This window comes from Camelus bactrianus, chromosome 27, assembly GCF_048773025.1.
Source record: "Camelus bactrianus isolate YW-2024 breed Bactrian camel chromosome 27, ASM4877302v1, whole genome shotgun sequence".
Taxonomy (NCBI): Eukaryota; Metazoa; Chordata; class Mammalia; order Artiodactyla; family Camelidae; genus Camelus; species Camelus bactrianus.
Genome location: NC_133565.1, coordinates 8797143 through 8941321, shown reverse-complemented (window position 1 = coordinate 8941321; position 144179 = coordinate 8797143). Strand labels below are relative to the sequence as shown.

General features: G+C 42.1%; 1 protein-coding gene and 1 pseudogene across 1 annotated transcript; both read left to right on the top strand.

The window, feature by feature from the left end:
- LOC141575218 (trafficking protein particle complex subunit 9 pseudogene) overlaps window positions 1–4471 on the top strand; it is a 6571-nt pseudogene extending 2100 nt beyond the window's left edge.
- A 22340-nt stretch (window positions 4472–26811) lies between these two features.
- LOC141575217 (uncharacterized) lies at window positions 26812–120601 on the top strand. Its single transcript, XM_074353968.1, has 12 exons — window positions 26812–27050; window positions 27330–27450; window positions 34219–34342; window positions 58258–59032; window positions 63103–63673; window positions 65056–65225; window positions 85452–85636; window positions 88115–88339; window positions 93536–93724; window positions 94482–94681; window positions 94984–95107; window positions 118673–120601. Exons 3-5 carry the CDS (start codon window positions 34226–34228, stop codon window positions 63114–63116), a joined length of 906 nt encoding a protein of 301 aa, XP_074210069.1. The 5' UTR covers window positions 26812–27050; window positions 27330–27450; window positions 34219–34225; the 3' UTR covers window positions 63117–63673; window positions 65056–65225; window positions 85452–85636; window positions 88115–88339; window positions 93536–93724; window positions 94482–94681; window positions 94984–95107; window positions 118673–120601.
- The last annotated feature ends 23578 nt before the right edge of the window (window positions 120602–144179 follow it).

Genomic DNA, 144179 nt, shown 5'->3' with positions numbered 1-144179 from the left:
GGTGGCACAGAAAAGACTCTTTAGACATTTATTGCAGGGAGAGGGCAGGAAAGGGGCAGTATATCCCACTTTCTAGTGTGAGCACTGGAACAGGGGCTTGGGTTTAAATACAGTGTCCGACGTGGCCTCTCTAATCTTTTATTTTTTTTGCCTCTCTCTAATCTTGCACAATGTGATAAACCTCTCTCCCTCAGTTTCTTAATGCGTCAAGTTGGGGTTATAATAATTTAAGTCTTTTGTGAAACATTATACACATAAGACATTTGTTTCTCGGTAGAAACAAAACCTGCGAGAGAATCAGGTATTTCTTTAAAAAAAAAAAAAATCTTGTCCACAGCACTCTGTCTGTGTCTATTTTGAAGTTCCTTGAGGGTGAGGGTTGGGTCTAAAGTCCATCGTGGGACAGGTGGCCCATGGGTCTCTGTGCCCCAGATTGCCCCCTCCTCCCCAGTCCTCTTCCTCTCATTCCAAGATGACGTTCCCTAGTAGATTTACACAGAGGTCTTGTGGAAATGGCTTTTCATTTTATTGTTTCACAAAGAAGGGCTGCCATCATGATCTCTGTGGTCAGATTTTGGTGACCTGAAGGCTATGCAATTTTGTTTATCTATTTAATAAAAAGAAAAAAAATTACAAGTACAAAATTAGACCTACGGTGGTGGCAGGGGCTCTTGAAAGTGGGGACCATTAGCTTTGTTAGCTTCAGGTGCAGGGGCCTCTGGCCATGAGGACACATCATTGTGCTCTGAAGTTGGAGGGACCAGTGGGCTCAGTGGGAATGTTTACTGAGTGTATCTCATGGGCTAGGCATTGTCCTATTTGTACTGTGTGTTCCTTATTTAAGACAGTGAGCTCATTTAACCTCAATAGCCTCTTTAATAAATTAGACTTTTTATTATGAGATATAATGTAGATTCCCATGTAGTTGTAAGAGATAATATGGAGAGGGCCTACGGACTTTTTGCCCAAATTCCTTTAAAGGTTCCATCTTGCAAAGTTGGGATACAATTCAGTAATGACTCACTAACCCTTTGAGGTTTGTGTTATTGCCCTCATTTCTATTCATGATTAAACTGGGGTTAAGAGGAGCACACAGGCCTGCCCAGGTCAACCATGGTTAGTGTAGAGTCGGGTGAAACGTGGGCTTCGGATTTCCAGGCAGTACCATCATGATGCTCTGTGGCAGGGAGCAGCATTCACTTTGCTTGTTTATTCATTCATTCAACAAGCATTTATTGAGTAAACTCTGTGGATCAGATGATATCATAGGTTTATCTGATTCTTCAGCAGTATGGAGAATCCAGTAATGTTTCCTTCTTTTTTTTAATCTGAGAAAATTAGCTCTGAGAGGTTATAAACCCCCCAAAGGAAATATAGCTCATAAATGAGGGATAGTAAATTTGTACAGTTCCTTCTTCTTATGCAGGTGGTACCCTAAGCATTTTACATTTGTAAACTTCCATAATCCAGATATATTCTTGTAAGGCAAGGATTTTTTTTTTAATTGAAGTATACTCATGTTTACAATGTTGTGTCAATTGCAAGGTGTTTTTTTTTCTTGAATTTTGAATTCAAAAAATATTTTTTGAGTTGGGTAAATAGGTTTATTTATTTGTTTCATTTTTTTAAAATGAGGTACTGAGGATTCAACCCAGGACCTCATACATGCTAAGCATGTGCTCTACCACTGAACTGTACCCTCCTCCCCAAAGCAAGTTTTCTTATCAAGTATTCTGCAGCTTAGGAGTTCAAATAAATTGGAGTTGAAATCCAGGTCTTTTGATCCTACTGTGTTTCTTTGCATTATATCCTGCTGAGGGGTGTGGAAGCAGTTCCTTTATTCATTCCTTTATTCAGCAGTTTTGAGCACTGACTTTGCATCAGGGCCTGGCTAGGTGCTTGGAAACAGAAAACAAGAAATGGCCCTTTTCTGCAGAGGTCGGAAGCCTAGACCAAAAGCTGCGTAAAGTGATCTGAGCTGCGGTAGCCATGTGCAGACGCTGAGGACAAACTGTACCCCCGGCTTTGCTTGGGCTTCCCCTGCCTTCTGACTGGTACACACCAGGTCACCGCAACCAAGTGAGGCCCGCAGCCCGCAGCACAGTATGTACCTCAGTCTCCTCTTCCCTCTCGTCAGGGTCTGCAACATGAACATCCCTGACTACGTGCAGTGTGCTGAGGACCACCAGACTCTCCCCGTGGTGGTCCAACCCGTGGGGATCATCTCAGAGCAGAATTTCTTGTGCATCTATAAGCGAATCTCCTTGGTGAGGCAGATCAGCCCGTGCGGCTCGCAGTGGGCACTCTGTATCCACTACAGTCACCACTATGTGCCCGAGAATGGGTGGAGTGACTTCCAGGCCCACTGCAAGGTCGTGGGCCTTGTCACCATTACCAACTGCCTCTTGGCCAAGACCTTCGAGAAGCTCCACGTGCAGAGGAGCTGTATGGCACCACGCTCTATGACTCTCGGCTCTTTGTGCTGCATGGGGAGGAGGCCGAGCAGCCGCGCACCGACGTGGCCTTCAAACTACGAGGACTGCAGGGTGGTGGAGAAGAGGATCGAGGACTTCACTGAGTCTCTCTTCATCATGCTCAAGTCCAAGTGGCTGGACGGTGCATCCGACAAGTCTGGGGACAAGATCCTCCTGCTCTACATCCTGTTTGAGAAGGAGGACTTCATGGGACTGGACACAGAGAGCAGGAAAGTCTACCTGGATGCCCGGCCACCCTGGCTGTGTGAAGCGTTGCTTCCCTACATCCAGAAAGGGATCAGCAAGGAGGAGGCCTGTCTTGTAGCCAACGCGTGAGGGAAGTGCAACCCGCCGGTTTTCAGATGTTTAAAAGTGAATCCGCCTTTGTTTCAGAGAGATTCTTTTAGGGTTATTATGGACACTTACTCCCGCTTTTCAGCCAATTCCCCTGGTGTGACCCCTGGAGTTGCTGTCCAATAGAGTAGCCAAAGCCACTGATGCTAGCAGAGCTGGGGAGGAGGCTGCTCTGAGCTGAGATGTGCTCTAGGTCAAATGCACATCAGACGCTGAGACTTGTCTAGTAAAAAGAATGTAAACTATCTTGTTACTTTCTTTATTGATTACATGTCAAAATGATAGTATTTTACATACAGTAGAATAAGTAAGATATGTTCTTAAAATCAGTTTCTAGGGTTTTTTTTGGGGGTTTACCTTTTTAAATGTGGCAACTGGGAAACTTTCTTTACATGGCTCTCATTTCATTCCTGTTGGACAGCCTGTCCTGGGACAGTCTCATTCCTTTGCTTATAGATGTCATACTGAATCCTGAGACGCAGAATGAGGCGCTGGTTGAGCTGGGGGTGGAGCCAGTGTCTCCTGCCTCCCAGGTCCAGCACCTGCACGGCTCAGGCCCTCTCTCCCTGCCTGACAACCACCATGCCAATTTAGGACAACAGAAACACTGCCAGGGGCTTCCAAATGAGCTCCTTATGCAGGGAAAGGCGTGTCACGGAGCATGGGGCACAGCAGGGAAAGATTCGTCCTCACTTTGTCCCTGTGATTAGGTCAACGGACCCACTTTGCCTTGGAAGTGCAGACGAGCACTTCTGGGCTGCCTACGCCCCCACCTTCTGCTCTGTTTCCCTGTGTATCTATCGAGATGTCCCTCGGGCAGGAGAGGGTGAGATGCCTTTGCCGAGAGGTTGTCCCCCTTTGCTGGGGAGAGTGTGGGAATCTGTGTCCCCCTGGCCATACCACCTCGGGCCTTGAGTCTGGAGAGGGCTCATGGCAGTCCCACAGGTGACGGTCGGAGGACCTCGCATGTGCTGCAGGGCCCGATGTGGAGGAGGTGTTCTGCGATTCTCTGTGAGTCTAAAATCAGGTTCTACTTTCTGGTTGTTGGTAAGTTGGAGGAGAAGATGCCAGAGAATTGATAAAAAGAAAGTCCAGACCAGTCCTGTGAGTGACAGGCACAGGGGACCCGAGTCCCACCTGCTTGTGGTGCCTGGCGGGCTCTGGATGAATTTTCACTTCCTCCCCGGACATACCTCTATGGCTTAAGGGGCGAGGCATGTCGTGGCCATGACCTGTACTCGTCCTCACAGGGCCCTGTGATCTACACGGCTTTCTCCCCTTCTGCTTCTTGTAGATGAGCTGGCAGATGTAGTGGCCTGGGCAAAGCTGAGGGCACAGATGCCAGCACCGTGCCACTCCCAGGCTGGCTCCATTCCCGTCACCTGTCACCTCCTGCTCAGTCCCCAGGCGTCAGTCAATGTAGGTGCATCGGTGCAACGTAAGCAGGGACCACCTTCTCCCCCTGGACAAAATGGTGGGTGAGCAGTGGAAGCCTGGAGCCCTGCCCCAGCCCCCTGGCCAGTGCCTCCTCTTTTGTCACAGGAGGCACTGGTGACATGTTTGCTCAGCAACTGCTTGGCTCTGAGTCTGCAGACCCACCAGAGAATGCCAGTTTGTTTTTGCCTTTTGAAGTCTGTCCTTGGGATTTGGTGGAGTAGCTGGATATGTGCTTAGCCCATAGTGGTTGACACTGTCACCATTGTTTACCCAGAACCTTGTGTACCAGGCATGGCTCTCGGCATCAAAATACAGCAGCGCATTAAACCTCCCTCCTGGTGGGTCTGTCTGTTTTGGTACCGTAAGGGCTCAGCCAGCATCTGAACATCAGTGAGATAATGCGGCCAGTGAGCTCGGGTCAAGTACGTTCTCCTCCAGTCACTTTTACTCCATTGTTGCTTTTATTATTCCACAGTCATTAATTTTTTAAACAATGCTTTGGTGTAGGGACAGAGCCTAATTCTCTCCTATTACTCTTGGTGGGAGTGAGTAAAATTGTCCAGCTTAAAATGCGACCACATTTTGTAGCTCAAAAGCTGTCTACACGCATCTAGGTGAAGTTTAGGTTTGGGGCACTGACCACGTTGGGTTCCCCCATCAGCTCCGCTCGCCTCAGACCCCTGCCTTCCCTGGAACAATAGGTGAGGGTGGGTCTCACCGTCCCCTCATCCCTGTCCTCACCAAACTCACGTAAATTCTTGTAATTGCTGTCAGTTATTTTTGTTCTCATGTGTTTCTAATTTTCACTGTTCCTCTTTTCCTTTTTCTATTTCCCTTTCTATCTTGTACTGCCCTGTGAGCATGTTGTTGCGTCTGAAAAGTGGGCTGTGCACACCCTGCATTGGAAATAGCCAGATTGTCCTCTGTGCTGTCCCCATCGCTTTAAAAAGCAAAAACTTAACAGTTGCCTTGATCCATATATTATCCTAGTCATCTTTTTATTTTCTAGTTTTTTGGAATATTTGCTTTGTTAGCACATCACCCACTGGTGTTTGATACCTGTTAAAATCATTGCTTTGAGGAACCAGTTTGGTCCGCCTTATGTTTGGTGACAAATGCGCCCATATTAAATTTGTTTGATTGTTTTGAAGAAGTGAGATGCGAATTGATTTAGGCGGCTGCTGAGGGATTTTTTTCATGGAGTATTTAAACTTGGAAAGTCAAAATCTGCAGCATCTTCCTTGATTCTGGCTTTTACACAAATGTGCTTGGCACGAGGTTCAGGGCTGTCACTGTGTGACGTGCGTGACGGAGCTTCCTGGCCGGCGGTCACTGGTGAGAAAGTGGCAGGCTCGGGGGTGGACAGCTGCAGGGGATGCTGTTGGAGGAAGCAGTCACCAGTGTTTTGTTTTTTGTTTTTGCATTCACCTTCCCCGTGCCATTTACTTTACTTTGCCTTCATAGAGAGGGAGGAGCGGGTCTAAAATCCATGCCACTCTTATTTTCCCTTTACGAGGATGGTTTTTCTGAGTATCAGAAAAACATGGCCTTCTCCTAAGTAGCTGGCTCACTTTGATCTGGTGGACACAGGGACCGCTAAAGGGGACCGTAGCTTCCTCTCTGCTCCAGCCAGTGGGCATTCAGAGCCGGGTCTGTGGTTTGCCTCAGCAGCCGTGCAGGCCTCCCTGCACCAGCCTTTACTATTAACCCATGTTGGCAGTAAATAGCTGACTCCGTGTCTGTTGCAGTTCACGTCAACCACTGACGGCCGTGCCGTTGGTTTGCGGTAGTGAGTCTCCAACACCCCAGTCAGCTGTGAAGTGACCTTGCATTCTCACCCACACCCTGGTTCTTCTCACCCGGGGGAAGAGTTTGGCCACCACCGTCATGCTGGCCATGAGACCTTGTTTCTCCTTTCATGCCCTGGTCTAATTGTGGACACTTCATCCTTCACTGACTTGGTCTCGCTTGAGACAGGCCAGACGTTCTGAAAGAGTCCATCACATTCTGGGGGGGAACAGAACAGAAGAATCGCAAGTAGGAGTCTAGGCTATCTGGGTTGGCAAATGCAGGCTGGGATCTGTGAAGACTGGGCTGCGCCCTGAACACAGGCCTTTCCCGTGGCTCCCGAGAGCCCAGGGGTCAGAGTGAGAACAGCCTTGCCTGGGTTCCCCCATCCTCATCTGCTCACTTGCAGGTGTGTCTGCTAACTAGGAACTCCCCCAAACCTCGGGCCGTTCAAAGTTCAGACCACAGGAGAACCTTGAGTCCCTTCTCCAGGGCCTCCTTTGTGAGAATCCAGTGCCTTCTGAAGTGACCAGCGGCAGGAGATGCCTCCCCCTCCAGGGAGCCCTCTTCGGAGGACTGTGACGCACTGCACCTTGCTGTGAGCTTGTGGGGTTCCATCCGTGGTCCTTGCAGAACCAGACTTGAGACTGGCTTAGCAATAGAAATGACAAGACTGATTCCAGGGCAGGGCCTGGTGGAGGAACAGGGGAAATTGAATGTGACCTCAAACACCTAGGTGGGTTCTGGGTCTGTAATTAAATCGGGAGCCTGGGAGGTACCTGCCAGGAATCGAACTCTAGAGTAAATGGTGGACATGAGGCATTTTTAAGATTCCATTTGTCATCCAAGTTAGGACTTCAAAGAGGCACTCGGGTCTATGGCCCCAGGGCTCAAGTGAAGGTGCCGGACTAGAGATACACGTTGGGAGTCGTCATTCTTAGCTGGTGTTCACAGCCATGCAGGTGGATGAGATCATCTCGAGAGGTGCAGACTGAGGCTGAGGCGGGGCAGGGCTGTGCCTGGGTTGGAGGAAAGCCCAGACCATGCAGCTTTGGTGTGTCAGTCAGTGGCGTTTGGGATTTTCAGAGCAATGGCATTTATCCTTAAGGGTCTTGGGGGTGGGCAGGGCCACCCAGGAAGAAATCTGAATGGAGGGTTGTGGCCACGCATGCACGTCTTGGGATGATGCAGAGGCTGCATGTTCCAGGAGGGGAACCTCCTCGGAAGATGGAGTCGGAGTGGGGAGTGGGGAGAAGGTAGTCACACTCACCTGTGAGGGAGGGATAGAGGCCTAGGGAGTCTCCACCCTAGCGGACTCTCTTTCTCACGAACAAAAGGCCAGCAGACAGAAGATTTGAGGTGAGAAGGGACGGGCGCTGGGAGAGGAGCCAAAGTGGAGAATGGTGGTTGGACAGTTCTGGAATAGTCTCCCTGCAAAATAGAGTTAAAAAAACCCAGATTCTTAAGAACATTGATAGTGACGTTGGAGAAGATAGTTCTTTTTCTGGCCTCCTAAGGGTAAGGCATGTATCCGGGGATACACAGAAGAATCGGGCAGTCTGGTCCGGGGGCTTGACCCTTACCAGGGGGAACAATGCAAGTTTAAAGGGGGAGAAGGGCAGCGGAGGGAAACTAGCCAGGCCTAGTGTTAGGTACCAGTCGGCCGCACTACTTGCGTGTTGCATTCACATCAGTGCCTCCCAGGTGGGCGGTGGCAGCCCCCTTTTGCAGATTGGGAAGTCTTCTCAGAGGGGTTAAGGAATTGGTCCGTTTAGCGGCTAGTAAATACCGTAGCAGGATTCAAGCAGGTCCTTGTCAGACTTCAAGGGCATGTTCTCTCTATTAATTCCGGTACCTCCCTGTTGTACCTGGATTGGTGAATTGGGTCAGTTTTGGAACCTTTCACAGAAAGTACGATTTAAGTGCCTCAGGGCTGTGTCACAAAGCTCAGTGTTCTTTAATGGTTCAGAAGCACCGCAGTGCTTTTCGCCCCACAGAGGTAAGGTCTTACTCCTTTGATGATGACGTGGTTGCAAATGACGTACAGGTGCAAAACCAGACTTAGCAGCTTCTGAAGGGAAACTCTCCAGTTCTCCCTTGATAGGCTTTCTTCCACGGGATGTAACCTCCTGCAGCATAGGTCTGAGCTTTCCGTATGGAGTGAGGGTTTGTTATCCAAAGTTAGCAAATAAGTGTCAGATGGAGAAAATCGATGTTAACAATTTATTTTGGGGTTTCATTAGACAAGATGCACTATCACTTAATGGCCCAAATAACGTAGGTAATTGAGTACAGAACATTGCATTCCTTACTTTCTAATGAGAGCTGTCTTGCAACGTAAGGTTGTCTGCTTTGGAACTTCAGCTCAGCCACTAGGGCGCCTGTCAGTGTGTTGGTGTGATTGTATTTACACAGTGCATGTAATCTGGGCTTCCTCAGCCCCAAAAACTCCACTGCAGAATCATAGGCTGTAGCCATCACTTAGTTATACAAATACTTCAACTATATGATACAAAAAAAAAAAAAAGAGAGAGAGAGAGAGAGAGAGAGAGAGAGAGAGATTGCCTTTATCAAAGTTCCTTTGATTTTAACTGCAAACTGGTGTTGAGCAGCTCTGGTTTCCTTTGGATATGAATATGTACATTTCTTTGCATGTAACTTGGATTTTAGACTAGAACACCAACCTCTTGCTTTCCATGAGCCACAAAAATCATAGCCAAATGACATACGTATTAAACATTTTATTCTTTTCTTCTGAGACAGAATCCTTGAATTTGGGGACTTGGGCTGTGATTTTGCTTTTTGCTCTTCCCACCCCTTTTATCGTCTCACTCCTTTTTCCCACGTGGCCTCCAAGAGTTCATGGTCTCAGAGGAGCAGGTGGACAAACACCAGTTGGTCGCCAAGCAGTCCTGCTGTAGAGGGAGCCCAGCCAAGATCTAAAGGACATCATCAGAGAGGGCTTCCTTGAAGAAATGAGCTCTACATTCAGTTATGAGGACAGAGTAAGAGTCAGCCAGGAGAAGGAATCAAGAGGGTGACTCAGGTTGCAGGAGCAGCCAGGGTAGAGGCCTGGAGGTTTGTGGTGTGGGGACTCGGGGAGAGTGCACTGTGTGGTCCAGGGTGGAGGGTGCCCCTGCTTGGGAGGACCCTGGAGTGGGCCTAGGGATGGAGGGCTTTGGAGGAGCTTGGTTTTTTACTAGAACTGACACAGAAGAGGCAGTGAAGGGTGTCAGCAGAAAGTGACCCTCAGGAGAGGTACTCCTGGTTTTGCTTCTGAGGTTCTACAGAAAGAAGGGGTCAGGGTGGGCGACAGCAGCTCTGCCCGTCCCTTTGATACCCACCCCTTCATTCATTTATTCATAACACATGCAATTCTGAGTGTCCAGGGGAGAGAGGGTGGACTCACAGTAGTAAGCAAAATGTATTGCTTCTTGAGAGCTTAGCAGTGTCAGAAGTTGTCTTAGCATAGAATGTTCTAGGAACACAGCAGGGGCACCTAACCCAAAGTGCAGAGGTTCGAGGGAAGGAAGGCTCCCTTGACAAACAGTCAAAATGAGCCTGGAGGCAAGTGGGAAGTAGCAGCAGGTCAGGGGGCACCTGAGGTCATTGGGGACCTGGGTACTGAGGTGAGGCTGGGCGAGCAGGGTCGGGGGTGGGGCTAGAACTCTACCAGGGAGCCTCTGAAGCGTTTGAATTGGGGGTGATGTAATCAAATTTGTGCTTTGGGAAGGCTGTCCTGGCTCCGTGTGTGTGTGTGTGTGTGTGTGTGTGTGTGTGTGTGTGTGTGTGAAGCGGGGAAGAGGGGGAGAGTGCCACCAATTGGGAGGGTCATTAGAAGACCATTCACAGGCTGGGGGGCCACCAGTGGGAGAGGGGCGTCGAGGCTGCTTGGGGACGGCAGGGGCAGTGTGGATGCCGGATTTCCTCATGGGGAGGGCTTATTAACGGGGACCCCCTAGCGGCACCTTGTGGCTGGAAGAAAACGTATGCAGCCAGGTGGACTTTTCTCTTCACTGCATTGTGTGATGATCTTAGCTCAGCCAACATTTGGAACAGAAGAGCTAAGTTTCAGGGTAGCCCAGGACATTGTTGAGCTCGTTCCAGTGAGATCTGATAGGATTTAGGCTTGTGTTGAGATCTGCATGTTCACTTAGCTAGAAATATCCCGTCTTTTGGATTTCCATAGGGGTATTTATTCTTGATAAAGATTGCTTTCTTGGTGAGAGGAAATTTAATACAGCTGCTGTCTTTCTCAAAAAAAATCTTATCTTTTAAGAAATTTAATATTCAAAAGAATAGCAAAATTTAAAAATGATAAAGTAAGGCTTTGGTGTAGTTTCTTTGGTTTCTGAGCTAATGTAGGGTTAGAGCCTTTGCATTACTTAAATAGCACATCCTTGTCAGTATTTAAAGAGCTGTTAGTGAGCGCCCCAGGCCCCACTTCTCAAAGCATCATTAAATCTTGCTCTGAAATACTGAAGTCATAAAGGTCTTGTTGGCAGAAGCCAAACAGTTGGTTTATAATTTGCAGCATAGCACCCTTTATAAAATAATAATAGGTTCAAAATTAAGAAAGTGGAAGATAATTGATTTTTTTAAAGCTGAAACATAAACTTTCTTGTGTTAATGATGCAACTGGAAATTTCGAAAAGAAAAATCCTACTGTAATATCATCTACGTGGAATACATATATGTCTATCACGTTTGCAATGTAACTGCGCAGTGGTTTTTGAAGTCAGGACCATTCCAGCTGAGATACTGGCAGTGATGGTTGCTGGTTTTCAATGGAAGACCCTAAATTTGCCTTCTTAGATTTATTCTTTTCTTTTCTGTTCTCTCTCTCTTTTTTTTTTTTTTTTTTTTTTGTAGTGAGAGGGCTCAGTAGTGCTTTGCCAGCATGATTTTGGGGCCATTTGGGGGCAGATATCGTGCACAAGCAGTGAGATATTTCCATGCATTTTAATTTCCGGACATCACCATGGAACTTGTTGGGGTTTGTGCCTGCAGGCCGGGATGCTGCAGGACTCCCTGGTCCATCACCGTTATGTCTTGGAGCTGCTCCAGTCAGTGAATGACTTTCTGTGGCTTGGAGGTAAGGTGATCTGATGCAGATGATCAGATGTGTAAATAAGTACTGTTACTTGAAATAGAAAACCTATCAAAAATGGCTCTAAAATACAGGATGAGGGAGGAGAATTGGCTGAGCTGCTTGCAGTGGGGAATATTCTCAGGTGACTCCCTCATTGTGTCTCCTGTCACTCCCCCCCCAGCCCTGCACGGCAGTCATGCTGAAGCAAGCATGCACTTTCTCAGAAACACGCTGAATTTCCTTGTGCCTCTGTTTGTTGGCTTTTTGTTTTTTTGAAAGCACATCTTGCCCTTTGCTTAAATGCCATCCCTGCCTAGTCACCTCTTACACTCATTCTTCTGGACGTCGTCCATACATAGCTGCTGAATGGATGAACAGAATATAGTATCTCCATGTAGTGGAACATTATTCAGACCTAAGAGTGAATAAAAAAGAAAAAATAAATAAAGGGGAATATGAAAAAGGCCACCTGCTCTGGGAAGTCCTCCCTGACTGCTCAACCCGCCCTTTTCCCTTTGAAACCCAATCACTTATTCTCCTCTCTACTCTTTTTGATAGTACTTACCACCTTCTAATAAACTTTAACACTAAAAAAAAAAAGAGAGATGCTGATACCACTTCAACATGGACGAGCCTTGATAACAGCACGTTAAGTGAAAGGAACCAGACACAAACGGCCACATATTGTTGACTTCAGTGATCTGAAATGCCCAGAATAGCCACATGCAGAGGCAGAGAGCAGGTGATGGTTGCAAGGGGCTGGGTGGAGGGGGTTTGGGGAGTGATTGCTAGTGACAAGGGTGTTCTTCTGGGGTGATGAAGTGTTCTGGAAATAGATGGTGGTGAGGGCTGCACAACCATGAGTGTGCAGAAGACTGCTGAGCGCTGTCTCTGGGAGTGCCTGTGGTTGGGGGTGGCTTTATTTTGTTCTCACCCGTGAAGAGTCATCTTGTGCTGAGGCCATTCTACTCCTGTGAGTGGTGAGGCTCAGAGACTTTGCAAAGTCATGTGTTATTTTCCCCCTTGCTGAGTGTAAGCAAAAAGGTTTAAGCCTGAGAAAGTGCTCCATCTGCAGAAATGTCTTTCAGTTTTGCATCGTGTAAAAATCTTGAGAGATTTTTAATCGTTTAGGACAGTCTGTGGGGGGAAACAGCCCGTGAAGCCTGGGTGAGACTGGGAAGAGCCGCGCTTCCATCCCTGACAGGGGTGGGGATTTCACCCCCGTTCAGGCAGTGAAGGGCCCAGACCCGTGAGCGGAGTTGACAATCGTGAATATTTACGTGTATCCGCTGCTTCATCTTGGATATTAATTTCAAGCTGAGTCAGTTTGTGGCAGCAGACTCATCCTACATCAGGAATCTATAGTATCTGCTCTTTGAGGTGAAGACCTGACAGACTTGATTATTTAACAGTCTCCCTTGAATTGATATCTCAGATTCCTTTGTCAATAGTAAAACAGCAGAAATATAGACGTCCTTTAATGCCGATGTGACCTGGAGCAGGTTTAGTCTCTGTGCCTCAGTGGCCTTAACTGCGGGTGGGGAAGATGATAACAGTGCTTCCCTCAGAGGGGCTGGTGAGGGGAGAGTGAGGAGCACAAAGGGAGGACTTACATGAGATGCTCATGAATGACAAAATTTAGTGCTCTCAGCCTGGTGAGGCCTCAGGGGCAGAGATGGCCGAACAGAGCAGTCCTAGCCGGAGCTCGATCCCTGTTGGCAGCTGTTATGATCAGTATCACCACTGTGGGTTATCAGGCAGTTTTAAGACTTGGTAATATGAATTCATGAATAATGTTAAAAGATTAGACAACTCAGATCCGGTTTACATAGTTCTCAAGATTTCCTATGAGAAATGGATATTTTTTCCCCATCTTAAATCTGAGTTGAGTCTCTAAAAAAATTCTGTATTCCTCCATCTGTTTGATTTAATTCTCCATTTCTTGAAAAAAAAAGTCTTTAAATGGAGTTACTGGTGTCTGAACTGAGGGTCTCATGCATGCTGAGCACATACTCTCTCAAGTGATGTATAATCTCCCCCGTGATTTTTTTTAAACTTTTCTTTCTTAGTATTCAGAGGTTAGAGGCCTCTAATTCTTTTTCTGGAGACATGTCCATGAACCTGTAAATCTATAATTAGTGGACAAAATTTGGCTTATTAAAAAATTCTATAAAACTTTCTGCTATCCATTCAAAAGGAAATGCTCATTGACATAAAATGTTTCTCCTTTATGGTGATTTCTAATTTTTTGTCTGCCTTAACTTATTAAAAGTAATCCTCATCATCATAATGACCAAGCTTGCTCTGAGTGGACACCTCCCTAAGGCTAAAATGCTTTCCTCATGTTTTACCTCATAGCAGGTGTTTAAGGGTAGGTATCAGTGTCTCCTTTTTTGCAGCTGAGGGATTGAGAGATGGGGCAGCTTGTCCAAAATCTCACGCAGCTGGCGCTGGCAGACTCAGGGCTGGAACCCAGGCTGCACAGGATGCTTTCTCAATGGCTCCTCTGATCAGCCCCATGTTGAGTGGTTTCCGGAACACCTGTGAGTCCATAAATGAATGATTTTAGCGATCTCAGCTTGATGAAGCCTTCAAAGGAGAGACACCAGTGAGAATGTGAGACAGAGTGGCATAAATTGAAATTGTACATTTTCACAAATGTTGCATTCTCAGGCAATGACTTAAAAAGTTTATATTTTTTTATTTTAGTGCTCTGTAAACACTAAAAACAAAACATTAAAAATGATTATAGTGCAAAATAGGAGTGGGCTTTGAAAGTCCAACCATTGCTAATGATGTTGCTTGTTTTTCTCTAGTGGTGCTTATTGACAGAAAAATTTACAAAGACTGAATTGGTTCTATGTAGTCTTAGTATGGAGGAAAGTTTTGTCAGTGAATATTGTAAGTAAAATCTTTACTCTTTTCTTTCCTGATGATGAATATGTAAGTTGTTTTCATGGCTTAAGTACATTTCTTCATTTGTGAAATTTGAGTGATGACGCTTACCTTGTTTGACTGTGAGATGTAGATGCCTTGTTTATGAAGCACCCAAGAGCTGCTTAGTAAAATATGCTGTCACAAGGACAGATAGTTTAGAAGGATCAACTCTGAATACTAAAGAGGGTGGCTTATTTCTGATGCATATTCAATATGCATATATATGAATATATGAATATGGCTTAAAGTAACAAGGATTCAGGGTTTTGTGTGTGTGTGTGTGTGTGCAGTATGAAGGTTTAATGAAATCTGTATCATTCTAGTGAGACAGGGAGTAGTTAAATCACCTTAAGCAGACGGCCTTGAAGATTATTTACACAGAATGTGTGTTGTTACAACTCAGAATTCATGTTGCCGTGTAACCATCCACTCAGACATTTAAATTCGTAGAAATCTGACCAGAACTATTAAGTTTAGAAAAATCCACATTGATCACTTTAAGGGAATAAGCTTCTTTCTTTTGTGATTAAAGAAATTTTGATTTATTTTTCTGCATGCTTAATAGGTTTTAAAATATCAAAACATTGATTTGACATGTCACTTTTTTTAATAGAATAAAGCTCATGCTGTTTTAATGTGCAAATAAGTGTTTTTGTATTTCAATACACTTGTATGATTTCCTGGCTCTTTGAGAAGTATTTTGCAAGATACTTAGATTGTCTACTGTTGGAAAAATACAGACGTGACTTTTATGAATAGAGGCCTAGTACAGATCTGTTGGTTTATGCTACAGTGCATGACATGAGGCCTAGGAGAGACAGCTTTGCTGCTGATTGCCGGAAGGACAGATCCCAGATCTCAGTCTCCTCTCCTGTAAAATGAAGTGGCTGGACTGGATTCTTTCCTCTTCTAAGATGAGTTTCCATGAGCCTGTGTCTTTTGTTTATATTCAAGAGTATTAGCAATGTCAGATTAAATACTGAATACCCCTCCCTTCCCCGAAGCAAACTGCAGTATGTGCTACATAAGCTTTTAGTTATCTGATTCTTGTTTCTGATTCAACAGGCAATTTTTGTGTTGCATCTTTCCCGGCAACCTGGAAGGTCTTTATAGCCATAGGAGGCGCTGTTGCACCTTCATACAGTCTTAATTTTCCTGTTTGTAAAAGAAGGCTTAACAAATATTTTTTTGCTTTGATTCCTTTGCTTAGTGCTTCAGAATAGCACAATGTCCATTATGTCTGTCTACCTGGAAAAATTATTCTGCTTATATCTTTGTTTTATTCTGTCATCTCACTGTGAACATTTCAGACTTGCTGTGCAAACAATGGCAAAATGGGTCTTTTATTCCAGTATTAGCAACCAGTGAGCAGGGCTTTTATAAAGGAGCTAGAAGCAGCCCCTTGAGCACCTTAAAGCTGAAAAGTGTACTGAGTTCCCTGAGTATTGACCTAGCCGCTGTGTGTCATTTGGTGGGAGGTGATTTTGTACATATAAGAAGGGGTGTAGTGATTTGACTTGGGTTTGCGTGCACGCGCTGACACTGAGCCACGTGAGCCTGAGTCAGTTTGTTCTGAGTTTCTCCCTCGTCTGTGAGATGGGGATGCTCGTATATGCTTTGCAGAATTGTGAGAATTAGAAATTATGTAAATTGTTTAGCACAGTGGGAATGTCAAAGGGCTCATAAAGTTTAGCTCCTGTTTTGTATGAAGCCATCATTTTACAGTCTTTGGCAATTACTAAGAAACAGGAAAATAAGAAAAGCTGGTTTTATGATGAAAGATATTTGAGGAGGTTCCATAGTTCCTATACCCATAATTTAGCATCAGCAGAGTCAGGACCGTTACACAGTCACCCTGAACCAATGTTAAGCCACAGAATTTTTTGTTACTTCATATATATTGGGGCTTAAGGGGACCCAATACTTATACACATGTTTTCTCCAGCAGCCAACTGAGAGATGACACAGAATAACAGACAGGCGATAAATGTCTCCTTTATTACTGATGAAGCCACGTTCTCCATGAAATTCAGGGTTGTGGGAAAATGCGTGTCATGATACTGTGTCCCAGAATTAGAGACTCATGCAGTCCCAGTTAGCTCTGGGCCACAGCGAGCCTTCCCTTAAGATGATCTGCCCCATCCTGCACAGGGCTGCCCTGCCATGGAGCTGAGCATCCCGGGTGCTTCCCAAGGGTGGCCAACACTGGAGGGAAAGGAAAGGTTTCATATGCCCTGCTTGTCTCTCCGGACTCACACCTCAATCTGTTATTGTGAGGAGTTTTAGCCGTTGGCCAGGGGTCAGGGGTGTGAAGGGAGAAGCACTCTCCATGGACCAGAGGAGTGTGGAGGAGGCATCCCTTCCCTCAGTTTAAACAGGTGGTGGGATGCAAGAGAAGGGTGCTCCCCAAGAGTTTATAAGAGGGGAAATAAGGATTTACTTTGGGACTCAGACTAGCCATGAAACACAGAAGATGATTAGTAGGGAGACTTGTAAATCACTTTCTTATTAAATTCACATTTGTTGAGCACCAAAAATGTGCTACATTCTTTTCTGAGCGTTTTACAGAAATGAATCCTTCAATCTTCACAACAAGTGAGTAAGGGAGATTTGATTGTTATCCCAGATTTACAATGTGGAAATTGAGGCACAGAGAGAGTAAGTAAGTTGGCCAAGGTCACAGAACTAGTAAGTGGCAGAGCTGGTATTTAAACCCTGGCTGTCTGGTTTCCAGGCTCCCAGGGATGGGCTTTGGGTGTTTAGAGGTATCTGCATCCCTGGATCTCTGTACTTCTGTGCATCACTTAGCCCAGAAAGGACAGGGAAAGGAGAGTTACACAGGTGCTCACAGTCGTGTCTCAGCCACTGTCCACGGACAGTGCACCGTGATTGGCGTTAAATGTCTTCTGGGCAGCAGATCTGTTCGTATAACAGAAATTTAGTCCATTGAGTTAATCTAGAAACCCTTCCTGCTCTGCTTCTGTCCATGGTTGCCATGTGACTGCCTACCCGTGATTGGGCCGTTGAGAAGAATCTGTACTCATAGTTGAACTCTTATATTTCAGTCTGGTTCATAGTTTCACATCTCCTGTTACATTAATAAATTCAATTTCTGGTTTTCTTGCATCAGTCTCTCATGAGTTTGGTTAATGTGACATCAGTTCATGGGAGCCCAGGGTTGCTGACGGTATATTTTCTGAGCATGTTGTGGCACTTCTACCCGTGCGGACCTGGGTGGAAGATTTCCGCCTTCTGTACTGATTTCCCCGAACAGCAGGGTCCTCTCCCACCCCCGGATGTGAGGCTGGGAGCTCTCAGAGTAGGCCATTCAGTGGCCAAGTCCACCAATCAGAAAATGATGAAGTACTTGGAAGTGGGTTTAATAGAAAAAAGGGCTTCCAGGTAGTCCGATGGGCTGTTCGAGTCCATTTGGTGAAAAGCTATCCACTGTTTCTGGTTGAGCTGCTTCTTTGCTGTTGAAAAGTCTGGATTACATGGAGGGATTTTAAAAAGTAGAAAGGTGTGATTTCATGTGGTACATCCACACCGGTGAGAAGTGATGGATGACCGCCTGTGTGAGGCATAGACAGAGTCTTACAAACTTCATAAAACAGTTTTAAAAGCTCTGCCATCTGAGTGCACTTCATATACGGTCCAATTCATGACTGGGCATGCTGAGAGGGCAAATAATTGATAATGGCTGAAAGGACATGGAAGCATCAAAAAGGTCTCAGTCATGTTCCCTGTTTAAAGGATGTGGCACAATGTAATATATTTGAGCTGGTTCTTCACTGAACAGTTTTGAGTGTTTTCTGGGACTCCCCAGTGCACCAAGGTTCCGTGCAGCTGGGTGTCCCCTCAGTTCAGCTCTGTCAGCGCTCATCCTGGGCTGACGTGGTGTCACGGGGAGCAGGACGGTCAGCGTCCTCGGCTCCTCCGAGCTCCGTTTCTTCATCTGCAATGCTGGGTTTCTCTTCGGTGTCTACTTAGTAGGGTTGCTGAGAATCACAAGGGATGGTTGTCAGGGGTGATTTGTGGTTGTCTCTGTGACTGCCATATAGTGAATATTTGATAGAAACTCTTGTTTTTTATTAAAATTATGGCTCCTAGGTTGCAGTGGTTTTTAGTCTGCATTTACTCTTTTTATAAATTTATTCTTATTTTTAAATAAGCACTTATTTTTATTAATTTTTATGAAGGTACTGGGGACTGAAGCCAGCACATTGTGCATGCTAAGCAGGTGTTCTATAACTGAGTAATACAGACCCTCCTTGTCTGAACTTAAAAATAAATATTTCAATACACAAAATAGCTCTTAAACACCATCATGGGACCTATTTTCTGTATAGACAATTGAATACGTATGCTATTTCAATAAGAATAAATGTTGTTGGGACATACTTTCTGAATCTGTTTACGTGTTTAAAAATGATCATAGGTAGTGTTAAACACGAGTCTTGGATCCACAACTTAGGGTCTGTTTTGCCATCATGGGAAATTATATTCTACAGAGAAGGCTAATTGTGTCTCGTTGATATTTGGATGATTTAGCAGATGATGAAGGCTTTCAAAAGCTGACCGTTTTGTATTTTAAACTAACTACAAAGTCATCTTCTATAAATTGGAAGTCCTCAGCTTGTGAATTGCCCAGTAATTCAGTGTGTACATGTCTGTGTCTCTGTGAACGTGTGTGTGTGTGTGATTTCAGGAAGGTAAAAATAAGTTCCATATAGCCTTCTGATACCTTTCTCTTCCAGTTCAAGGTGTAGGCATATATTTATACAAATAAATTGATACTCTTTTGTCATTTAGCATATTGTTGGGAATAAAAGGTTCTCATACTTCTTTCAGAAGGGTTGGGGAGCATGAGCTTAGAAAATAGGAGGAGATAGAGGCAGGAAGGTTCTTTACTCTTTGTGCAGGATGAGAAACAGTAGCTTTTCTTTTTTCTACTAAAGCAAACTGGCACTGAATTGTAACATACTATTACTCAGAATTGCTTTTCTGATCAGATACGAGTGCCTCAGATTTTTCAAGGCAACATGAATGATGAAATGAGTTTTAGCAGTTATCTTTAAATGTAGTTTTATTTTTTAAGTAAAAGGCTATAGCCTGTTCTTTCTTCCAGCGTTACAAGAAGTTCCCATTGATCCAGGTACATGATAATTGTGCTTAGTTTCTTCGGATTTTGTTTTTTTTTTTTTTAAGTGCTTGTTTCATTGTGGTGTGAATGAATGTTTAACATTTCTGGATTTTGATGTTTAGAACATGCTGATTTATCAGAACTGTTAAAAACCTGATTGTTGTTTCGTCCTCGTTTGGTGGGGCAACCTATTGATTTGGTGGGGCAACCTATTGATTTCTGTTGTCTGTTAAAGAGGGAAATTCTTCCTCTAGCCTGTAGATCATTAAGTGAATGGTTTGCAGTGTGCCTTTAAAATTCTTTGAATGCATTGAGCATGTTTGTCCAGTGAATTTTGAATTGACTCATAGTAATGACTTTGCTTTGATTCTGTGGCTTTTGCTCCTCTCCACAAGAATTTGAATTCTCTGTTGCATTTTGTATACGTGTTCTTAACAGGGGAAGAAATTTTGCATTTTTTACATAGGTGGGTTTTCCTATCCCCTCTGAATGCCTTCTGTAATTTATACAGCGAAAATCTGTTATTGCAGTGCATAATTATTTCATAAACTATTTTTTGGCTTAATCAGAAACAATGACAAAGAATGATAATAAAAAACATGAAAACCTTCCTTCCTTTGAAGAATAGAAATGAGGTGGTCAGGCTCATGCGTGCTTTGTACCTGACACCCTTACTTTCATGTCATTGTGTATCATGATTCGGAGATGGAGTTGCTTCAAGTTTGTAGATTTTTGTTTTAACATTTGTGTTGAATTCATTCTCTAGGCTGATGTTTCCTGTTGCGTTTGTGGAAAGTGTAGATCAAGGGAAACAGATGCTATGTTTTGTATTCAGGAGGCCTGAGTTGCTGAAGAGAAAAGACTAGAGGGTGGGCTAAGGAACAGAGTGACACTCCCTCACCTCCAGGCTGAAATTGATGAACAATGAAATCAATTAGGTGTATCGGTATTTATTGACCAATAGAAGTCAGAGGGCCCAGACTGTCTAGTTATGCGCAATGGAAAGTACTGAATTCACCTGCAGAATTAGATGATTTACCAATTAGAAGCAGCTTAGAGCAATCAGAAAATCAGTCCTATGATGAGATATAAAAAGAATATAATATCTATTATTTCTGAAACTTTTCTATGTTAAGTTGTGTAGAGCTAAAATTAAGTTCCAAGCACCAGGAGTTAAGAGTCTGGGTGGTTCTGTGGGATCGTTATTCAGGGATGTGTCTAGACCCTGCTGGAATGACCGAAGTTGGCAGGAAAAGACCCAGAGCCAGGATTTGTCATCCTAGGGTGTCCTCCATAATGGTTCCATGTGGTAGCCCATGATAGGGTTAACAAATTTAACAGACACCAGACGCGTGTCAACTTTAAGAAGAAAAAGTGTGCTTAGTAACTGCTTTCAAGCAAGCACCTGTGCATCCTCACTCCTGTCTCCTTGCCATAAAAAGCAGAGACAATGCCTTGCTTGCATATTTGAGGTTTTAGATAGCACTCTGTTCATTGCACAGCAATGACCCAGGCCCTCAGCTATAAATGCTGGGCGTGCGTGCTGTTAGATAGTCTATTATCCCCAAAACACGGACCTGGCTGGACTGGTGGTCTGCTTTGTAATGAATATCTAAAAAATTTATCTTGTTCCCCTCTCCCCATGACACCCTAAAGGTAAACTAAGCCTTTTTTTTTCTCATTGTGGATTCTACAATCTCTATCTCATCCTGTCTTTCCCCAAGTTCCTGTTTACTATCACACAACTGTTAAAGACTATTTTCTTTGATTATACACAATAAATATGGGAGCATTTGAGAGACTTTTGGAGTTGGCTCCCTACTCCCTCTCGCTTTCTTTCCTTTTTCCACAGTCTTGAGTCATTCATTCCATGTCGGTAAGACTTCTGCCAGCCAGAACCCACAGTTCCAGGTAAGAAGGATGCAGACTTTATCTCTCCTACCCGAGGGAGAGAGAGAAGAGAATTGAGATCTGCTCCCCCGTGGTCCCTTCCTGCCCCAGGGCCACTCCAGTTCACCTACAGCCTTCTGGCCTCTGCTCTCAGGGCCTCTGTCCCAAGACTGACATCAGCCTTTTTTTCCCTTGTCAATATTTCCTGTGCCTTTCAGAAGTTGGTCGCTTCTCTGCAATTCCACCCTGGCAGATGTGATGGTGGCCAGCGTGCTGGTGGGCAGTCATTTGGGGACTTCCAGGAGTCATTCTGATACTCCTGAGTCTCTCATTCGGGGTTACAAAACTGTTGAGAACCGGAGGAAGCCTATTCACGTGAGGTCAACACAGCATTACATCACTTTCATTTTATTTTTGAATTTTCAGTGGAGAAATTATTTGTAGCAAACTTTTCCAGATTTTTGGCCGCCTGCTTTCCTCACCACTCTTTCCTTGTTGGCTGTGGTGCTTGTTTAAAGAACCAGGTTTCTTCTCTGGTCGTTTCTAGCAGCTGGGCTTGCCTAATACTTGATCTGCATTTGAAGCAGAATGCTTCTTCGTGATGTCAAACTGATTTTCCTTGTCATGTCTTAATATTTTGTGTACACTCAGCAACTGTTTCAAGTGAAATGCTCTTGTCCAATTTCGGTTAACTCACATTTGCTGATCTCCTGCTTTCATGCTGAGGGCAGTTTCTTCTTCCTGTAATAAAATTTAGCAATTTGCATTTACTATGGGAAGGTACTGGCCTGAGGTGCTTTTGTTCTTAACAGTTTTAATAACAATTCACCCATTAAAATGTACAGTGGCTTTTACTCTATGCCCAGAATTGTGCATCCCATTCAATCTTAGAACATTTTCATCCCCCCAACAGGAAGCCCCTTACGCATAAACAGACATTCCCATCTTCCCCATCCTCCCACAGCCACAGGGAGCCACTTTTCTCTCTCTGTGGGTTTGCCTCTGCTGGAAATTTCATGTAAATCGAGTTACTTCATGTAAGTGGAACCATCTATTGTGACTGACTTCTTTCACACTGAGTAACGTTTTCAATGTTTGTCCATGTTATGGTCTGGGTCAGTACTCTATGCTTTGCTATTGCTGAATAATATTCCACTGTATGGCTGGGCCCCTCTGTTTACCCATTCATCACGTGATAGACATTTGTGTTGTTTCTGCTTTTTGGCTGTGATGAGTAATGGCACCGTGAATATTCCTGTAGGAGTTTTTATGTGAACATTTGTTTTCAGTTCTCTTACGTGTGTGCCCAGGAAGCAAAATTGCCTGGTTATTCAGAAACCAAATGTTCAACTCTCTAAGGACCTGCCAGGCGTTTTTCCAAAGTGGCTACGCTGTGTTACATCCTCAGCAGCAACGGCTGCGACCTCCGTTTCTTCTGTGTCCTCATTAGTGCTTGTTACACTTTTTTTGATTATAACCTATTGTAGTGAGTGTGAAGCGGTTTTTCCTAGTGGTTTTGACTTCATTTCCCTTACAGCTAATGATATTGAACATCGTTTCGTTGTGCTTATTGGCCATTTGTATATTTTCCTTGAAAAATGTTTTTCAGATCCTCTATTCATTTTTTAATTGAGTTGCCTTTTTATTGTTGAGTTGTAGGAGGTTATTTATGGTTTTTTTTTTTTGGTAGATACAAATTCCTTATCAGATAAATGATTTGAAAAAATTTTCTGCTGTGTGTTGTTTTTTCACTTTCAGGATGTTGTCCATTGAAGCAAAGTTTTAAAATTTGATGAACTCCAATTTATCTCTGTTTTCTTTTTCCTTGTGCTTTTGGGGTAATATTTAATATCTGAGGTATTTTATTTAAACTTTTATATATAAAATAACTTAATTATTAGGACCGTTCTAGGAGACGGGTGCTATTGTTGTCCCCAGTCTATGGATAGGAGACTGGGATGCAGAAAATTTCACTTACTTATCAGTGTCAAAGCTACCCAGTGCTGTGGGAGTTCAGACCCTCATGTTTGTCCCCAGCATCTGTGCTCTTCACCACCATGCTCCACTCCTTCCTGGAATCGTTAATGAAAAAGTCTTACTTTTTTGATTTCTTGTTAGTTTTTGTTTTTCTCATTGGGGCCTCATCTTCTCATTTTCCTTAAAGAGATCAGTGTAGGTTTATTTTAGTTCTCATGTAAGCAGAAGCATTGCTATCAGTTAACATCTTTATTACTCACTCCCCAGTGATGGCTGTTGCTAATTGACCTAATCAAGTCTTGCTTTAGTCTTTCCTTCTCATGACACTAACAACAGAGTCATGACTTACAGAATGCTCAAAGAAGAAAGTACTTGATTGATTTTATTTTGCTACCCAATCAAACCAATCAAATAAAAACCCCAGAGTTGACACAGACGGTAAGCCCTCCAGAATAGGGTCACTGTCTTCCTTGTGTTTCATTTGTTTGGTCACAGTGTCTGGATAGTGCCTTGCTGTCCAGCAGTTTTGTTAGGATACGGTGCTCGTGAATCATTGTAAGGACAGAATTTTGACAACAGACTGTGCTGTTCATTTCACAAGGGAAAAGTTAATATAGAAATACTGCTCAGATCTATTTTAAAATTAAGCTTGGAATTTTGAAAAGAGTTCAAGAAACCATACAAAGATCTTTTTCACTAATTTTAGATCTATCTTAGACACATTATGGTTACATAGCAGAGTACCTTATCAAGTAGATTTGACAAGAGATGTGTATTATTGATTATTTGTTTTAGTTGAAATATTCTACCTGGGATAAAATATTCAGTGCCCATAAATGAACAAATATGTTTGTATTTCTATGCAACATGGGAGCAGACTTCATCTGTTTCTATATAATATATATGACTGTGTGTTTTAATCTGTCTTTCAGTGTTTTTATAGTTTTTCAGCAATGTTGTAACTTTAGAATTATTCTAAGAAAATCACCCCAGATTCTAGTGCAGTTTGTACTGTGTATCCTGTCTTATGCATGGGATTCCACTGTCCCCTCAGGGAGGAATTTCCTCTTCTATTGAGTTAGTATCAGAGTTAAAGGAACTGTGATTTCTAGGCCTTTGCTCTCCATGTGTTTGCAGTTGGCTGTCAATCGTGATTTTCCCTTTCTTGAGTTTTCATTGTTCAATTAGAATTTTTGAAAATAACTATTAATATGTTGCATCGGTCTCCCTAGAAACTTGATGTGTTTGTGCTTTTCAGTTTTCAATTTATGAAAAATGTAAATACACTCTTGTTTTTAAGTAGTCCTTTTTCACTAGATATTTGTTTACCTCTTTATAGTTAAAATATTTTTTTCCCAATGAATCAATCTGTGTGCATGTTTTAAAAGATACCTTACTTTTTATTTTTCTTATTGTAACAGTTATATTCATTGTAGAGAATTTAGAAAATAAGGATAAACACAGTAATAACTTCACAATGGCCTCTAATCTCCCCTAGAGATACAGTTGTAAAGTTTGAAATTGAGAATTACAAGTCCTCTCACATTGTTCTTCTTTTTCAAATACGTTTTGGTTACTGAGACCCTCGAATTCCCATATGAACTGTACCAGCAGCTAGTCAGTTTCTGCAGAGGAGCCCGCAGGGATTGTGATCGAGACCACGTTGAATATACGGATCATTCTGGGGAGCACTGCCATTCCAAGAGCGCTATCTTCTGATCCAGGAATGTGCGTTGTTTTCAGTCCAGGTATTTAGGTCTTCTTTAATTTTTTTTTTTAACAATGCTTTGAGTTTACAGAGTTATTTTACTTTTTTTTTTTTTTTTTTGCCTTTATACTAAGGACAAGTGTGCCAGGCACCGGGATCAGAAGTGTATTTGAGCCCCGCCACTAGCTGCCACCATGGTTGCTGCGCTCTTGCTTCACCCACTCTACAATCTTGCACAGAATAGGACCTCAGTAACTCTCTCTCTCTTGAATGATTATATGATTGTTGGATGATGCTTGAGAGTCCTTATGATGATTTTTTTCCCAGCCTTTCCCCACTTCTTTACTATGCCCTTTCTCTTCCTTTCCTCCAGCCTGGGTTTCAGTCTACCTTTGGCATTGATTTTTCTTGTCTGTAGACACTTCCTTTCACTGGTTCACGATAAATTTACATGTGGGCTGTGGAAACTTGCTAGATGTCAAGAAAGCGCCAATCCATTGCATGCTATTATTTTTAGAGTGTATTATTGTTTTATCAATTGAAATTAAATCAGGCAGACCCCCTGAGCCCTCCCGTGAGCTGTTTTCGCCTTCCTACAGGTGATACTGCTCTGGTTGCTGAATGTGCCCTTTCCCCAGACTTGGTTTTGGAGTTAAGTCACCATCAGTGGAGCCCTCTCTTTAAAAGATGAAGAAAACATTTGCTCCTTCTCCCTGGTTGGAGACTTGGATGAGATGAGGTAACAGATAAAGAATGGAGCCCCACCTCATTCTAAAACCTGCTCTTTCCATTCCTTTCTCCACGGAAAAAGAGTACAATTCAACACTATAAAGATTGATTGTGAGCAAATGAGATAGACAGGACAACCGATCATTTATTAAATATCCTTTCATGCCAGAAACAAATGTATTATACACACAAAAAGCACACAAAGCACGGTAGTACCATGATTACAAACGTGGGTCCGAGTTCGAGTCCTGCTCTGGAGTGACCAGTCCTGTGAGATGGAGAACTGGTAGGTCGGCTTAGCCTCTCCCGGGCTTGTTTTCTGTCCTGCAGAGATGTGGCTCGCTAGGCGTTCCTCCCCCGTAGAGGTGCTGTAGGGTGTAAATGATGCACGTGGGCAGCCCGAGCACAGCTACTCGTTCCTCGTAAGTGCAGGAGAGCATAGCTTTTGCAGTGACGGCTTTATAACAGCCCCGTGTAGACTCTCAGTGCTCCAAAGGGATGCCTTGTGGTTTGGAGATGGGATTCTCACTTCTGTAAATATCCAAGGATTGTGTAATTGGGCCCTGATGATTTGAATCTATTCTTTAGAAAGTACATATTGTAGATATATTTTTCAAGCATGCATGCTTTTTTCTTTTATTATTTATAGTTCTACCCTCTCTCTTGGTGGGACTTTTCATGGAATCCAGGAAAAAGTCCTAAGCCACCTGCCTCTTCACACGTCTCCATGGCGGTTTTCTTCCCTGACTAGAAGAGGGTTCTGCATAGGAAATTTTCTTTGTTCCCCTTTTCTTGGAGTCTCTCTGTCTGTCTGCCCACCTCTCACCTGTCCATCTGTCCATTTCTCTACCCACTCATTCTTCTGACTTGTTCCAAAAAGCATTTCAGGCAGCTTACAGAAGAACAGATACCAAATAAACAGGTGAGAAAATGGGGCCAAGTTCAGACAGTGAGGCTAGGAGGCGAGCCTGTGTGAGGATGGCAGCCATGAGAGACACGCGTCTGCCTTGTGACTTATAAGATCGACAGCAACAGTGTGCCTGAGGCTCCCAGAAGACACAGGGAAACAGGGTTTGTAGGAGATGTTCACTGGCTGTGAAATAAATAAGTGGCTCAGGAGAAGCCCAGCCTTTCCAGCTACTAAGGCTTAGGAGAATATTTTGAGTGTCTTCAACATCAGAGTATTTCATCTTTTCTTTTGTCAGAGTTCTACATATTGTTGGTTACATTCTGTACCTGGAAATTTCTCCAAAACTTCTTCCCACGTGAGTCCCATGACTCGGGAATGGGGTGGTCCTGCTCATTGACGGGGGTTGGCCAGAAACAGAAAATGACGGCTTCAAAGGGGCCTGGGATTTGTCAGTTATGTTTTGTCAGTACTGTAGAGTTCAAAAAATGCTTTCACAGTATCTCTCCATCTGAGGCGGCAGCGCGCTCTCTTACCAGCATCAGGAGCTCAGGGCCACGGGATGGTGGGGGCTGACTGCACTGCCGTCAAGACAGCTGAGCTAGTCACTGAAGGTGTGGTTCTTTTACGTAAGGCATTTCATGTTCTTTACTTGAATGTTTCAACAGGGAGTTAATTAACTGAGTCAATTAACATTTAATAAATATGATGCTTTGTTGAAAAGACAGTTATAGACAGAATATAAGCTCTGAAGCCTTTAAAAACGGTTTCATTACTGAAATTTCACTAGGGGAGATACAAAGTTTATCTTATTTATGCCTCTCTTTTAAAGTAACAAAGAAACAAGACAGAAAAGGCAGAGGATGGTTTCTGTTCTTCCTTTCTGCTTGCAGGTGCCCTCACCTCCAGTAGCATCCATCCAGACACTGGAACTGACACTGGCCGTGCTCAGAACTGCCTCAGCCCTGAAGACACAACTGACAAATAGAAGGGGGCCACGCCCTGTTACAGCAGGTAATCTCACTTTGTGGATCCTTATGTAACTGAGCGGTGTTAATCAGGATTGCCCGTTCTACATTGTGTGGCGCTGCTGCGGTGTCTCCTAGTTACTTGTTTCTGTAAGCATTCATGTATTATTCCCCACTGCGTGGTACTACACGTCTAAAAATGCTTTTTTCAGATGAAAAATAATGTGCATTTAATATAATAAGTCTGAAAAAAAGGGCAAAAGAGTCTATCCTGGTCCCACTACTCAGAGATAATAATTAACAATTTAACATTTATTTTCTGTTCTTTTCGTCAGTGTGTATCATCTCTGTCATAAAAACCAGTGAGCATTCTGTCCCTGTTTACTGTTCGGAGACCTCCATTTTCCATTCGGCTTATTACATGTTTTTCTACAATATTCTATCTCCCCTGGCATGATTTTTAAAGACCAGTGTAGCATTCTGTCTTATGGAGGCATCATCCATTTTACTTCGGACTTAAATAAACTTTTAAATTCCAAGTATACTTAACTGAAATACTGAAAAGAGAACTGTGGTGGTACAGGAAGGCCCGTAACTCCCTTCCCATTATTTCCTGAGAGTAAAAGCTGTTGAAAATTTGGTATATATATTTCATGACCTTTATGCCTATGAGATACATATATATACACATATGAGAAATCAATGTATAGGTGTGTGTATATATGCTTTATTTAAAAATGAGACCATACTATATGTTTTTCTGCAGCTCGCTTTATTCACTCAGGGGTATATCATGGACGTCCTCCCACTCCAGACTCACCCGGTCCTTTCAGATAGATTGGAGGGGTCTCCTGATGTGCGGGTGTCGTCTCTTGTCCACGGACACATTTGGTGGGAGAGTGCTGTGGACAAGTCCCTGGACCACGGCAAAACGCCGGCTCCCTCAGCGCCTGCAGCTTGCCTTGATTTACCGCATCATTGTCTTGATGGTGGACAGTTAAGTTTTCTCCATTTTCCACTGTCAGAAAGAATGTTTGAGTTGCATCCTTCTTGTACAGACATTCCTGTGATCTTGTATGTGTATTCCTTTAGTTAAGGCTTCTGGAAATTTAGTCCCTGGATGTGACATTTACATTCATCACAGACTCCTTTCAAGTGACTAGAAATTCCTTCTCCATTGGGGAATGAAAAAATGCACAATTACTTATGTAACCAATTCTCTATCACTGGATATGATTTCACTTCAGTTTTTCTTCCCACCTTTGTAAACAGTGCTGTGTAAATGCCCTGATGGGTACATCTTTTTGGACTGATTTTTTTTTCCTAAATGAAACAATTCCTAGAAGTGGAGTTGAGTCAGTGTGTATGTACATTTTCAGAGCTTACAAATCCATTGATATGTCATCCTCTGAAAAAGTCGCTCATGATTTGTTCTCCCACAGATGGACACTAGCTAGAATATCTTAAAAATATTTGCCAATATGATAAGCAAAAGTGCTTTTTCATTGTTTTTGTTTGCATTTGATGAGCAGTGAAGTTTTGAGCATTTTTCACTCATTAGCCATTTGACTTTTTTAAAATGAATAATTCCTTTTGTCCTTTGCCCACATTTAAGTGAGGGAGCTTCTTGTTGCTTCGTGACAGCTTTTTGTATGTTATGAAAATTAACTTCGTGAATTCATCAACATGTATCACAGAGCTTTATCTTGTCTTTTCTTTCCTTTCATTTTGTTCAGGAAGTTTTTTGATTTTTGTTGTGGCTCAAACTATTCTTAAGATAGTAAATGTTTTCCTTATGGGTTTTATCTTTGACATTATTCTTAGAAATACTCTCTTATAATGGAATAAATCTCTTCTGTAGGTTTTTTTAATCTCTAAGATGGAGATTATAATAGTACATGTTATAGTGAGGAGAAGTTGAGTTAATAAGAGCAAAGAGTTGTATTTGCTGTTACTAGTACTTTTTAATATTTACATCACTATCTGCAATTTATCTTGTGGTCATTATGACAGGAATAGAATTTATTCTTTCCAGGTGATTCTCTGTCCCAGGACAATTATCGAATTCATACTTTTCTCTTTGATTTGAAATCCAAACTGTACAAAATACTTACATACACTAGAGTCTCTTTTTGAGCTCATGGTTCCCTTCTGTCAGTCTCCTTTCCTTACTCCAGCACCATATCTTACATATTGTAAAAATTTATTTAATAACTGGCAGTCTGATTTTTTTTGATTCTTTTCTTCCATCCCAAATTTTCTTCTCAAGTATTATGACTTTATTATTCCTGAAGAATTCCAAAATATTTTGTTCAAGTTAAAAAAATTAGATTGGAATTTTCATGGGATTTTTTAGTAATTTTGAATTATTGTTAGGAGAACTTACATGTTTACAAAACTGCTTTCCTCCATGCAATATGTTTATGTCTCTACATTCATAACTCTTACTTTAACCCTCAGTACAGTCCTGAAGTTTCTCCATTTAGAATATGGGCATTATTTTTGAATTTATTCCAGATTATTGTTTATGTTTTTGTTAATTTTGTAAGTGAGAATTTTTTGCTATTATATTTTTAAATGATTAAAACTGACATTTAGAAATGAAGATTCGGTTTGTCAATACTCACTTTGTAAATTGTCATTTAAAATTGTAAGTATTAAGTACTTGTTCCAGAATCCTTTCTTTTCTGTTTTTAAAAATTTGTTTCCAAGATTCTCAAAATGTTCATAGCTAAGTAGTATAGGTGGGGAGACAGATGGAGAGAGGTAGTGTGGCTCACGTACAAACTGTGAGCACTTTCATGGCTGCCTTTAGGCTGGAGAAGCCGCAGAAGAGCCCAGATTAGACCGGGGGTGGCTTTGTATGCACTTAAAAGCCAGCTTTCCTGCCTGTATGGTGAAGCCTGGTGGGCGTGGCAGGTAGATTATCAAGGTCTGATCAAGGTCATTGGCTGCACAGAGCGCTGTGTCTGTGAGAACTGGAGACCATTACCATGGGAAATGCTTGGTGCCAGGAACACTGCAGGGGAGCTGGGGGTCCTGTGTGTTAAGGATTTTCCAGTCCTGGGAGTGGGAAGAGCAGACTCTGCATTCAGATCTGAGTTTGAATTCATCCTCTTTAGTTTACTGGTCCTTTGACTTTTGTCAAGTTATACATCCTCTTTGAACTCCTGTTTTCTTGTCTCTCAAAACAGGAGAATTACAGCCTGCTGCTAGAGTGTTTGATCAGTGTAAATGATTTGTGTCTATAAGATGCCACGTACAGTCACAATCTCAGTGAGAAATGGGCTGTTGCCTCTTCTTCTGCAACTCAGTGCTCGATAAGACATCAGGGGAAAGCCAGTCCCTAATTTGTATGTGATGCAATGAGGAACAAAATTAACATCTTGTCTTTCCCTAGCAGTATTCTTACTTCTTTGCTTCATTTACCTCTTTCCTCCTTTACTCTCCCCTTTCACCTCCTCCACCAAAAGAGACTGAGTCTGTCTCAGAACACTAGATTCAAATTACTTTAAATGTTGGCTCATCCCCATGAAATTACAGTGAAATTAAAAAAAATCTGTACACATCCCAGACATGATTATATTTGATTTACACACACACACACACACACACACACACACACACACACACACACAATCAGGCTACCTCCCATTTGCTGAGGGAGAAGGACCACTTTTTCTGAGTTTTCATTCACTGAGCATGAGAGCAAAGTCTCTTAAGCAGAAATTCGCCTGGCTTCTTGCATGGTTTTTTAAATTGGATTTCTGCTTTGTGTCCACAGAAATATTCTCCTATTAGAAGAGGGGAAGTGGAGACATAGATATTCTGCTGAGATATTGGTGTCATCATATTTGAGTTGGAAAGGACTTAGGACAGCATAGAGTCATAACTTTTTATGGGTGAGAATCCATGATAGTGTAACTTGGACAAGAACCCGGGTCTTCTGTCTTCATGTCCACGTGGATGAAGAGGCAACTGGGTGGGGGGTGGCAGGGATCCTTGCTTGAGTTCCAGGGTCTTGCTAGTTTCCATTGTTCAGCTGCCTTTAGTTTATGTCCATGTGGCCTCTCATGGGAAGGTCACTCTATCCTGATAGACTGAGTTTCTAATCAGCAAAAAGTTCTGGACCCACTCATGGTTCCCAGAGATTTTCTGCTGACCTGCTGACACTTTATATATATGAGACCTAAGAAACTGCTGGATATAAAATCCTTATTGTTATCGTTTGCCCTCGAGTTCCACAGGAATGGGGTGCTGTCTCAGGCTGTCTAAGGCCAGCTCTGAACAAGGATAGGGTGATAGGCTGTGCAGCTGGACACTCCCCAGTCGAATGGGATTTCCACCTTAGTTTTTAGAATCAGGCAGATTAGTTCAAATCTTGCCTTTACCAGTTATTAGCTTTGTGACCTTGAGGAAGAAACTTTACTTTTTTGGGGACAAATTTTCTTTATTTGTAAATAAGTTCAGTATTTATTTTAGGGTATTTGTTTTAGAATTGAATGAGCTAATTCCCTCATTTATTCCTAAAATACTGATCACATGGTTCTATGCTGGTGACTTAGTGGTTGATTACTAAGGGACTCAGTAGTGAGAATGTGGGTGAGGCTCCCTGGATAACAGAGCTTATATTCCAGGATATGCTTGTAAAAGACTGGATTACAGTGGATTTTTAGTAAATGTCTATTCCTTTCCTAATCCCCATTGATTGTGTATATATCTTTATACTAATATATGAACAATTTTTATTGCAATTTGTCTTTTTGTAGTATTTAAAGTATGCAGCTATAACAAAAATACGTGAAATAAAATGATTTGACTTTTATTTTCTTTTCAATAAGCAAAACAAAATAAAATAGAAAAGAAAAGAAAAAGTTTTGAAGGAGTAGAAATAATTTTATTTCCGTGGAATCAACTCCCTATGTTAGGTTTTTCAGTTGTGTTCTTAAACAGCATATAAAATTGACAGGTTTTGACTTCAGTGTTGATAGCTGTGTGAGTATAATTTCTTTTTTTGGTTGTCTTTGATGAATTATTTGCACTAGATCATAAATAATGTGCATGTTACATATTGGAAATGAGGAAACAGTGGAGACATACTACCTCCAATGCAGTCATTTTGTTACCAGGTCCAAACTCATTCTGCTCACCAAATGACAGGCCAATAAACTGGGAGATGAGGTGTTGTAGCAAGGAATAGTGACTTTATTTGCAAACCTGGCAGACCCAGAAGATGGCAGACTGATGTCCTGGAGAACCATCTTCCCCAAGTCAGAATTGAGTCTCCTAGTATACTAAAAAGGGGCAGGGCTGCGGTTGGTTGTTGGAAACTTCTTGTTGTATGAATTGCTTGTCCTTTGAATCCACTGTTCTTGCAGCTGTCCATGTGGATCAAATCATGTTGCCCCGTAAAACCTCCAAAAATAAAACAAAGTAATTCTCTATTTTGCAACTCGCCATCTCTACCTAAGTGCAGATTAGTTAGCATCCTTCAAGATCACGGCCAGAAGAGGCTGTCCTGGATATTTCAGTCTAAAGGCAACTTTCTTTTACAAATGGTGCAGAGATAGCAAGTCTGAGCCTAGAAAACAGGGCACAGGGTTAAAGCCAAAGGAACAGACCTAACATGGGGTCAAAATTGTTCTTTTCTATTACAATTCGCTTTTCCACTTCATAGATAATTTTAGTAAGAAACATGAGCAATTTTGTATTTTTACTTCTTAATAACCGATAAGTGGGCCAACTATATTTTTGTGAGCAGGGGTGCTGTGTGGGCATAAGGGTCACAGCAAACTCTTGTTGGGGGTGGCCGACCCTGGAACATGTCTGATACCCCGTGAGTGTTGGTGAGGTTCCCCCTAGCCAGCGGCTCTCTTCAGGAGGCAGCATATGGGCATTGATATCTGGAGACCTCATTTTCGGCTACAGGAAATTTTTTAGATACTACGATTGAAAAATCACTCCAGCTGGGGATAATTAGGGAAAAAAGGAAAAGGAAAAGGGTTTGGAGTAGAGTAGAAGAGAAGGACATCAGATCACGGAGCCTGAGTGCTTGGCAGCTGGGCTTCGGGGGAGAGGGGAGCAGACGTGGGGAGGGGCCTGGCCCCGGAACCAGTTCCTGAACCTGTCCCCGTGCCCAAGCCACATAGCTTTCAATTGGGCCACCTCTCTGGGCTGGATGTCACCCTGGGCAGAACCTTGAGAATCGAAGGTAAGGGGTGGGCAGCACTCACCTAGGGTGTCACTGTGGATTTTGGTCAAGTCCACAGTGCCTTTTCTGGTCACGTGTCTTCATTTGTCCTTTATCTCTGTATCTGAGGAGGAGGAGAAAGGAACTCAGGTAGAGATCCAGGAAGATATCCGACTGTGTTAAGAGAGGACAGACACAGTGACACGGGGAGCGAGGACACTTGCACCAAAGTAAAATTACTTCACAACTATTGCTTCAGAGCTGCAGGTGTGAGAGAGCCTAAGCCTGTCTCAGAGTGCAGGGGACAAGCGGAAAGGAATGGCAAAATTTCCACTGAAAATTGAAATTTTGTAAAATAGCCTGCTACTGTTGCTTGTATCACTTGAATGAATGCAGGCATATTTCTGTGGGCATTTATAGGTTCACTCAACCCCACCAGCCCCTCTTGCCCCCATCGGGGATGGGATTTCTCAAGCACAGTGCCCCTCCTGCTTGGGTGGGCCACGCTGCGTGTCCTCGCCTGGGGCCAGGCTGCTGCAGGGCACTGAGTCCCCGAGGCTCGGCCTGGGAGACACGACAGGAATATCTCTGCTCTCGACTGAGGGCCTCCTTTTCGCCCTGCAGTGTAAGAATGCCGGTGACTGAGTTAGAAGCATGCTTCCAAGCTGTCCGTGTACTTGCCATTCAGAAGCGGACCCTGGAAGCTTCCGAATTTCTCCAGAATGAGTTCTACATTCACCTTCGGCAGGTGAGTGTATGTCTTTACACAAGTGGTGGAATTACTGCCGTTTTCCTGGAACTCACTCACCACTAGTCCATCTGATTTTTCTGTGCTAGGATTCAGTATGGCCTGCTAAAATATCTGGAGTCAGATCTTGAAACACTGATGAAGAGGATCATTTATTTTATTTCTATATATGACAGCCTTTTACTTTCAAAATTCAGAATTTTTGGTTTTTTCAGGAATTTTTGGGGGGTTGGAGAAACAACTTTGCTCTTACCATCTTTGAGACCTGTTGCTTTGTGCCTCTCACCTGTCTTCTGTCACTTGTCAGGCGATTCCATTTGTGACCCTGTCCGGGTTGTTCATGTTATAAAACATATAGTCTGTTAAAGTACAGTCCCTTTTACTCCGAAGACATTCCACAAATACTACTAAAATCTGGGTGTGGTTTTAAGAAGACAGAATCATTAGAACATGTACTTGCAGGTTGCTAGTGCAAAATCACCAAATCAATAGTCTAGCTCAACATCTAAAATCTTTCTAATCTACCTTGGATTTGTATGCATAAGTGAAGCAGTTTGCTAAGAACCCAAGACCAGGGTTAGAATACAGGCTGGTGTAGCTCAGCAGGTCCTCCTGAGCCAGCACTGTGCCAGAGGGTGGGGCTGAGGGGGAGAGGGCGGGGCCTTGGGGAAAGGGGAGGGCCAAGAAGGAGGGGGGTCCTGAAGTTCATGAGCTCAAAGTTTCATGGCAAACACCTTCACCAGGTGAAAAACTTGGAGTTTCTTCTAAGAACAGTAGGTTTGAAAAGAGTCATAAAAGCACGGAAGTGACAATATCCCATTTGTGTCTAGTATGGGAGAGCGGCTCTGGGGCCACTTGGGAGACTCGTGAGTCCAGGTGTGCAGTGTTGTGGCTTCCACATGAGCGGTGGGACAGTCGGTGGGACAGTCACTGGGAAAAAACGAACAGACTTTAGGCATGTTTAGATGGTAAAAAGGAAAGGATGAATGATGTCTGTGAAGGTAGGATGGAGTAAGGCCCAGGTTTCTGGGTGGATTAATGAGGTAAGTGATGGTCCTGCTGTGCTCTGAGGAGGGAAACTGTAGAGGGAGATCTAGGGGATAACTGATGAGTTCAGCTGTGGGTAAAGTGAAAGGCTGTTAGATGTGTGGTTTGGGAGCTCAGATGAGAGCCAGTAGCGAGTAGCAGGAGGGGAGAGAGACTGTCAAATCATTTTGTGAGCATACAAATAATTATGAGTAATGATACACTTACACCTCTACATTCTGGATTTAAATCCCATTAACATTTTGCTATATTGACTGCAGAGGTTCCTAATTTTTTTTAACAGAAATAAAATAAATAGAAACAAAATAGTGGAGTTAATGAACATCATAGAGTTGATGTGTGTCCTTGTATGTATTTTGATACCTCATCTGTTTATAACCATAATCTATAAAAAGTTAACTAGTTTAGCATAAGAGTTACACAGAGGGACGTGACACACAGTGTTGGGGCTTGAAGCTGATCTTCTCAGGCAAATTATGTCGCCTCTCTGTGCCTTAGTTCCATCTTCTGTGACTGCCCCCGGGCCCCTCATCACAGCTGATTTCCTAGACTAGATGTTGGGAGGGAGGCTGCTGAAGGGAGTAAGAAGTGGCAACTGCTAGGGACACTGAAGAGAGACACAAAAAGTGATTAAAGCCGATAAACTCAGTACAAACAAATACTCTCAAAAGAGAAAGAATCCCACAGTGTTTTGAGCCACTTAGCGTATGGGAAACAAAACCACGTGGACCCAAAGCTCTTGAGCATGTGAATATTGTGGGTGGGAGGGTGTCATCAGAAAAGGGTTGAGAAAAGGCCTTTTGGTTTCCCTTGACGTTTCCAGTAAGGATGGGGAGCAGAAGAGAAAACCCCCTGCTTCACAGTGGAAGCTGCTGTTTTGTGAAAAACTGACCAAAGTTTGGAGACCAGTCATCAGCGGTGCTGGCAAATGAAGAGACTTCGGGATTGGGTGGGGCACTTGCTGCGACTTCCAGGTGACCTGCTGGCTGGGGGCTGTGAGGCACGCAGTAGGTTTGCAGGGTGACCAGGGCATAATCCCTAGGTCTGAGGCTGCTGGTCTGACTAGCAAACCTGGGCACAGGCAGTCCTAATGGGGCAGCTCGGGATGTGGCCGGGGACACCTGCCATGCTGAGGGCGAGAGTGGGCTTCCCTGAGGGGGTGTCCCTGTGGAGATTGGGAAAGTGTTCCTGCAGGGGAGGAAGAGCCTCTGAGCAGGGTGCTGGATGCACAGGCAAGACCACCCTGAGCACGGAGGGTTTGGGGAGCCAGAAGTCACACAGTGGCCCGAGCAGCCTTGTTCCTGAGAAACTAGGGGGAGAAGAGGCTGAAAAGGCAGGCTAGGTTCAGACCCTGTGGTGGGTTATGAGTGACAGTAAAGGACTGGCCCGGCAGGCACAAGAGAACCCTGTGGGCGTCCCAGCGGGGACGTCACACCAGAGGGTGTAGCTGGGTTACAGACTTTGCCAATTATTAGCTGTGTGGCTTTGAGCAAGATCACCCCACCTCTCTCTATATATCTTCATCTGTAAAATGACACAGTGACAAGCTCGTGTCATCAGAAGTCTTAGTTTAGCTCTGATCCTCTGTGTCCAGTCTTGTCAGTACTTCCCTGCAAGGTTCTGCATTGGCCGCTCTTACCCACAGTTGGGAGGGCGTTGAGGGACATTGTAGCACCTGACGGCAGGAAGGGGTTGCTTTAAAAACAGACATGTAGCCGCCTGCAGCTGCAGGCCTGCAGGCAGTTTGATTGATGGTCCTGGAGAGGACTTTGGAGGTCTTAGCATCGTTTTAAGACTTGTTTTCCCTTGGAGGCAGCATTTGCCTTTGCAGATTAATATTGAAGATTTGGGCTTCTGTCAAAGCTGTCTTCAGAGATGGTTATATACGTAACATATCGTATAAAATAAATCGCTTTTATTTAATGTGTGGGACTTTGCAGCTGTTGGGAATATCTCTGTTGGCCTGGTCCCCACGGAGGCCACTAGGGGTCAGCAGATCTTGCGGGAGGGCAGGCAGCCCGCCATGCTGCTGCGGGGTGTTCTCCCCAGCATGGCACTCTGCTGAGTTGACTCTTCTCTGAGTTTGGTTGCCAGATGAGCAGAGAGCAAATAAATGAGTTCTGGTGGGATTGTATAATGACAGGAAGAAAGAGGGTCCCGTAGTTTTTCTGGACTAGAACATGCTTTTGGTTCCTGATCCAGTGTGTTCCATTACAGAATTGATGAGTTGTGTCTATTCTGGGACTTGTCGACTGAAAGAAATGTGTAGCCTGAAAGTTTAGAGTTATGCTTTATTTGGAGGGAGGACTCGAGGCGGGATGACAGCCTTCAAATCTGTCTGAGGGACTGCTCCCAAGAAATAGGGGAGGAGCTAGGATTATATAGGAACTTTACAACAAAGACCAGGGAGTTGGAAGAATAAAAGATTGCTTGTTATCTAAAGAAATCCAGGCATCTCAAGTTCAAGAATTTAGTGATTTTCTTTGTATGGGAGGAAGTAAACATTTTGGCTCATTGAATTCATTCCTTTTACAAGCACCTAGTTATCTAGGGCCAGTATTCTGTCCTGTCTTATTCTGAGTCCCCTCAGAGGGCACCATTCTGAGTGACTGCCTAGGCTGAGCTATAGGCCTGTCCTCCCTGGGAGATGGCGGCAGCTGCTGATGACTTGGTTTCAACATTATTTGTTTACTGACATGGTTGCAGTATTTTCATTCACATTGTAGTATTTTCATTCACAGTGCTCCCCCTTGGTCCTAAATTCGACCAATATTTTGAGAGACATTTCATGACCAATTTTGTCCCAGGGTGCTATGAAGGCTTATTCCTAGTTCAGGTTGAAGAAACTTCTGACCTGCCATTCAAGGTGTTAGGTGTTTTTATCAGGCCCTGTTGATACTAAAAGTTCTCTGGATGGCCTGTCTTACTAGTCTGTTATGATCCAGGAAATGTTTACCCTTCGTTGCTCATTCCCATACCTAGAATCACACTGTTATAATTATTTTATGCAGGGTTATAAATTTTATGTATTTCTTCAATATGATTTGCCATCATCAATCTTGTTGTAGGCCTAGCTACACTTTGGGAAATGTAAGAGAAAACAATCTTATAAAATAGACAGGATATAAGTAATACAGCTAGTAACGTTAATAAAGTCACGATTAAGAATTTAATAGTCAAGAAGTTATATTTTTGGGTTAAAATTTTTCTTGTGTTTCTGACTGAGTTTGAGTGATCTTAGGAGAAAGTTCGTATTTATGGTCAGGCTCAGAGCAGGTATTAATTGGCCAGGTGAGGTCTCCCACCTTGTAAGATCAACAGTGGCCTAAACAGAACTATAATTTCCTTTTTAGAATAACGTTTCTGAGGGCTATCTAGTTAGAGCCTTGGAGTAGGGAAACCCACCAAGGTAACACAGGAGTACTAGACATAGGTAATTTACCATAAACTTAACAATTGGAGTAGTTCATAATCAAATGTAGGAGAAATTATCAAAGTAATTGTTATACAGGCCTGGTCTGGTGTCTTGGGTCAGCTGTCTTCCTCATATGTCGTCATCTTCTAATCCTGGCCTGGTAGCTTTTTCTCCATTTGGGCATTGTTTTAATGTGAGCAGTGATCTATAGGCCAGTACACTGCAGGGGCTCTTTCTGATTGGAAATGAATCAGAAAGTCAGTTTCCTTCAGCTTTGCTGTGTATGGTCTAGTTAAGAGTACCTGATAGAGTCCTTCCATTCATGTTGGAGACAGTTTTTTAAGTCATGCCTGTTCCAGTATGTATAATCCCCTGGCCGCAGGTCATGGGGCATTGGATTTTACCCAAGGATATATTACTAAGCTTCAGAAAGAAACATACAGTGTCCTTTTAATAATTGAATTAAACTTTGCAGCAATGTAACATAACAGCAAGGAATGATCTGGGAAATGTCTTAGTAAATATAGAGCACAATTAACAAAACGAGAATTTAATATCCACTAAAATATAATCTTTTTCTCTCTAAAGTTCCCTCATTTTTATCAAATATAGTCAAATCAAGGTGAATTTGTTTACAAGTTAATTCTGATTATTTGATCATATAGGCTCTTTTAAATTGGCTGTGTTGGAACTTTTAATAAGGACTTTTAAGCTAGAATGTTAATAAAGTTTGCTAAGGCCAAGAAAGCCCCGTCAAGGGCTTGTCATAGATTTCTGCCTAACAGATTTAGGTAAATTCTTTCCTTTTTGAAGTCCTTAAAATACCTTGAGGTTCCTATACCTGTTAGGAGACGATCTTCCTAATTTATCTCATAGAGCCACTGGGGACCTTAAAGATTTTAGTCTCTTGAGGGATCAGATAGAGAGAAAAGATAACTGTTCTAAGTCTGCTTACATAGGTATAATTTATCAAATTGATGTGAATCATAACTAGTTTAAGGAGAAGAGTTTCTTTATGTCTGGTAAACAGGTTAAAAGCCAGTAGTATTTCAGACAAAATCAAAAGTTGTAACCATATTCATCAGTTTACTCAGTCCCACGTAACTAATTCTTTTAATCAGAGTTTTCATTAGACATTTAAAATTTCTTACCCAGTTTATTTCAGTGCTATAGTTTGAAATTTATTAGAAATCAGTAAATCTCCTTGAAGAGAGAGTAGTTTGCAAAATCATCAGAAGAAAATAATTACCTGCCTATAAATGACAACAGAATTAACAGCATGGTTAAAAAATATTACACTGTAATCTATAAAGAAACCTGGTCACAATAACCAGAATTATGACTGGTAACATTTCAGATATACCAGAATTTTAGGGAGTCCATATAATTTCTAGAATATCTATATTAATAATATTTTCTCATACAATATAACCTAGGAAGATTTATTATTCATTTGACAATACTTCCCATGTTAGTTAACATGCCAAATGAAACTTACTACTTTAAAATCTCTCTTTGAGATGTTTCAGGGACCCTTTGTAGCATCCCATAGTTAACTGGAGACTAAAAGAATTTTAATGAGAAATTGATATTTGGGGAGCTTGTTAAAAGTTTTCAAAACACTTGGTCAGATAAACGTATAGATCACTGTAAAGTAGTACTTACTCATTAACAAGAAAATATTTCAAAGGTAAAGGCACAACAGATCACTTAAGTCGCATAAGAAGCTTTACAATTTGTTACTGAAGGTGGATTAATATTTTAAGAAAATTTTGTCCCCTTAACAGAGAGAAAACCAAATCTAGTCTTGTACCAGCTTACTTCTAAGATTCATTTACTTTGCCCAAATTGATTCTAAACTTAGCCAATTCTGACCACGTACAAAACTCTTTCCTCAGGGTTCCTCTTCCACAAGCCTTCCACAGCTTTCTATACTCGTATTAGTGTGTCCCTTATTTTTTCTTCCATTCAGAAGTAACCAGATTCAGGACAAAGTCACTATTTTTCATTAACAAAATATAATTCCATTCCTTATATCTTCCTTTACACATTTATCTTACCTTCCTAGGATACTGAGATCTTTCCCTTAATAATAGAGACTATTTCAGAGTGGCACCAAGCATTTATTAATATTTCTAAATATCTTTAGTTTCTCTGTAAGAGGAAGTTACATGTTAAGTAATTCATATTTCAATCTTATTTTATCTGAAAATGGTATAGCTATTAAATAAAATCCTATCATTTAACTTAATTTAGCACAACTCTAGAATTTAGATACCAAACATTTAGAGATTATCTTAAGCATACATTTTAAATATATATTTTAAAAAATTTACCCAAAACTCTCATCTCATTTGCATTTAATTTACTTCAAATTTTATCACACCACATTACTATTATTTTTTTGACAAATCTGTAACATATAACAGGATCTTATTTGACTTTCATTAAACTTAGGTACAGTAAAGGTATTATACTTAATATTGATGACTTTAAAGATGTCTAATTAATTAGAACATACTTAAACTAAACAATACCAAGTGTTATCTTAATATTGAATATTTTCCAGTTCACGTGAACCTGAAGGTCAACTTAGTCAGTTTTTATTTTAAAAATACTTAATTTGTAAGCTATTACTTTTTACTTCAATTAAGCAGAGCTCTTTGACTTTGTTTTTTTTTTTTTTTTTTAGCAGTAGAAATATCTCACATCTATAATGTGTACTCAGGCTTATAAACAGACCAAAGCTAGAGATCTCATAGCTTCACTTTAAAACTTACTTATAAGATAGGTATAATAATAGTTGGAGTAAGCTGAATTTGCTTGCTCAAATTACTAAGGCTTACTATTTATGAAAAAGACATTTAAGATTTCTTGACAATGTCTGACGGACCCATCAGAGTTCTGAGTTCTAAAATGTCAAAAATTTCTTTGGCCTTAAGTTTTATCTCATTGAGGTAATTAGGCTCAGTCCTAGGTCACTGTTTGCTGTATATACATTTCTGATCTGCAAGACAATGACAGACACTTCCAGTTCCCCAGAGAACTGCTCTGTCACCCAGGCCCAGTTGTATCTCCTTATTTGGCTTTTTTGTATCAGTGAGAAGAGCTGTACACAAAGAATTCGAAGTTTTAAAACTTTAAAGTTCAATTTATCTTGTCTTCCAAAGCTTGCATAAGGCATTTAGTAAGGCCTCTTTTCCTTGAGTTATAAGTTAAACCCAGGGTAAACCTCTTATTATATTTTTCTATTAGCCACTGAATATTAGTTTTTAGTTTTACATTATATTTGAAGGCTCATGTAACTCTATTGGTTTCCTTATTTTGTTCAATTAATATTTTCTGAGGGATAGAAATGTGCCCAGCCTTGTAATACCAAGAAGGGGAAGCGTTTTTCCATTGAAACATATCTATCCCACAACATAATTAAGCAAAAAGTTTATATAAAGCCCATTTAAACATACCAATTTTACAAACTTTTATCTCAATTTTATTAACTCTTATACCCTTAATTTTAATATTTATTAGGTTTAATCAATAATTTTTATTTCTAGAAGGGATGCCAGAAGCCTTTTCCTTCTTTTCTTTTCTTTCTTTCTTTTTTTTTTTTTTACTGTATCTAATTTTATAGAAAAGTCTCTGGTATCCCCAAATTTGAGCCAAAGAACTTAGGACCTTCTCAACTTTTAATTTGATTAATTGGTCTGTTGCCCCAGTCATTGATCAAATATCACAGTCTACATATATTATATGTATCTATCCCTATAAAAACATACATTTTAAACTGGGGCAAATAAAACGGACTTGTTTGAACTTTAATTTTGGGGGGCAGTAGGTGATCTCTTTGGCCATTTTTTTTTTATCTTTACGTAGTGTAGTATCAAAACCTTGTCTCTAAATCCAAAAATGTCCATTTTATTTATCTCATTCAAAATAACCATCAAAAAAATTTACCCATTTGAGGTAAGCCCCTTATCTTTTTTTTTTTTCTGTTAAGAAAAAAATCTTTCGACATTTTTACATTCTTTTTTCCAGTTACTCAACCTAATTAACATTAATTATTCTAAGATTTTATTAACATCTCTAAAACCATTAATGGGAAAGGGAAAACATAAATGTAGCTTTTTAAACCAGTTTTTTTAAAATAAGTTCTTAGATTAACCATTAGATATATTTTCTACCTTTAAACTTGATTTTAATAGGTACCAATAAAACGGCTGTTTATAATGAGAGCTCTTTCAACTTTCACCAATTTAAAAGTTTTTCCAAATTAAGGGATCCATCATATGGCCATCAATTTATATATATATATATATATAGTGATTTTAAACAAATAAGATGAAGAGGCTTTTCCAAATGATAGTAGGGGTGCTGCCTAAATAAAATTCAAAAGTTTACTCTCCAAAAGGTAAAGCAATTCATGGTCCAGACTGATGCAACAAAGGTTAAGATGGCAAAATGCCTGAAAATTGGTACAAAGGATTGTTGAGAATCCCAATTTATTTGTGTGGCCACCATATGTACAAAATACTTGTACCTTTTGCATGGCAGAGTCCAAATTTTCCATTAAAAACAAAAAGGAAACACATATATACATACATACACACACATAAAACATCCAGAGAAAGATAAAACGTTTATATTTCAAGGACACCGGAAGAGAAATCCAAGTTCCCCCTAAAAGGGTTTTGGTTTTTATAAGTCCAGAATTCCAAAAAATGTTTTTATCAGGCCTGGTTAGTTACTTTAAGAGTGAGTTTTTTTTTAATTCCCAATTTAATTTCTAAGTTTTGTATGTATATAAACCTGGCTGGGGTATTAGTTGGAGGCTGGCAATCTGTCATTTCTTTTTCTTTTTTTCCTTTTCTTTCTTCCTTTCTTTTTTGTTTTTTTGTTTTTTTTGTTTTTTGTTTTTTTTTTGAAAGTTCTATTCCCCATTCTAAGGTAGGGTTGTCAGAATAAAATTGCTAGTAGGTTTTCCTGCAGGGACAACTCTATGGCATGAAGTCTTTGCCTATACCACTCCTGCAAGTTTCTCAGTCATCCGAGAAAGCTGTTACCAGCCAGGAAGAGGGTCCCATTTTTGGAGTTGAAAGGTTCCTCATAAGAGTTTTACTTTTATTCTGAAAAATTCAATGGAGGTAACCAAATTGAGGAAAACATTAGACCAGCCTCTTACCTAACCACTCAGTCCTGACCCCAGTGTCTTTCAACATGGACCCACTCTGGATGTCTCCACTGGGTATTTTCCTGGTATCTTTCAACCAGCCCCACCTTGGACGTCTCCTAAAGATGGGTGTTTCCCGTTATATTTCAACCAGGCCCCACCCAGTATGTCACCACTGGGTGGGTTATTCCCCCCCAGTATCTTTCAACTGGAGGGCCAGGTACCTGGTTACACCGCCAAATAAAACTCAGGATTATCACCCAATATGGGAGATCCGAGAACCAAGACAGACTCACCCAAATTCATCTGGACTCCCCGAGGAGGTGGATGGGCACAAAGGGCCACTACTGATACCAAGGCTCCGGTTACTCGGAGAGTTCAGGTGGAGAAAGTCTGCTCTGGGTCCCTTTATGGTGTCCAAAACTGTTGACTGAAATACATGTGCAGCCTAAAAGTTAAGAGTTATGTTTATTTGGCTGGAGGACTCGAGCCGGGATGACAGCCTCTCAGATCGCTCTGAGGGACTGCTCCGAAGAGGTTGGGGAGGAGCTAGGATATATAGGAGCTTTACAACAAAGACCAGGTAGTTGGAACAATAAAACATTGTTTGTTATCTAAAGAAAGCCAGGTATGTCAAGTTAAAGAGTTTAGTGATTTTCTATGTATCATTTGGGCTCACTGGTTTCATTCTTTAGACAAGCACCTAGCTATCTAGGGCAAGCATCCTGTCTTTTCTTATTCTCATTCTGTTCAGAGGGCACTGTTGTGAGTGGCTGCAGAGGCTGATCTTCAGGCCTGTCCTCGCTGGGGGACGGCGGCAGCCACTGATGACTTGGTTTCAGCATTATTTGTTTACTGACATGGTTGCAGTATTTTCATTCACATTGTAGTATTTTCATTCACGGACTGATTGTGGATAATCTGGAAACTTGGAAAGGAACCGAGATAGAATTACTGCAGGTACCTTCTACTTTAATATTCCGTGTGCAAACATACACACGGATGAAGCATACATTTGAATTTGGTGGTGTAGGGAAGGGTTTCTGCACATTACAGGAGAAGGCGAGGCAGAATTCCTCTACTTTGTTGGCAGGGATGTGGGTCCACCTGTCTTTTCTGTAGCGGTTTCTGAGAGCAGTTTATGGTAATTAACAAACATTGACAAATGGTGGCACACATTGCATTTAAGAACTGGCCTGTGCAAACTTGTGTATTGGACAGGTGGATTGGAGAGAGATGTAGCCCAGGCCTGGGCTCAGATACAGGTTTAAATCGCCATTTCCTCACCAAAGGGCCTTGGACTAGAGTGTAACCTCCCTTAATCTGTTGGTGAATCTGTGAAATGTGCATTATAATATTCGTTTCTTCCTGGGTTTGTTGTAAGTTGTAAACAGTATTATAACACTCATGAAACACTTAACAAACAGGCACTTAGCAGTGTTCACTGTGTCTGTCTGCCACGCTTAGCGTGTGTCACAGCCTTAAAGGTAGCATGTGCCTCTTGAGAATGCACTGGTAGCCCCTTGAATAGGTTGTGAATTTGGTGATTTCCTTTAATCCTTGAAACTCTATATGTCATGGGCAGTTATTTTCATGGACAGATGAGGAATCTCAGGGTAAACAAGACTGTGTAATTTGCCCAAAGTCAGACCATAATTTTGGGTGCTGGGGCCTCGGTTCAGCATGGGCCCCTGGGCCTTCTGCCCTCTCCGTTCAGCCCCAGAGCCAGACGTGGGGTCGCCTGTCTCCCAGCCCAGAATATCCAGTAGGCAGTAACACAAACCTGGACCTGTGCTGCTTAAGCAAAACTCCGGAGGGGAGGCAGGTACTAAGGGGATAAATGTAAAAACAGATGACTGCAAACTGTGATCAGCTCTGAGAAGGAAAGGAACACGCCTCGCCACGCAGCGCTGGGAGCTTTCCCCTCGGGGCTGCTCTGGGTGCGTTCATCTCACCTAAACAAACTCCGGTCCTGCACCAATGCAGGAAGGCAGGGCGCGTGTGACCAGGTTGACTTGGCCTCGTTGATCATACTCATTCCCCATTCAGCGGCAGCTCTTACGGGCACTTACCTAGTAAACAGATGTCGGCCATAATCATCACGCACTTTGCTTGGTAGTTTTATTGGCCTCACATTTGAGATGAGGTAATTGAAGCTGGGGAGTTTGTTGCATGCCCGTGATTACCTTGGAAATACCCCCACTGGTCTTTCAACCTAGACTGGTGTGGCTGTTATATCCCAGCCCTTTGAATGGCATCGTGTAGCTTCTACCAAGTTGCGCAAATGACTGACATTGATTTTTCTTAATTCGTAGGAAATGGTATGTGACAATAAGAGAAAAAGTTAGTCAGAAATTGTCTGGAAAACTAGAACAAAATCCAATTCTTCCCCAGCTGGGGAAGCGTACCCAGTGTCACTCACCCCACTCACTGCCTGGCATCTCCTCCCTGCAGACTCCGTGTTCAGAAGCCACTCTGAGCCTTTGAAGAACATTTTGCCTCATGACACTGTTGACTAGGACCTGTGGCTTCTCTGTCCCTGGTTAACTCTCTCTTCAAAGCCATTTAAATTTTCTGCAGGCTCCTCAGCTCAGATGTAAGAATAGCCTCTTTAAACTTCTTGATGCAGCTCCTTAGTGAAGATCTTGTGAAGGAAAACTAGCCAAAACCTGGGAGGTATGCACACAGTGACTGCAACCTCAGCACTTTGTGAAGATCAGATTCAGAGGGGTGGGAGACACAGGAAAGGCTTTTTAAGTTAGAAAGGGGAAAGTGAAAGGATGCAGGCTGTGTGAGACTGAAGCATCTCGGTCCCAGCTAGCAAGGCAGCTGCGTTCAGGATGGTATGTGAGGAGTACAGAGTTCTCACAAAGAAAGAAGTGGTGGGATGGGAGGGAGGACAGATAGATTCTTTACTAGGGATGGAAGAAGTGCGCTGAAAACTTCCTGGTTGAATAAGAGGATTGTGACATGATGTGCTTGTATTTTGGAGAGAAGGGTTTTGTGGGGATAGGCCTAGGAGAACGCTGTCTGGCTAGGGGGTCAGCACAACATGGAACCACAGAGAACAGGGCCGACCTCAGGGCCCCTGCTGGGGGAGGGGCTGCCCGCCATTTTGAGCCCTGGGGGCTGCTTCTGTCCCTTAGCTGGGGCCTCAGAACTCCCTTCATATCCCAGTCCTGTTGATACAAGAAAACAGATGTGGGGCATGAGACGGGCTGTGTCCCAGGCTTTGGTTGAGCCCCTGGAATGTGACCCACCAGACGTGGGTCCTTGGCTTCATGCAGGAAAGATTTCAAGAGCAAGCCACTGTTGAGTAAAGGTAGATTTATTCACAGAGACACATTGAAAGGCAAGAGAAAGGCCACGAGGTATGGGGTTCAGGTGCTCAGATTAAAAGTAGGTACACACTCCACAGAGTGTGGGCCTTCTCTGAAGAGGGAGAGAGAGTGGTGACCGCGAGGTGGCGCTGTGTTGCTCATTTTCTTAGGCTTGGTTGTTTCATATGCTAATAAGTAGACTGAGCAGCCTAAGGGCAAGGGGCTGGGATTCCCAGGGAGTTGGCCATTTCCCAACCTGTGACCTTTTGTGGCTAGCCTTGGGATGGCCATGGTGCCTTGGGGCATGTTATTCACCATGTTACTATTACAATGGGTGTATAATGAAGCTCAAGCTCTGCTAGAAGTTATATCTCTTCATCTTGAGCCTCAAGGCCTATTGGGGATTGAATCCTTCACCATTTTGATGTTAATTGTTGTGGCCTTCCTTGAATGGCTGTGCTCTGCCCCCTTCCATCCTGTCTCACTGTGATGACCCAGAGAGAGCAAAGGCTGGGCCCTACCCGTGCTCCTGCATTTAACAGGGGGAGGGGTGATGTGGGCTGAGGATGACTCTGAGTGGTGAGAAGGATGTTTCAGATTTTCCCACGTGGGACATGGGGACGTGCCAGCAGCCACTGCAGATTTATCTCATGGGCATTATCACTTGTGTCACTCATCTTTTCTATTTTTCTTTTTTTTTTTTTTCAAGTATTTAATCTAAATTTAATATCAGGCTTTTTTAGTAAAGAAATTTCTCTTTTTCTTTTCTTTGAGGCTCTTTAGGGGGTAGGTAATTAGGTGTATTTATCTGTTCGTGGTGGCCCTGGCACTTGAACCCAGGACCCCGTGCACACTAAGCACACGCTCTACCACTGAGCTCTACCACCCGTCCCATCATCTTTTACTTTTTGCTTTAGCTGCCAAGAATCTTACAGCTGAATTTCTAGTCGGCCTTTAACACTTACCCTAACTTCATGGCATTCATTTTTATGACTTTACCTTCCCCTGGTTTCATTTAAGTATTCAATCTCCATTTTGTCTTCACTCTCACTTTTGTCTTTTTGTTGTTATGGTTGTTAAGCTGTGTTTAAAAAAATTGTTTAATTTCTCTTTTAGCAGGAGGCTGAAAGTAAATAAATATGTAAACAAACATCACACTTAAATATTTTATACTTTCTAAGCTGTTTAGTAGTTACTTAAAAACCGAATTGAATACTAAAGTGATAAAATTTTTAAATTATTTTTAATTTTTTTATAAAGGTATAGCTGATTTACAATATGATATATGTTTCAGGTGTACAATAGTTGCACAATTTTTATTTTTATGTTCCATTTATTGTTATTGTAAAACATTGGCTATATTCCCTGTGTTGTAAGATACATCCCTGTAGCGTGTTTATGTTAGATGGAGCAGTTTGTATAAGAAAGCTGGGTAATGCAGAGTCTGGGGGTAGCTCTGTCTAACCCATGTTCATGGTCACCCTTCCTGTCAGAGCCCAGGCCCTCACTCCTCTCTGCAGGGGAGCGAGTGGAGGCAGCCCTCATCAGCTCTGGCACCACCCTCTGAGTGGCAGTGACAACAGTGAGTGTCTGTGGACATGCAAATTGTTGTTCCAGGAGCTTTACATGCATTTCTGCATTTAATAATTAAAGCCCTCCTGTGAGGAATCATTTTATGTTTTTAATGAATAATACATTTTATTTTGATTTTGATAGACTTCAAACCTCCAGAAAATGTACTGGAATAGTACAATAAACGCTTAGAGACAGTTCACCTAAAAGGGCACTATTTGCCCTTTTGTGTCTGGCTTATTTTAGTATAAACTTTCAAGGTCCATCCATGTTGTAGCCTCAATCAGTAATTTATTCTTTTGATTTGATACCTTTTTTCTTTTTTTCGTTTTTTCTCTATTTAAAAATATTTTCATTGAATTCTAGTCAGTTTATAATGTTGCATCAGTTTCTTGTGTACAGCAAAACACTTCATTTATATAGGAACATACCTGTATTCATATTCATATTCTTTTTCAACATAAGTTACTATAAGATACTAAATATATTCTCCTGTGCTATACAGTATAAACTTGCTGTTTACTCTATACATACTATCTGCAAATCTTGGACTCCCAATTTATTCCTTCCCACACCCTCTCCCCTCTGTTAACCATAGTTTGGTTTCTATGTCTCTGTGTATGTTTCTGTTCTGTAGATAAGTTTATCTTTTTGTTTGTTTGTTTTTTTCTTTTTTTGTTTTTTTTTTTTAGATTCCACATGTGAGTGATCTCATATGGTATTTTTCTCTCTCTTTCTGGGTTACTTCACTTAGAATGACATTCTCCAGGTCCATTCATGTTGCTACAAATGGCATTATTTTATTATTTTTTTATGGGTGAATAGTAGTCTATTGTACAAATATACTACAACCTCTTTATCCAGTCATCTGTCAGTGGACATTTAGGTTGTTTCCATGTCTTGCTATTGTAAATAGTGCTGCTGTGAACATTGGGGTGTAGGTGTCTTTTTGAATTAGGGTTCCTTCTGGATATGTGCCTAGGAGTGGGATTGCTGGGTCATATGGGAGGTCAATTTTTTGTCTTTTGAGGAACCTCTATACTGTTTTCCACAATGGCTCCACCAAACTGCATTCCCACCACAGTGTATGAGGGTTCCCTATTCTCCACAGCCTCTCCAGCATTTATTGTTTGTGAACTTCTGAATGATGGCTATTCGGACTGGCGAGATGTGATATTTGATTGCAGTTTTGATTTGCATTTCTCTGATAACGATATTGAACATTTTTTCATGTGCCTATCGGCCATTTGTATATCTTCATTGGAGAAAAGTTTCTTTAGGTCTTCTGCGCATTTTTGGATTGAGTTGTTTGTTTTTCTTTCTTATGAAGTGTAAAAGCTGTTTATATATACTGGGAATTAAGCCCTTGTCAGTCTCATTTATTGCAAATATTTTCTCCCATTCCATAGGTTGTCTTTTTGTTTTGCTTACTGTTTCCTTTGCTGTGAAAAATCTTGTAAGTTTAATTACATCCCACTTGTATATTTTTGCTTGTATTTCTATTGCTTGAGTAGACTACTCTAGGAGAACATTGCTGAGATGTATGTCAGATGTTTTCCCTATGTTTTCTTCTAAGATGTTTATAGTGTCTTGTCTACATGTTTAAGTCTTTAAGCCATTTTGAATTTATTTTTGTGTATGCTGTGAGGGAGTAGTCTAACTTCATTGATTTACATGCAGCTGTCCAGTTTTCCCTACACCATTTCCTGAAGAGGCTGTCTTTACTCCATTGTATGTTCTCACCTCCTTTGTCAAAGATTCAATGACCAAAAGTTTGTGGGACTATTCTTGGTAATTTTGTTTATCCGTTCATTGATGGATGGATATTGTTTGTAACCTTTGGCTACTCTGAAAGATACTGCCATGAATATTGATGTGCAAGTTTTTGTGAGAATATATTTTCATTCTGTTGGCTGTACAGTTGGCCCGCCATATCTGTAGTTTCCACTTCATGGATCCAGATGGCTGATTGTAAAGGGACTCGAACATCCTTGGATTATGTTATCCAGGATGGGGGGTTCCTGAAACCAACCCCCCGAGGATACTAAGGGATGACTCTACATGTAGGAGTGAAATTGCTGAGCCATATAACTCTAACCTTTTGAGGAAACAACAGACTTCTCCAAAGAAGCTGCACCATTTTCCCTTTCCACTGGCCGCATATGAGGTATCTCTGCCTCCTGACCGACACTTGTTATTGTCTATGTTTTGATTATAACCATGCTGGTGGGTGTAAAATAAGATCTCATTTTCATTTTAATTTGGCTAGTGATGCTGAGCTTCTTTTCATATGCTTATTGGCCATTTGTGTATATTTTTAAATCCTTGGAAAATTTAAAAATTGGGTCGATTTTCTTTGTATTGTTCAGGTGTAAGCATTTGTTATATATCCTGAATACTAGTCTCTTATTAGATACATGCTTTGTAAAATTTTTCTCCTATTCTGCAGATTGTGCTTTCACTTTAGTTCTTTTAAACATTAAAACAATTTCTTTACAGGTGAGGTAATTAGATGTATTGATTTATTTTATTTTTCTTGCTCAGCATGCACTCTATCAGTTGAGATACCCGCTTCCCATGTCATTTCACTTTCTTGATGATGTTCTCTGTAACAAAAAGGTTTTAATTTTGATGAAGTCCAGTTTATCTGCTTTTTTCTTCTATCACTTGTGCTCTTCGTATTGTATCTAGGAAACCAAAACCTATCCTAGGACCTCAAAGATTTATACTGTGTCTTCTTTTAGAAAGTTTATAGGTTTAGTTTTTACGTTTCTGTCTGTGATCCATTTTGAATTAATTTTTATTTGTTATATAAAATATGGGGGTCCAGATTCCAGATTCATTCTTTTGCCTGCAGATACTCAGCTTTCCCTGCACCATTTGTTGAATAGACTATTCTTTCCATGGAGTGTTGTTGACACCCTTGTGGAAAACTGACTGTAAATGTAAGTTTTTCCCCTCTGGGTTTAATTGTGTCTCATAGATTTATTTATCCAAACTTATGCCAGTACGATACTGACTTAGTACTATAGCTTTTTAGTACCCTTTAAAGTGAGTCCTCCCACTTTGCTCTGCTTCTTCAAGATAGCTTTGGCTGTCCTGGGCCCCTTGCACTTCCATATGAATTTTGGGATAAGTTTTTCAATTTTTGCAAAGAAGTCAGCTGGAATTTTGATAGGGATTCCACTGAATTTGTAAATCACTTTGGGGAGTCTTAACGTTTTTAACAATATTGTCTACCATTCCATCAACATGGGATGTCTTCCATATATGTAGATCTTTTAAAATTTTTTGGTGATACTTCAAAATATTCAATGTACAAATCTTGTAAATTTTTGTTAAATGTATCTCTCATTTTATTTTTAATGCTGTTGTAAATGGAAAGGCTGAGCTTCTTGAGGGTAGGACTATATATCAATTTGTTTATTTCTAAGATTTCTACGCAGCAAATACCCTAGGTTTATATTTGTTACATAAATCTATACACAACTCTTCCCACCCCCGTGTTATAAGAAACCAAGACCCAGGTTAATCTACCTGAACACCTATGTGGAAGTGAGAAATGAGACCCTTGGGTGGGGCTTTGTGCAGATGATACTGAGAGCTTATTTAGGATGGCTTCATCTTAATTTCTTTTAAACAACATTTTTGGTGTAGTCAGATACATTAAGAACATGCCCTTTTGATGTGCAGAGGAGCTAAGACTATTATCAAATAATTTCTAGAGAGAGTGTTGTACTTGAAATCTAATTTGCATCAATCTTTGAAGATTTATGTTTCAGGAGCTTTGACTAAAGAATACCTGTCTTTATTCATTAGTGACAATTAAATGCTCAAGGAACATGTAATAGTCTGAGAAATTTCCCCCGCCCCATAGTGCTGGGTGGCTGCAGCTGTAACCGGAGTCAGCGCTTACCTTTCCCAGTATGCTTGTGCTGATCTGCTCAAAGTGGTTCGTCCAACAGTGTGTCTGTAGTCTGTTGGACATAGCCATAAAACATTGAGTTAAGGTTGCTGGAATGCATTATATTCTTATTAATATTAAGTAAGCACATATTGATTGCTTACTGTATGTTGGGAATTGTCCCTCAGCCTCACATGAGTATTATTTCTCTTAAAACCTCACATATTTCCTTGTTATTCTCACTTTACAGATAAGGAGACTGAGAATTAAGTCTTCTCTCTTTTGGGTGGAGCTCATTATCAATGACGGGAAGTTGTAAGGAAAAAGATATTGATTCATCCTGAGAAAACATTTTTCTGAGAGTCAGCAGTGTAGAGGGTGGACACTGAAGAAGGTGATCATTGTTCGATTGAGACGAGCCCCGGTTGTACGTAGTCAGCATCCCTGTCCTGGACACGGCCAGTGTAGAGCTGCGTGGTGGGTGAGGCGGTGAGGCCGTGCAGGGAACGCAGATGCCGGGCCGTTGGGCTGTGCTCAGGCCCGGTGGGGCTTTCTCCTAAGGGCAGTGGACAGTCATTGACAGATTTTAAGTAGGGGAGTGGGGTGCTCTCGTAGATCACTTTTGTCTTGTAGAATGCTTAGAAGCATTTAGAAGGCTCAGCAGGAGGTGATGTGGTGAGTCAGATTAGGGTGGCTGCCAGGTGTAGGAGTGTAGAATTTTCAAGTGGTTTTCAGTCCCAGTTTTGTGGCTCAGTAGCCGTGTCACTTTGGATGATGCACTCAAGGAAGAGAAAGAATTTATCTAATCAATAAAAGCAGTGATGTACCGACCTCCCAGGACTGCTGTGGAGATCCAGTGAGATAACATGTGCACAGTGTACAGCATGGTACCTAGCACAGAGTCAGTGCTGAGTGAGTGCCAGTGAGTATCTGGTAGGACAGGTGTGGGTGGTGGGACTCGGTGACTGAGGAAATCTGGGCCCTGAAGGAGGGGTCCAGTGACATCTTTGAGTGATGGGACTGAGCTGTGAGAGGCAGAGAGACCTTCCCCCCCGACCAGGGGCCCTGGCCAGGATGGCTATGGGAGGAGCACCGTGAAGTCAGCTCTTTGCAGGTGGAGTTGGAGTTGCCCTTGAGACATCTAAGTGCAGTGTCACAAGCTCAAAGAGGAGGTCTGGGCCCAGGCTGTGAATTTTCCTATAATCTTAATCCCTGAGGACGCCGAGGTATTGATCACTGAACGTGAAGACATACTTTACAGGACAAGTGAATAGTAGTATCATCTCTGTCATCAAAGCTCACGTCTCTTTATTCATCACCCACTTTGCTAATTGGGTACTTACAGAGCTCACTTCACCGACGTCCCCTGGGCTCAGGCTCCACAGTAAAGAGCTGGTGAGCCTCCCTCCTTTCCAGAAGATGACACATTTTTCTGGTAGCCTTTTGTACCTCGCCAGACTTAGAATTTTAGTTTGTTGATTTAATTCTATTTTCTATTAGCCATCTCCTGACAAGAGAGACCTTTTACCTCATGGTCATATTTCAATTAGCTGTTACTGAGAATTGCTGATCTGATCCATAGAGTAAGTATTATATTAACCTTGTAGAGTATTTATCATTTTTCTGTCTTTGCCCGTTAATTTTGTATGCCCTTTCTGTATCCTATTTGGGGCCTTATTTTTTTTAATTAAAAGATGTCTGTTTGCTGTTAAGAAAACAAAAGAAAAAATACACATGATGGCTAAACTTAGAAAATATCTAGTGTGTTTTCTGTCTCGGCAATGGAGGGTTGTAGAAACTTGTGAAAACCTTCATTACACAAGTTTCTTAAAATGCGAATTAAGAAATAAAACCTTCCTTCCTCATCTTTCAAGCTGCACAGCTAATTGTCAAGAAAGTGAGGGGAAATCCTCAGAAGCCAAGACAAACCAGTAAGCAGAGATTCTGGGTGATACATGAGCCTTAGAAGCCCTGGGGTGCCTGTTGGCTCCTGTACTGAGTTTCAGTTGCCTTGACAGTAGGGCAGGAGGTGAGCCCGAAGCCTCTCACACTGGGAGTTGGATGACTGATCATATGTAAGGCCAAACCCATCCCGAGAAGCATGGTTTACTAAAGGGTGAACTAGGAAAAAAAATTCCTCAAGGCAAGACAGTAAGGAAAGTCAATTTTGTTGGAAGAGGGGAAAATAACAAATCCAAAGTAAGGATATAGTTTAAAGCTCTTCTGGCATGAGAGTGACCACAAACTCCTGGCAGAGAAGCACAGCTACTCCTGGAATGAGAAGCTGTGGTTTGAATGAATCAGTGAGCAGCCATTCCGAAAAAGGCCTCCAGAGTCTAGTGGATCAAGATACTGGACGGCAAACACCTCTCTTCCAAGGTCTCATTCAAATAACCGGAAATGTTTTAAAGGAAAGAAGCCATAATCATAGTTCTATTTATTAACATTACTATATGCTAGGAATTCAGAGGTGACTATGGAGTTGACTCCTCATTTATGGACCTTACTTTCTCTTTGGGGAGAAAAACTGACATAGTTGGGGAGCTTGGTAGAGGGAGGTGTTAGTCTGTTGCAATTAGCCAGGAGAGGAGATTAAGAAAGCAGTGAAGTGTGGGTGAACTTTTTAGCTGAGGACAGACAGTCTTGTTCAGTTGGCTTTTAATTGCAGGCTCAATGAGCTGTCACTGGAGGGAATAGATCTTACAGAGGATGGACTTAGCTCAGGCCTCTTTAGAATGGACAAGTGAAACTGGAGAAAGACAGTCAAATCTGTGCAGACATTAAAGTTAACTTGAACATGCTCCATCCCTGAGTCAAAGATAGGACAAATATGCAGCACTTCTTAAGGACAGAGGAGTGGTTTCTAAGGTTCTCCAAGAATGAATCCCAGGGAACCGGGATGACCAGTTGTCAAACTGTGACTTTGCTCTTTGGACGGTGTACCCACGAATGGTATTGTCCTTTTATAGGTTTCCAGTTCTCTTTAATACATGTCAGGTGATGAGGACGTGGGCACAAGTATTTGACACCTTGTCTAGGCGACTTTGGTTACCTGCCTAGAAGCAAGGGCACAGCTATGGCTGCGTCATACATCTTGACGCCCATCCCGTTCCCCGGCTCAGTGATCACGGCAGAGTGGTCCCTTGTTGACCTGTCCGTCGCCTCTGTGACATCATAACCCATGAAAAGACCGGAGCGTATTAACGTGGTTTTCTTAAAGTCAAAGGAACAGATCAAATATGGAGTCAGATTTGTTCTTTCCTATTTCAGTAGTGCCATGGAGAAGGCAGTTTGGGCAGCTTTTTGTAGGGCCCTGGAGGCTTTCTCTCTCAGCCTCTGGCACCTTTATTGAAAACCCTTCATAGCTGTCTGGCGTGCTGTAAAACCACTCCACCTGTTTTGACCTGAAGATGTGTTCAGTTTATAACTCATCTCTACTCCTTGGAAAACAACTCAATAAAAACTCAGTTGGTTTTCCACCAGCCATGGGCAGGCATGGGGGATACCTTTTTATTATTTCATAAAATAAAAATAACAATAATAATAATAATAATAGTAATAATAATAATAAATAATAATAATAAAAGAAGTCTTAAAAAAGCACTGGGCACATTGGAGAGAGTCAATAAATGCTTCCTGGCTTAAGTCAAAAGTGATTGACTCAGTGATTCCATGGCTGCTGTATTTGCTGAGCTAATTACTCCTTTGCTCCATTACACATTCTTTTAACTGAAAAAGAAATACATGCAAATGGTTAAAAAAATTCAAACAGAGCACAAAAATACACAAGTGAAAGAAGTTTACCCTCATCCTCTGTTCTTCCAGCCCTCCCTGGAGATGCCACTGTTTACTATCCTTTGGATGCTTTTCCAGATATGGTATGCACATTCCCAACTATGTATGTAAATTCCTTTAAAGTTTTAGTTATTTTTAACTTAAAGGGATTTAAATCCTCAAGTGGCTTCTGCCCGGGTAATAGAACAGAACAAATCTGACTGCATATTAGATCTTTTCATTTGACTTTAACCCTATGCTCTGTCTCCTAGGCTTCATCTTGCTTGTAAAACAATGTTGCTTAGAGCCTGAAATATACAGGAGAGCCTATTCTGAAGGCTCTGACCTTTAAGGATATTTAACACTTTTTCATTCATAAAAAGATAACAAATTACAGAATAGAAAATAACGTTTGTTTTGTTGGAGGTTTACAGAGATTTGACCCAGGCAGATAGCTGCAAGAACAAAGGATTCTAACAACAAGGAATTCCTACACCAGGAAGATTGCAACAACCAAGCACGTAGGAAAGGAGCCTGAATTCTGACTTGGGGAGATGGTTTTCCAGGACATTAGTTTGCCATCTAGGTCTACAGAGACTTGCTATTCCTTGCCCCAACACCTGGTCTCCCAACTTATTGGCCTGTCCTGCACTGAAGAGAATGAATTTGGACTCGGTAACACTCCTATATACCTAGCAAGCTGGGCACTGGAACTGAGTGTTATGGAAACAACAGGCCAGCAAGAAACAAGCACCACTGGGAGGGTTAGAGTACTCAGATTTATTATGCCGGCGGGCTCAGAGGGGCTTCTGCTCCGAAGTTCTGAGCACCTCCGACATGCACATGAGGTTTTAAAGGGTTAATTACAAGTAAGGGGTATTAGCCAATAAGGCTCAAACAACAAAAAGCAAGGAATCAGTACACTGGAACTTATCAACTTGTAATAGATCACGTTACTGACACCTGTTGAGGTTGGATTTACGAGTTAGCTTGTTAGCCCAGTAAACTGACACTAAACTTCAGATTTACGAGTTAGCCCAGTGGAATTTAGATCAATAAACCGACACTTATCAAACTTAGATTTGTGACTTAGCTTGTTAGCCCAGCTGGGCTTTTCCTTTACATGAGGATAGCTCTCCCACACCCAGGGAACTACTGTGAGCCCTTGATGGTTCCACTAGGGTGGGGTGTGGTTTACCCAGGAGGGATGGAGACTGTGCACCAACACTCAGGCAGTCTGCTGTGTCTGGGGCTCTGATCTTGTACCACCCCGCTCCCCGCCAGCCCAACACCTGGGAGAGAGGAACTAAGGCAGAGATCATGCCTGCCTCTTTCCCAGAGTGTAAAAGGGGAATAGGTACTCTTCCCAAGGTAGTTCTGAGTGGCAACACCTGCGGGTGCTTGGTTCCCAGAGCAACAGAAAACCCAGCTCCTCGTGGGGGCAACGGGTGTGATACCCATAGGGGTTCTGCAGAAGCATCGGACATGAGCTGCGGGCCTTGAAGGGTTACAGAATGGTACAGAGGCAGGACTGCCGCCTCCTTCGGGGTGCCCCCAGAGGTAAAGCTTTTTCTCTCCATCTCCGCTACGACCCTCCCCTCTCCAGATCCCTCCCTTTTCTCTGCTCTTCCTGTCCATCTGTCTCCCTCCACTTTTCCCCTCCTCTCCTCCCCCTCCCATCTTCTCCCTCCCTCGCTGCCCCACCTTCTCTCGCAGAACCCAGAGTGGATCGCTGGCCCTCCTGCGCATGGGCAGTCGGTGCCAGCTGGACCGCGGGTTGGAAGCTCCAGGTCCGAGCCGGGGATCGACCCCAAAGGCTGCTCAGCTCTGTCGACCGGTAGGCCTTTAACTCCTGCCCGGGGCCGGGGCCTCTGGCTGTGGAAGTGCAAGGTGTGGGGCTCCCGGGAATGGGGTCAGGCGGCTGCGGGAGGGCGGTCGGCATGTCACAGCCCCCCAGGGTGCCAGTCAGCCTGTGTTCAGCTGAATTGCTCGGGACAGACCCCTCTGCCCGCGCCACCTACCCCGGCGCCCCGGCCACACCTGTCCATGGCCAGGTGTGCAACTGCAGCCTCTCACCCCGCCAGGCTCCCCTCAGTCCGCGGCTGGCGACACCTTCCCCTCTCCCGCCCGCGAGTCCTCTCCTCCCGGGCTGCCTCCCCTCGGCCGCCGGCCCGTCCCCGCCCCTGGGAGGGCTGTGTCCCGGGCGAGCGGGGTCTGCGGACCCAGACGGGGGCTGGAGGCTGGGGCAGGGGCTGGCCTCCGAGCGGGGCTGCAGCCCGCGTTTCCACCCCCCCTCCGCTTTCCCTGCCCCGCGACCCCGGGGCTGCCCTGCTCTTCCTTTCCTGCTCCCTGAGGACAAGCTCAGCGGCGTGGGCGCTACTCCCTGGGCTGAGAGCCTCCGGCTGTAAAGCCCAGCTTCTGGTGGAGTCGGGAAAGTGGATCCTCAGTGCTGAGCGAGCTTCTGTTTCCTCCCTCAGTATTTCTGCCCCACGTAAGTACCTTGAAAACTTTCAGGTGTTATGATGGCGGTGCTTGTTGATGTCACGTGTTTTTATAGTGCCAGGGATTACAGTGTTGAAAGCAGGGCTTGGTTCAGTTAAAAATGGGCTGAAGGCATGAGGCTGTGACATCCTCCTTCCTTCCCTCTCCCAGGGTGAAACGTGTAACCGTCGATTTTAAAAAGATAGTTACAGTCCCTAACTAGCCCAGCCCAGCTAGGGTGCGTTAACAGGAACAGCACCACCAGAGGCGTTGGAGACCCAGGGACATTGCAGCCCTAAAGAGCTCCTGGCACAGTTTGGTTTGTTTTGGTTTTTTGTTTTTCTTAAATCGTGGGGCAGACTAGTAGTATAGAGGAAAAAATAATTGTCAAGAAATATTTTTTCATATAACAGCTTTATTGTGATATTGTTCACACACCATGAAGTCCATCCATTTAAATGGTACAATTCAGCAACTTTTAGCATATTCACAGTTGTGCAACAATTATTATACCAGAACGTTTTCATCACATCAGAAAGACCAGTGGAAATGAGTGACATACACACCCCTCCCCAGTGGTGTTTCTAAAGAAGTTTCTTGGTTATTCCTGACCATAAATTAACTTGTTACATTCCATGAAATATCTGGTAGGAATTCTAATCAGAATTGCAATGAATCTGTGTATCAAAACAGGAAGAATTAATGTCTTTATGGCATAAATTTCTTCTACCCATGAATATATCTGGGACCGTATCTTTTCATCTCTCCAGAGCCTGGCCCATGGGAAGTCCTCACTAATTGTTTGGGCTTGTGAATGATGATATTCTATACATCGTTAGTTGCTACTGTAGCCTTTCACAGAAGAGAAAAGTAACCTCAGTGAAGCCAAGTGACTCTCTGATGGTCAGAAAGAGTGACAGCCAGTGCTGGATTGATCCAGTGGACTTGGTGCTTGCAACCAGGATTCTCCAGCACCTACAGCTAAGGGGATTACAGTATTCTTTTTTTTTTTTATTTATGGCGTTGCTTTTATTTTTACTTATTTTTTTAATTTATTTTTTATTGAAGTGTAGTCAATTTACAATGTTAGTTTCAGGTGTACAGCAGAGATTCAGTTATAAACATATGCATATGTATATACATATGTTTTAGATTGTTTTTAGTAGAACTCATTACAAGAAATTGAATATAGTTCCCTGTGCTATATAGTAGGTCCTTGTCATTTATTTTATATTTATGTGTATCTGTTAATCTCCCCTTTCCTGCCTGCTAAGCACAGTTTGCTTTCTATGTCCATCAGTCCATTTCTAGCAGCACCGTTTTTCCTAGTAATATAAGCTCTTTGGCTGCTTTCAGTTTCAGTAATTCCATCTTATCTGTGAGCACTTTTTTTCTGGTGGACTTTATGTGGTTTGCACTCGTGGTAATAGTGATCTGTATTTGGGAGAACTCCATGCCTAGTGTAGTCCCTGGTACAGAGTGCCCACTGAGTTGATGCTTGAACTGGGAGAAAAACATAGTAAATGTTGGAATTTCCACTATGGTTGAGACTTCCAGGTTTCTGTAACCTGTTTACCCCACCTTATTATTGGCTGCCCCCATACTGGGTAATTTGGTGGAATTTCATGTTATGGTGGTGTAGAGACGGGGCCTTGTATGCTTCTTCTCTTTCGGTTTTCTAACACTCATTCTCCTGGGCCTCCCAGATCCTCCCCCAGCAGTGCCCAGGTCTGGCCTGGTGCTGCGCTGAGGCAATATTTGTTAATAAGGCCCTTTCCTCATCTCTTCTGACCCTCCGTTTCTTTCTCTGCACAATGAGGGCTTACACTAGATAAGTGCTTTTTAGTTTCTTTTAAAGCCATGTTTCCTTTGAGAAACAGAAAATGCAAATCTCTCCTCCCATCCCACTTTAGATTTTGTTACGTCCTGCAAGGAGTGACATAGCTCTTTGTGGAAAATTGATGTGATTGTGATTCCAGGTGTCACAGAAAATACTCTTCAGAGATTTATTGCAGGGAGAGGGCAGAAAAGGGGCAGTATGTCACACTTTCTAGTGTGAGCACTGGAGCAGGGGCTTCAATTTAAATATGGTGTCTGTCGTGGCCTCTCTTTAATCTTGTACAATGTGATAAACCTCTCTACCTCAGTTTCTTGATGTGTCAAGTTGGGGTGATAATATTTTAAGGCTTTTGTGAAACATTATACACATAATCTGTGTCTCACTAGAAACAAGACCTTAAAGGGATTCAGGGATTTAAAAAAACAAATCTTGCCCATAGCACTATGTCGCTGTGTATTTTAAATTTCCTGGAGGGTGAGGGTTGAGTCTAAAGTCCATCGTGGGACAGGTGGCCCATAGTTCTCTATGCCCTAGATTGCCCCTTCCTCCCCAGTCCTCTTCCTCAGTCCAGGATGAAGTTCCCTAGTAGATTTACACAGAGGTCTTGTGGAAATGGCTTTTCATTTTATTGTTTCACCAAGAAGGGCTGCCATCATGATCTCTGTGGTCAGGTTTTGAAGGGCTGCCATTATGATGTCTAGTCAGGTGAAGGCTATGCAATTGGGAGTTTCTATTTAATAAAAAGAAAAAAATTACAAATACAAAATTAGAACAAGGGTGGTGACAGGGGCTCTTGGAAGTGGGGACCATTAGCTTTGTTAGCTTCAGGTGCAGTGGCCTCTTGCCACGAGGACCCATCCTCTTGCTCTGAAGTTGGAGGGACCAGTGGGTTCAGTGGGAAAGTTAACTGAGTGTATCTCATGTGCTGGGCATTGTCCTATTTTTTCTGTGTGTTACTTTTTTGAGACAGTGAGCTTTTTTAACCTCAATAGCCTCTTTAAAAAAGTAGAAATTTTATTTTGAGATATAATGTAGATTCCCATGTAGTTGTAAGAGATAATATGGAGAGGGCCTGTGGACCCTTTGCCAAGTTTTCCTTATGGTTCCATCTTGCAAAGTTGGGGTACGATTCATTACTGACTCACTAACAATTTGAGGTTTGTGTTATTGCCCTCATTTCTATTCACGATTAAACTGGAGCTTAGAGAAGCACACAGGCCTGCCCAGGTCACCCACATGTTTAGTGCAGAGACGGGTGGAACGTGGGCTTTGGATTTCCAGGCAGTACCATTATGATGGTCTGTGGCAGGGAGCAGCATTCATTTTACTTGTTTATTCATTCATTCAACAAACATTTATTGAGTAACCATTGTGGGTCAGATGCTTTCATAGGGTTATCTGATTCTTAAGTAGTACTGAGAATCAGGTAATGTTTACTTTTTTTTAAATCTGAGAAAATTAGCTCTGAGAGGTTATAACCACCCCAAAGGAAATATAGCTCATAAAGGAGTGATAGTAAATTTGTATTCACCCCTTTTTATGCAGGTGGTACCCTAGGCATTTTACATTTGCAAACTTCCGTAATCCAGATATATTCTTGTAAGGCAAGGATTTTTTTTTTAATTTAAGTACAGTCAAGTTAACAATGTTGTGTCAATTGCAAGGTGTTTTTTGAATTTTGAATTAAAAAGTATTTTTTGAGGAGGGTAATTAGGTTTATTTATTTGTTTCATTTATTAAAATGAGGTACTGGGACCTCGTACATGATAAGCACGTGCTCTACCACTGAACTGTACCCTCCTCCCCAAGGCAAGTTTTCTTATCCATTATTCTGGAGCTTAGGGGTTCAAATAAATTGGAATTGAAATCCAGATCTTTTGCTCCTACTGTTGTCCTTTTCTTTATATTCTGCTGAAGGGGGTTGCGGAAAGCAGTTCCTTTGTTCATTTCTTTATTCAGCATTTTTGAGCAGTGACTTTGCATCAGGGCCTTGCTAGGGGCTTGGAAACAGAAAACAAGAAATGACCCTCCTCTGCAGGGGCAGGAAGCCTAGACCAAAAGCTGGGTAAAGTGATCCGAGCTATGGTAGCCATGTGCAAGCTCTGAAGGACAAACTGTACCCCTGGATTTGCTTGGGCTTCCCCTGCCTTCTGGCTGGTACACACCAGGTCACCGCAACCCAGAGGCGCCCGCAGCCCACAGCACAATATTTACCTCGATCTCCTCTCCCCTCTCGGCAGGGCCTGCAACATGAGCATCCCTGGCTACGTGCAGTGTGCTGAGGACTATGAGACTTCCCGTGATGGTCAAACCAGTGGGGATCATCTCAGAGGAGAATTTCTTTTGCATCTATAAGCGAATCTCCTTGGTGAGCCAGATCAGCCCGTGCAGCTCCCAGGGCGCACTCTGTATGCACAACAGGCACCACTATGCGCCCGACAATGGATGGAACGTCTTCCAGACCCTCTGCAATGTCATGGACCTTGTCACCATTACCGACTGCCTCTCGGCCAAGGCCTTCGAGAAGCTCCACGTGCAGAGGAGTTGTATGGCACCACGCTTAATGACTCTCAGCTCTTTGTCTTTGTGCTGCATGGGGAGGTAGCTAAGCAGCCATGCACCGACGTGGCCTTCAATCTACGAGGACTGCAGGGTGGTGGAGAAGAGGATCGAGGACTTCACTGAGTCACTCTTCATATTGCTCAAGTTCAAGTGGCTGGATGGGGCCCCTGACAAGTCTGGGGACAAGATCCCACTCCTCTGCATGCCATTTGAGAAGGAGGACTTCATGGGACTGGACACAGACAGCAGGTAAGTTTACCTGGAGGCCAGTTCACCCTGGCTGTGTGCCGGGTTTCTTCTCTCCATCCAGAAAGGGATCAGCACGGAATAGGACTGTCTTGTAGCCAAGGGGGGAGGGAGGTGCAGCCCGCCAGTTTACAGACATTTAAAAGTGAATCCACCTTTGTTTCAGAGAGATCCTTTTAGTGTTAGTGTGGACACTTACTCCTGCTTTTCAGCCAGGACCCTGGTGGGACCCCTGGAGTTGCTGTTCAATAGAGTAGCCACAGCCACTGATGCTAGAAGCACTGGGGAGGAGGCTGGTCTGAGCTGAGATGTGCTGTATTTCAAATGCACATGAGACGCTGAGGTTTGTCTACTAAAAGCGTATAAACTATCTTGTTACTTCCTATATTGATTACATGTCACAATGATAGTATTTTACATACAGTAGATTATGTAAGATATGTTCTTAAAATCAGCTTCTAGTACTTGTTTTTTGTTTGTTGGTTTGTTTCTTTGTTTACCGTTTTAAATGTGGCAACTGGGAAACTTTCTTTACATGGCTCTCATTTCATTTCTGTTGGGCAGCCTTTCCTGGGACAGTCTCATCCCTTTGCTTATAGATGAGATGCTGAATCCCGAGAGGCAGAACGAGGCGCTGGTTGAGCTGGCTTGGAGCCAGTGTCTCATGCCTCCCAGGCTCAGCACCTGTTCGGCTCAGGCCCTCTCTTCCTGCCCGACAGCCAGCTTGCCATGTTAGGACATCAGAAACACCACCGGGGACCTCCGAATGAACTCCTTATGCAGGGAAAGGCATATCACGGAGTATGGGAAAGAGCAGAGAAATGTTCATCCTCACTTTGTCCCTGTGATTAAGTCAACGGCCCCACTTTGCCTCGGAATTACAGACGAGCTCTTCTGGGCTGCCTAAACCCCCAACTTCTGCTCTGTTTCCCCGTGTATCTATTGTGCTGTCCCTCGGGCAGAAGAGGGTGAGATGCCTTTGCCGAGAGGTGGTCCCCCTTTGCTGGGGAGAGTGAGGGAATCTGTGTACCCCCGGCCTACGGCCTCGGGCCTTGAGTCTGGAGAGGGCTCTTGGCGGTCCCACTGGTGACGGTCAGAGGACCTGGCACGTTCTGCCGGGCCTGCTGTGGAGGCGGTGCTCTGTGATTCTTGAACTTAACTAAGATCAGATTCTACTTTCTGGTTGTTGGTAAGTTGGAGGAGAAGATGCCAGAGAATTGATAAAAAGAATATCCAGAACAGCCCTGTGAGTGATAGGCAAGAGGACCTGAGTCCCACCTGCGTGAGGTGCCTAGCAGGCTCTGGATGAATTTTCTGTTCCTCCCGGACATGCTTAAGGAAGGGGCAAGGCATGTTGTGGCCATGATCTGTTCTTGTCCTCACAGGGCCCTGTGATCTACATGCTCGCACTCCCCATCTGCTCCTTGGAGATGAGGTGTCAGGTTTAGGAGCCTGGGCAAAGCTGAGGGCACAGCTGCCAGCACCGTGCTACACCGAGGCTGACTCCGTTCACCTCACATGTCACCTCCTGCTGATCCCCCAGGTGTCAGTCAAGGTAGGTGCATCGGTGCAATGTAAGCAGGGACCATGTTCTCCCCCTGGACAGACTGGTGGGTGGGCAGTGGAAGCCTGGAGCCCTGCCCCAGCCCCCAGGCCAGTGCCTCCTCTTTTGTCACAGGAGGCACTGGTGACATTTTTGCTCAGCAACTGCTTGGCTCTGAGTCTGCGGACCCACCAGAGAATGCCTGCTTGTTTTTGCCTTTTGAAGTCTGCCCTTGGGATTTGGCGGAGTAGCTGGATATGTGCTTAGCCCATAGTGGTTGACACAGTCACCATTGTTTACCCAGAACCTCGTGTACCAGGCATGGCTCCCGGCATCAAAATATAGCAGCGCATTAAACCTCCCTATTGGTGTGTCTGTCTGTTTTGGTACAAAAAGCACCCAGCCAGCATCTGAACGTCAGTGAGATAACGCGGCCAGTGAGCTCGGGTCAAGCACGTTCTCCTCCAGTCACTTTTACTCCATTGTTCCTTTTACTATTCTGCAGACATTAATTTTTTAAAGAATGCTTTGGTGCAGGAAAAGAGCCTAATTCTCTCCTGCTACTCTTGGTGGAAGTGCGTAAAACTGTCCAGCCTGAAATGTGAACCACAATTTGTAGCTTAAGACCTGCCTAGACCCATGTATGTGGAGTTTTGGTTAGGGGCGCTGACCACGTTGGTGTCCCCCGGCAGTGCCGCTCCCCTCAGGCCCCTGCCTTCCTTGGTGCAGGAGGTGAGGGTGGGTCTCACCATCCCCGTGTCCCTGGCCTCACACACTCACGTAAATTCTTGTATGTGCTGTCAAAGTCATTTTTGTTCTTGTGTGTTTCTAATTTTCTCTTGTTCCTCTTTTCCTTTTTCTTTATTCCTTTTTCTCTTGTACTGCCCTGTGAGCATGCTGTTGCGTCTGAAAATGTGGGCTGTGCACACCCTGCATTGGAAATAGCTAGATCGCCCTCCGTGCTGTCTCCATCGCTTTAAAAAGCAAAAACTTAACAGCCGCCTTGATCCATGTATTATCCTTGTCATCTTTTTATTTTCTAATTTTTTTTAGCACATCACCCGCTGGGGTTTGATACCTCTTAAAATCCTTGCTTTAAGGAACCAGTTTGGTCCTCCTTATATTTGGTGACAAATGTGCCCTTATTAAATTTGTTTGATTGTTTTGAAGAAGTGAGATGTGAATTCATTTAGGCGGCTGCTGAGGGATGTTTTTCATGGAGTATTTAAACTTGTAAAGTCAAATTCTGCAGCATCTTGCTCGATTCCTGCTTTTACAGAAACTTGCTTGGCACTCAGTTCCTGGCTGTCACTGTGTGACGTGCGTGACGGCGCTGCCTGGCCAGCGGTCACTGGCGAGAAAGTGGCAGGCTTGGGGGTGAGCAGCTGTTGGAGGAAGCAGTCACCGTTTTGTTATTTAATTTTTTTTTTTTGCATTTTACTTCCCGTGCCATTTACTTTACTTTGCCTTCATAAAGGGGCAGAAGTGGGTCTAAAATCCATGCCACTCTTTTGTTCCCTTTACGAGGCTGGTTTTTCTGAGTATCAGGACAACATGTCCTTCTCCCAAGTAGCTGGCTCACCTGGATCTGTTGGAAATAGGGACTGCTAAAGGGGACCGTAGCTTCCTCTCTGCTCCAGCCAGTGGGCATTCAGAGCCGGGTCTGTGGTTTGCCTCAGCAGCCGTGCAGGCCTCCCTGCACCGGCCTTTACTTTTAACCCATGTTGGCAGTAAATAGCTGACTCCGTGTCTGTTGCAGTTCACGTCAACCACTGACGGCCTTGTCGTTGGTTTGCGGTAGTGAGTCTCCACCACCCCAGACAACTGTGAAGGAAGATGCTTTGACCGACCTAGGACCTTGGATTCTCACCCCCACCATGGTTCATCTCACCCGGTGGAAGTGTTTGGCCACCACCATCATGCTGACCATGAGGCCTTGTTTCTCCTTTCATGCTCTGGTCCAAATGTGGACACTTCATTTTTCACTGAATTTGTCTTGCTTGAGATAGGCCAGAATATCTGAATGAGTCCATCACATCGTGGGTGGGGAACAGATCAGAAGTAAATGTCGCAAGTAGAAGGAGTCTAGTCTGTCTGGGTTGGCAAATGCAGGCTGGGATCTGTGATGGCCGGGCTATGCCCTGGACACAGGCCTTTCCCATGGCTCCCGAGAGCCCAGGGGTCAGAGTGAGAACAGCATTGCCTGGGTTCCTCCATCCTCATCTGCTTACTGGCAATTGTGTCTGCTAATTAGGAGCTCTCCCACACCTCGGGCCCTTCAAAACTCAGACCACGGGAGAACCTTGAGTCCCTTCTCCAGGGCCTCCTTTGTGAGAATCCAGTGCCTTCTGAGGTGACCGGCGGCAGGAGGTGCCTCCCCCTCCAGGGAGCACCCTTTGAAGGACTGTGAATCAGTGCACCATGCTGTGAGCTTGTGGGGTTCCGGCCATGGTCCCTGCAGAACGAGACTTGAGATGGGCTTAGCGACGGATATAACAGGACTGATTCCAGGGCAGGGCTCGAGGGATGGAACAGTGGAAATTGAATGTGACCTCAAACACATAGGCGGGTGCTGGGGCTGTTACTAAAATGGGGTGTCTGGGAGGTACCTGCCAGGAATCGAATTCCAGAGTAAATGGCGGACATGAGTCATTTTTAAGATGCCATTTTTCATCCAAGTTAGGACTTCAAAGAGGCACTCGGGTCTATGGCCCTGGGGCTCAGTTGAAGGAGCCGGACTAGAGATACACGTTGGGCTTCGTCATTCTTAGCTGGTGTTCACAGCCGCGCATGTGAATTAGATCATCTTGAGTGCTGCAGACTGAGGCTGAGGGGGGGCAGGGCTGTGCCTGGGTTGGAGGAAAGCCCAGACCATGCAGCTTTGGTGTGTCATTCTGCGGCGTTTGTGATTTTCAGACTAATGCCATTTATCCTTAAGGGGCCGGGGGTTGGGCAGGGCCAGCCTGGAAGAAATCTGAAAGGAGGGTCATGGCCACGTGTGTGTCTTGGGAAGATGCAGAGTCTTCAGGGTCCGGGAGGGTAGACTTCTAAGAAGCTGGAGTTGGAGTGGGGAGAAAGTAGTCACACTCACCTGTGAGGGAGGGAGGGAGTCCTTGGGAGTCGCCACCCTACTGGACTCGCTTTCCAGTGAACAGAAGGCAATCAGACAGAGGATCTGAAGTGAGAAGGGATGGGCGCTGGGAGGGCAGCCAAGCTGGAGAATGGTGCTTGCAAATTCTGGAATAGTCCTGAAAAATTGAGTTAAAAATACCCAGACTCTTAAGAACATTGATAGTGACTGGGGAGGAGGCAGTTGTTTTTCTGGCCTCCTAAGGGTAATGCATGTATCCAGGGATACACAGAAGATTCAGGCAGTCTTTTCCAGGGGCTTGATCCTTACCAGGGGGAACAGTGCAAGTTTAAAGGGGGAGAAGGGCAGTGGAGGGAAGCTAGCCAGGCCCCATGTCAGGTACCAGTCGGCAGCCCTACTTGCGTGTTGCATTCTCATCCATGCCTCCCAGGTGGGCAGTGGCAGCCCCCTTTTGCGGATTGGGAAGCCTTCTCAGAGGGTTTAAAGAATTGGTCCATTTAGCGGCTAGTAAATGCTGTAGCAGGATTCAAGCAGGGCCTTGTCAGACTTCAAGGGCATGTTCTCTCTACTAATTCCGGTACCTCCCTGTTGTACCTGGATTGGTGAATTGGGTCAGTTTTGGAACCTTTCACAAAAAGTACGATTTAAGTGCCTCAGGACTGTTTCACAAAGCTCAGTGTTCTTTGATGGTTCGGAAGCACCGCAGTGCTTTTCGCCCCACAGAGGTAAGGTCTTATTCCTTGACGATGACGTGGTTGCAAATGACGTACAGGTGCAAAACCAGACTTAGCAGCTTCTGAAGGGAAACTCTCCAGTTCTCCCTTGATCGGCTTTCTTCCACGGGATGTAACTTCTGCAGCGTAGGCCTGAGCTTTCCATATGGAGTGAGGGTTTGATATCCAAAGTTAGCATAAAACGGTCAGATGAAGAAAATCGACGTTGATAATTTATTTTTGGGTTATGTTAGTGAAGATATTCTATCAGTTAATGACCCATATATCGAATGAAATTGAGTACAGAACATTGCATTTCTTACTTTCTATTTAGAGTTCTCTTACAGAGTAAGGTTGCCTGCTTTGGAACATCAGCTCCACCACCACGGCACCTATCAGTGTGTTGGTGTGATTGCATTTACGCAGTGAATGTAATCTTGTCTTCCTCAGCCCCAAACACTCCAGTGCAGAATCACGGGCTGTAGCCATCTCTTAGTCACGCAAATACTTCTAAAATTATATGATGCCAGAAAAGAAAGAAGAGGGAGAGAGAGGTTGCCTTTATCAAAGTTCCTTTCTATTCTATCTGCAAACTGTTGTTGAGCAGCTCTGGTTTCCTTTGGATATGAATATATACATTTCTTTGCATGTAATCTGGGTTTTGGACTAGAACACCAAGCTCTTGCTGTCCACAAGCCACAAAAATAGTAGCCAAATTGCACACGCGTGAAATAGTTTATACTTTTTTCTGAGAAAAAATCCTTGAATTTGGGACTTGGGCTGTGATTTTTGCTTTTTGCTTCCCCCACCCCTCTTGTAATCTCTCACTCCTTCCCACGTGGCCCCCAAGAGTTCGTGGTTTCAAAGGAGTGGGCAAACACCCAGTTGGTCACCATGTACTGTTGCTATAGATGGAGCCCTGCCAAGATCTAAAGGACATTATCAGAGAGGACTTCCTGGAAGAAATGGGCTCTACATTCAATCGTGAGGACAGAGTAAGGGTCAGCCAGGAGAAGGAGTCAAGAGTGTGGCTCAGGTGGCAGGTGCAGCCCGGGCAGAGACCTGGAGGCTTGTGGGGTAGGGACCTGGGGAGAGTGCCCTGTGTGGTCCAGGGTGGAGTGTTCCCCTGCTGGGGAGGACCCTGGAGAGAGCCTGGGGTGAAGGGCTTTGGAAGACGTTGGATTTTACTTGAACAGACACTGAAGGCAGTGAAGGGTGTCAGCAGGAAGTGACCCTCAGGAAAGGTACTTCTGGTTTTGCTTCTGATATTCTACAGACATAAGGGTCGGGACGGGCGAGAGCAGGTCTGTCTGTCCCTTTGAGACCCACCCCGTCATTCATTTATTCATAACACGCGCACTTCTGTGTGTCTAGGGGAGAGAGGGTGGACCCACATTAGTACGCAAAATGTGTTTGCTTCTTGTGAGCTTAGCAGTGTCAGAAGTTGACTAACCCTAGAATGTTCTAGGAATAGAGGAACAAGTTGCGGAGGTTGGAGGGAGGGTAGTCTTCCTTGGGAAACAATCAAAATGAGCCTGGAGGCAAGTGGGAAGTAGGAGCAGGACAGGGGGTCCCTGAGGTCACTGGGGACATGGGAACTGGGGTGAGGCTGGGTGAGCAGTGTCTGGGGAGGGGCTAGAATTCCACCAGGGAGCCTCTGAAGGGTTTGAAGTGGGGTGATGTAATCAACTTTGTGATTTGGGAAGGCTGCCGTTGCTTTGTGTGTGTGTGTGTGTGTTTAGCGGGGAAGAGGGGGAGGGTGCCACCAACTGGGGTGCAACTGGAAGACCATTCACAGGCTGGGAGAGGGGCGTCAGGGCTGCTTGGGGAAGGCAGGGGCAATGTGGATGCCGGATTTCCTTATGGGGAGGGCTTGTTATCGGGGTCGCCCAAGAGGCGACTTTTGGCTGGAAGAAGAGATGGAGGCTGCCAGGTGGACTTTCCTCTTCTCTCCTTCCCTGCCTTGTGTGATGATCTTAGCTCAGCCAACATTTGGAACAGAAGAGCTAAGTTCCAGGGTAGCCCAGGACTTTGTTGAGCTCGTTTGAGTGAGATCTGATAGGATTTAGATTTCAGTTCAGATCTGCATGTTCACTTAGCTAGAAAAGTCCAGTAATTTCGATTTCCATGGGGTATTTATTCTTGATAAAAATTACTTTCTTGGTGAGAGGAAATTTAATACAGCTGCTGTCTTTCTCAAAAAAAATCATATCTTTTAAGAAATTTAATATTCAAAAGAATAGCTAAATTTAAAAATGATAAAGTATGGCTTTGGTGTAGTTTCTTTGGTTTCTGAGCTAATGTGGAGTTAGAGCCTTTGCATTACTTAATAGCACATCCTTGTCAGTATTTAAAGAGCTGTTAGTGAGCACCCCAGGCCCCACCTCTCAAAACATCATTAAAGTTTGCTCTGAAATAGTGAGTTCATAAAGGTCTTGTTTGCAGAAATCAAACAGTTGGTTTACATTATGCAGCATAGCTCCATTTATAAAATAATAATAGGTTCAAAATTAAGAAAGTGGAAAATAATTGATTTTTTTTTAAAGCTGAAACATAAACTTTCTTGTGCTAATGTTGCAACTGGAAATTTTGAAAAGAAAAATCCTACTGTAATATCATCTACGTGGAATACATATATGACTTCCACATTTGAAAAGTAACGGCGCAGTGGTTTTAGAAGTCAGGAGCATTCCAGCTCAGATACTGGCATTGATGGTTGATGGTTTTCAATGGAAGAGCCTAAATTTACCTTCTTAGCATTTTTTTTTTTTTTTTTTTGTAGTGAGAGGGCTGAGTAGTGTTTTGCCAGCATGATTTTGGGGCAATTTGAGGGCAGATGTCGTGTACCAGCAGTGAGATATTTCCATGCGTTTAATTTTCCAGACATCACCAGGGCACATGTGGGGTTTGTGCATGCAGGCTGGGATGCTGCAGGACTCCCTAATCCATCACCGTTATGTCCTGGAGCTGCTCCGGTTAGTGAATAATTTTCTGTGCCTTGGAGTTAAAGTGGTCTGATGCAGATGATCAGATATGTAGTTAAAGTGCTATTACTTGAAATAAGAGAAACCTAGAAACACGGCTCTAACAATACAGGATGAGGGAGGAGAATTGGCTGAGCTGCGTGCAGTGGGGAGTATTCTCAGGTGACTCCCGGGCCGTGATTCCTGCCAATATCCGCCCCAGCCCTGCATGGTTGTCCTGCCAAAGCAAGCATGCACTTTGCTCAGAAACGCACTGAATTTCCTTGCGCCTCTGTTTGTTGGCTGTTTTTTTGAAAGCACATCTTGCCCTTTGCTTAAATGCCATCCATGCAAGTCGCCTCTTACACTCATCCTTCTGGACCTCGTCCATACATAGCTGCTGAATGGATGAACAGAATGTAGAATCTCCATTTAGTGAAACATTATTCAGACGTAAGAGTGAATAAAGAAAAAGAGAGGAAAATGAAAAAGGCCCCCTGTTCTGGGAAGTCCATTCTGACTTCTCAACCCGTTCTTTTCCCTTTGAAACACAATCACTTATGCTCCACTCTACTCTTTTTGATATTACTTACAACCCTTTAATAAACTTTAACGTTTTCAAAAAAAAAGAGAGATGCTGATACCACTTCAACATGGACGAGCCTTGACTACAGCATGTTAAGTGAAAGGAAGCAGACACAAACGGCCACATATTGTTGACTTCAGTGATCTGAAATGCCCAGAATAGGCACATGTAGAGGCAGAGAGCAGGTGATGGTTGCAAAGGGCTAGTTGGAGGGGGGTTAGGGAGTGACTGCTAGTGACAGGGGGATTCTTTTGGGGTGATGAAGTGTTCTGGAAATAGATGGTGATGAGAGCTGCACAACCGTGAGTGTGCAGAAGACTGCTGAGCTCTGTCTCTGGGAGTGCCTGTGGTTGGGGGCAGCTTTATTTTCTTCTCAACCTGCACTGTGAAGAGTCATCTTGTGCTGTGGCCTTTCTACTAGTGTGAGTGGTGAGACTCAGAGACTTTGCAGAGTCTTGTTTCTTCCCCCCCTGCTGAGTGTAGGCAAAATAGGTTTAAGACTGAGAAAGTGCTCCATCTGCAGAAATGTATTTCAGTTTTGCATGGTGTAAAAATCTTGAGAGATTTTTAATTGTTGAGGACAGTCTGTGGGGGGAAATAGCCCGTGAAGCCTTGGGGAGACCTGGAAAAGCCGCGCTTCCCTCCCTGACATGGGTGGAGTTTTCACCCCCGTTCAGGCAGTGAAGGGCCCAGACCCGTGAGTGGAGTTGACAATCGTGAATATTTACGTGTATCCGCTGCTTCATCTTAGATATTAATTTCAAGCTGAGTCAGTTTGTGGCGGCAGCCTCATCCTACATCAGGAATTTATAGTATCTGCTCTTTGAGGTGAAGACCTGACAGACTTGATTATTTAACTGTCTCCCTTGAATTGATATCTCAGATTACTTTGTCAAAAGCAAAACAGCAGAAATACAGACGTCCTTTAATGCCAATATGAACTGCAAAGGGTTTAGTCTCTGCCTCAGTGGCCTTATCTGCGGGTGGAGAAGATGATAACAGTGTTTCCCTCAGAGGGGCTGGTGAGGGGAGAGTGAGGAGCACAAAGGAGGACTTACACGAGATGCTCATGAATGACCGAATTTAGTGCTCTCAGCCTGGTGAGGCCTCAGGGGCAGAAATGTCAGAACAGAGCATTCCTATCCAGAGCTAGATCCGTGTTGGCAGCTGTTATGATCAGTATCACAACTGTGGGTTATCAGGTATTTTTAAGACTTGGTAATATGAATTCATGAATAATGTTTGAAGACTAGACATCTCAGATTCAGTTTACATAGTTCTCAAGATTTCCTCTGAGAAATGGATGGTTTTTTCCCCATCTTAAATCTGAGATGAGTCTCTAAAAAAATTCTGTATTCCTCCATCTTTTTGCTTTAATTCTCCATTTCTTAAAAAAAAAAGTTTTTAAATGGAGTTACTGGGGACTGAACTGAGGGCCTCATGCATGCTAAGCACATACTCTCCCAAATGAGGTATAATCTCCCCCCTGATTTTTTTTAAAATTTACTTTCTTAGTATTCAGAGGTTAGAGGCCTCTAATTCTTTTCCTGGAGACTTGTCCATGAACCTGTAAATCTATTATTAATGGACAAATCTTGGTTTATTAAAAAAATGAAGAGAATATTCTGCAATCCATTCAAAAGGAAATGCTCATTGGCTTAAAATGTTTCTCCTTTAAGGTAATTTCTCCTTTTTGGTTTAGCTCAATTTATTAACAGACATCCTCATCATCATAATGACCAAACTCGCTCTGAGTGGACACTTACCTAAGGCTAAAATGCTTTCCTCATGTTTTATCTCATAGCAGGTGTTTGAGGGTAGGTATCAGTGTCTCCTTTTTTGCAGCTGAGGGATTGAGAGTTGGAGCAGCTTGTCCCAAATCACACGCAGCTGGCAGTGGCTAGCTCTGTGCTGGAACCCAGGCTGCACAGGATGCATTCTTAATTGCTCCTCTAATCAGCCTCCCGTTGAGTGGTTTCCCGAACTCCTGTGACTCCATAAATGGCCGATTTTAGTGATCTCAGCCTGATGAGGCCTTCAAAGGGGAGACACCAGTGAGAATGTGAGACAGAGTGGCATAAATTAAAATTGTACATTTTCACAAATGTTCAATTCTCAGGTAGTGGCATAAAAAGTTAATTTTTATGTATTTTAGTGCTCTGTAAGCACTAAAAACAAAACATTAAAAATAATTATAGTGCAAAAGAGAAGTGGGCTTTGAAAATCCAACCACTGCTGATGATGTTACTTGTTTTTCTCTAGTGGCATTATTGACAGAAATACTTAGAAAGACTGAATTGGTTTTATGTAGTCTTAATATGGAAGAAAAGATTGTCAGCGAATATTTTAAGAAAATCTTTATTCCTTTCTTTCCTGATGATGTATATATACGTTGTTTTCATGGCTTAAGTACATTTCCTGTTTTGTGAAATTTAAGTAATATCATTTAACTTGACTGACTGTGAGAGTTAGTAGCCTTGTATACAAAGAACCCAAGAGGTGCTTAGTAAAAATGTGCTGTCACAATGACAGATATTTTAGAAGGATCAACTCTGAATTCTAAAGAGGGTGGCTTATTACTGATGCATATTTAATATGTATATATATGATATATATATGAATATGGCTTAAAGTAACAAGGATTCATTTATTTATTTTAGTGCACTATGAAGTTTTAATGAAATCTGTATCATTCTATTGAGACAGGGACTAGTTAAATTGCCTTAAGCAGACGATCTTGAAGATTATTTACACAGAATGTGTATTGTTACAACTCAGAATTCATGTTGCCGTGAAACATCCACTCAGACATTTAAATTCGTTGGATTCTAACCAGATCCATTAAGTTTAGAAAAATCCACATTTATCATTTTCAGGGAATAATCTTCCCTCTTTTGTGATTAAAGAAAATTTTGATTTTTTTTCTGCACTTTTAACAGGTTTAAAATATCAAAACATTGATTTGACATGTAACATTTTTAATAGAATAAATCTCATGCTGTTTTAATATGTAAATAAATGTTTTTGTATTTCAACAAACTTTTACATTTCCTGGCTCTTTGAGAAGTATTTTGCAAGATACTTAGATAACTTACTTTCGGAAAAATACAGACGTGACTTTTATGAATATAGGCCTAGTACAGATCTGTTGGTTTTTGCTACAGTGCAAGACATGAGGCCTAGGAGAGATTTGCTGCCGATTGCAAGGAGGAAAGATCCCATGTCTCAGTCTCCCCTCCTGTAAAATGAAGTGTCTGGACTGGATTCTTTCCTCTTCTAAGATGAGTTTCCATGAGCCTGTGTCTTTTGTTTATATTCAGGAGTATTAGCAATATCAGATTAAATACTGAGTACCCCTCCCTTCCCCAGAAGCAAAGTGCAGTATGTGCTACAGAAGCTTTTAGTTATCTGATTCTCGTTTATGATCCTACAGGCAATTTTTGTGTTGCATGCTTCCTGGCAACCTGGAAGGTCTTTTTAGCCATTGGTGGCGCTTGTTGCACATTCTTACCGTCTTAATTTTCCTGTTTGTTAAAGAAGGCTTAAACAACGTTATTTTGTTTTGATTTCTTTGCTTGATGCTTCAGAATAGCACAATGTCCATTATGTCTGTCTACCTGGAAAAATTGTTCTGCTTATATTTTAGTTTTATTCTGTCATCTCGCTGTGAACATCTCAGACTTGCTGTGTAAACAATGGCAAAATCGGACTTTTCTTCCAGTGTTAGAAACCAGTGAGCCGGGAATTTATAAAACAGCTAGTAGCGGCCTCTGGAGCACCTGAAAGCTGAAAAGTGTACTGAGTTCCCTGAGTATTGACCCTGCCGCTGTGTGTTAATTGGTGGTAGGAGATTTGGTACATATACGAAGGGGTGTAGTGTTTTGACTTGGGTTTGCTTGCACGCACTGCCACTGAGCCACGTGAGCCTGAGTCAGTTCGTTCTGTGTTTTTCCCTCGTCTGTGAGATTGGGACGTTTGTATCTGCTTTGTAGAATTGTGAGAATTAGAAATTATGTAAAGTGTTTACCACAGTGGGTATGTCAAGAGGGCTCATAATCTTTAGCTGCTGTTTGGTGTGAAGCCATCATTTTATAGTCTTTGGCAATTACTAAGAAACAGGAAAACAAGAAAAGCTGGTTTTATGATGAAAGATATTTGAGGAGGTTCCATAGTTCGTATACCCATAATTAAGCATCAGCAGAGTCAGAACTGTTACACAGTCGCCCTGAACCAACGTTAAGCCACAGAATTTTTTGTTACTTCATATATGTTGGGGCCTAAGGGGATCCAATACTTATATACATGTTGTCTCCAGCAGCCAACTGAGAGATGACACAAAAGAGTAGGCAGGTGATAAATGTCTTCTTTGTTACTGATGAAGCCACGTTCTCCATGAACTTCAGGGCTGTGGGAAAATTCATGTCATGATACTGTGTCCCAGAATTAGAGACTCACCCTGTCCCAGGTAGCTTTGGGCCACAGCGAGCCTTCCCTTGAGAGGACCTGCCCCTTCATGCACAGGGCTGTCCTGACATGGAGCTGAGCATCCCAGGTGCTTCCCAATGGTGACCAACACTGGAGGGAAAGGTAGGGTTTCACGTTCCCTGCTTGTCTCCCGGAACTCACACATCACCCTGTTAGTGTGACGAGGGCTAGCTGTGAGCCAGGGGCCACGGGTATGAAGGGAGAAGCACTCTCCATGGCCCAGAGGAGTGGGGAGGAGGCATCCCCTCCCTAGTTTAAACAGGTGGTGGGATGGAATGGGAGGGTGCTCCCCAAGAGTTTATAAAAGGATCAATAAGGATATTCTTTGGGAATTATACTAGCCAGGAAACACAAAATATTATTAGAAGGGAGACTTGTAAATCACTTTTATATTAAGTTGACATTTGTTGAACACCAAAAATGTGCTACATTCTTTTCTGAGAGTTTTACAGAAATGAATCCTTCAATCTTCTCAACAAGCGAGTAAGGAAGGTTTGATTGTTATCCCAGTTTTACAGTGTGGAAATTTCGGCACGGAGAGGGTAAGTAAGTTGGCCGAAATCACAGAACTAGTAAGTGGCAGAGCTGGTATTTAAACCCTGGCTGTCTAGTTTTGAGGCTCCCAGGGATGGGCTTTGGGTGTTTAGAGGTATCTGCATCCCTGAATCTTTGTATCACTTTGCATCATTTAGCCCAGAAAGGACAGGGAAAGGAGAGTTACACAGGTGCTCCCTGTCATGTCTCGGCCACTGTCCACGAAGTGTGCACTGAGATTAGCGTTAATTATTTTCTAGGCAGTAGATCTGTTCGTATAACAGAAATTTAGTCCATTGAGTTAATCTAGAAACCCTTCCTGCTCTGCTTCTGTCCGTGGTTGCCATGTGACTGCCTGCCCGTGATTGGGCCGTGGAGGAGAAAATGTACTCTTGGTTGAACTCTGATATTTCAGTCTGGTTTATAGTTTCACTTCTTCTGTTACATTAATAAGTTAAGTTTCTGGTTTTCTTGCATCAATGTGTCATGAGTTTGGTTAATGTGAAACCAGTCCATGGGAGCCCAGGGATGCTAACGGTATAATTTCTGAGCACATTGTCGCACTTCTACCCATGCAGACCTGACTGGAGGATGTCCGCCTTCCTCACTGATTTCTCCAAACAGCAGGGTCCTCTCCCACCCCCGGATGTGAGCCTGGGAGCTCTCTGAGTTGGCCAGTCAGTGGCCAAGTCCACCAATCAGAAAATGATGAAGTACCTGGAAATGGGTTTAATAGAAGCAAAGGGCTTCCAGGTAGTCCGATGGGCTGTTCGAGTCCATTTGGTGAAAAGCTGTTCACTGTCTGTGGTTGAGCTGATTCTTTGCTGTTGAAAAGTCTGGATTAGATGAAGGGATTTTAAAAAGCAGAAAGGAGTGATTTCAGGTGGTACGTCCACACCGGTGAGAAGTGAAGGATGACCGCCTCTGTGAGGCATAAACAGAGTCTTACAAACTTCATAAAACAGCTTTAAAAGTTCTTCCATCTGAGTGCACTTCATATGGGGTCCAGTTCATCACTGGTCACGCTGAGAGGGCAAATAACTGATGATGGCATAAAGGACACGGAGGCATCAAAAAGGTCTCATTCATATTCCCTGTTTAAAGGATGTGGCACAGTGTAATATATTTGAGCTGGTTTTTCACTGAACAATTTTTCGTGTTTTCTGGGACTCCCAGCTCCCATAGTTTCCACGCAGCTGCATGTCCCCTCACTGCAGCTCTGTCAGCGCTTGTCCTGGACTGACGTCGTGCCACGGGGAGCAGGACCGTCAGCGTCCCCGGCTCCTCCGAGCTGCGTCTCCTCATCCGCTGTGCTGGGCTTCTCATCCGTGTCTACTTAGAAGGGTTGCTGAGAACCACACGTGATGGTTGTCAGGGGTGATTTGTGGTTGTCCCTGTGTTTGACATATAGTCAGTATTTGATAGAAACACGTTTTTTATTATAGTTCTGGCTTCTACATTGCAGTGGGTTTTAGTCTGCATTTTTTTATAACTTTTTCTTATTTTTAAATAAGCACTTTTTTTTTGGGGGGGAGGAATTACTGGGGATTGAAGCCAGCACATTGTGCATGCTAAGCAGGTGCTCTACAACTGAGTAATACCCAACCTCCTTGTCTGCACTTAAAAGTAAATATTGCAATACACAAAATAACTCTTAAACACAATAATGGGACCTATTTTCTGTATAGACAATTGAATACATATGCTTTTTCAATAAGAATAAATGTTGGGACATACCTTTCTGAATCTGTTTACTTGTTTAAAAACGATCATAGCTAGTGATAAACACGAGTCTTAGATCCAGTACTTCTTAGGGTCTGCTTTGACATCATGGGAAGTTACATTCTACAGAGAAGGCAAATTGGGTCTCGTTGATATTTGGATGATTTAGCAGATGATCAAGTCTTTCAAAACTTGACAGTTTTGTATTTTAAACTAACTGCAAAGTTATCTTCTAGAAGTTGGAATTCCTAAGCTTGTGAAGTGCTCAGTAATTCAGTGTGTATGTGTTTGTGTCTGTGTGAACGTGTTTGTGTGTGATTTCAGGAAGGTAGAAATAAGTTCCATGTAGCCCTCTGATACCTTCCTCCTCCAGTTCAAGATGTAGGCATATATTTACACAAGTAAATTGATATTCTTTAGTCATTTGACATATTGGTGGGAATACGAGGTTCTCACACTTATTTCAGAAGGGTTGGGGAGCATCAGGTTTGAAAACAGGAGGGGAAAGAGTCAGGGTGGCTCTTCACACTTTGTGCAGGATTTGAGAAACAGTAGCTTTTCTTTTTTCTTCTAACTGGCACTGAATTGTAACATAATATTACTCAGAATTGCTTTTCTGATCAGATACAAGTGCCTCAGAATTTTCAAGGCAACATGAATGATGAAATCCGTTTTAGGAGTTATCTTTAAAGTAGTGTTAATTTTCAAGTAAAAGGCTATAGCCTGTTCTTTCTTCGAAGGGTAAAAGACTTTCTCATTGATCCAAGTGCATGATCAATGTGCTTAGTTACTTTGGGGTTTTTTTCTTTTTTTTTTTTATGTGCTTGTTTCATTGTGGTTTGAATGAATGTTTAAAATTTCTGAATTTTGTTCTTTAGAACATGCTGATTTATCAGAACTGTTAAAAACCTGATTGATCTTTCGTCTTTGTTTGGAGGGGCACCCTTTTGATTTCTGTTGTCTGTTAAAGAGGGAAATTCTTCCTCTAGCCTGCAGATCATTAAGTGAATGGTTTGCAGTGTGCCTTTAAAATTCTTTGAATGCTTTGAGCATGCATGTCTAGTGAATTTTGAATTGACTCATAGTAATGACTTTGCTTTGATTCTGTGGCTTTTGCTCCTCTCCTCAAGAATTTGAATTCTCTGTTGCATTTTGTATACGTGTTCTTAACAGGGGAAGAAATTTTACATTTTTTACAAAGGTGGGTTTTCCTATCCCCTCTGAATGCCTTCTATAATTGATACAACAAAAATCTGTTATTGCATGCTTAATTATTTCATAAACTAATTTTTGGCTTAATCAGAAGCAATGAGAAAGAGTGATAATAAAAAATATGAAAACCTTCCTTCCTTTGAAGAATAGAAATCAGGTGGTCAGGCTCACGCATGTTTTGTGCTTGACACACTTACTTTCATGTCATTGTGTATCATGATTCGGAGATGGAGTTGCTTCAGGTTTTATAGATTTTTGTTTTAACATTTGTGTTGAATTCATTCTCTAGGCTGATGTTTCCTGTTGGGTTTGTGGAAAGCGTAGAAGGGAAACAAATTCTTTGTTTTATTTTCAGGAGGCCTGAGTTGCTGATGAGAAAAGGGTTGAGGGTGGGCTGAGGAACAGAGTGACACTCCCTCTCCTCCAGGCTGAAACTGATGAACAATGAAATCAATTAAGTGTATCAGTATTTGACCAATAGAATTCAGCGAGCCCAAACTGGCAAGTTGTGCCCAAAGGAAAGTACTGAATTCACCTGCAGAATTAGGTGATTTACCAATTAGAAGCAGCTTAGAGCAATCAGAAAAATTAGTTCATATGATGAGATATAAAAGAATGTAATATCTTCTATTTCTGAAACTTTTCTTTGTTAAGTTGTGTAGAGCTAAAATTAAGTTTCAAGCGCCAGGAGTTAAGAGTCTGGGTGGTTCTGTGGGATCGTTATTCAGGGATGGGTCTAGATCCTGCTAGAGTGTCTGAAGCTGGCAGGAAAAGACCCAGAGCTACGATTTGTTATACTAGGGTATCCTCCATAATGGTTCCATAATGGTTACATGTGGGAGCCCAAGATTAGGTTAACAAATTGTAACAGACCCCAGCCGCCTGTCAATGTTAAGAAGAAAAATGTGTGCTTAGTAACTGCTTTGCAAGCAGGAGCCTGTGCATCCTCACTCCTGTCTCCTTGCCTTAAAAAGCACAGACAATGCTTTGCTTGTATAGTTGATGCTTTAGATAGCACTCTGCTCATTTCAAAGCAAGGACCCAGGCCCTCAGCTATAAAAGCTGGGCTTGTGTGCTTTTAGATAGTCTATTATCCCCAAAACAAGGACCTGGCTGGTCTTGTGGTCTGCTTTGTAATTCACATATCTAAAGAATGTATCTTATTCCCCTCACCCCATGACTTCCCTAAAGATACACTAAGCCTTTGTACTCATTGTGGATTCTACAATCTCTGTCTCCTCCCATCTTTCCTCAATTTCCTACTTACTATCACACAACTGTTAATGACTTTTTCCTTACATTATACACAGTAAATATAGGAGCATTTGAGAGGCTCATGGAGTTGGCTCCTTCTCTTTTTCTGGACTTTTCCCACAGAGTCTTGAATAATCATTCCGTGTCGGTACGACTTCTGCCAGCCATAACCCACAGTTCCAGGTGAGAATGATGCAGGCTTTATCTCTCCTACCCAAGGGAGAGAGAGAAGACAATTGAAATCTGCTCCCTTTTGGTGCCTTCCTTCCCCAGGGCCACACCAGTTAACCTGCAGCCTTCTGGCCTCTGCTGTCAGGGCTTCTGTCCCAGGACTGACTGCAGCCATTTTTCCCTTGCCAACATTTCCTGTGCCTTTCAGAAGTTGGTCTCTTCTCTGCAATTCAACCATGGCAGATGTGATGGTGGTCAGCGTGCTGGTGGGCAGTCACCTGGGGACTCCCAGGAGCCATGCTGATTCTCCTGAGTCTCTCATTTGGGGTTACAGAACTGTCGAGCACCAGAGGAAGCCCATTCACGTGAGGGCAGTGCAGCGATGCATCACTTTCATTTTATTTTTGAAATTTCAGTGGAGAAATTATTTGTAGCAAACTGTTCCAGTTTTTTGGCTGACTGCTTTCCTCACCACCATTTCCTTGTTGGATGTGGTGCTTGTTTTAAGAACCAGGTTTCTTCTCTGGTTATTTCTAGCAGGTGGGCTTGCCGAATCCTTGATCTGCATTTGAAGCAGAATGCTTCATCTTGATGTCAAACTGATTTTCTTCATTCTGAATATTTCGTATACACTCAACAACTGTTTCAAGTGAACTGCTCTTGTCCAATTTCGGTTAACTCATATTTGCTGATCTCCTGCTTTCATGCTGAGGGCAGGTTCTTCTTCCTGTAATAAAAGTTAGCAATTTGCATCTACTATGGGAAGGTACTGGCCCGAGGTGCTTTTGTTCTTAACAGTTTTAATACAATTCACCCATTAAAATTTACACCGATTTTTACTCTGTGCCAAGAATTGTGCATCCCATTCAATCTTAGAATATTTTCATCCTCCTAACAGGAAACCCCGTATGCATAAGCACTCATTCCCATCTTCCCCATCCTCCCCCAGCCCCAGGGAGCCACTCTTCTGTCTCTGTGGATTTGCCTGTGCTGGACATTTCATGTAAATCGAGTCAATTCATGTAAATGGAACCGTCTATTGTGACTGACTTCTTTCAAACTGAGTAACGTTTTCAATGTTTGTCCACATTGTTGCCTGGGTCAGTATTTCATGCTTTGCTATTGCTGAATAATATTCCACTGTATGGCTGGGCCCCTCTCTTTACCCATTCATCAGGTGATAGGCATTTTGGTTGTTTCTTCTTTTTGGCTGTGATGAATAATGGCACCGTGATCATTCCTGTAGGAGTTTTTACGTGGACATTTGTTTTCAGTTCTCTTACGTGTGTCCCCACAGAGCAGAATTGCTGGGTCATTCAGAAACCAACTGTTCAACTCTCTGAGGTCCTGCCAGGCTGTTTTCCAAAGTAGCCACCAGCGTTACATCTCACCAGCAAGGGCTGCTATCTCTGATTCCTGTGTGTCCTCATTAGTTCTTGTTATTCTTTTTTTAAATATAACCTAATGTAGTGAGTGTGAAACGGTTTCTCCTAGTGGTTTTGACATGATTTCCCTTACAGCTAATGATTTTGAACATCGTTTCATTGTGCTTATTGGCCATTTGTATATTTTCCTTGAAAAATACCATTTCGGATCCTTTATTCATTTTTTAATTTAGTTGTCTTTTTTGTTGAATTGTAGGAGCTCTTTTTTATTTGGAGATACAAATTCCTAATCAGATAAATTATTTGAAAATATTTTCTCCTGAGTGTTGTTTTTTCACTTTCTGGATGGTGTCCTTTGAAGAAAAGTTTTAAATTTGATGAACTCAAATTTATCTCTGTTTTCTTTTTTCCTTGTGCTTTTGGGGCAATATTTAAAATCTGAGGTATTTTATTTAAAATTTACATATAAAATAACTTTATTCTTAGGACCGTCCTAGGAGACGGGTGCTGCTGTTGTCCCCAGTCTATGGATAGGAGGCTGAGATGCAGAAAATTTCACTGACTTATCAGTGTCAAAGCTACCCAGTGCTGTGGGAGTTCAGAGCCTCATGATTGTCCCCAGCATCTGTGCTCTTCACCACCATGCTCCACTACTGCCTGGAATCGTTAATGAAAAAGTCTTTACTTTTTTGGTTTCTTGTTTGTTTGTTTTCTCATTGGGAACCTCATCTCCTTATTTTCCTTGCAGAGATCAGTGTAGGTTTATTTTAGGTCTCATGTAGGCAGAAGCATTGCTATCAGTTAACATCTTTATTACTCACTCTCCGGTGATGATTGTTGCTATTTGAACTAATCAAGTCATGCTTAAGTCTTTCCTGCTCATGACACTAAAAACAGTCATGACTTACAGAATGCTCAAAGAAGAAAGTACTTGATTGATTTTATTTTGCTACCCAATCAAACCAATCAAATAAAAACCCCGGTGTTGACACAGACGGTAAGCCCTCCAGAATAGGGTCACTGTCTTCCTTGTGTTTCATTTGTTTGGTCACAGTGTCTGGATAGTGCCTTGCTGTCCAGCAGTTTTGTGAGGATACGGTGCTCGTGAATCATTGTAAGGACAGAATTTTGACAACAGACTGTATTGGTCATTTCATGAGGGAAAAGATAATATAGAAATACTGCTCAGATCTATTTTAAAATTAAGTTTGGAATGTTGAGAAGAGTTCAAGAAACCATACAAAGATCTTTTTCACTTATTTTAGATCTATCTTAGGCACATTATGATTACATAGCAGAGTAACTTATCAACTAGATTTGACAAGAGGGGTGTATTATTGATTATTTGTTTTAGTTGAAATATTCTACCTGGGAAAAAGTAATCAGTGCCCATAAATGAACAAATATGTTTGTATTTCTATGTAACATGGGAGCAGACTTCATCTGTTTCTATATAATATATATGACTGTGTGTTTTAATCTGTCTGTCAGTGTATTTATTATTTTTCAGCAATGTTCTAACTTTAGAATTCTTCTAAGAAAATCACCCCAGATTCTAGCGCAGTTTGTACTGTGTATCCTGTCTTATGCATGGGATTCCACTGTCTCTTCAGTGAGGAATTTCCTCCCCTACTGAGATAGTAGCAAAGTTAAAGGAACTGTGATTTCTAGGCCTTTGCTCTCCATGTGTTTGCATTTGGCTGTCAATCGCGATTTTCCCTTTCTTGAATTTTCATTGTTCAATTAGAATTTTTGAAAATAAGTGTTAATATGTTGTATCTGTCTCCCTAGAAACTTGATGTGTTTGTGCTTTTCAGTTTTCAATTTATGAAAAATGTAAATACACTCTTGTTTTTAAGTAGTTCTTTTTCACTAGATATTTGTTTACCTCTTTATAGTTAAAATACTTTTTTTCCAATGAATGAATCGGTGTGCATGTTTTAAAAGATACCTTACTTTTTATTTTCCTTATTATAACAATTATATTCATTCTAGAGAATTTAGAAAATAAGGATAAACACAGTAATAACTTAAAAATGGCCTCTAATCTCACCTAGAGATACAGTTGTAAAATTTCAAATTGAGAATTTCATGCCCTCTCATGTTGTTCTTCTTTTTCAAGATAGTTTTGGTTACTGAGACCCTCGAATTCCCATATGAATTATAACAGCAGCTAATCAGTTTTTGCAGAGGAGCCCGCTGGGATTGTGATCGAGACCACATAGAATATACGGATCACTCTGGGGAGCACTGCCATTCCAAGAGCATTGTCTTCTTTCCAGGAATGTACGTGGCGTGTCTGTCCAGGTATTTAGGGCTTCTTTAATTTTTTTTCAGCAATGCTTTGAGTTCACAGAATATTATTTTACTTTTTTTCTTTGCCTTTATACTGAGGACAAGTGTACAAGGTACCGGGATCAGAAGTGTATTTTAGCCCCGCCCCTTACTGCCAACATGGTCGCTGCGCTCTTGCTTTGCCTTGTGTACAATCTTGCACAAAATATTACCTCAGTAACTCTCTCTTGAATGAATGATTATATGATTGTAGGATGATGCTTGAGAGTCCTTGTGATGATTTTTTCCTCCAGCCTTTCCCCAATTCTTAACTATGCCCTTTCTCTTCCTAAACTCCAGCCTGGGTTTCAGCCTGCCTGTGGCATTGATTTTCCCTGTCTGTACACTCTTCCTTTCACTGGTTGACGATAATGTTACATGTGGGCTGTGAAACTTGCTAGATGTCAAGAAAGAGCAAATCCATTGCATGCTAGTATTTTTACATTGTGGTATTTTTTATCAATTGAAATTAAATCAGGCTGACCCCCTGAGCCCTCCCGTGAGCTCTTTTCACTTTCCTACATCTGATATTGCTCTGGTTGCTACATGTGCCCTTCCCCCAGCCTTGGTTTTTGGGTTGAGTAAGTCATCATCAGTGGAGCCCTCTCTTTAAAAGATGAAGAGAACATTTGCTCCTTCTCCCTGGTTGGGGACTTGGATGAGATGAGATACCAGATAAAGAATGGAGCTCCACCTCATTCTGACCCCCGCTCTTTCCGTTCCGTTCTCCAGAGGAAAAGAGTACAATTCAAAAGTATAAAGATTGATTGTAAGCTAATGAGACAGACAAGACACTCGATCATTTATTAAATATCCTTTCATGCCAGAAACAAACGTATTATACACACAAAAATCACACAAAGCATGATAATATCGTGCTTACAGACGTGGGTCCGAGTTCGAGTCCTGCTCTGGAGTGACCAGTCCTGTGAGATGGAGAACTGGTAGGTCGGCTTAGGCTCTCCAGGACTGGTTTTCTGTCCTGCAGAGATGGGGCTCGCTAGGCTTCCCTCCCCCGTAGAGGTGCTGTGGGTTGTAACTGTCACGCGTGCACAACTGCTCGTTCCTCGTAAGTGCAGGATAGCATAGATTTTGTGGTGATGGCTTTATGACCGCCCCGTGTAGACTCTCAGTGCTCCAAAGGGATGCCTTGTGGTTTGGAGATGGGATTCTCATTTCTGTAAATACCCAAGGATTGTGGTATTGGGCCCTGCTGATTTGAATCTATTCTTTAGAAAGTACATATTGTAGATATATTTTTCAAGCATGTGTGCTTTTTTTCTTTTATTATTTATAATTCTACCCTCTCATCTCTTGGTGTGACTTTTCATGGAATCCAGGAAACAGTCCTAAGCTGCCTGCCTCTTCACTCTTCTCCGTGGTGGTTTTCTTCCCTGACTAGAAGAGGGTTTTGCACAGGAAATTTTATTTGTTCCCCTTTTCTTGGAGTCTCACTTTTGGTCTGCCCATCTCTCACCTGTCCTTCTGTCCATTTATCTACCCACTCATTCTTCTGAATTGTTCCAAAAAGCATTTCAGGCAGCTTACAGAAGAACAGATACCAAATAAACAGGTGAGAAAATGGGGCCAAGTTCAAACTGTGAGGCTAGGAGGCGAGCCTGTGTGAGGGTTGCAGCCATGAGACACACGCCTCTGCCCTGTGACTTATAAGATCGACAGCAAGAGTGTACCTGATGCTCCCAGCAGACACAGGGTAACAGGGTTTCTGGGAGATGCTCACTGGCTGTGAAATAAATAAGTGGCTCAGGAGAAGCCCAACCTTTCCAGCTACAAAGGCTTAGGAGAATATTTTGAGTGTCTTCCAAAATCAGGGTATTGCATTGTTTCTTTGGCAGAGTTCTACATATAGTTGGTTACATTCTATACCTGGAAATTTCTCCAAAACTCCTTACCAAGTGAGTGCCATTGCTCGGGAATGGGGTGATTCTGCTCATTGACGGGGGTTGGCCAGAAACCGAAAATGACAGCTTCAAAGGAGCCTGGGATTTGTCAGTTATGTTTTGTCAGTGCTGTAGATTTCAGGAAATGCTTTCACACTTTCTCTCCATCTGAGGCAGCAGCGTGCTCTCTTAGCAGCATCAGGAGCTCAGAGCTTTGGGATGTTGGGGGCTGACTGCACTGCCGTCAAGACAGCCAAACTAGTCACTGCAGGCGTGGTCCTTTCACGTAGTGCATTTCATGTTCTTTAGTAGAAGGTTTCAACAGGGAGTTAATTAACTGAGTTAATTAACATTTAATAAATATGAAGCTTTGATGAAAAGACGTTTATAGGCAGAATATAAGTTGTGAACACTTTGAAAACTGTTTCATTACTGAAATTTCAGTAGGGAAGATACACACTTTATCTTATTTATGCCTCTCTTTTAAAGTAACAAAGAAACAAGACAGAAAAGGCAGAGGATGATTTCTGTTAATCCTCTCGGCTTGCAGGTGCCCTCACATCCAGTGGCATCCATCCAGACATCAACACTGACACTGGCCGTGCTCAGAACTGCCTCAGCCCTGAAGACACAACTGACAAATAGAAGGGGGCCGCCCCCTGTTACAGCAGGTGCTCTCACTTTGTGGGTCCTTATGTAACTGCGTGATGTTAATCAGGATCGCCTGTTCTACATTGTGTGGTGCTGCTGCGGTGTCTCCTAGTTATTTGTTTCTGTAAGTACTCGTGTATTATTCTCCAATGTGTGGTACTACACATCTAAAAATGCTTTTTTTAGATGAAAAATAATGTGTATTTAATATAAAAGTCTGAAAAAAGGGGCAAAAGGGTCTATCCTGGTCCCACTACTCAGAGATAATAATTAACACTTTAACATCTACTTTCTGTTCTTTTCATCAGTGTGTATCAGCTCTGTCATAAAAACCAGTGAGCACTCTGTGCCTGTTTACTGTGTGGAGACCTCCATTTTCCATTCGGCTTATTACATGTTTTTCTACAATATTCTATCTCCCCTGGCATGATTTTTAATGACCAGTATAGCATTATGTCTTGTGGAGGCATCGTCCATTTTACTTCGGTCTTAAATAAACTTTTAAATTCCAAGTGTACTTAACTGAAATACTGAAAAGAGAACTGTGGTGGTACCGAAAGAGCCCTAGCTCCCTTCCCCTTATTTCCTGAGTGTAAAAGCTGTTGCCAATGTGGTGTAGATATTTCATGACCTTTATGCCTATGACATATATATATATCCATACATACATACATATATATGAGAAATCTATGTATATGTGGGTATATATGCTTTTTTGAAAAATAAGGCCATACTATATGTTTTCTGCAGCTCACTTTATTCACTCAGGGGTATATCATAGACGTCCTCCCACTCCAGACTCACCCGGTCCTTTCAGATAGAGTGGAGGGGTCTCCTGATGTGCAGGTGTGGTCTCTTGTGCAAGGACACCTTTGGTGGGAGAGTGCTGTGGACAAGGCCCTGGGCCATGGGGAAACGCTGGCCCCCTCAGTGTCCACAGCTCACCGTGATTTACCACATCATTGTCTTGATGGTGGACACTTAAGTTTTCTCCATTTTCCACTGTCAGAGAGGATGTTTGACTGCCATCTTTCTTTAACAGACATTCCTGTGATCTTGTATGAGCATGCCTTTAGTTAAGTCTTCTGGAAATTTAGTCCCTGGATGTGACATTTACGTTCATCACAGGCTACTTTCAAGTGACTAGAAATTCCTTCTCCAGTGTGGAATGAAAAATGTAGAATTACTTATGTAACCAATTCTCTATCGCTGGATATGATTTCACTTCAGCTTTTCTTCCCACCAGTGTAAACAGTACATCTATTTGAACTGATGTTTTTTCTAAATGAAACGATTCCTAGAAGTGGGGTTGAATCAGTGTGTACACACGTTTTTCAGAGTTTACAAATCCATTGACATGTCATCCTCCAAAAAGGTCGCTCACAGTTTTTTCTCCCACAGATGGACACTAGCTACTATATCTTTTAAAAATATTTACCAATAAGATGAGCAAAAGTGCTTTTTCATTGTTTTAGTTTGCATTTGATGACCAGTGAGGTATTGAGCATTTTTCACTGATTAGCCATCTGACTTTTGAAAAGTGAATGATCCATTTTGTCCTTTGCACAAATTTAAGTGAGGAAGCTTCTTTTTGCTTTGTGACAGTTCTTTGTATGTTATGAACATTGATCCCTTGTCTTCATCAACATCTATCACAGAGTTTTTCCTTGTCATTTCTTTCGTTTCATTTGTTCAGTAGGTTTATTTTTGTTGTGGCTCAAAATATTCTTAAGATAGTAAATGTCTTCCTTTTGGGTTTTATCTTTGGTATTATTCTTAGAAATACTTTCTTATAATGGTATAAATCTCTTATGTAGGTTTATTTAATGTCTAAGATGGAGATGATAATAGTACTTGTTATAGTGAGGGGAAGTTGAATTAATATGAGCAAAGAGTTGTATTTGCTGTTATTAGTATTTTAATATTTACATCACTATCTGTAATTATTTTTTTGTGGTCATTATGACAGGAATAGAATTTGTTCTTTCCAGGTGATTCTCTGATTGTCCCAGGACAATTACTGAATTCATATTTTGCTCTTTGATTTGAAATCCCACATGTACAAAATACTTATGTACACTAGAGTCTCTTTTTGAGCTCATGCTTTATTTCTGTCAATCTTACTTCCTTACTCCAGCGCTAAATCTTACAGATTGTAAAAATTATTATCTGACAGTGCGAATTTTTTTGTTCTTTTCTTCCATCCCAAAATTTCTTGGCTATTATTATGACTTTATTATTCCTGAAGAATTCTAAAATATTATGTTCAAGTTAAAAAAAATATCAGATAAGTGTATTCATGGGATTTTTATTAAGTTTTGAATTATTTTTAGGAGAACTTCCATATTTACAAAACTGTTTTCCTCCATGCAATATGTTGATGTCTCTACATTCACACCTCTTATTTACCCCTCAGTACAGTCCTGTAGTTTTTTCCATGTACAACATGGGCATTAATTTTGAGTTTATTCCAGATTATTGTTGAAGTTTTTGTTAATTTTGTAAGTGAAAATTTTTTGTTATTATATTTTTAAACTGTTTAAACTGACACCTAGGAAGGGAGATTCGGTTTGTAAATACTCACTTTGTAACAAATCATTTAAAATTGTAAGTATTAAGTAATTGTTCCAGGATCCTTTCTTTTGTGTTTTTAAAAATTTGTTTCCAATATTATCAAAATGGTCATAGCTAAGATGTATAGGTGTGGAGACACATGGAGAGAGGTAGTGTGGCTCATGTACAAACTGTGAGCACTTTCATGGCTGCCTTTAGGCTGGAGAAGCCCCAGAAGAGCCCAGGTTAGACCAGGGGTGGCTTTGTATGCACTTGAAAGCCAGCTTTCCTACCTTTATGGTGAAGCCTGGTGGGCGTGGCAGGTAGATGATCAAGGTCTGATCAAGGTCATTGGCTGCACAGAGTGCTGTGTTTGTGAGAACTGGAGACCTCTGCCATGGGAAATGCTTGGTGCCAGGAACAATGCAGGGGAGCTGGGGAGCCTGTGTGTTAAGGAATTTCCAGTCCTGGGAGTGGGAAGATGAGACTCTGCATTCAGGTCTGAGTTTCAATTCTTCATTTCTTGTTTACTGGTCCTCTGACTTTTGTCAAGTTATCTACCCTCTTTGAACTCCTATTTTCTTGTCTCTCAAAATAGGAGAATTACGGCCTGCTGCTAGAGTGTTTGATCAGGATAAATGATTTGTTTTTATAAGATGCCACGTACAGTCACAAGCTCAGTGAGAAATGGGCTGTCATCTCTTCATCTGCAACTCAGTGCTCGACATAACATCGGGGCAAAGCCAGTCCGTAATTTGTTTGTGATGCAAGTAGGAACAAAATTAATGTCTTGCCTTTCTGTTGCAGTATTCTTACTCCTTTGCTTCATTTACTTCTTTCCTCCTTTCCTTTTGCCTTTCCCCTCCTCCACCAAAAGATCCTGAGGCTCTCTCAGAACACTAGATTCAAATTAGTTTAAAGGGTGTCTCATCCTCATGAAATGACAGTAACTTAAAAAAATCTGTACAGATCCCAGACGTCATTGTATTTGATTTACAGACACACGCACACCCACCCACACACACAATCAGCATACCTCCCACTTGCTGAGGGAGAAGGACCAATTTTTCTGAGTTTTCATTCACTGAGCATGAGAGCAAAGTCTCTTATGTAGAATTTCACCTTGCTTAGTGCATGGTGTTTTTAATTGGATTTCTGCTTTGTGGCCATAGAACTATTCTCCTTATAGAAGAGAGGATGTGGAGACCTAGACATTCTGCTGAGATATTGGTGTCAACATATTTGAGTTGGAAAGGACTTAGGACAGCATAGAGTCGTAACTTTTTATGGGTGAGAATTCATGATAGTGTAACTTGGACAAGAACCTAGGTCTTCTGTCTTCGTGTCCAAGTGGATAAAGAGGCAACAGAGTGGGAGATGGCAGGGATCCTTCTTGCTTGAGTTCCAGGGTCTTGCTAGTTTTCATTGCTCAGCTGCCTTTAGTTTATGTCCATGTGGCCTCTCATGGGAAGGTCACTCTGTCCTGATAGACTGAGTTTCTAATCAGCAAAAAGCCCTGGAACCACTCATATTTCCCAGAGTTTATCTGCTGTCCTGCTGACAGTTTATATAAATGATACCTAAGAAAATACTGGGTATAAAATCCTTATTGTTATCATTTGCCCTCAAGTTCCATAGGAATGGGGTGCTGTCTCAGGCTGTCTAAGGCTAGATCTGAACAAAGATAGGGTGATAGGCTGTGCTGCTGGACCCTCCCCAGTCGAAAGGGAATTCCACCTTAGTTTTTAGAATCAGACAGATGAGTTCAAATCTTGCCTTTACCAGTTATTAGCTTTGTGAACTTGGGGAAGAAACTGTACTTGTTTGTGTCCAATTTTCTTTATCTGTAAATAAGTTCAGTATTTATATTAGGGTTTTTGTTTTAGAATTGAACGAGCTAATTCCCTCATTTATACCTAAAATACTGATCACGTGGTTCTATGCTGGTGCCTTGGTAGAAGATTACTAAGGGACTCAGCAGTGAGAATGCAGGTGGGGGACCCCTGGATCATAGAGCTTATATTCCAGGATATGCTTGTAAAAGACGGGATGAGCAGTGGATTTTTAGTAAATGTCCATTCCTTTCCTTATCCACATTGATTGTGTATATATCTTTGTACAATATATGAACAATTTTTTATTGCAATTTAAATCTCTGTAGTATTTAAATTATGTAGCTATAACAAAATACGTGAAATAAAATGATTTGTCTTTTATTTTCTTTTCAATATGCAAAACAAAATAAAATAGAAAGGAAAAAAGGTTTTGAAGGAGTAGAAATAATTTTATTTCTGTAGAATCAATTCCCTATGTTAGGTTTTTTAGTTGTGTTGTTAAACGGCATATAAAATTGATAGGTTGTGACTTCAGTGTTGATAGCTAGGTGAGTGTAGTTTCTTTCTGTGGTTGTCTTTGATGAATTATTTGCACTAGATCATAAATGATGTGCATGTTACATATTGGAAACGAGGAAAGAGTGGGGACATACTACCTCCAATGCAGTCATCTTGTTACCAATTCGAAACTCGTACTGCTTGCTGCATGACAGGCCAATAAATCGGGAGATTGAGGTGTTGGATCAAGGAATAGTGACTTTATTTGAAAAGCTGGCAGACCCAGAAGATGGCAGAATGACTTGCTGGAGAACCGTCTCCCCCAAGTCAGGAATCAATCCGCTTTTATACTAAAAATGGGCGGGGATGTGGTTGGTTGTTGCAAACTTCTTGCGGTTTGAATTGTTTCTCCTTGGAATTCTTTGTTCTTGCAGCTGTCCACGTGGGTCAAATCATGGTGCCACTCTAAAACCTCCAAAAAAAAAAAAAACAAAGTTGATTCTCTATTTTGCAACTTGCCATCTCTACATAAGTGCAGAAGAGTTAACATCGTGAAAGATCAGAGCCCGGAGAATAGGCTCTCCTGGATATTTCAGGCTAAAGGCAACTTTCTTTTACAAAAGGTACAGAGCTACCAAGTCTGAGCCTAGAAAACGGCAGAGGTTTAAAGCCAAAGGAACAGATCTAACATGCAGTCAAATTTATTCTTTTCTATTACAATTTCTTTTTCCACCTCATAAATAATTTTAGTAAGAAACATGAGCAATTTTTTTACTTTTGTTTCTTAGTAACAGATAAGTGGTCCAAATACATTTATGAGAGCAGGGATGCTGTGCGGGCATTGGGGTCACAGCAAACTCTTGTTGGGGGTGGTCGACTCTGCAACATGTCTGATGCCCCGTGGGTGTTGTTGAGGGACCCCATAACCAGGGCCTCTCTTCAGGAACCAGCATATGGGCATTGACCTCTGGAGAACTCTTTTTCAGCTGCCGGAAATTTTTTCAGATACTGTGACTGAAAAACCACTACAGCTGGTGATAATTAGGGAATAGAGGAAGATGAAAAGGGCTTGGATTAGATTAGAAGAGAAGGACAGAATATCAGGGAACCTGGGGGCTTGGCAGTGGGTCCTTGGGAGAGAGGGGAGCAGAGGTGGGGAGGGGCACGTCTCTGGAACCAGCTTCTGCACCTGTCCCAGGGGCCAAGTCACACAGCTTTTAATTGGCCCAGGACGCTCTCCTGTCTGGATGTCACCCTGGGCAGAACCTTGAGAATCGAATGTAAGGGGTGGGCAGCACTCCCCTAGGGGATCACTGAGGACTTCGTTCAAGTCCACGGTGCCTTTTCTGGTCATGTGTCTTCACTTGCCCTTTATCTTAGGATCTGAGGAGCAGGAGCAAGGAATGCAGGGAGTGATCCAGGAAGACATCTGACTGTGTTAAGAGATGACAGTCACAGCCACACGGGGAGCGAGGACACTTGCAGCAAAGTAAAATGACTTCACAACTATTGCATCAGAGCTGCCGGTGTGAGAGAGCCTAAGCCTGTCTCAGAGTGCAGGGGACAAGCGGAAAGGAATGGTAAATTTCAACTGACAGTTGAAATTTTGTTAAATAGCCTGCTACTGTTGCTTGTATCACTTGAATGAATGCAGGCATATTTCTATGGGCATTTATATGTTCACTCAAACCCACCAGCCCCTCTTGCCCCCATCGGGGATGGGCTTTCTCAAGCACAGTGTACCTCCTGCTTGGATGGGCCACGCTGCTGGTCCTCGCCTGGGGCCGGGCTGCTGCAGGGCACTGAGTCCCCGAGGCATGGCCTGCAAGACACGACAGGAACACCTCTGCTCTTGACTGAGGGCCTCCGTTTCCCCCTGCAGTGTAAGAATGCTGGTGACTGAGTTAGAAGCATGCTTTGAGGCTGTCCGTGTCCTTGCCATCCAGAAGCAGAGCCTGGGAGCTTCCGAATTTCTCCAGAATGCGGTTTACATTCACCTTCGACAGGTGAGTTTATGTCTTTTTACAAGTGGAGGAATTACTTCAGTTTTCCTGGAACTTACTCAGCACTAGTCCATCTGATTTTTCTGTGCTAGGATTTAATATGGCATGCTAAAAATTCTGGAGTCAGATCTTGAAACCCTGATGAAGAGGATTATTTTATTTCTTTATATGATAGTATTTTACTTTCAAAATTCAGAGTTTTTGGTTCTTTCAAAAATTTTTTGGGGGGTTGGAGAAACAACTTTGCTCTTACCATCTTTGTGACCTGTTGCTATATGCCTCTCACCTGTCTTCTGTCACTTGTGAGGCGGTTCCATTTGTGACCCTGTCCGGGTTGTTCATGGTATAAAACATAAAGTCTGTAAAAGTACAGTCCCTTTTACTCCGAAGACATTCCACAAATACTACTTAAATCTGGGTGTGGTTTTAAGAAGACAGAATCATTAGAACATGTACTTGCAGGTTGCTAGTGCAAAATCCCCAAATCAATAGTCTAGCTCAACATCTAAAATCTTTCTAATCTACCTTGGATTTGTATGGATAATTGAAGCAGTTTGCTAAGAACTCAAGACCAGGGTTAGAATACAGGCTGGTGTAGCTCAGCAGGTCCTCCCAAGCTGATGCTCTGCCAGAGGGTGGGTCCTAGGGGAGAGGGCGTGTCCTCCCCTCCCTGAGCTGACATTTTGATGGCAAAGACCTTCATCAGGTGAAGAACTTGGAGTTTCTTCTAATAACAGTGGGTTTGAAAACAGTCCTAAAAGGGTGGGAGTGACACAATCCCATTTGTCTCAAGTAGGGGAAAGTGGCTTTGGGGCCACTTGGGAGACTCGTGAGTCCAGATGGGCAGTGTTGGTGGCTTCCACTTGAGCGGTGGGATGGTCAGTGGGTAAAAGCGAACAGATTGAAGGCATGTTTAGATGGTAAAAAGGAAAGGATGAATGCTGTCTGTGAAGGTAGGATGGAGTAAGGAACAGGTTTCTGGGTGGATTAATGAGGTAAATGATGGTCCTGCTGTGCTCTGAGGAGGGAAAGCTGTAGAGGGAGATCTAGGGGATAACTGATGAGTTCAGCTGTGGGTAAAGTGAAAGGCTGTTAGATGTGTGGTTTGGGAGCTCAGATGAGAGCCAGTTGTGAGTAGGGGGAGGGGAGAGAGACTTTCAAATCAGTTTGTCTTGTGAACATACAAATAAGTATGAGTAATGACACACTTAAAACCTCTATATTCTGTATTTAAAGCCCAGTGACATTTTGCTATTTTGACTGCAGAGGTTCTTAATTTTTTTTAATAGAAATAAAATAATAGAAACAAAATAGTGCAGTTAATGAACATCTTAGAGTTGATGTGTGTCCTTGTATGTATTTTCATACCTCATCTGTTTATAACCATAATCTACAAAAAGTTCGCTTGCTTAGCATAAGAGTTAAACAGAGGGACGTGACACACAGTGTTGGGCTTGAAGCTGATCTTCTCGGGCAAATTATGTCACCTCTCTGTGCCTTAGTTGCATCTTCTGTGACTGCCCCCGGGCCCCTCATCACAGCTGATTTCCTAGACTAGATGTTGGGAGGGAGGCTGCTGAAGGGAATAAGAAGTGGCAACTTCTAGGGATATTGAAGAGAGAGTCAAAAACAGATTAAAGCCGATAAACTGAGTAAAAATACCCTCAAAAGAGAAAGAATCTCGCAGTGTTTTGAGCCCCTTAGCGTAAGGGAAACAAAATCAGGTAGACCCAAAGCTCTTGAGCATGTGAATATTGTGGGTGGGAGGGTGTCCTCACAAAAATGTTGAGAAAAGTCCTTTTGGTTTCCCTTGATGTTTCCAGTAAGGATGGGGAGCAGAAGAGAAAACCCCCTGCTTCACAGTGGAAGCTGCTGTTTTGTGAAAAACTGACCAAAGGTTGGAGACCAGTCATCAGTGGTGCTGGCAGATGAAGAGACTTTGGAATTGGGTGGGGCACTTGCTGCGACTTCCAGGTGACCAGCTGGCTGGGGGCTGTGAGCCGGGCAGTAGGTTTGCAGGGTGACCCGGGCATAATCCCTGGCTCTGAGGCTGCTGGTCTGACTAGCAGACCTGGGCACACGCAGTCCTTATGGGGCAGCTCGGGATGTGGCCTGGGACACCAGCTGTGCTGAGGGCTATAAGAGGGCTTCCCTGAGGGGGTGTCCCTGCGGAGAGTGGGAACGTGTTCCTGAAGGGGAAGAAGAGCCTCTGATCAGGGGGCCGGATGCACAGGCAAGACCAGCTGGAGCATGGAGGCTTCTGGGAGCCAGAAGTCATATAATGGCCCAAACCGCCTTGTTCCTGCGAGACTGAAGGGAAAAGATGCTGAAAAGTTAGGCTAGGTTCAGACCCTGTGGTGGGTTATGAGTGACAGTAAAGGACTGTTCAGGCAGGCACGAGAGAACCCTGTGGGCGTCCCAGCTGGGGCGTCACGCCGGAGGGAGGAGCAGAGTTATAGACTTTGCCACTTATTAGTTGTGTGCCTTTGAGCAAAATCACCCCACCTCTCTATATATATATCTTCATCTGTAAAGTGACAGAGTGACAAGCTCGTGTCATCAGAAGGCTTAGTTTAGCTCTGATCCTCTTTGTCCAGTCCTGTCAGTGCTGCCCTGTGAGGTTCAGCAGCGGCTGCTCTTACCCTGAGATGGGAGGGCGTAGTGGGACATTGTAGTGCCCGAGGGCAGGAAGGGGTTGCTTTAAAAGCAGACATGTTGCCGCCTGCAGGCAGTATGGTTGAAGGTCCTGCAGGGGACTTTGGAGGCCTTAGGTCGTGGAGAGTACTTTGGACGCCTTAGCTTCGTCTTAAGTCTTGTTTTCCATTGCGGACCGGATTTGCCTTTGCACATTGATGCTGAAGATTTGGGCTTCTAGCAAAGCTGTTTTCAGAGATGGGTATATACTTAAAATATCCTATAAAATAAAATGATTTATTTAACGTGTGGGACTTCGCAGCTGTTGGGAACAGCTCTGTTGGCCTGGTCATCAAGGAGGACACTAGGAGTCAGCAGAGCGTGCGGGAGGGCAGGCAGCCTGCAGTGCTGATGCGGGGTGTTCTCCAGAGTAGAGCACTCTGCTGAGTTGACTCTTCTCTGAGTTTGGTTGCCAGATGAGCAGACAGCAAATTAATGAGTTCTGGTGGGATTGTATAATGACAGGAAGAAAGAGGAAACCGTAGTTTTTCCAGACTAAAACACGCTTTTGTTTCCTGATCCAGTATGTTCCATTACAGAATTGATGAGTTGTGTCTATTCTGGGACTTCACTGAAATAAAAGTTCAGCCTAAATATTAAGAGTTATGTTTTATTTGGCTGGAGGACTCGAGCCGGAATGGCAACCTCTCAGATCACTCTGAGGCACTGCTCCCAAGAGGTAGGGGAGGAGCTAGGATATATAGAAGTTTTACAAGAAAGACGAGGTAGTTGGAACAATAAAATATTGCTTGTTATCTAAAGAAAACCAGATATCTCAAGATCAAATATTTAGTGCTTTTCTATGTATGGGAGGAAGCAAATATTTGGGTCATTGAATTCATTCCTTTGGCAAGTACCTAGCTATCTAGGGCCAGTATCCTGTCCTTTCTTACTCTGAGTCCGCTCAGAGGGCACCACTGTGAGTGGCTGAGAGGCTGGGCTGCAGGCATGCACTCGCTGGGGTGTGGCAGCAGCCGCTGATGACTTGGTTTCAGCATTCTTTGTTTACTGATATGTTTGCAGTATTTTCATTCACAGTGCTCCCCCTTGGTCCTAAATTCTGCCAATATTTTGAGATACATTTCATGACCAATTTTGTCCCACGGTGCTAGGATGGCTCAATCCTAGTTCAGGTGAAGAATCTTCTGAGTTGCCATTCAAGGTGTTAGTTTTTTTATCAGGACCTGTTGATACTAAAATTTCTCTGGATCACCTGTCTTACTAGTTTGTTATGATCCAGGAAGTGTTTACCCTTCATTGCTCATTCCCATACCTAGAATCACACTATTAGAATTACTTTATTCAGGGTTATAAATTTTATCTATTTCTTCAAGATGTTTAGCCATCATCAATTTTGTAGGCCTAGTTACACTTTGGGAAATGTAACAGACAAATTCATAAAATAGACAGGATATAAGTAATACAGCTAGTAACATTAATAAAGTCACGAGTAAGAATTTAATAGTCGGGAAGTTGTATTTTGGGGTTAAAATTTTGCTTGTGTTTCTGATTGAGTTTGAGTGATCTTATGAGAAAGTTCATATTTATGGTCAGGCTCAGAGCAGGTATTAATTGGCCAGGTGAGGTCTCCCACCTTGTAAGATCAACAGTGGCCTAAACAGAACTATAATTTATTTTTAGAATAACGTTTCTGAGGGCTATCTAGTTAGAGCCTTGGAGTAGGGAAACCCACCAAGGTAACACAGGAGTACTAGACATAGGTAATTTACCATAAACTTAACAATTGGAGTAGTTCATAATCAAAGGTAGGAGAAATTATCACAGTAATTGTTATGCAGGCCTGGTCCGGTGTCTTGGATAAGCTGTCTAACTCAGATATTTTCTTCTTCTCATCCTGGCCTGGTAGCTTTTTCTCCATTTGGGCATTGTTTTAAGGTGAGCAGTGCTCTATAGGCCAGTGCATTGCAGGGGCTATTTCTGATAGGAAATGAACCCGAAAGTCCGTTTCCTTCAGCTTTGGTGTGTATGGTCTATTTAAGAGTACCTGATAAACGGTCCTTCCATTCAGCTTGGAGACAGTTCTTTAAGTCATGCCTGTTCCAGTTTGTATAATCCCCTGGCTGCAGGTCATGGGGCATTGGAACTTTACCCAAGGATAGATTAGTGAGCTTCAGAAACAAAGCTAGAGTATCCTATTAATAATTCAGTTAAACTGTACAGCAATGTGACATAACAGCAAGGAATGATGTGGGAAGTTTCTTAGTAAATACGGACGTCAATTAACAAAACTAGAATTTAATATCCACTAAAATATAATCTTTTTTCTCTCTAAAGTTACCCTCATTTTTCTCAAATAAAGCCATGTCAAGATTAATTTGTTTACAAGATGTCTGATTATTTGATCATATAGGCTTTTTTAAATTGGCTGTGTTGGAACTTTTAATTAGGAGTCTCAGGGTAGAATGTTAATAAGGTTTGCTAAGGCCAGGAAAGCCCCGTCAAGGGCTTGTCATGGATTTCTGCCTTACAGATTTAGGTAAATTCTTTTCTCTTTAAAATCCTTAAAATACCTTGAGATTCCTATATCTGTTAGGAGATGATCTTCCTCATTTGTCTGATAGAGCCACTGGGGACCTAAGAGTTTTTAGTCGATTGAGGGATCAGATAGAGAGAAAAGATAACTGTTCCAAGTCTGAATACATAGGTATAATTTATCAAATTGCTGTGAATCATAACTAGCTTAAAGAGAAGAGATTCTTTATGTCTGGGAAACAGGTTAAAAGCCAGTAGTATTTTAAACAAAATCAAAAATTATAAACATATTCACCAGTTTACTCAGTCCCATGTAACTAATTCTTTTAATCACAGTTTTCATTGGAAATTTAAAATTTCTTACCCAGTTTAGTTCACTGCTATAGTTTGATATTTATTAGAAATCAGTAAATCTCCTTGAAGAGCAAGCATTTTGCAAAACCATCAGAAGACAACCATTAACTGTCTATAAATGACAAAAGATTTAAAATCATGGTTAAACACCGTTACACTATAATCGATAAAGAAACCTGGTCACTATACCCAGAATTATCACTGGTAACATTTCAGATATACCAGAATTTTAGGGAGTCCATATAATTTCTACAATATCTATATTAATAATATTTTCTCATACAATATAACCTTAGCAGATTTATTATTCATTTGACAATACAGTGTTATTTAACATGCCAAATGAAATTTACTAGATTAAAATCTCTCTTTGGGATGTTTCAGGGGCCCTCTGTAGCATCCCAAACTTAACTGGAGATTAAAAGAACTTTAATTAGAAATTGATATTTGGGGAGCTTGTTAAAAGATTTCAGAACACTTGGTCAGATAAACATATAGATCACTGTAACGTAGTACTAATTCATTAACAAGAAAGTGCGTCAAAGGTAATGGCAGAACAGATCAGTTAAGTGGTATAAGAAGTTTTACAATCTGTTACTGAAGGTGGATTAACATTTTAAGAAAATTTTTTCCTCTTAACAGAGAGAAAACCAAATCTAGTCTTGTACCTGCTTACTTCTAAGATTCATTTACTTTGCCCAAGTTGATTCTAAACTTAGCCAACTCCAACCACGTATGAAACTCTTTCCTCAGGGTTCCTCTTCCACAAGCATTCCATAGCTTTCTATACTCATATTAGTGTGTCCCTTATTTTCTCTTCCATTCAGAAGTAACCAGCTTCAGGAGAAATTTGCTATTTTTAATTAACAAAATATAATTCCATTCTTATATCTTCCTTTACACATTTATCTTACTTTCCTAGGATACTGAGATCATTCCCTTAATAATAGAGACTATTTCAGGGTGGCATCATCCATTTATTAGTATTTCTAAACACCTTTATTTTCTCTGTAAGAAGAAGTTACATGTTAAGTAATTCATATTTCAATCTTATTTTATCTGAAAATGGCATAGCTATTTAATAAGATCCTATCATTTGACTTAATTTAGCACAACTCTAGAATTTAAAGATACCAAACATTTAGAGATTATCTTAGGCATACATTTTAAAAATATATTTTAAAAATTTACCCAAAGCTCTCATCTAATTTGGATTTAATTTACTTAAAATTTTACCACACCACATTACTGTTTTTTTTTTTTCTTGACAAATCTGCAACAGATATAACAGGATCTTATTTGACTTTCATTAAACCCAGGTACAGTAAAGGCATTATACTTAATATTGATGACTTTAAAGATGTCTATATTAATTAGAACATTCTTAAACTAAACAATATCAAATATTATCTTAATATTTAATATTTTCCAGTTCACGTGATGCTGAAAGTCAATTTGTTCAGTTTTTATTTTAAAAATACTTAATTTTCAAGCTCTTATTTTTACGTCAATTAAGCAGATCTCTTTGACTTTTTTTTTTAGCTGTACAAATATCTCACATCTATAATGTGTACACAGTCTTATAAACAGACAAAAGCAAGAGATCTCATAGCTTCACTTTAAAACTTACTTATAAGATAGGTATAATAATAGTTGGAGTAAAGTGAATTTGCTTGCTCAAATCACTAAGGCTTACTATTTATGAAACAGACATTTAAAATTTCTTGACAAAGTCTGAAGGACACGTCAGAGTTCTGAGTTCTAAAATGCCAAAAATTTCTTGGCCTTAAGTTTTATTTCGTTGAGCTAATTAGCCTCAGTCCTAGGTCACTGTTTGCTGTATTTACATTTCTGATCTGCAAGACAAAGACACAATCTTCCAATTCCCCAGAGAACTGCTCTGTCACCCAGACCCAGTTTTCTCTCCTTAATTGGCATTTTTTTATCAGTGAGAAGAGCTGTAAACAAAGAATTCCGTGTTTTAAAACTTTAAGGTTTACTTTATCATGTTTTCCAAAGCTTGCATAAGGCATTTAGTAAGGTCTCTTTTCTTGAGTTATAAGTTAAACCCAGGGTAAACCTCTTATTATTATTTTTATTAGCCACTGAATATTAGTTTTTAGTTTTACGTTATACTGGACGGCTCATGTAACTCTAATAGTTTCTTTTACTTTGTTCAGTTAATATTTTCTGAGGGACAGATTTGTGCCCAGCTTTATAATACCAAGAAGGGGAAGTGTTTTTCCATTGAAACATATCAATCCCACAACATAATTAAGCAAAAATTTTATATAAAGACCATTTAAATATACCAAATTTACAAACTTTTATCTCAATTTTATTAAATCTTATACCTTTAATTTTTATATTTATGTTTTAATCAATAATTCTTATTTCTAGAAGGAGTGCCAGAAGCCTTTTTGTGTGTGTGTCTGTGTGTGCATTGTATCTAATTTTATAGAAAAGTCTCTAGGATGCCCAAGTTTCATCCAAAGAGCTTAGACCCTTCTCAATTTTTAATTTGATTAATTGGTCTGTTGTCCCAATCATTGATCAACTATTTCAGTTTATATATACATATATTTTAAACTGTGGCAAATAAAAAGGACTTGTTTGAACTTTAATGTTGGGGGGCATTAGGTGATCTCTTTCGCCCTTTATTTTACTTTATGTAGTGTAGTATCAAAACCTTGTACCTAAATCCAAAAATGTCCATTTTATTTATCTCATTCAAAATAACCATATAAAAATATTTATCCACTTGGGATAAGCCCCTTATCTTTTTTTTTCGACATTTTAACAATCATTTTTCCAGTTATTCAACCTAATTAACATTAATTATTCTAAGTTTTTATTAGCATCTCTAGAAACATTTATCGGAAAGGAAAAACACAAATGTAGCTTTTCAACCCAGCTTTATTTTTTTCACTAAGTTCTTAGGTTAAACATTAGATATATTTTTCTACCTTTAAAATTGATTTTAATAGATACCAATAATACAGCTGTTTATAATGAGATCTCTTTCAACTTTCACCAATTTAAAAGTTTTTCCAAATTAAAGGATCCATCATATGGCCATCAATTTATATATATATAGTGATTTTAAACCAATAAGATGAAGAGGCTCTTCCACATGAGAGTGGGGGTGTTGCATAAATAAAATTCAAAGGTTTACTCTCCAAAAGCTAAAGGCCTTTGTGGTCCAGGCTGATGAAACAAAGTTTAAGATGGCAAAATATCTGACAATTGGTACAATCAAAGAATTGCTTAGAATCCCAATTTATTTGCGTGGCCACCATATGTACACAATACTTCAACCTTTTGTATGGCAGACTCTCAAGGTTTCCTTTAAAAAAAAAAGTAAACGTATATATACATACATACACACATTTAAAACACCCAGAGAAAGGTAAAACGTTTACATTTCAAGGACACAGGAAGAGAAATCCAAGTTCCCCCTAACGGGGATTTTGTTTTTATAAGTTCAGAATTCCAAAAAAATGTTTTTATCAGGCCTGGTTAGTTACTTTCACAGTGAGTTTTTTTTTTTTTTCTAATTCCCAATTAATGCTGTAAGTTTTGTACGTACATAAACCTGGCTGTGGTAATAGTTGGAGGCTGGCAATCTGTCATTTTTTCTTTTCTTTTCTGTTTTTTATTTTTTTTGAAAGTTCTATTCCCCATTGTAAGGTCGGGTTCTCAGAATAAATTTGCTAGTAAGATTTCCCTCAGGGACAACTCTATGGCATGAAGTCTTTGCCTCTACCACTCCTGCAAGATTCTCTGTCACCAGAGAAAGCTGTTACCAGCCAGGAGGAGGGTCCCATTTTTGGAGTTGAAAGGTTACTCATAAGAGTTTTACTTTTATCCTGAAAAATTCAATGGAGGTAACCAAATTGAGGAAAACATTAGACCAACCTCTTACCTAACCACTCAGCCCTGAACCCAGTGTCTTTCAACTTGGGCACACTCGGGACGTCTCCACTGGGTGAGTATTTTCCTGGTATGTTTCCACCAGCCCCACTTCGGACGTCTCCTCAAGGTGGGTATTTCCCGTTATCTTTCAACCAGGCCCCAACCAGTATGTCTCCACTGGGTGGGTAATTCACCCCAGTATCTTTCAACTGGAGGGCCAGTTACATGGAAACACCGCCAAATAAAACTCAGGATCATCAACCAATATGTGAGTTCTGAGAACCAAGAGAGACTCACCCAAATTCATCTGGACTCCCCGAGGAGGCGGATGGGCACAAAGGGCCACTTATGGTACCAAGGTTCTGGATACTCGGAGAGTTCAGGTGGAGAAAGTCTGCTCTGGGTCCCTTCATGGTGTCCAGAACTGTTGACTGAAATACATGTGCAACCTAAAGGTTAAGAGTTATGTTTTATTTGGCGGGACGCCTCGAGCCGTGATGACAACCTCTCAGATCTCTCTGAGGGACTTCTCCCGAGAGGTTGAGGAGTAGCTAAGATATATAGGAGCTTTACAACAAAGACCAGGTTGTCGGAACAATAAAAGATTGCTTGTTATCTAAAGAAAGCCAGGTATCTCAAGTTCAAGAATTTAGTGCTTTTCTATGTATGGGAGGAAGCAAACATTTTGGACTCCCTGAATTCATTCTTTAAACAAGCACCTAGCTAACTAGGGCCAGTATCCTGTCCTTTCTTATTGTGAGTCTGCTCAGAGGGCACCATTGTGAGTTGCTGCAGAGGCTGGGCTGCAGGCCTGTCCTCGCTGGGTGGTGGCGGCAGCCGCTGTTGACTTGGTTTCAGCATTCTTTGTTTACTGACATGGTTGCAGTATTTTCATTCACATTGTAGTATTTTCGTTCACGGACTGATTATGGATAATCTGCAACCTTGGAAAGCAACCAAGATGGAATTACTGCAGGTACCTTCTACTTTAATAAGCCGTGTGCAAACATAAACATGGAGGAAGCATACATTTGTATTTGGTGGTGTAGGGAAGGGTTTCTGCACATTACAGGAGAAAGCAATGCAGAATTCCTTAAGTCCACCTTTCTTTTCTGTAGTGGTTTCTGAGAACAGTTTATGGTAATTAACCAACATTGACAAATGGTGGCACACATTGCATTTAAGAGCTGGCCGGCTGCAAACTTGTGTATTGGACAGGTGGAATTCATAGGCAAGTGGTCAGGTGGATGGGAGAGAGATGGAGCCTAGGCCTGGGCCCAGATTCCAGTTTCAATCGCCATTTCCTCACCATACGGCCTTGGACTAGAATGTAACCTCTCCTAACCTGTTGGTGAATCTGTGAAATGGGCATGATAATATTCGTTTCTTCCTGGGATTGTTGTAAGTTCTAAAGAGTATTGTAGCACACATGAAGCACTTAACACACTGGCACTTAGCAGTGTTCAGTGTGTGCGGCCGCCCCGCTTGGCATGTGTCAGAGCCGTAAAGGCATCATTTGTCTGTTGAGGATGCACTGGTAGCCCCTTGAATAGGTTGTGAATTTGGTGATTTCCTTTAATCTTGGTAACTCTGTGTGCCATGGGCAGATATTTTCATGGACAGATGAGGAATCTCAGGGTAAAGAAGACTGTGTAATTTGCCCAAAGTCAGACCATAATTTTGGGTGCAGGGGCCTCGGTTCAGCATGGGCCACAGGGCCTTCTGCCCTCTCCGTTCAGCACCAGAGCCAGATGTGTGGTCGGCTGTTTCCCAGCCCAGAATATCGGGCAGGCCGCAAGACACACCTGGCCCCGCTCTGCTTGAGCAAAAGCTCCGGAGGAGAGGAAGTTACAAAAGGGATAAACATAAAAACAGATGACAGCAAACTGTGATCAGCACTGAGAAGGAAAGGAACATGCCTCGCAATGCAGAGCTGTGAGCTTTCCCGTCGGGGCTGCTCTGGGGGCGTTCATCTCAGCTAAACAAACTCTGCTGCTGCACCAGGGCAGGAAGGCAGGGAGCGTGTGGGAAGGTAGACAGGGCCTTGTTAATCATACTCATTCCCAATTAAGCTGCAGCTGTCACAGGCACTTACCTAGTAAACAGATGTCTTCCATAATCATCACGCACTTTTCTTGGTAGATTTATTGCCCCACCTTTGAGATGAGGTCATTAAAGCTGGGGAATTTGCTGCATGCCCGTGATCACCATGGAAATACCCCCACTGGTCTTTCAACCTAGACTGGTGTGGCTGTCATGTCCCAGCCCTGTGAATGGCATCGTGTTGCTTCTCCCAAGTGGCCCAAATGACTGACATTGATATTCTTAATTCGTAGGAAATGGTATGTGACAATAGGAGAAAAAGGTAGTAAGAAATTGTTTGGAAAACAAGAAAAAAAATCCAATTCTTCCCCAGCTGGGGGAGCGTACCCTGTGTCACACACCCCACTCACTGCGTGTCACCTTCTCCCTGCTGACTCCACGTTCAGAAGCCACTCTGAGCCTTTGAAGAACATTTTGCCTCATGACACTGTTGACTAGGACCTGCGACCTCTCTGTCCCTGGTTAACTCTCTCTTCAAAGCCATTTAAGTTTTTTGCAGGCTCCTCAGCTCAGATGTAAGAATAGCCTCTTTCAACTTGTTGATGCAGCTCCTTAATGAAGATCTTGTGAAGGAAACTTAGTCAAAACCTGGGAGGTATGCACACAGTGACTGCAAACTCAGCACTTTATGAAGTTCAGAATCAGATTTGTGGGTGACTCAGGAAAGGCTTTTTTAAGGTAACAAGGGGAAAGTGAAAGGATGCAGGCTGTGTGAGACTGAATCATCTCGGTCCCAGCCAGCAAGGCACCTGCGTTCAGGATGGTGTGTGGGGAGTGCAGAGTTCTCACAAATAAAGAAGTTTTGGGATGGGAGGGAGGACAGTTAGGTACTTTACTGTGGAGGGAAAAAGTGGGTTGAACATTTCCTAGTTGAACAAGAGGATTGTGATATGATGTGCTTGTATTTTGGAGAGAAGGGTTTTGTGGGGACAGACCTAGGGAGAACGCTCTGTGGCTGGGGAGTCAGCACAACAGAGAAACACAGAGAACAGGGCAGACCCAAGGCCCCTGCTGGGGAAGAGGCTGCCCTCCAATTCGAGCCCTGGGGGCGGCTTCTGTCCATTAGCTGGGGCCTCAGAGCTCCCCTCAGAACCCAGTCCTGTTGATACAAGAAAACAGATGTGGGGCATGAGACGGGCTGTGTCCCAGGCTTTGGTTGAGCCCCTGGGATGTGTCCCACCAGATTTTGTTCCTTGGTTTCGTGCAGTAAAGAATTCAAGAGCAAGCCAGTGTTGAGTAAAGGTAGATTTATTCAGAGAGATACATTGAAAGGCAAGAGAAACGTCATGAGGTGTGGGGGTTTGATGCTCAGATTAAAAGTAGGTACACACTCCACAGAGTGTGAGCCTTCTCCGAAGAGGGAGAGAGAGGGGTGACCGTGAGGTGGCGCTGTGTTGCTCATTTTCTTGGGCTTGGTGGTTACATTTGCTAATATGTAGAAGGACCAGCCTAATGGCAAGGGGCTGGGATTCCCAGGGAGTTGGCCATTTCCCACCCTTTGACTTTTTGTGGCTAGCCTTGGGACTGCCATGGTGCCTAGGGCATGTTATTCACCATGTTACTATTACAATGGGTGTATAATGAAGCTCAAGCTCTGCTAGAAGTTAAATCTCTTCATCCTGAGCCTCAAGGCCTATTGGGGGTTGAATCCTTCACCATTTTGATGTTAATTGCTGTGGCCTTCCTTGAATGGTTGTGCTCTGCCCCCTTCCATCCTGTCTCACTGTGATGACACAGAGAGAGCAAAGGCCAGGCCCTGCCTGTGCTCCTGCATTTAACAGCGGGAGGTGTGGGGTGGGCTTATGATGACTCTGAGTGGTGAGAAGGTTGTTTCAGATTTTCCCACGTGAGGCATTGGGACCTGCCAGCAGCCATCACAGATTTATCTCACGGGCATTATAGCTTGTGTTGTTATGGAAACAACAGGCCAGCCAAGAAACAAGCACTGAGATTTATTACGCTGGCGGGCTCAGAGGGGCTTTTGTTCCGAAGCTCTGAGCACCTCCAAGACCTACACATGAGGTTCTATAGGGTTAATTACAAGTAAGGGGCTATTACCCAATAAGGCTCAAATAACAAAAAGCAAGGAATCAGTACGCTGAAGCTTATGAATTTGGAACAGATCACGTTACTGACAATTGTTGACCTTGGATTTACGAGTTAGCTTATTAGCCCAGTAAACTGACACTAAACTTCAGATTTACGAGTTAGCCCAGCAATACTTAGATCAGTAAACCGACACTTATCACACTTATATTTGTGACTTAGCTCGTTAGCCCAGCTGGGCTTTTCCTTCACAGTGTCACTCATCTTTTCTATATTTCATTTATTTTTTAAGTATTTAATCCAAATTTAATATCAGGTTATTTTGGAAAGAAATTTCTCTTTTTCTTTTCTTTGGGGCTCTTTTGGGGGGGTAGGTAATTAGGTGTATTTATCTGTTAGTGGAGGCCCTGGGGCTTGAACCCGGGACCCCGTGCACGCTAAGCACACGCTCTACCACCCCCCATGATCTTTTCTTTTTGCTTTAGCTGCCAAGAATCTTACAGCTGAATTTCTAGTCGGCTTTTAACACTTGCCCTGAATCCAGGGAATCCATTTTTATGACTTTACCTCCCCCTGGTTTCATTTAAGTATTGAATCTCCAATTTCTCTTCACTCTCAGTTTTGCCTTTTTGTTGTTATGGTTGTTAAGGTGTGTTTAAAAAAATTGTTTAATTTCTCTTTTAGCAGGAGGCTGAAAGTAAATAAATATGTAAACCAACAGCACACTTAAATGCTTTTATAAATTCTAAGCTGTTTAGTAGTTACTTAAAAACCGAATTGAATATTAAAGTGATAACATTTTTAAATTACTTTTTAATTTTTTACAAAGATATAGCTGATTTAAAATATGATATGTTTCGGGTGTACAATAGATGCTCCATTTATAGTAACTGTAAACATTGGCTGTATTCCCTGTGTTGTAAGATACATCCCTGTAGCGTGTTTACATTACATGTTGCAGTTTGTATAAGAAAGTTGGGTAAAGCAGAGTCTGGGGCATGGCTGTGTCTGACCCAGGGTCACGCTCACCCTGCCTGTCAGAGCCCAGGCCCTCACTCCTGTCTGCAGGGCAGCGAGTGGAGGCAGCCCTCATCAGCACTGGCACCACCCTCTGAGCGGGAGTGACAGCAGTGTCTGTGTGTGGATGTACAAAGTGTTTTTCCAGGAGCTTTACATGCATTTCTGCATTTAATAATTAAAGCCCTCCTGTGAGGAAGCGTTTTATGATTTTAATGAATAATATATTTTATTTTGATATTGATAGACTTCAAACCTCCAGAAAATTTACAGAAGTAGTACAGTAAACGCTTAGATACAGTTCACCTTAAAGGGCACTATTTGTCCTTTTGTGTCTGGCTTATTTTAGCATAAAGTTTCAAGGTTCATCCATATTGTAGCCTGAGTCAGTACTTTATTCTTTTGGTTTCATAATATCCTTTTTCTTTTTTTTCGTTTTTGGTCTATTTAAAAATATTTTCATTGAAGTCTAGTCAGTTTATAATGTTGTGTCAGTTTCTTGTGTACAGCACAACAATTCAGTTAAATAGGAACATACCTGTATTCATTTTCATATTCTTTTTAAACATAAGTTACTATAAGATATTAAATATATTCTCCTGTGCTATACAGTATAAACTTGGTGTTTATTCTTTACATACTCAGTATCTGCAAATCTTGAACTCCCAATATATTCTTTCCCACACCCTCTCCCGTCTGGTAACCATAGTTTGGTTTCTATGTCTCTGTGTCTGTTTCTGTTCTGTAGATAAGTTTATCTTTTTGTGTCTTTGTTTTTTGATTTTTTTTTTTTTTTTTTTACATTCCACATGTGAGCGATCTCATATGGTATTTTTCTTTCTCTTTCTGGCTTACGTTTCTTAGATTGACATTCCCCAAATCCATTCATGTTGCTGCAAATGGCATTACTTTATTATTATTTTATGGCTGAATAGTAGTCTATTGGAGAAATATACTACAGTCTCTTTATCCAGTCATCTGTCAGTGGATATTTAGGTTGTTTCCATGTCTTGCTATTGTAAATACTGATGCTGTGAACATTGGGGTGAAAGTGTCTTTTTGAATAAGGATTCCTTCTGGATATATGTCCAGGAGTGGGATTGATGGGTCATATGGGAGGTCAATTTTTTGTCTTTTGAGGAACCTCTATACAGTTTTCCACAATGGCTCCACCAAACTGCATTCCCACCACAGTGTAGGAGGGTTCCCAATTCTCTGCAGACTCTCCAGCATTTACTGTCTGTGAACTTCTGAATGATGGCTATTCTGAATGGTGAGAGGTGAGACTTGATTGCAGTTTTGATTTGCATTTCTCTGATAATGATATTGAACATTTTTCTCATGTGCCTATTGGCCATTTGTATGTCTTCATTGGAGAAATGTTTCTTTAGGACTTCTGCCCATTTTTGAATTGAATTGTCTGTTTTTCTTTCTTATTAAGTGTAAAAGCTGTTTACATATTCTGGGAATTAAGACCTTGTCAGTTTCATTTATTGCAGCTATTTTCTCCCATTCCATAGATTGTCTTTTTGTTTTGCTTTTTGTTTCCTTTCCTGTGCAAAAGCTTGTAAGTTTAATTAGATCCCACTTGTATTATTTTGCTTGTATTTCTATTGCTTGAGTAGACTGCTCTAGGAAAACATTGTTGAGATTTATGTCAGATGTTTTGCCTATGTTTTCTTCTAAGAGGTTTATAGTGTCTTGTCTACATGTTTAAGTCTTTAAGCCATTTTGAATTTATTTTTGTGTATGCTGTGAGGGAGTAGTCTAACTTCATTGATTTACATGCAGCTGTCCAGTTTTCCCTACACCATTTCCTGAAGAGGCTGTCTTTACTCCATTTTATGTTCTCACCTCCTTTGTGAAAGATTCAATGACCAAAATTTTGTGGGACTATTCTTGGTAATTTTGTTTATCCATTCATTGATGGATGGATATTGTTTGTAACCTTTGGCTACTCTGAATGATACTGCCATGAATATTGATGTGCAAGTTTTTGTGAGAATATATTTTCATTCTGTTGGCTGTACAGTTGGCCCGCCATATCTGTAGTTTCCACTTCATGGATCCAGATGGCTGATTGTAAAGGGACTCGAACATCCTTGGATTATGGTATCCAGGGTGGGGGTTTCCTGAAACAAACCCCCCAAGAATACTGAGGGATGACTCTATATGTAGGAGTGGAATTGCTGTGCCATATAACTCTAACCTTTTGAGGAAACACCAGGCTGTTCCAAAGAAGCTGCACCATTGCCCCTTTCCAACGGCTGCATATTGAGGGTTCCCATTTCTCTGCCTCCTGACCGACACTTGTTATTGTCCATGTTTTGATTATAACCATCCTAGTGAGTGTAAAATCAGATCTCATTTTGATGTTGATTTCGCTAGTGATGCTGAGCATCTTTTCATATGCTTATTGGCCAATTGTGTATCTATTTAAATACTTGGCATATTTAAAAATTGGGTCGATTTTCTTTGTATTGGTCATTTGTAAGCATTTGTTTTATATCCTGGATACTACTCTCTTATTAGTTATATGCTTTGCAAAATTTTTCTCCTATTCTGCAGATTGTAGTTTCACTTTAATTTTTTTAAACATTAAAACAATTTCTTTCTAGGGGAGGTAATTAGATTTATTCATTTTATTTTTCTTGATAAGCACGCACTCTATCTCTTGAGTTACCCCCTTCCCCTTTCATTTCACTTTCTTGCTGATGTCCTTTGTAACAAATGGTTTTAATTTTGATGAAGTCCATTTTATCACTCTTTTTTTTCACTTGTGCTCTTGTTATTGTATCTAGGAAGCCATAGCCTATCCTAGGACCACAAAGATTTAAACTATGTCTTCTTTTAGAAAGTTTATACATTTAGTTTTTACGTTTCTGTCTGTGATCCATTTTGAATTAATATTTCATTTGTTATATAAAATATGGGGGTCCAGATTCCAGACTCATTATTTTGCCTTCAGATACCCAGGTGTCTCTGCACCATTTGTTGAATAGACTATTATTTCAATGGAGTGTTGTTGGCACATTTCTGGAAAAATGACTGTAAATGTAAGTTTCCCCCCTGATTTTTTATTGTGTCTCATAGATTTATGCATCCAAACTTGTACCAGTGCCATAATGACTTGAGTACTATAGATTTGTAGTAACGTTTGAGTGAGTCCTCCAACTTTGCTCTTCTTTTTCAAGATTGTTTTGGCTGACCTGGGTCCCTTGCACTTCCATATGAATTTTGGCATCATTTTTTTCAATTTTTACAAAGAAGTCAGCTGGAATTTTGATAGGGATTCCATTAAATTTGTAGATCACTTTGGGGAGTCTTAACATTTTTAACAATATTGTCTACCATTCCATGAACATGGGATGCCCTCCATATATGTAGATCTTTTAATTTTTTTTGGTGATACTTCAAAATGTTCAATGTGCAAATCTTGTAAAGTTTTGTTAAATGTATCTCTCATTTTATTTTTAATGCTGTTGTAATTGGAAAGGCTGAGCTTCCTAAGGATGGGACTATATATCAATTTATTCATTTCTAGGATTCCTACACAGCAAATACCCTAGATTTATATTTGCTACATAAATCTATCCACAATTCTTCCCACCCCCATGTCATAAGAAACCAAGACCCAGGTTAAGCTACCTGAACACCTATGTGGAAGTGAGAAGTGAGACCATTGGGTAGGGCTTTGTGCAGATTATACTGAAAGCTTATTCATTATGGCTTCATCTTAATTTCTTTTAAACAATCCTCTCAGTGTATACAGTCAGATACATTAAGAACATGCCCTTTTGATGTGCAGAGGAGCTAAGACTATAATTTTCAAATAATTTCTAGTGAGAGTGTTGTACTTGAAACCTAATTTGCATCAATCTTTGTAGATTTATGTTTCAGGAGCTTTGACTGTATAATACCTTTCTTTATTCAATAACTACAACTAAATGCTCAAACAACATGTAAGAGCTTGAGCAAACTGCCCCTGCCCAGTAGTGCTGGTTGGCTGCAGCTGTAACTGGAGTCAAGGCTTACCTATCCTGTACACTTGGGCGGATCTGCTCAAAGGGGTTCGTCCAATAGTTTGTCGGTAGTCTTTTGGACAAAGCCATAAAGCATTCATTTAAGGTTGCTGGAATGGAATCTATTTTATTAATATTAAATAAGCACATATTGAGTGCTTACTGTATGTTGGGAATTGTCCCTCAGCTTCACATGAATATTATTTTCCTTAAAACCGCTCATATTTCCTTGTTATTCACACTTTACAGATAAGGAGACTGAGGATTAGGTCTTCTCACTTTTGGGGGGGAGCTCATTATCAATGATGGGAAGTTGTAAAGTAAAAGATATTGATTCATCCAGAGAAAACATTTTTCTGAGAGTCAGCACTGAAGAGGGTGATCATTGTTTGAGTGAGACGAGCCCCGGGTTGTACGGAGTCAGCATCCCTCTCCTGGACTCGGCACGTGTAGCGCTGCGAGGTGGGTGAGGCGGCGAGGCCACGCAGGGAACGCAGATGCCGGGCCGTTGGGCTGTGTTCAGGCCCGGTGGGGTTTTCTCCTAAGGGAAGTGGAACGTCATTGTCAGATTTTAAGTAGGGGAGTGGGGTGCTCTCGTAGATCACTTTTGTCTTGTAGAATGCTTAGAAACATTTAGAAGGCTCGGCAGGAGGTGATGTGATAAGTCAGAGTAGGGTGGCTGTGAGGTGTAGCAGTGTTCAATTTTCAAGTGATTTTCAGTCCCAGGTTTGTGGCTCAGTAGCCGTGTCACTTTGGATGACACACTCAAGGAAGTGAAACAATTTATCTTATAAATTGAAGCAGTGATATACCAACTTCCCAGGACTGCTGTGGAGATCCAGTGTGATAACGTGTGCACAATGTGCAGCGTGGTCCCCAGCACAGAGTCAGTGCTGAGGGAGTGCCAGTGAGAACCTGGTTGGTGAGGTGTGGGTGGTGGGACTCATTGACTGAGAAAATTGGGCCCTGAAGGAGGGGTCCAGTCACATCTGTGAGTGATGGGACTGAGCTGGGAGAGGCAGAGAGTCCTTGCCCCCCGACAAGGGGCCCTGGGCAGGATGGCTATGGGAGGAGCACTGTGAAGTCAGCTCTTTGCAGGTGGATTTGGAGGTGCCCTTGAAACATCTAAGTGCAGTGCCACAATCACAGAGGAGGTCTGGGCCCAGGCTGTGCATTTTCCTATAATCTCAATCCCTGAGGATGCCAAGGTATTGATCATTGAACGTGAAGACATACTTACAGGACAAGTGAATAGTAGTATCATCTCTGTCATCAAAGCTCACGTCTCTTTATTCATCACTCACTTTGTTAATTGGGTACTTACAGAGCTCACTTCACCGTCCTCACCTGGGCTCAGGCTCCATAGAAAAGATCTTGTGAGTCTCCCTCTTTTCCAGAAGAAAACACATTTAGCTGGTAGACTTCTCTACCTCGCCAGACTTAGAATTTTAGTTTGTTGATTTAATTCTGTTTTCTGTTGGCCGTCTCCTGACAGGAGAGACATTTTACCTCATGGTTAGGTTTCAATTAGCTGTTACTGAGAATTGCTGATCTGATCCATAGTGTATGTTTTCTATTAACTTTGTAGTGTACTTATCATTTTTCTGTCTTTGCCCTTTAATTTTGTTTCCTTTTCAATGTTCTATCCTATTTGGGGCCTTATTTTATTTTTTAATTAAAAAATGTCTGTTAGCAGTTAAGAAAACAAAAGCAAAGGAAAATGCACATGATAGCTAGATTTAGAAAATATCTAGTGTGTTTTCTGTCTCGGCAATAGAGGGTTCTAGAAACTCTTGAAAACCTTCATTACATAAGTTCCTTAAAATGCTGATTAAGAAATAAGACCTTCCTTCCTCATCTTTCAAGCTGCACAGCTAATTGTCAAGAAAGTGAGGGGAAATCCTCAGAAGCCAAGTCAAACCAGAAAGCAGGGATTCTGGGAGATATGGGAGCCTTAGAAGCCCTGGGGGGCTGGTTGGCTCCGGAACTGAGTTTCAGTTGCCTTGACAGGGGGGCAAGAGGTGAGCCCCAGGCCTCTCACACTGGGAGTTGGATGGCTGTTCTTATGTAAGGCCAAGCACATCCTGAGAATCCTGCTTTATAAAAGGGTGAATTAGAAAGAAAAGTAATTCCTCAATGCAAGGAAGTAAGTAAAGTCAATTTTTTTGGAAGCGGGGAAAAATGACATATCCAATGTAAGTATTTAGTTTAAATCTGTTCTGGCATGAGAGTGACAACAAACTCCTGGCAGAAAATCACAGCTCCTCCCGGAAAGAGAAGTTGTGTTTTGAATGAATCAGTGGGCAGCCATTCCGAAAAAGATCTCCAGAGTCTTCTGGATCAAGATACTGGACCCAAACCCCTCTCTTCCATGGTCTCATTTAAATAACCAGAAAGGTTTTAAAGGAAAGAAGCCATATTCATAGTTCTATTTTTTGACATTTATATATGCTAGGAATTCAGAGGTGACTATGGAGTTGTCTCGTCTTTTATGGACCTTACTTTCTATTTGACATAGTTGGGGAACTTGTTGGAGGGTGGTGTTAGTCTGTTGCAATTAGCCAGGAGAGGAGATTAAGAAAACAGTGAAGGGTGGGTGACATTTTTAGCTGAGGACAGTCCTGTTCAGTTGGTTTGTAATTGCAGACTCGTTGAGTTGTCACTGGAGGGAATTGATCTTATGGAATTTGGACTTAACTCAGTCCTCTTCAGAATGGGCAAGTGAAACTTGAGAAAGACAGTCAAATCTGTGCAGACATTAAAGTCCACGTGAACATGCTGTATCACTGAGCCAAAGATAGGACAAGTAGGCAGCACTTCTTGAGGACAGAGGAGTGGTTTTTAAGGTTCTCCAAGAATGAATCCCAGGGAACCGGGATGGCCAGTTGTCAAACTGTGACTTTGCTTTTTGGACGGTGTACCCACCGAGGTTATTGGCCGTTTATAGGTTTCCATTTCTCTTTAATACATGACATGTGATGAGGACGTGGGCATACACTTTTGACACCTTGTCAAAGTGACTGAGTACCTGCCTAGAAGCGCGGGCACAGCTACGGCTGCGCCATACATCTTGCCGCCCATCCCGCTCCCCGGCTCCGTGATCATGGCCGAGTGGTTCCTTGTTGAGCTGTCCGTCTCCTCTGTGACATCTTAACCCAACAAAATACCGGAGCGTATTAGCTTGGTTTTGTTCTTTTCCATCCTTCCCTTCGAATGATGATGACTGACAATGGACCCAGTTACGTTTGCAGATGATTTACACGTAGGGCTTTCAGTACAAACCTTGTAATCCCCACTGTGTGATCTAGAGAAGAAAGTTACATTCTTTCCAAATTGTTTTGATGCACTTATGTGGGAAAATGATGTACGTTTGAATATGTATTTCCTCTCTGAATCATCATGGCTAGACACGAATATTTGTAGACATGGAATGAGTTTTCTGTATTTGAACTGTATGGTCCCCTAAATTCTCCCCAGCTTTTTAAAGTCATCACTGGAGTGCTATCTCCAGAGTGTCTCAAAGCATCCACCACTGCCTGTTCTTCAGACACTGTGAGTTTCCACGTTGGAGAAGGCTGCTGGCTGTTGAGGCATTCTCTGGCACATCTCTGGCTGCTGATGTGAACTTAGCACACAAGACTTGGCACACAGTATCTAACCATGGTCACGTCCATTTCTGGAACACTCATGGAGGATTTTACACCTATGCTAGTGGCGTACGTTATTTCATTTAGTTTTCCCAACAATCATAATTAGATTTTATCACCTGTATTAATAAGGAAACTGTCAAAGCGAGTGACGTGCAGACTTTGGACTGGAACACGGGTCTTTCTGATCCCTGTCTCTGTTCCCTTCCCAGCCTATCCTTCCAAATGGCCAGGAGACTCTTCCTCAGTGTTGAGTTTCCCGCTGATGTTACCACTTTCTTTGTTTCTGGAGAGGAAAACAAGTCTAAACTTACTTTCCAGTTGGAAATGGAATGGAGAGTTAACGTTGGAAGCCGGGAGAGTCTGTCCTGTGATGAAGCGGTCTCCAAGCCACTTCCATTGGGACGTCACTTCACTGTCTGGGCCCCTTGCACAGCCTGTGCACAGGTGATAAGCCAGATGTGCCAAGCAGTCCTCCCGGACAGGGCAGTGCGTTGGATATGAGTTTGGGGTTTTGGTTTCATTACATAGGTTCCTGAGGGCCTTGGCCTGGCACTTCGAGTGGGACCACTCCCTGTCCCACAGACTCGTGCTCTGGGCCTGTGCAGACCTGACGTGGCCTCAGCCTGAGGCTCAGGGCCCGTGGTGATGAGGAGCATTTTAGTCCAGGGTCTGCCGAAGGCTCTGACACTTCTGGGCCGTGGGACTTTGTCCAGGATGATAATAATTCCTCCCCGAGTTTCAGATTTCCTTGCCTGTGAGCCGGGGTAGTAATAGTTTCTGAAATGATTGTAATGATTCAGTAACGGGCACAGCGTGTGCTGGCAGGTAGCTGGTGTTTAAGGAGCAGAAGTCGCAGTCACTCTGTCAGCCTCTCACTGTGTGCTCTGTGCTTTGAGAGGTTGTGTGTTTGGAGAAAGTCCCGCCCAAGCCCTAGTGTCTAGATGAATTGTTGTTCCTTTACTTTCCCTTCCTTTTCCTCTTTCCCTTCTCTGTGTCCCATGTTTAGGTAGCAGATTCCTCTGTTTCAGGGAATACGGGCCTTTCTAGTAAAAGGAGAGGCGGAACGCGTAAAGGTGGGGCCCAGAGGGGGTCTGGAGCATCTGCACAGCGCTGCTTCCCTGCATTTCTGCATCCGGTCCCATCAGTGCATGAAGTCAGCCTTCCTCTTCCTTCCTGTGTCATTGGGTCTCTGTTTTAAGGGAAAATTTTTTACGGGTCTTTTTTCACTTACATGTTTGGTTCAGATGCTTGTTGCATTTCTCCCTGTGCTTCAGCATTCCTAGGAGAGAATTCAGCAGTGCAGCATCCTCTCCGAGCTCTATGAGTTGATCGGCTTCCACTGCAAGTCCGCCTTCTTCAAGCGGGTGGCCCCCGTGCAGCGCGCGGCCCCCGGCATCCCAGAGCCTGGCGGGAAGGCCTGCTACCGACTCCTTCTGCAGACGCTTCCTGGCTACAATCTGTCGCTGGACCTGCTGGACTTCAGCAAAGGTGTTGGAACTAAAACATTGCTTCAGTCCCATAAACCATGCCTGGTTTGGGCCCTGATGTCCTGTCTCATCAGGGTGAATACTGATTCGTGTAGAACAGGGCTCAGCAGAGCCCTTTTTCTGTCAAGGGCTTGGGAGTAAATATTTCAGGGTCTGCAAACCTCCTGATCTCTGGTGCAGCTGCTCAGCTCTGCTGTTCAGACCCCAGAGCAGCCGGACATTCCACACACCCACAGAGCTTTATTCACAGTGGTGGCTGGGGCCGGATTGGGTGTATGAACTGCAGTTTGTCCCCACAGCCTCCTCACTATTGACGCCTGCACCTGAGCGTGCATTTGCGACAATGGGTGAACCTGCACTGACACGGCATCATCACCCAGAGCCCATAATTGACACTAGGATTTACACTTGGTGGTGTGCACTCTGTGGGTTTGCACAGATGTGCAATGACACGTATCCACTGTCACAGCATCATACAGAGAAGTCTGTCTTAGTGACCTTAAAATGCTCCGTGCTGCACCTCATTCATTGCTCCTTCCCCTCTAGCCTCTGACAGCCACTGATCTTTTAGTCTCTGTGGTTTTGCCTTTCCCAGAACACCATACAGTTGGAATCAGACAGTTGCAGAACCTTCCCAGATTGGCTTCTTTCACTTAGTAATATGAATTTAAGGTTCCTCCATGTCTTTCCGTGCCTTGATAACTCATTTCATTTTAGCACCAAATAATAGTCCATTTTCTGGCTGGACCACAGTTTATCCATTCACCTACTGAAGAACAGCTTAGTTGCTTCTGAGTTCTGGTGATTATGAATAAAGCTGCCATTATCATCTGTATGCAGATTTGTGTGTGGACACAAGTTTCCATTTCGTCGAGTAAACACCAAGGAGCACAGTTGCCGGATCATATGTTAGGAGTACGTTTAGTTTTGTAAAAAATTGCCAGACCACCTTCCAAAGTATCTGGGCCATTTTACATTCCCACCAACAATGCATGAGTATTCCTGACACTCCACATCCTCACCAGCATTCGGTGCTGTCAGTGTTCTGCGTTTTGGCAGTTCTGACAGGTGTGCAGTGGTACCTCGCTGTTTCAGTCTGCATCCCCTTGATGACAGATGCTGTGGAGCATCTTTCCATAGACTTCTTTGGCATCTAGATTTCTACTTTGATGAGGTGTGTGTTCAGGCATTTTGCCTGATCAGGTTGTTCATCCTTCTTGTTGAGTTTAAAGAGATTTTGGTATATTCTGGATATCAGCCCTTTATCAATGTGTCCCTGCCCTTCACCTGCAGCACTGGAGTTGTCCTTTGGGTCTCAGTGGAGTGTCAGCTCTTCAAAGAGGTTCCCTGTCTTCCCTCAGCCTAAATACTGTCCTTGTATTTTTCACTTTCATTGACTCATTTTGTTCTTTTTAAATAACATTTCCCATAATTTGTAAGTACATTAAAAAAAGGGCAATGATTGAACACCGCCTCCCCCACCAGGCTGTGTGCCCTGTGAGAGCAGAGGCCCTGTCCCCACTCATCGTTTCCCATGACAGCACATGGCACATGTCCATGTAAAAGTGTGTAACGTGGGGCCAAACCTGATGAGTAGCTATGACGACATGTGTTGGCTACCATTTATTGAGTAGACTTTGTTTCTGATATTAATTATTAAATCACATGAATGAAACTTGTTTGTTTTGAAAAATAAAACAACAAAGCACACCTCCATGTGATTGGTACTTTCTACTTAGCCTTCTGACCCAGGAGGGGATGTTCACCATCATTTCGTGGAGGAGGTTGGGGAGGTAAAGTAAGAGAGTGAGATCAAATAAAGTAAAAATGATAACTATCAGTTGGCTTTATTTTCACTAAGACATAAAAGTTACTTTAAACCCTATCTCAGCTGTTGTTCTGTTGTTTTAAACATTTCTCATAGAATTAAATGGAAGCCCACTAAACCCTGAAAGGGAAATTGTGTGCTCAGGTCCTGAAAAGTGTTTATGTCTATTTCTTGAAATGCACATTTTCCCTGCTGGTTACAGAAAGTCGCGGCGGGAACACAGCCGTGCGGCGGGAACACAGCTGTGCGCTGTGTGTGTCTGCCGGCTTCACGGGCTGCTCACTGTCATTTTCATTTTCTTGTGTTGCAGTTTATGAAGGTTTTCCATGAGATATATTGCTCAGCCTTTTCCTGAATGAAGGATTGAATTTTCCACAGGAAATCTTATGAAAGAGAGTGACAAGGCACATGGGTTTCCCAAAAAGGAATACTTGGTGTAATAAACTGTCACTATGGTGAACTTTTTTAATACAAGCCAGTTGAAAATTTTATCACTAGGTCATATGCCACAAATCTGTCTTAAGAATAAAAAGATTCAAATTTTATAGAAGAAGCAGTTTGAATCAAGTAGAAATTATGATGTGTACACTAGTTGGTGTTAGAACTTATACTCAGTCTTATCATAATTGCCTGTGGTAGGAACTGGACCATTATTTATTTATTAAAAAAAATCCACTAGGTGCTATTTGCCCCATTCTTGATGCAGCAGTGCTGAAGTTAGTTAAGTTGGGCCATTTAGGAGTGTTAGCTAGGTTTTTCGGACATCGATTTCAGCCTCTTTATCTTTTTTACAATCTCTTCTTTTGTATCGGCATTTTGTCTTTTGACAACATGGAAATACTGCACGGATCTGCCTTTCCATTTTTTCCTGTCTTTGTGGGAAAAGATTTCTGTAAGACAAACTACTAGGATATTAAGGATTTTGTGTGGGGTAAGTTTGTTCAGTTCTAAGGATTTCAATTAATACATATTAATACTTGCTATTCAGCTAATGACAGTAAAATTATAATCTAACTTAAGTATACATCAGTAAGTATAGTACAATAAGCCCATCACCCACATTAAGGAATTCACAAACTTTTCCACATTTCCTTTATTCAGACCTTTGTTCTTTTATTTGTCCTTTGTTGAAGTATTTGACAGCAAATCCAACAAGACATGTCATTTTACCCTGTGTACTCAAGTAGGCATGTCTGAAAAATGAGGGCCTTTTCTTTGATCAGGTTTTTCCATTTGACCCATGTGCTCGTTAAGTACCAGCTTTATCAGGCATCTCACTAAGCATTAGGGATCCTTGAGGCAATGAGACAGTCCTGGCTCCCAAGGAAGTTAAGGGCTGATGGAAGAAACCAACACAGGAGCTTGGGTGCCTCACTTAAGGTCCCTACTGGATGACACCAATTGGACAAAATTTGTGCACAATACAGTAGGATTCACAGAAGGGACTGGTCAGACTTGTAGGGCAGGCCGTGAGAGAGGCAGCCAGCAGGGCTACAAGAGGACGAATCACTTGATCAGAATCTGAAATCCTTTCTGCCAACCTTTCTACCAAGCCCCCAGGGCCCATCACAAACAACCCTGTGCTGTAACTGTTTTTGATTCCAGTTACCACATCTCCTTCAGGAAGGATTTTAAGGTGGAAAATACTTAAAATCCGTAATTGTTGCCAGAAGGGACATAGAAAAAGGAACATGGAAACAACACAAATGTCCATCATCACATGACCGGATAAAGACGAGGTGATACATATATACAATGGAATACTACTCAGCCATAAAAGATGTCATTTGCAGCATCATGGATGGACATGAAGACTGTCATTCTAAGTGAAGTGGGGTGGAAAGAGAAAGAAAAATGCCATATGACTTCATTTATGGGGAATTTAAATTAATAGCAATAATAATAATACCACAAATGAACTAAATATGTTTTGATTTCTTGAATATATGCAAGCACATTTGACTGTCCTTTGTGATTAGATTACCATATTCTGTTTATTCTTTTGTAGATGTCCTTATTCCTCTGGTAACTAATTTTAAAAATCTAAAGCTCTAATCTCTTAGAAACAATAATTAGTACATATATGTAAACTAAAAAATGCAGTATACTCTATACATGTATTTACATGCAATATGTGTATGTGAAGTTGAACTGCAAAAATTCTACCTAATAAAACTGAAAAAGAAAAAAAATAAAAAATTTATTTTAAAAATTCACCCCTCTTTAAATATTAAAACTTTCATTTCTGAGATTCTGTGAAAGACAGCATGGAAGTAGGTTTTTAAGATTTTCTCCTTGCTCCACGGTGAGCAGCCTGGGCTGCACAGCTTGGCCGCCACAGGCACCCAGGACTTGCCAGCTTGCTTCTCACTTGTTGGGAGGAATGTTAGCTGCTTCAGGAATATTTATGCTCTTAGAAGTTGCTGAAAACCCCACAGAGCTTCTGTTTACATGGAGTGTTTCTGTCAATATACCCCATTTTAGAAATTAGAACAGAAAATTTAAACCCAAGAACTGACAAGCACACACTGTCCCAGCACGTGGTCAAAGCAGTGCTGCCACTGTGGCGTGTGTTGCTTCTAGAAAAAATGCACAATACACTCAAGAATGAGGGTGAACCCACAGATCTCATCTCAGCAATGCTATGAAGAGGTGGGACCCAAAGCCCCTAAAACAGTGCTGAAGTCCCCAGATGTCTCAGAACACACAGAGCCATGGGACCAAGAATCCAGTGTCTCGCGGATCATCAGCCGTGGGGACCGCGTCCTGGGTCAGGAGGAGCAGAAGTAGGGATCCCAGGCACACAGTCCTATTGAGAGCAAAGCTTTAAAGGTGTTGAATTGACTGAATATTTGGCAAAGATTTGCATTTACACTACTACATTTCCTCTCCTGGAGATGTTAGAAGGATAACACTGATTAATAGAGGATGATTGTAATGGATTAATTATGATACTGATGACATGGGCTGCGAACACTAACCCTGCACTCAGTGTAGACTAAGCCTTTTATGTACACTCTTCATTAGGTCTGCACACCCCTGCAACGTGGCATTAAGCACTCATACAACCATGAAACCAGTGACTATAAAACAGTCACAAGCCTTGCTCTCCAGCATGAGGTAGCAAAACCAGCGAGGATTTTTAATGACAAAAGCCAAAATCATATATTTTTGGGAAAGAAAGCAAATGAAACACTGAAGAACAATAAACCAAAAGAGCAGATGGAATGGAAAATTTTATTGAAGAAAGCAATGATTGATTCAATTAAAACAGCTAATGTCCCTGGTGTAATTGAACCATCAATCCAAATTTTTGGAAAAGTGGGTTGTGAAATTACTGTCTCATTTTATATTGGAATTCCTATTTGGACCAATTTGATATGCATCACTGGTGTGAGGTTAGATATTTAGGTAAATAACAATATTCCTATTTTTTAAGTTAACAGGAAACATAACACAGGACTCCAGATTTAGGGAGAGAATGCAAAAAACTACTATCATACTCCATCCAGTAAGGACAAGTGTCCCTGCGTCACCAAAGCAATAAGAATTTGCACAAAGAAAACACAGTTCTCCAATTGTGACAAATACGAGACCGTAAGCCATGAGTTACGAGAACAAGAAACTGTTTAAATGCCATGGGCAAATTTTTTTTATCATCTTGAAAACATCACTGGTGTTCTAAGTAAGAAAAATAATTGTTTTACTAACAAATCCAACTGACACAGGGGTTTTTTCCAAGTGAGAAGGTGATTCTAAAAAGTGCAGTAAAATGAGTAAAGATGATCTGCGCAGTGACGGAGATGGTCTTAGCCTAACCAGCACCACGATTTCCGGTTTTACACTTGCTCTCTGCTCGTCACCTCTGACACAAGAACATATCAAATGATTTTTTTTTCTTTAGGAAGAAAAGATTAATATACTCTAACTACAAGATGTGGTATGTAAAGCTGTAATGAAGTTGCCTAACCTTATAATGCAGCCAGTGTAATGTAGCACTTATTCGGGCACTAGAATTTTTTAATTCATGATTTCTTTTATACCCTATTTCTATCCTAAAGGAGACACAAAGTTTTCTACTTTATTCAACATATCTTGTGAGGGTTGTGCTATACACTGGTATGGCCGTTTTCAGAGACTCAAAATCGCCTCTGTGGTTGTGGTCAGGAAAGGCAAGGCTCCCTCACAGCTGCGACGGAGAAGGAATCCCCGGAGTCAGCCTCCGGGCCACTTCTGAAACGCATTTCTTGCACTTGGCACAGGACACCATCAGCAAGTGTAACTCTGACAAGGAGATTTCCCCGGGGACCTGGGAGGTGCTCTAACATTCTGAAGCCACTTGTTTCCCAGTTAGGTAAGGCTTGGAAAAATAGTTTATTAGAAGTGACTCCCTTTGTATGTGCCTTTTGTCCTGAGAGGTCACTAATTAGCATAGAATATAAAATACCCCATAATATAAGAATTTAGGTACCACATATTTCCATCTACCTGTCTATTTGTTTATCATATTTCTAGTTAGGTTACATTTTCTATGACTTTCACTTCCAGGTACCAGAAAAGAAAGGTTACAAAATATTTATTATAAACAGGGGGGACTGGGTCTAAGGGTTAAAAACCACTACTTCTAACAATAAAAACCATATAATAATTTTAATCTCAGTTGCATCAGACCTTCCAGAATTACTCCCTCAATTTCACTGTTAAAACAGTAATGGAATCTCTGTTCTTTCAAGACTCGGGCCTGATCGCCACCCATCCAGACATCTGTCTGTGGGACCCTACTTGTCCTCGAGGCCCCCAGGTTGTGTGGTAGTGCTGAAAGCTCACCAAAAACAGGTTTGGGGGCCTAACCCAAGCCCTCTGGCTCCTAACATAAAGAAGGACAGGGAGGCCCAATTAGCCACAACACTGGGGGGCTTCATTACTCCATGAATAAAGGATTTGTGCCAGTGCCACCTTTAGACAGGGAACCCATACTTGGAAGCACCCTGTGCCCTCCCCTCTGAACAAATATTCTCTCAAGGCACGTAGTGAGTTGGGAGCCCCGATGAGCTCTGGAATAAGATGCGATCTGAAAGACTGCTGGTAACAAATGGTGTGGAGGTCGGGCAGCCCCCAGGGCCACCAGCCCTTCTGGTACCACTGATGCCCACACTTCCATCCACAACAGTTTCTTCAGGACCCTTACGCACAATAACCATCACACAAAAATGATTGCTTAGAAATATTTTAAGAGAAATAACATTATGAGAATGCCAAATTCATGACAAGTCAGAGTAAAGACCCCAGAGTATTTACTGGATGAGATCTCACATGTGCTCCGCAGTGAGCTTTAAACCCTTAGGACACAGTCATGGAACAGTAGGCATTTTCTTTCTTTCCTCCAAGTTGGCTTTACTGGAGAACTCCGTAGACACAGGAAGACTCTGGATCCCACCTCTACTACTTACACAAAGGGCTCATCACGTGGAGAGGGATCAGCGCTGGTGCGACCAGCTCCAATGTGCGCACTCCAGTGCCCGGCTCCCCGAGGAGCAGAGCTCCCCCCCAGGAGCAGAGACCCCCAGGAGCAGAGCGCCCCCCATGGGCACTGCAGTGCCTGCAAGAATCAGGAGTCTGATGAGTGAGCCTGGGGCGGGCAAGACAGGAAGCGAGCACCGCTCCCTCACGCTCTGCAGGTGATGTCTGTGTCATCTTGAATAAATATAGTCAGCAATAAAGATGTTTGACAAGAGGGTAAATGGTAAGGCCTCCCCAAATCTCCTCGCATTCGTTTAGTGGGAGTCCTGTTAGAACACATGGTGACAAGAGACCCTGGCTTTACATGCTCAAGTTGCCCTCAGGACTGCAGGGGAGGCCACAGTGCTGCCTCTGCCCCACCTCCTGCCCTCGTCCCCCAGACCTCACAGGGGCCGCTGACTCGTTTCTCTGACTTTCTCTCCTTGGTATTGCTGCTCTTCCAGCTTTTAAGAGCTCATAAGAACCTCACCAGAAAATCATTAACAGTGAACCCAAATCAAATGAAATCAACCACAGAAACACACTGCCTTCATCATTACTTTACATTTTAGGAAGAAATTCTTGAAGACGACTCCCTGACCTGAAGGGATGGATGGAGGAGAAAAGAAAAGAAGACAAGCATTTTTGGACCATAAATAATGAGAGGTAACCAGATGGTGGCCAGTTTTCATTGCACCTCTCTGCCCGCCTCAATTTCACATGCCCTGCCCAACTCAACTCATCAGAACTACACTGAAGGAGACGGCTTTGCAAATTTATTGGAAGCCAAAGAAATCGCTCGAGAAACAGTCTCCCAAACCCAGCGAGAACACTGAAAGCTAACCAGTGCCAGGATCTGAATACTAAAACACACAGATTCAAACTCCGACACCCTCCCTGGTGGTTGTACTTCCAGTGGGGGTGTCGCTGTGCAGTTTGCATCCAACATATAAAAATGGAAGGGACACCAGTTTTCAACATCACAGTCCCTCTGAAACAACTGGTAGTCAATTAGCGTTTGTCAGCAGCAAAAGTCCATTTTCTCCCCTACACGTGGAGGTGAACACACAGAAGAGACTGATGATCCCCGCTGCGAGTGTAGCTAAGTGTGTCTAAGCAAACTGGCTCCATCAGCCTCCTGATGAGTAGGGGAGTGTGTGAGCCACGGGGCTCTGCAGACTGATGGCCAGGCAAGGAGGGCGCTTCCTTACTTTGGGGAGAAAAACGCGGAATCAGCACTCGCTGGAAATAAATTCTAATTAAAATTTCAGGTGCGCTTCCTGCAGCGTAACCCACGCCAATAGATGAGGCTCCCTCCGTGCTGTCCAGTCATGTGAGCCAGGCTCATTATTATACCTGTGTGTTTGGTTTAGCAAGTGATTCATGTCTGTTTTCTGGAAATTACATGAGGATGGAAAACCTTCCAAACATGTTCATTTATTTGCTGTGGAATTTGTTTAATCCTCTTAAGAGCATTTACAATGACAACCTTCTTAAATAAGCATCTTTGCCCGAGAGACCTTCCCAGGCACATGCGCCGAAACCTAGGACAACCCAGAAGCAAATTCAAAACCGTTTCAGCAGCACAGCACTGCAGAATGTGTCCAGTTTGAGAATCAAGGATTTTTATCTCCACACCCTTTTACTCTTCTGCCCAAATTAATCAGCCTCTGCTGCTCTTGTATACTGAGTATCGTATGACTCATCTTCTGTGCCTGTAAAATGGAAATGGAGATACTTCTACCCAATAAAATGTCATAGAACTAACCACCAAAATTATATATATTAAAAAAAAAAAAAGCCAGGGCTTTATGCTGTCCAGGATCATGAATCATTTATTTAATGTGTCAATTGTTACAAGAATAAACTTTTTAAATGTAAAATCTCCTCAGAATTCTTCAAGTACTTTTCAAGAAAAATATCACAGAAAACTTCTGAAAAGTATTTAAAGGAAAATCATTTTTAACTGAATCATATTCTAGGCACACTGAATAAATTCTCTTTAGAGAACTCCTACTTTTTTTTTAATAAATGACCTATAAAAATACACCCAGCATTAATCAGTAAATCTTCATTCCTTATTTTTAAAATTCTTAAGGCATGCTATTTTTCTTAAATCAAATGAGGAGGTATTCTCAAGCCAATGGACAACGGAATTACCTAAGAGGACATTATAAAGCAGCAAGAGCAACTAGCACTTTGCCAAGCATTCTGCCTGAGAGTCACTCGTACCTTATCGTTTTGACCTGACCACTTGGAGGTGAGCTCCATCAGCCCATTTAACACATGAAGAAACTGAGGCTCTAGGTGGTCATGTTTCCAGTACTTGATGGAGCCAGGATCCAAACCCGGATCTTTGTCTATAGAGCCTGTGCCTTTACCAGATCACACTTAACATTTCTCACTCTTCAAATGCACTCAGTCCCAGAGGTAAGACACCTTCCTTGCGTTTCTGAGAGTTTTAGGAAGTACTGAATTACAAGGACTAAGCAGTCATTTGTGTGGGCTAATTTTTTATTTTCTGATTTTCCTGAATCAGCTCAGGCTGAATTCATACTACTTACTAGGAGAAGTCCTGAGGCAGAGGAGAGAGGGGAAGATAAGCCAGACATAAACAATTTCAAGAGATCCAATTCATCAAGGAAGCAAAGTATTAAATAAACCACTTCAGCTACATGCTTGTCAATAAACCTTGGTGTCTCTGTCTCAGCCTGAAGGAGGGTAAGCCCTCCAGCCCATCTGCCTTCCAGCCACTTACCCTGGATGATCTTGGTTCCCTCACCTGTGACACGTGTGTTCTCCAGGGAATCTTTGTAGAGATTAAACGATAAAACTATATGCAAAGGGGATACTTATTTGTTAGACAGTAGGCACTAAACAAATAATAAAATTATTTTATTTCTTGAAAATGGGAAGTAGGTCTCCCAATTAAACATTCTTGATAGAATCCCAACAAGGACTTTAATTTATCTGCCAGAAATTGTAAAATAACTTTTCTTTTTTAAAGGCTGTATCCATTCTGCCTACTTTTTACCAATCCTGGCTGTTATCCTGAAAATCTATTCCCAGAACTTGGCATCCATCTCCCATATTTAAATCCTTAGAGTTTGAAATTATGATGAAGCTTGGGCACATAAAGATTCACACCATAATTCACAGAATAAACAAACACCACAGGAACAGGGCCACCTCCAGACCCCATGTGCTCAGGACAGGCTCCAAACTTCATAAAATCAGATGCATGCTGTTTGAACAGAAAGAAAATTGAATGTGATCAAGGAGCCTGACATAGAACACTGGCCGGCTCACGAGACGACTCCTTCACCCCTCATCTGACTTAAGTCATCTAACAGTTATCAGTTGAGCTCTAACTAAAAGTAAAACAGGGGTAGGGTGGGAAAGTAACATTTTTTCCTACAATATATACATATTGTCAACTAAAAATTGGCACTTGTCATCTGCCTCTGATTTGATTAAGTCATGAGCCGCTGCAGCTGCTGACCTTGAACACCCTCTGAAAGTAGTTCATGGTGGAGATCAGGAATGGGGCGCTCTGTGCTCTGGGAAAATGGGCAGAAAATCTTTCAGATAGTTAGACATTTTCAGGAAATTTTATGAGCCCAAATTCTTGCATCTCCTCCTATCTAGAAAAGCACTAAAATCATTAACAGAGACACCTGTTCCTCGACTAGCAGCAGCCTCTGACTTAACGTATACTTGACTGCACGTCCCCATTCAATGAAATCTCATATAATGCTGAACACCCCCTCAACTTCAGAGCAGTTCCTCCGAGCTCTCTGAGATGCTGACACCTGGGCTCTGGTCCTCATTTTGCCCCAGATAATACTTAACCCAGAACTCTCACGTTGTGTGGTTTATTGACAGTGCCACAAAAATTAAGCTTACATACTTGAACTCATAGTAAACATTCAGTATCAAACATTACTTGACTTAAATTACTTTTTAAAAGTAAATAATTATTCCATTTCTTAAATATAGCATCTTTAAATATAAAGTAACAGATATTTGTGAAACTTAGGAAAATATATTCTGGAAAATTTTTAGCTAATTAATAAAAAAGCTATTGTGTGGAGTTATAGAAATTCAGAAGTGGAAAAGAATAGTATTGTAACTCAAGTTCTTGTTTTAATTGCAGAGATCCTGAGGCCTCAAAAGACACATAAATTTGCCTGATTTTATACACTTTCCTTTAACAGAAAGCCTAGAACTAAGATCCTGGTCTTTGAGAAACCAAGACTTGCTCTGCCGGTGCAGGGCTGAACCTGATGAAAATGGGTGGTGAGAAAGAACCAGAATGAGGGGGGCTGGGCGAGGCAGCGGAGGAAAGAAGGGTCTCACCTGGTCGTGGGTGAGAAATAGGCTCCCACAGTGCTGGTGTGATGGGCATCCCTCAAGTGCCTGAAAACTACTATTTAGCACACCTGCCACCGAAACGCGCACAAGCTGTTTAACTAGAAGGCTGACCAGGAGGCTTTCTCAGTGACACAAGCTATTTTCACGTTAACTCTACAACTACAGTAAGAGAAAGAATAGAAAGCTGATATTAATTAATAATTTATACCAAGAGCCAAGGAATTTCCAGGAGAAATATAAAGACTTGTTGGAAGTTTCATTATGTGAACTTACTGCAAATTCAGTTGTCTTAAAAATTGTTCTATAAAATATATTGTCCTTTGCTGTTCCGAATCACATTTGAAAGAAATAATGTTTCTTAATGGTGTTTCGGGAATTTTCTTCTATTTCCTAACACCAAATCTCAGAGCTTTAAAGAAATGGAGGGTTGGAATTTTGTCCACTCTTCTCTAGGCAATTTGTTGTTCCTTCAAAGAACAAGGGGGGAATCACACAGAAAAGCATTTGAGCATCAGGCTGCTTACATTTCCTCTGGAAGTCTTGGAAAATAACGTGGAAATGAACAGCAGGACAGAAACCTGGCGGGAGGGTCACTGGCTAGAAGGTGAGAACAAATGTGTTCTCCAACGTGCTCTGGTAGCCACTAGTTTAAATGAACCGAGCAATTGTTCAAGCATACATGCACCTCTACATGAAAATCTCAACCGTTACCAACCGTTCACTGCAGCCTGAAGCAATGGGCGGACTGCAGAGGCCCCCGGTGGCTCATCGTGGTGTCTTACACTATGTGCATGATGATGGGTTCCTCCCCGCCCACTCCCTCCCCTCCCCTCGAGGGAGCAGGCTGGTCCTGAGTTGAGCTTACCTCATAGCAAGCTGTCTCTCAGCCCTCTGTCTAAAGCAAGATAAAAGCAGGAAAGCTATCTGGGACTTTACAGAACCATCCCAAAAGGGAACTGAAGCACCTTTCTTCCCTCCTCTCTACTGCCTGGAATGTGGACCTGATGGTTTACCCTCAGGCAGCCACTTTGGGCCATCAGGTTGATGGGCTGAAGATAACAGACATCTTGTTCTCTGACCCAGGGGCCATCATGCAAACCAGCCCTGGGCTACCGATTTCTTGACTTCTTTATGTAAGAGGGAAATAAAATTATAGCATGTTTAAGCCACTGCTTTCTGGGGAACTAGGTGTTGTGCATTGCCATGGTAAGACCTAATAATTAAGTTAAATATTCACCAAAAACTATTTACCAAATAGTTAATAAATGATAAAGAGATCTTGATTTTTGTTTTAATGCTATGAAATGTAAATCAAGTTTCAGCATATGCCAGGAAAACAAGACACTGTGGAGATAAAGCAAAACAGAGTTTGCAGAACAGAGACCCAAAGAATCCTCCTCTCCAAGGCACAGGAGTACAGCCGTGACTCTACGTGCCAAGGCTGGAGTCACATGGGCTCCCTGTTTTCCTTGTCTTGGGTTATGTTTTGTTTCCAGCCTTGGGAAAAATGGATAAGACTGCTGGTCAAATCATTTCAGGAGCAGCTTCCATCGTGTAGAACCTCTGTCTCTTCCTTTCCTCTGTCTCCTGGAATGTTCTGACACAATTAATCAGTCCAGCCTTCTAAATTGAGAAAATGGGGCTCAATCAATCTGCTTTTAGACAGAGTTAAAAATAGACATTAAAAAGCATAACTAGGAAATCTTATCTTCCAGAGGTCATTGCACAGAAGAAATAGGAGAATATCTGTGAATCACTCTGTAAATGCTAATTACAAAACAAACAATATTAGTACTGATTCTATGTTAGATTCATCAATAAAGGAATACAGAACCCTTTCTTACCAGAAGGAAAAGGTGCTTTGTAATTTTCTGTCACTTTAATTCTTCAAAAGTTTCTATAAAATTGATGTCTTTAAAAAAATCAATGCACATTAGGGACTAATTTTAAATCCTTCACCTCCCTCGGTTTAACACATATCAAGAATGTTACCATTTCTAGATATTTTATTTAGGAAAGCCTTTGGTATACATGAGGTACAGAGCATGGCAAATTGTCAGTATCACTCTGGATAGGAAAACCATGTTGGATACCCGAACTTGAGGACATGAAGAAGATGCCTGACATGTCCCACTGACCTTTCATGCTATTCTTTTTCAAACACTTGTTTCTTCTTGGCCCAGAACACACATGCATTTGTTGATGTGAGACTCTTTAAGTGAAAAGGTCAACCCATCATTGCCACTTTAGAGACTGAAATCTTACCCTCCTCATCCATGTGGACATAGCATCTTTACTGATTCCTAACATGAAAAATGACAATCGATGACATCTCAGGATGCTCCAATGCAGAGGTTCTCTGCTGCAGTGAGGAGGAAAGAGCCGTGTGCTTCAAGACTCACTTACTGTCTGTAGCTCACTTGGCAAGACACTGCAACTTGTCTAAGCTAAAGCTTAAAAGTGGAGAATAGAGACAACATCCATGGCAAAGGGCATTTGGAGGCTAATCCCTTGGCCCTAATTCATCGCTTCTCAAGAGCCGTGGGCAATACCTTGAGAAAAGCAGCAACGTGGTACCCAAGTCATCAAAAAGCTGCACCTCCTACTAGTTGACAGTAAAGCAAGTGTCATCTGGCTCAACAGATCTCCTTGTGTCTCTACAGTGTATGGCTACATTTTATTTTCTCGGTTGGGGGACACTCCATTTTTGAAAATCCCCCTCCCTGCAGTAGAAGTTCTTAGTTTCCCAATCAGAATGCAGGCTTGAAGAGGGGATAACAGAGCTGATAAAACATAGATCACTATTTATTCCTTGATATATTTTTGGCACATGGACTAAAAATCTTTGGGTCAGTTGGACATCAAGATCATATCTAATTTACACAATTGTCAACTTTCATTTTACTACCAGCTCCTGAAACAGTCACGTGGTCACTAGGTTTTTTTTCCTTCCCTTGACCCTGGATTTGATGATTTCTAACCAGACACAATAGGTTTTTGGAAAGAAATCTTGTTCACCTTTTGTTTTTAAACTAAATTTGTGTACCTGACCCTGACTTCACTCTAACATTCACAAAAAGCTATCCAAAGACACCCCCTTTTGACATCATCTCTAGATGTCTCGAATACACTGCTGAGCTGATTCTTCCAGATCATTAAAATATATATGCACATTATGCTGTGGTCCTCTTTAATTTGTGCTGTTTTCAGTAATCATTACTCTTTGGATACTTTATTACACATTTAGCATTTCTTTATCCAATTCAGTTACATTAGTATATAAGATTTCAAAAGAACTGGTTTCTCAAAATGATGATATTTAACATCAATGGCCTTTTCTTAATCAAGTAATTCTATAAGGCTGTCAAGGACAGCAGTGGAAGTTGTGTGTGGTGATTGCTGCTTCAGAGTCTCTGGTCCTGCCCCATGATCTGGCAGGTGTTTACGCATCCTTGTGAATGTCAACACATCAGTCTATTAAGAGCTGAAATTAAACTACCTGGATGCTAATTTTTCTTTTAAAAACAATAAACTCAATTTCCCTTACTAATTCTTTATTGTTTCTCATACTGAGGCTCACCACTTTTCCTAATATATATGTTTGGAGGGGAGGGGGTCACAGCCCTGAAAGTCTGCAGACATCACCCACTCTATAAGATTAACCAGAGGTGGCCGTGGATGTTGTGTGACTTCAGCCACTGAGCACGAGCACCTGCTGTCCCTCCAACTGTTCTGCCTCCATTGCTGACAGTCCTGAAGGTCACTGCCTCTTGTAAAATTCTACAACATTACAGTTCATATATTTTTAAAAGGTATCAAATTGTGAAAGTCGTCTGTTGTTTGTGTAAAATGGGGGGTACTTGCCTTTGCTCATTTCAGGCTAAACTAAGTCCAGAAGGACACACACACACACACACACACACTCAGTTCTGAGTGCCCACAAAGAAAAGTTTGAAAGTCTTTGGGACAGTGGTGGCACTCAAACCTTTGGAATTTTGAGCTCTGTGAAAGTATCACTTATTCAGAAATTAAGCATTATAGTTCTAGACCAACAGAATCAGAGTCCCCCACAAGTTACTTACCAGAATTTTTTTAAAGAAACTATCTTCCCTAAAATCCAATGATAAATCAAATATCCATGGAAAGAATATAGATCAGTAATATCAAGCAACAATTTCTACACTAATGCTGATTAGCCATCAGCCCAAACCAAAGGACATAGAAATAAGACACCTGGAGATAAAGAGATGGAAGAGAGGTATTAAAAAGCAAGAATATAAAAGAAGTAATGGCCCTATGGAAACCTGCTCATTTTTTTGAAATAATTAATTGGTCAAAGGAACTCACTCTTGAGGATTGGAAATGCACCAAGGAGAAATCTAGCAGGGAAAAGAAGCAGAAGCAGGTCTCAGTTTTCCCCGAGGCTGACCCTAAATGAAAAAAATTTCCTTCGCTTCCACAATACACAACCGGCATTGATGTCTAAGCAGAAGAGTGAGGAGGAGAGAAAACCGAATGTGTGTGGAAGCCATCTTTCACCAACCCTGCTGGAAACACAGAATTGGTGTGTTGGGCCACTGCCCGACCAATATATATAACAGCAGGAATAAGCTCTAACTAGGTTTCTGAGCGAAAAATGCTTTTAGCTTTAAATCTACTCAAGTAAACATGCAGAGAAATCATGGTAAGTGCTTGAGATTTAGCCTTGCTGTTTAGGTGAGATAAAGGAATTCTTCTACACTTGTTCCATTTTGGAAACATATGTGAGTGGAAGCCAACTTTCACCTAGGTTTTTGAGAACCCAGTTTCTGGCCTCGGGGAATTACGGTACTTACTTATATAAGGGGAGGCACAAGCTCCAGTTGGCTTTTCCATTCCAAAGAGCTTTTACTTGAAACCGGCTTTCAGAATCATGCTGAGAAATCAGAGTTAGTGTTTCTATATGTCACTCCACCTTTTATGCTGTATGAAAGAACTCCACACCACATGCTCAATTTTTAGATAATGTATGAGTTTGGAAGCCGTCCTTCAACTAGCTAATTGGGAGCCCACAGTTTCTGGGGTAGGGAAACTACCCTACATACATATCTATGGGGATGCACTAGTACCAAAACGGTTTTTCACTGCAAACCGCGTTTACTTGCAACCGGCTCTGAAAAACACACTGAGAAATCAGAGTAAGTGTTTCTGTATGTCACTTAACCGTCAATGATGGATGAAAGAACGCCTCTCCACATGATAACTTCTGACATTTGAATGTGTTTTAGAGGTGTCCTTCACCTTACTTGTTGGAAACCCAGAGTTTCTGGTCTAGGGGAACTACGCTACTTACATATCTAACCGGAGGCAGTCGCTCCAACGCGGTTTTCCTAAGCAAACCACTTTTACGTTGAAACCAGCGTTAGTAAACATGCTGAGAAATCAGAGAATGTGTTTCTACATGTCACTCTGCCTTTTAGGCTGGATGAAAGAACGCCACTCCACATGCTCTATTTTCAGATCTGTATAAGTGTGGAGGCCGTCCTTCACCAAGCTTGTTGGGAACCCAGAATTTCTGGACTAGGGAAACTACACTGCTTTCATATATATGGCAAAGTACTAGCACCAACTCGGTTTTCCTATGCAAATCGCTTTTACTTGAAACCGGCTTTGCGAAACATTCTGAGAAATCAGAGTAAATGTTTCTGTATGTCACTTAACCTTCAATGCTGGATGAAAGAACGCATCTCCACATGCTCACGTCTGACAGCTGAATGTGTGTTGGAACTGTCCTTCACCTAACTTGCAGTAAACCCATTGTTTCTGGTCTAGCGGAACTACGCTACTAACATGTCTAAGGGGAGGCACTCGCTTCAACGTGGATTTCCACAGCTAACTACTTTTACTTTGAAATCGGCATTAGTAAACATGCTGAGAAATCAAAGAATGTGTTTCTACATGTCACTCTGCCTTTTATGCTGGGTGAAATAAGACCTATACACATGCTCTATTTTCAAATCTGTATATGTATGGAAGCCGTCCTTCACCTAGCTCGTTGGGAACCAACAGTTTCTGGACTAGGGAAACAACACTGCTTTCATATATATGCAAACGAACTAGCACCAACTCTCATTTCCACTGCAAGACGTTTTTACTTGAAACGGATTTCAGAAACATGCTAAGAAATCAGAGTGAGTGTTTCAGTATGTCACTTAACCTTCAATGGTGGAAGAAGGAACGCCTCCCAACATGCTCACTTCTGACATCTAAATGTGAGTTGGAGCCATTCTTCACATAACTTCTTTGAAAACAAGGGTTTCTGGTCTAGGGGAACTACGCTGCTTACATATCTAAGCAGAGGCTCTCGCTCCAAAGCGGTTTTCCACAGCAAATAGCTCTTCCTTAGAAACTGGCATTAGGAAACATGCTGAGAATTCAGAGTATTTCTGTATGTCACTTAACCTTCAATGCTGGATGAAAGAATACCTTTCCACAAGATCACTTCTGACATTTGAATTTGTGTTGGAGACGTCCTTCTAACATGTTGGAAAACCAGAGCTTCTGGAAAACGGGAACTACCCAATTTACATATCAAAGCGGAGGAACTCAATTCAAAGCAGTTTACCAAAGCAAAGTGATTTTTCTTTCAAACCAGCATTTCACAGTAAACATAAAAGGCTGAGTGAAATGTACAAACACGTTCTCTGATTTCTCAGTATGTTTCTTAAACCCGGTTTCAAGTAAAAGCGGTTTGCAGTGAAAAACTGAGTTCGTGCTAGTACGTCCCCATATATATGAAAGCAGTGAAGTTTAACTTGGACTGAAAATCTGGGTTTCCAACAAGCTAGGTGAAAGGCGGCTTCCACACTCCTACATTCCTGAAAATTGAGCATGTGGAGAGGCGTTCCTTCATCCAGCATAAAAGGCAGAGGGACTTCTAGACACACATTCTCTGACTTCTGAGCATGTTTCTTATGCCGGTTTCAATGTAAAAGCGGTTTGATCTGGAAAACGAAGTTGGAGCGAGAGCCCCCCCTTACATATGTAAGTAGCGTAGTTCCCCTATACAAGAAACTCTGGGGTTCCAATAAGTTAGGTGAAGGACAGCTCCAAGAGAAATTCAGATGTCAAAAGTGAGCTTGTGGAGAGGTTTCTTTCATCCAGCCTTGAAGGTTAAGTTACATACAGAAACAAGTACTCTGATTTCTCAGCATGTTTCTCAAAGCCGGTTTCAAGTAAAAGCCGATTGCAGTGAAAAATCGAGTTCGTGCTAGTATATCCCCATATATTGGAAAGCAGCATAGTTTACCTTGGACTGAAACACTGGGTTTCCAAAAAGTTAGGTGAACAACGGCTTTCACACTCGTACAGATCTGATAATTGAGCATGTTGAGAGGCGTTCCTTCATGCAGCATAAAAGGCAGAGGTATTCTAGACACAAATTCTCTGATTTCTAAGCATGTTTCCTAACGCCTTTTTCAATGTAAAACCAGTTTGCTGTGGAAAACCGCATTGGAGCGAGTGTCTCCCCTTAGATATATAAGTAGCGTAGTTCCCCTATACCAGAAACTCTGGATTTCCAACAAGTTAGATGAAGGACGGCTCCAACGCAAACTCAGATGTCAGAAGTGAGCTTGTGGAGAGGCGTTCTTTCATCCAGCATTGAAGGTTAAGTGACATACAGAAATAATTACTCTGATTTCTCAGCATGTTTCTCAAAGCCGTTTTCAAATGAAAGTGGTTTACAGTAAAAAACCATGTTGGTGCAAGTACGTCCCCATATATATGAAAGCAGCGTAGTTTACCTTGGACTGAAACTCTGGGTTTCCAACAAGCTAGGTGAAGTACAGCTTCCATACTCATATATTTCTGAAAATTGAGAATGTTGAGAGGCATTCCTTCATGCAGCATATCAGGCAGAGGTACTCTACACACACAGTCTGTGATGTCTCACTATGTTTCCTAACACCGTTTTCAATGTAAAAGCGTTTTGCTGTGGAAAACCGCTTTAGAGCGAGTGCCTCCCCTTCCATATGTAAGAAGAGTAGTTCCCCTATACAAGAAAATTTGGGTTTCCAACTAGTTAGGGGAAGGACGGCTCCAACACAAATACAGATGTCAGAAGTGAGCTTGTGAAGAGGAGTTCTTTTATCCAGCATTAAAGGTTATGTGACATACATGAACATTTACTCTGATTTCTCAGCATGCTTCTCAAGGCCGGTTTAAACTAAAAGCCGTTTGCAGTGTAAAACCGAGTTCATGCTTGTTCGTCCCTATATATATGAAAGCAGCTTAGTTTACCTTAACTGAAACTCAGGGTTTCCAACAACCTAGGTGAAGTACGGCTTCGAAAATCATACAGCTCTGAAAATTGAGCATGTGGAGAGAAGTTCTTTCATAGAGCATAGAATGCAGAGGTATACTTCATACACACTCTGTGATTTCTCAGCAGGATTCCTACCGCCATTTTCAATGTAAAACCAGTTTGCAGTGGAAAACCGCGTTGGAGAGAGTGTCTCCCCTTAGATATGTAAGCAGCTTAACACCTCTATACCAGAAACTCTGCGTTTCCAACAAGTTAGTTGAAGAACAGCTCCAAAACACATTCAGATATCCGAAGTGAGCTTGTGGAGTGGCGTTCCTTCATCCAGCATTGAAGGTTAAGGGACATACAGAAACAATTACTCTGATTTCTCAGCATGTTTCTCATAGCAATTTCAAGTAAAGGCGATTTGCAGTTTAAAATTGAGTTAGTACTATTACATCCCGATATATATGGAAGCAGCTTAGTTTGCCTTGGACTGAAACTCTGGGTTTCCAACAAGCTAGGTGAATTACAGCTTCCAAACTCATAGAGTTATGAAAATTGAGCATGTTGAGAGGAGTTCCTTCATGCAGAATAAAATGCAGAGGTATTACAGACACACATTCTCTAAAATTTCAGCATGTTTCCTAACGCCGTTTTCAATGTAAAAGCGATTTAGTGTGGAAAACCACGTTGGAGTGAGCGCCTGACCTTAGATACGTAAGTAGTTTAGTTCCCCTATAACAGAAAATCTGGTTTTCAAACAAGTTAGGTGAAGGTCATCTCCAAAACAAATTCAGATGTCAGAAGTAAGCTTGTGGAGAGGAGATTTTTCATCCAGCATTGAAGGTTAAGTGATATACAGAAACAGATTCTCTGAGTTGTCAGCATGTTTCTCAAAGCCGGTTTCAAATAAAAGCGGTTTGCAGTATAAAACCGAGTCCGTGCTAGAAAGTTCCTATATATATGAAAGAAACGTAATTTCCATTGGACTGAAACTCTGGGTTTTCAACAAGGTAGTTGAAGGATGGCTTCAACACTCATTCAGTTCTGAATATTGAGAATGTGGAGAGACACTCATTTGTCTAGCATAAAGGGAATGGTTTGCAGCAGAAACACCTACACTGGATTCTCAGTAGGCTTCATAGTGCTGGTTTGAAGTTCATGCAGATTTCATTGTAAATATGAGTTGTAACTAGTATCTCCACATTTATACAAATGTAGTGAATTTACCCACTCATAAGAAAATGTGTGTTCTGAACAAGAAATTTGATTGAAGACTTTCACACACACTATACACTCAGAATTGTGCAACTGGAGAGAAGTTAGTTCATCTATAAAAAGGAAAACGGTTGAAATAGAAACATTTACCCTGGACTCACAGTATGATTCAGACTGCCACTTTGAAGTTCAAGCAGTTTTCACTGTAAAACAAAGTTGGAGCTAGTACCACCCCATATATATGCATGTAGTGTATTTACCCACTGAAAAGAAACTGTATTCACAACAAGTAAGGTTTCTGATGCCATGCACAAATATTTATCTGTCAGAATTGAGAAAGAGAACAGAAGTTCGATCATCCGGTATAAATGGAATGGACTGTAGTGAAAAAATACTCTGGTTTCTCAGTATCATATCCTAGATCCGGGTAAATTTCATGAAGTTTTTCTGTAAAGCTGAGTTGGAGCTAGTAATCCCCATACATATGTATGTAGGGCAGTTTCTAACAGAAAAAAAATGTGTTCCCAAAACATAGAAGACTAAAGACTTCCCACACACTTAACACACATTATTCAACACATAGAGGTTCGATCATCAAGCAAAAGGGAATGGTTTCAGTAGAAAGACTTATAATGGTTCTTAGAATGTTTCCCAGTGCCGGTTTGAAGTTCATGCGAATTTCAGAGCAAAACCGAGTAGGACTTAATACATCCCAATAAATATAAATCTAGTGTTGTTTCCAAAAGAAAAGAAACTTTGTGTTCCCAGGAAGATAGGTGACAGACGGCTTTAAAGGACAATTATCTTTCAGAAATTAGCTTGAGGAGAGACGATCATTCATCTAGCACAAAGGGAACGGGTTGCAGGAGAAACTTTTACTCTGGATTCTCAGGCTGATTCCTAGTGCCGGTGTGAAGTTCCTGCAATTTTCACTGTCAAAACGAGTTGGAGCTAGTAAATCACCTTATATATGTAAGGAGAGGAGTTTGCAACTGAAAAGAAACTTTGTGTTCCCAACAAGCTAGGTGAAGGACGGCTTTCACACACAATTACCTCTCAGAACTGAGCATGTGGAGAGACGTTTGTTCATCTAGCACAAAGGGAAGGGGTTGCAGGAGAAACTTTTACTCTGGTTTCTCAGGCTGTTTCCTAGTGCCGGTGTAAAGTTCCTGCAGTTTTCACTGTCAAAACGAGTTGGAGCTAGTAAATCCCCATATATATATATGGAGTGGAGTTTGCAACTGAAAAGAATCTTTGTGTTCCCAACAAGCTAAGTGAAGGACGGCTTTCACAAAATTAATGTCTGAGAACTGAGCATGTGGAGAGAAGTTCGTTCATCTAGCACAAAGGGAATGGATTTCAGGAGAAACTTTTACTCTGGATTCTCAGTGTGTTTCCTACTGCCGTTTAGAAGATCCTGCAGTTTTCACTGTAATACCGAGTTGGAGCTAGTAACACCACAAATATATGTATGGAGTGGAGTTTGAAACTGAAAAGAAACTTTATGTTCCCAACAAGCTAGGTGAAGACCGGCTTTCACACACAGTTATCAGTCAGAACTGAGCATGTGGAGAGACGTTCGTTCATCTAGCACAAAGAGAACGGGTTGCAGGAGAAACTTTTACTCTGGTTTCTCAGGCTGTTTCCTAGTGCCGGTTTGAAGTTCCTGCAGTTTTCACTGTAAAACCGAGTTGGAGCTAGTACGTCCCCATATATATGAAAGGAGTGGAGATTGCAACCTAAATAAACTTTGTGTTCCCAACAAGCCTGGTGAAGGACGGCTTTCACACACACTTATCTCTCAGAACAGAGCATGTGGAGAGACGTCCGTTCATCTAGCACAAAGGGAACGGGTTGCAGGAGAAACTTTTTCTCTGGTTTCTCAGGCTCTTTTTTAGTGCCGGTTTGAAGTTCCTGCAGTTTTCGCTGTAAAACAGAGTTGGAGCTAGTACCTCCCCATATATATATAAGGAGAGGAGTTTGCAACTGAAAAGAAACTATGTGTTCCTAAAAAGCTAGGTGAAGGATGGCTTTCAAACACACTTATTTCTCAGAACTGAGCATTTGGAGAGACGTTCGTTCATTTAGCACAAAGGGAACGGTTTGCAGGAGAAATTTTACTCCGGTATTTCAGGCTGTTTCCTAGTGCCGGATTGAAGTTCCTGCAGTTTTCACTGTAAAACCGAGTTGGAGCTAGTACCTCCCCATATATGTGTATGGAGTGGAGTTTGCAACTGAAATAAACATTGTGTTCCCAACAAGCTAAGTGAAGGACGGCTTTCACACACACCTATCTGTCAGAACTGAGCATGTGGAGAGAAGTTCATTCATCAAGCACAAAGGGAAATGTTTGCAGGAGAAACTTTACTCTGGTTTCTCAGGATGTTTCCTAGTGCCGGTATGATGTTCCTGCAGTTTTCAATGTAAAACCGAGTTGGAACTATTACCTCCCCACATATATGTATGGAGTGGAGTTTGCAACTGAAAAGAAACTTTGTGTTAACAACAAGCTATGTGAAGGAAGGCTTACACACACACTTATCTCTCAGAAATGAACATGTGGACAGATGTTCGTTCATCTAGCTCAAAGGGAACGGGTTGCAGAAGAAACTTTTACTCTGGTGTCTCAGGCTGTTTCCTAGTGCCGGTTTGAAGTTCCTGCAGTTTTCACTGTAAAACCGAGTTGGAGGTAGAACCTCCCCATATATATTTAAGGACTGTTTTTTGCAACTGAAAAGAAACTTAGTGTTCCAAACAAGCTGGGTGAAGGACGGCTTTCACACACACATATCTGTGAGAACTGAGCATGTGGAGAGACGTTCGTTCATCTAGCACATAGGGAACGGGTTGCAGAGGAAACATTTACTCTGGTTTCTCATGGTGTTTCCTAGTGCCCGTTTGAAGTTCCTGCAGTTTTCACTGTAAAACCGAGTTGGAGATAGTACCTCCCCATATATATGTATGGAGTGGAGGTTTCAACTGAAAAGAAACTTTGTTTCCCAACAACCTAGGTGAAAGACGGCTTTCACACACACATATCTCTCAGAACTGAACATGTGGAGAGACGTTCGTTCATCTAGAACAAAGGGAACGGGTTGCAGGGGAAAGTTTTACTCTGGTTTCTAAGGCTGTTTCCTAGTGCCGGTTTGAAGTTCCTTCAGTTTTCACTGTAAAACCTATTTGGAGCTTGTACCTCCCCATATATATGTATGGAGTGGAGTTTGCAACTGAAAAGAAACTTTGTGTTCCCAACAAGGTAGTTGAAGGACGGCTTTCACACACACTTATCTATCTGAACTGAGCATGTGCATAGATGTTCGTTCATTTAGCACAAAGGAAACGGTTGCAGGAGAAAGTTTTCTCAGGTTTCTCAGGCTGTTTCCTAGTGCCGGTTAGAAGTTCCTGCAGTTTTCACTGTAAAACCGAGTTGGAGGTAGAACATCCCCATATATATTTAAGGACTGTTTTTTGCAACTGAAAAGAAACTTAGTGTTCCAAACAAGCTAGGTGAAGGACGGCTTTCACACACACATATCTGTGAGAACTGAGCATGTGGAGAGACGTTCGTTCATCTAGCACATAGGGAACGGGTTGCAGAGGAAACATTTACTCTGGTTTCTCATGGTGTTTCCTAGTGCCCGTTTGAAGTTCCTGCAGTTTTCACTGTAAAACCGAGTTGGAGCTAGTACCTCCCCATATATATGTATGGAGTGGAGGTTTCAACTGAAAAGAAACTTTGTTTCCCAACAACCTAGGTGAAAGACGGCTTTCACACACACATATCTCTCAGAACTGAACATGTGGAGAGACGTTCGTTCATCTAGAACAAAGGGAACGGGTTGCAGGGGAAAGTTTTACTCTGGTTTCTAAGGCTGTTTCCTAGTGCCGGTTTGAAGTTCCTTCAGTTTTCACTGTAAAACCTATTTGGAGCTTGTACCTCCCCATATATATGTATGGAGTGGAGTTTGCAACTGAAAAGAAACTTTGTGTTCCCAACAAGGTAGTTGAAGGACGGCTTTCACACACACTTATCTATCTGAACTGAGCATGTGCATAGATGTTCGTTCATTTAGCACAAAGGAAACGGT

Bases quoted from the DNA above. Each gene is read 5' to 3' on its own strand.
- LOC141575217 (XM_074353968.1), top strand. From the start codon at position 34,226: ATGCCGGTGACTGAGTTAGAAGCATGCTTCCAAGCTGTCCGTGTACTT. The intron at 34,343-58,257 runs GTGAGTGTATGT...CTTCTCTCGCAG, and splicing joins TCTACATTCACCTTCGGCAG to AACCCAGAGTGGATCGCTGG.